General features: G+C 40.7%; 4 protein-coding genes across 4 annotated transcripts; 2 read left to right on the top strand and 2 right to left on the bottom strand.

Annotated features, from left to right (window-relative positions):
• Nucleotides 1–26,841: 26,841 nt before the first annotated feature.
• Nucleotides 26,842–45,944, bottom strand: NSUN3 (NOP2/Sun RNA methyltransferase 3; the record flags this gene model as incomplete). Its single annotated transcript, XM_084278324.1, has 7 exons — nucleotides 26,842–27,365; nucleotides 40,097–40,218; nucleotides 40,750–40,904; nucleotides 42,529–42,872; nucleotides 44,444–44,615; nucleotides 45,214–45,478; nucleotides 45,579–45,944. The coding sequence occupies 7 exons, from the start codon at nucleotides 45,942–45,944 to the stop codon at nucleotides 27,095–27,097; spliced, it is 1,695 nt and encodes a 564-aa protein (XP_084134450.1). The 3' UTR covers nucleotides 26,842–27,094.
• Nucleotides 45,945–52,450: 6,506 nt separating this feature from the next.
• Nucleotides 52,451–94,500, bottom strand: ARL13B (ARF like GTPase 13B; the record flags this gene model as incomplete). Its single annotated transcript, XM_084263197.1, has 10 exons — nucleotides 52,451–52,527; nucleotides 58,364–58,432; nucleotides 58,885–59,001; nucleotides 59,483–59,714; nucleotides 61,006–61,102; nucleotides 63,433–63,635; nucleotides 65,565–65,670; nucleotides 89,758–90,007; nucleotides 93,208–93,278; nucleotides 94,442–94,500. 10 exons carry the CDS (start codon nucleotides 94,498–94,500, stop codon nucleotides 52,451–52,453), a joined length of 1,281 nt encoding a protein of 426 aa, XP_084119323.1.
• On the top strand, nucleotides 79,632–80,507 carry STX19 (syntaxin 19; the record flags this gene model as incomplete). The annotated part of the gene is made up of 1 exon (XM_084263208.1): nucleotides 79,632–80,507. One exon carries the CDS (start codon nucleotides 79,632–79,634, stop codon nucleotides 80,505–80,507), a length of 876 nt encoding a protein of 291 aa, XP_084119334.1.
• A 6,338-nt stretch (nucleotides 94,501–100,838) lies between the features above and the next one.
• PROS1 (protein S) lies at nucleotides 100,839–131,457 on the top strand (the record flags this gene model as incomplete). Its single annotated transcript, XM_084275023.1, has 15 exons — nucleotides 100,839–100,917; nucleotides 105,362–105,519; nucleotides 106,585–106,609; nucleotides 106,938–107,024; nucleotides 110,206–110,328; nucleotides 110,471–110,593; nucleotides 112,401–112,526; nucleotides 118,547–118,668; nucleotides 121,185–121,303; nucleotides 123,394–123,583; nucleotides 124,519–124,686; nucleotides 126,423–126,591; nucleotides 127,726–127,874; nucleotides 128,683–128,896; nucleotides 130,875–131,457. 15 exons carry the CDS (start codon nucleotides 100,839–100,841, stop codon nucleotides 131,018–131,020), a joined length of 1,998 nt encoding a protein of 665 aa, XP_084131149.1. The 3' UTR covers nucleotides 131,021–131,457.
• Between the last annotated feature and the right edge of the window lie 12,722 nt (nucleotides 131,458–144,179).

Raw genomic sequence — 144,179 nt, 5'->3', positions numbered from 1 at the left:
AAAGTACCACCATCATGATGCCAAACTGTCTTTTATTACCTTAATAATTTCCAATATCTTAATCCATCTAAGGTAATCAGATATGAACACATGACCTTACATTGATCCACACAAGGCAAAATTTACGTTTATTGGCTACCTGGCTGACAAGCTCTTTCTTCCGACCTTTTTGCCCAAGGAAAGGTGCAACTGTCTCTCACACTCAGTATTCCTCATCCTGTAACTTTCACATAGCCCACAGATACACTGATTTAAGATGCTTAAAGCAGATGCTTACAGCTACTACTTATAATCTTGTGCCATTTCTTCCTGCTGAAAGAGTTAGGATCAAATGGGGGAGAGTCACCGATGCTAAATAAGTTTCTTTTTACCAGGTTGGAGACCATAAACTGCATGGAACCCTTTCAAACCAATCTGTCAGAGTGCAATAGGCAAAGATTTTATTTCCCTCCAGCAAGAAAGTACTTGCTGTACTTAACTGCCATCTGTCTTGCGTTCCTTGCAGAAGCAATTTCCCCTCTCTGCCTTTGAAAACAGTATAGGGAGCTCATGTCAGCACTGGGGTGACATTGTCCTGTGGGCTTGAGACAAGCAGCTTTTCTGTGGTACTGCTTTGAGCAGCAGTGTGCAGTCTCACATTACACAAAGACTTTTTACAGGAAAAGTGAAGGAGCATGGAAAGCCAGCAGACGTCAACAGGAAGAAAGGGTTAAATAAGGGTGGCAGGGTGCATGAGGTTTATGAAAGGAGCAATGAGTAGTTTGGGAAAAAACACTGTAAGCGTTGGCGAGGGATGGAGCTACATGATCTCAAAGGACGAGAAGGTGAATTTTCCACAGGTGACCATTAAGAGAAAACAAGGTTGCGGGAGGTGGGGGTGGGTGGGGGTGTGCAGACAAGAGAAGGAAGAGCACTGGGAAGATTTCTAGGCTGCGTGGGGCACAAAGCCAGTGGTAATTCCTCTACTCTCTCTCTTGCCCTTGGGCATCACTTTCAGAGCAGAGCTGTAACCAGTGGGGGAAGAGAGGAGGACATCGTATTGCTCCATTCTCAAGAGTTCCAATAGCCCAATTAGTATTCCAATTGGTAGTCCAATTAGTATTAAAGTGAATCTAGTTCATTACAAGTGAGGCTACTATATTCCAATTTGGATTTTGTCCAATGTTTCTAAGACAGAAAGCAGATGGGGTTTAGCTTAATCTCTGACAAAAGCAGAACCTTTAAAATGGTGCTGCATTAAGAGCCCTGTAAGACATTTGTTTATAAGCACTTTCCTAAATAGCACCGCTTATTATTTGAAGAAAGCGGCATGTGTGGGCTGTTCTCACCTTTCGAAGGTGGGGCATAGGCTGCAGTCAAGATTCTTCTTATTGTTTCATTATTTCTGCAGACATAGGACAGAACATTGACTGGTAGTAGCCGCCCTTGTAAAATGGTCAGCTTGCTGGTGCTGGTGCACTAAATTCATTAACACACACGGTTTTTTATTCACTGCTGCAAACTAGCAAGCACTCACTGCTCTGAGGGAGAGAGTGAAAATCACACAGTATCAACAGGTGAGGGGCAAGCTTTTCTTTTCCAAAGCACCAAAGTCCCATATTTCTACATTACGTTAGATGTCTAAAGTCAACGTAGCTGTTTCCGTGATTCAGCAATTTCTGGATCACACATCACGTGTTTGGTTTTTCAAGAGGCAAAGCACGTATGTTTAATGGCAGACTGTACATGAAGCATATACATATGTATATTAAAAACTAAAAGAAGAGCTTCAGCTCAGATGGAAAGCATATCTCAAGTTCTGATCTGTATATCTGATGTAACTTATTCCAAATGTAGTTAATTATACGGAATAACTAGTTGTAAGGATTCATGAAGTAAGATTCCATAACTTGTATGGTAAATTTCTATATTACAGGGCAATTCCTTCACCGATGGACTTTTCTACCATTTAGAATGCTTCCCTTTACAAATTTATCCTCATGAATTTTAAAAGAAGGATGTGCACATACATTTTGTTAGAAGCACATGACTGCTCTCATTGTCTTTTGACTTCTTGGTTCCATTTACAAATTTTCTGACAAGTTTTAATAGTAAAATCTTACTCTAGTTTAGCAAGTGAATTATCAATTATCACACTTGTGAACAGCACACTGAGATAAAAAAAATACCCAAAACCCTGTAAGGATCTTTCCCTCAAATTAATTATCCTGATTCGGTTTTTCATCTTTAGCTTAACATGCAGCAGAAAATTATGGGAAAATAGATCCTGATGTGGAGAATAGCCATGCATATCTGTGCTTTCCCCATTTCATGCTATGGACACTATACAAAAATCTGGGTTTGTAAGCTTTTGTGGACTGCTTCCAAAATTGAAGCCTCAGAGAAAAGTGCCAGCTATTCTAAGTGATCACACAGAACACTGTTTTCCATGTTTTTTGTTACAAAATATAGACCAGGAGGCTTCTTTGTCTTCTCCCTTACATCAGGGTGGATCAGATGCCATGAATGCACTATAAACTGTTGCATTGCCTTGACATAGAATTAGTAGAAAAGGCGAGCTGAGCCAAGGGACTTTAATCACTACACAGCACTAAATGTCTTCAAAATCAGTTATCAAGACACATAAGGTTTAGTAGTTGCAATGAATTTTGCAGTATCTCTGTATTCTTTAATTACTGGTAGACATAACAACCTGACAGATACTGGTGGCTCAAGGCACCTGGCAGCCACAGGAAGAGGATGGACTTCTTGCTGGAAATGTTCTTTAAAGGGACTGTATATTTATGTATGTTTCAATTTAAGAGTTGCCCTTGGGTTTCTACGTCTGTTATTATTAAAAAAAAAAAAAAGAAAAAAGGCAGCTAAAGGAGTAAAACACAGACTCCATGCTTATGCCAATTACCAGAAATGTCACCCATCCTTTGTTGATAATGTGCATTGGTTTTCAGGAGCACATGAAATAAGCTGCAGAACTGAAATATATTAATCATAGTGCTATTAAACTTTAATTTGTTACCTATGTAGAATCAATTGTTCAAATTTCTAGGAGGTACGTGGAGAGGGAAAAAAGGTTAATTCTTTCTATGCCCTGACTGAAAAGGCTTCCCTATATTTAGAGAACAGCCATTTAGATAATTACTTTCACCATCTTAAACTTGAAGGATCAGAGATCCACAGAAAATTTTAGTGGAATTTGTATTAGAACACGTGTAGTGTAAAGCTTGAAAGCATGAACTTTGAAGATCTGAAAATATACCAAGAAGCCAGCATTCAGGCACTTTTTAAAAAACATGTAAGACAGCCTAACTCACTCTTTTCCTTTTGAAGTCCAATGAACACAAAATACTGACAGCTTGAAGCTAAGGGTGGGAGCAAATGGCAGGCAGAAGTGAATCCTGATTGTGTATTTGGGAGGATCAGGTGCTCTCCCTGTCACCCAGCAGAGTTTAGCACTGCTAAATTCATCCAGCATGGATAGATTTCAATTAAATGGAGGAAGAATCGCAGAGTAGCTTATTCACTTGGTTCCCTGCATATCCACGGGGTAGGTCTGAAATGCACATACAGGAGTTTTTTGCTTTGGATCAGCATTGTGCTATTGAAGCAGCTCTGTCTCACCACACTTTGGGTTTACATTGTGGGGTGCTTTTAGAGTGTGAAAACTGGATTCCTTTTGGATGAAACTCAAGTAGATTGTGTGTTCTAAGAGTCTACCTAAAATTCTTCAGCCACTAATGGCTACCGAGTTCACAGCACCAAGCTACAGCTGGCCCAGAATAAACTGTTGGAATACACAGTGCTGGGCCCTCAGCCTCAACTCTTCTGCTGCACACATGTGCTTCTGCTAATCATTGCTATTTGGTGGTATGGACACAGCTGTGAACTCCGCTTCACAGAGACCTAGATGCTTTCAGTGGTTGATGTCTTTTGAGCAAGCCTTTCCCAACTACAGCTGTGCACTGCTATTTCAACCCTTCAACACAACAGCACATTGCTAATGCAATCAAACAACACTGCTGCAGCTCCACAGCGGACCGGAATCCATCCACCTGCCCAATCGTATTTATGAGGCCAAAAGTTCAAAGCCTGTGCATCAGCAGAGACCTTTAGCTTTCTAGAGCCTTTCGGGTTTCCTTTTCCCTGACACACAGAAATGCTGTGCTGCATCATGTTACAGCGCAAGACCATCTGGCTGGCTGAGTCACAAGACCTGTAGAAGTGTCTTGCACTATGCCACAAAAGCCTACAACATGATCCTACCTCAAGGGAACACAGAGTGAAGCCATTTGTGCAAGTCTCTCCTAAAACTGTGTCCCTTTCTCAAAAAGGTTTTACTTTTCAGGCTTGACCTATGATAGGACAGGCTACTTGCATAAAAATGGTGGGGAAGATAAGGTCAAAGTGGAGAAAAATGTGCTTAGGAATACTTCCAGGAATAATCTGGAAACACCACTTTGAAGCCTGTCTATTTCTGTTAAGGTTTAGATAACCAGCAGCAAACTCAAATCACAATGTGTCAGACTATTATACAACAGGTCTGGCTTGTGGCTAACAGCTGTACAAAGGACAAGGCTATATTATGAAAACCATTAATGTGCAGAGCCGGACATGGGAGAAGGTTTTTTCCCTTTAAAAGGCAGAACAGACAGTCTTGCAGATAAATATTTCTCTAGCATGACAAATTAAACTCCTCAGGTCTGTATTTCTGTTTTTGGAGTCATAGTCGGCATTAGATTGTTCTCTCAAGATTAAAATTTTACTTGGTCTCCACTCTTTTAAATGGAAATTCTCATCTCTCCTTGTTTACCCTCTCACTGCTCAAAACCTTTCCCTACCTCTCACAGTAGCGCTTAACTGCAAGGTCATCTCTTCCTTGTCTCAATCCTAACAGCTGAACTCCAAATTATCTTTATTTCTTTTTTTACTACTTGCAGAAGTTCCTTTCTAAAGCCTCTTGCACTTGTTTGACATCAATAAAATATTTACAATGGAAATCAAAAAATCCAATACTCATGAAAAAGCTACATCAAATGCTGGCAAATGGTCTGTTGTGTGGGAAGTCTCTCTCAGGCCTTTGAATATATCAGAAAACTCTTGGTTGTTTCTACTCACCCATCTAATTAAGCAGCAGAGCACCCATCAGTAGCTTATACATATAGAGGGCCTGGTGTTCAAGAGAGGCTGAGTTCCTGGCTGTGCTGAATTCAGAGTTGTGCCTGGGAGAAAACAGGATTTTAAACCACAACACAAAATTACATTATCAAAAAATAACTTTGTGAAATCACACTTTGCTTTGAGATTCAAAACTTATTCCATATATTCAGAATTTAAGATCTTGGAAGTCTCTACTTTCCTTTAACAAAAAAATAATAACATCACCTTTGAAAGGAAAGGGAAAACTTCCGTTAGGCTGATAGTTGTCATGGCATGAAAAATTGCCTTGTCTAACTGAAATCCGATTCAAAAGACTTGGGTATCAGGATTCGTTACGTTGCATTCATAACCAAAAGCATAAAGATTTTTTCCTACACTAGTTCATCTGAGCAATGTGATTAAGTGCAGAAACAAGAAAAATATTAAGCTGATTACAGCAGTAGTCACCTAGCTCCACATCATCACAAATGTACAATTGTATTTCCATACATGTATATTTCACAACATATATTTAGGAGCATAGATGTGGACCAGAACCAGATGTCAGACCTTGCACAAACACAAGAAAAGGGGGGACAACAGAGTTATTGCCTGTCACAATCCACACCAGATAAACTGCTTTGGCAGAGGTTAAACCCCCTTGCGTTCCAAAAGACCTTAGATTGCTCTGGGTGGCTGGGGGTGGCTGGGCTTAACCCCCGAGTGATGTCCAATTAGGTGCTTTATCGTGAGGAGGTCTGCACAATTCTCGGGAATAGAATTAAGACTCAAAATGGAGTAAAAGTTTAAGGTATTTTATTTAGCCTGCAACAAGTGTGCAGGAGAAAGCGGGACGGGACGGGACGGGGGGGGGTGTGGAAGAAAGAGAGAAGAGTGAGAAAGAGAGAGAAAGAGAGAAAGATTGCAATATCTACCACCATGAAGCTGAGGCATCCTGGCAGTCTGAATTAACTTCACGTCAGACAGGGGTGGGGTTTCAGCACTGGGTGCACGGGGCATCGCTCCACCACAGACGTGCACAGTAACGTGGCAGTTCTTCTTGGTTATATTCAGTTAAATGTTACTTATTCATTAGGTTACCTCATACACCTGTACATATTCATAACTTGTCCCGCTTCATATTAAAATGAGTTCCAAGAAGTGATTTCCATAAACTCCTCCCAACTGCGCCTGCGCACTGCTGTTTGGTGGTGGTCATTGAGGGTCGTGGGGATGAAGTCAGATGGCTCCTCTTCATCACCGCAAGTAACCTTCTGTTTGGCACAGACTCAGGTACCCCGTGACTCTGATCCAAACTACAAGTTTGGTTTCAGCAGGTTTTGTATAACTACAAGGACAAGGGGGAGCTTGAACTAGTTACAATGAAATGCTTTGCCTGCATTTGTGACCAATTAGAGACAAGCAAGGAATTCATCGAACAGATAAGGAGGAGGGGGGTACTGGAACTTGTCAAATAAGTAATTTTATTTCCACAGAGCACATAGTCCTTGAGTGCATAATTTACTCAAAATATGGTGTTAGACTCAAGCTTATGTCCCAATTGATGTTTCTTCTTTATCAGTGAGGCAGAGTTGTTCAAGCGAGGCGTTGTTTGTGGGAGGTCACCACTATTGCACTTCAAGCCATCCTGTTAGCAAGTCTTCCTTAACCCTTTGCAAGCATCTTAATGCAATATTTCAGCAATGTTGAGACATAAATCCACTTGTACAGGCATTCGTTGAGGGACACAGTACGTCACGTTGCCCTAGAAAGCCCTCTGTGTAAACACAGTAAATAGTTTGATCTCAAAACATGGTCACTTCTACACAGAGTATGCAATTTTACTAGGATGAAGGTTTTCAGGTGCCATAGCCTGCCATGGGAATGGAAAGGCAGCTTTCCTTTTGTAGGGAGGAAGCAAGATGGTTTACCTCAACACTACAGCCCATCCAGACCATCTTACAGTGCTGCACCAGCTTCACATTGTGCCCTGCAGCTTCGTCCTGTGCAACCTTTGATGCCATAACCTAGGCTACAGAATGCATGTCCCCTACCCCGCTTGGATTGCTTGCCAGATGAACCTTGGACAGGATGCAAGAGGGAAACCAACAGCCATTCTCTGGTCAGGCAGCACAGCAAGAGAATGGCAGCAGCGACGTACAGCAGATAAGGAAAAATAAGGAAATAAGGCGTATAGCCGTAGCTGGGTGATTGGGTTTTCCCCACCTCCTTCAGCTCCCCTCCACTTCTGTTGTGCATTCATACATCAGAACGCTTACATTAGGCCTGAAATGACCTTATCTGGCACTGAGGCTGAACAAGTTTCTATATTTTCGTTGGCATTTTCCTTTTGGCTTGGATATATTAACAGCCCCTTGGCTGCAAAATTCTTAGATGAAGGTAAATAAAGCTGTAACTCAAAATATTCCGCTCAGCAATCTGTTGTGAATAGGAAAATGTCGATTTCTGGCAGTAGAGAGTGAATGGACTGTTAATGATTTTCATGATTTTATTCATATCCAGAATACACAAGAGTTATAATAACTTTAGCGAGCTGGAGTCACAAACATAAGAGAAAAGGAGAGACACTACAAAGTTCAGCCCCAGTAGCAATTTTGTACTAAAATGGATTTTTAACCACTGAGTTAGGAAAAAATCCAGTTCACACATCTCTGCCTAGTCAAAAGAAATAGACACCAACAATAAGCAACACATATTTGACACTCCAGACCTTTCAGATTTCTCTAGCTAATGTAATTTTGTAGCATTCGATATAATGGTATTGTCCAACAAGCAGGTCTACTAATTACAGAAAACAACCCGTGCCACCAGAAATAACACTTGTATATAACTATTCAGTGTAAGTACCAATTCAAGTACTGCTTATATTACACAGGCCTAATTGGTACTGAAGAAATCTATTAAAAGCATGCTGTCAGTCCCAGAGATGTGGTTTGGCCAAGTGAACCAGAATCAAGCATCATTTCACCTGTTTGAAATAAATAAATGAATAAAAATAATAATAAAAAAATAAATTGACCTGGTCAACAAATAAACATTGTGGTCAACAAATAACAGAGCCAATAGCAAGTCATCCAATCTGATGTCCCCTCCAGAGCCTGTAACTTATCTTTCCTTCCACAGCAGGTGGAAGGAAGAAAAAAAAAACCCAACCAAGAAATGGTGTTGAAATTTCACATCAAGCAAGAGGTCAGCTCTCCAGAAAAATTGCTCTCTTGCCAGTAACTTCTGGAGCCAGTATTAACAGGTGTAATGCAGTGACTAATGTCACCATCACTGGAAAACCCCTCAGGACCTTGTGGCCATGTGAATGATAAAGCATACCAGAAGGGCCGCAAGCTAGCAAGAACAGAAATGGAGTGTGAAACAAAGCAGAGATAACACAATGCCCCAAGATCTCCCAACTCTCCTACTGGACCCTGATTCTCCACAAACCAAGCGGAGTGAGAGGAGGCAAAAAGGATTGGTAATTAGTTTCAGAGTAGTCTTGCTAAGAAGTCCTCACAGCATTCATGACTTTCCCCATCACTGGGGTTTTTTTGGAAGTTCATACCCATCACCAGCCTGTACATCACTACCCTCTTGCTGTTTTCAGTGACAAACCAGAAAAGACACTCAACATACCACAACCAGCAGAAGAGCTTTCTTGAATTAATATGCACAAATGATTTTTCCAGGTAATCAACAATGCTCACTGAACAAAGATGTGCTCTTGCCAAGATGTTGCAGTTTTGTGTGGCTGGGTTCTGGCAGAGAAGGGGGTTGCAGGGGTGGCTGCTGCAAGCAGCAGCCATAAGCTCTCTGCAGGCCCAACAGAGCAAACACCAGCTGGCACTAGGTCAGAGTCATCGTTGACCAAGGCTGAGCCCATCAGCAACAGTCACAGCGCCTCTGGGAATCACATTTAGGAGCAAAAAACCCACAAGCAGCTGCATTTTGCCACCAGAGAAAAGGAGTGAGAAGATATAAGGAACAGACACCAAGGCCAAGGAAGAGCGAGGAGGAGGCACCCCAGGTGCCAGAGAGAAAGATGCCCCTGCAGTCTGTGGAGAAACCCATGGTGGAGCGGGTGTCCCCCTGCAGCCCATGGAAAAGGCTGAGACTCCACCTGCAGCCCGTGGAGAGGCCCCTCACTGCAGCAGGTGGAGACATACAAAAGACGCTGTGACATTAGAGCAAGCCTCTGCCAGCACTTGCAGCCCATGAAGAGAAACAGAGACACAGAGATGAGCAAGAGAGAGAGATATCCACATCAGAGCAAGCTGGCTGGCGTGGAAGCTTGTGACCCCATGGAGGACCAGGCTGGAGCAGTCTGGGTCTGAGAGACATTCTATGATTTATGACTGCACCCCATAGAAGCCACCCATGCCAGGGCAGCTGGTGAAGAGCTGAAGCCCTGATAGAAAGGGCTCAAGTTGGAGAAGTTCATGGAGGACTGCCTCCCATGGGTGGGACCCCACAGTGCAGCAAGGGAAGGGTGTAAGGAACGTCTGTCGCCAGCTCAGGAGGAAAACAGCTTATGAGGAACTGACCAAAACCCCCATTCCCCACCCCTCCCTGTGCCACAATGTGGGGGAGAATAAGGGAACGAAATCATGACTAAAGTGAAGTCTGCTCAGAAGGGAGGGGTGGGGGGAGGTGCTTTAAGGTCTGGTCACACTTCTCATTACCCAACTCTGGTGTCACTGGGTGTGCATAAGAGAGTTTTCTTCCCTTTATTCTGTGTTGAGTCTAGAAGACCTAGCTGCAGTTGTCCTAGACAACATGTGCCACATACAATATTATATATATACACTTTCTACTTACCTATTTTATAAGTGTAATATATATTATAGTTTTATATATATGCTTTAAAATGTAAATATTTATAGTCCCATACTTTGGACTCTTACAATATGACATCCAACAGCAAGTACCTGTATGCAAATAGCTTTATACGGGAAGACAACAGGTAACTAAACTATCACTTACAGCACCTGAAACAGTATTGAACAATCATAATTTTGGCTGATGCAAAGCACCTACAAAAACCCCCAACAAATCACCAAAAACCCTACAAAGAAGAAAGGGAATCCCTATTTTATGAAAAGCTACAGCACAGGTCCACCCTGTGATGCAGACTGACATCCAGAGACCAGCAGCAAGGTGAAAAGGAGGTAAGAGGGATGAACATCACCATCACGATAAAGAACAAGCAGCAACAGTAAAGCATTGAATTTTTAGCTGATGAAATGAAACAAAAGCCTCTTAAATATCAATGAAGAATACAGAAATACAATGCCAGAACTTAAACAAAGTCATTTGTAAGAGAATATTTGTAGCATATTTCCAACCTAATGCAGTAGGAAAAGTCATGAATAATATTAGTGGCATTTATGTGATCCACTTTCTTCCTGTACAGTGTTTGTCTAATGTAATGAGATCTGGATTAGCTGAATATAATACAAATTTTACAGTGTTATACCTGAAACTGATCAGGCATGTTAGGAGGGAAGGAAAAAAAAAGGCAAACGGAGCATATTTAATGCATATAATACCATGTGTTAATATTGACAATCAGCTACACTAATATACAAGGTTATTGCTACTGAATTAACAATGCTCAGAAATTAACAGTCCTAGAGGCCCCATTGATCACATGGGCATCTTGGAGATAAATAATTATTTATTCTTGTTTCTATGCAGGTCAAGGCCACAACATCCTAATTTCATTTGAACCATTCAAATCCTGTTTTCCAAGGCAGACAACGTGACAGAAGTGTAACCGATTGAAGATGGATTTGCTGAAATTGAAGTGAAAATTACTTTTATGCCACTAGGTTTTAATACACTCTAGTTGTGAATAAACATATCTATATACATACATATATATGTATATGTATATATATACACACACATGCAACTTATTACCATTCTAGACACTAAAAGTTAAGTCTAATTTCCAGCTCCAGGAATTCAATCAGGACTACACAGAAAATTTTCACTTTTGTTTGCAAGAACTGTGTAAACTATGTACAGTATTTTTTGCCAAGCAGATAACATGCCAGTCTCTACTACTCTGAGAATAAAGCCAAAAAATTTAGATAGGAGTGGACAAGCCTAGAGTGTAACTTAGGGAGAACTCTATGTTCAAAAAGAGAAGCAAGTCAGTAGCTTCTTAATCGTGGTCTTAGATCTCTCCTCCCTCCTTTGAGCCCTGTTATAGAAGCTCTTAACCTTTTATGTACTATCTCTTCAGCACTTTTTGAATAGCTAGGCAAATCCCTAGTAGTCAAAAATTCCTTTGTGTCTTCTGGAAGTTCATGTTTGTGGGGGAAAACAGGGACCCCATTTCCTTCCCTTTCCTCCAAGACGGAAGCAACCTTCAGAGGTCTAGGGTTTTTTTTCCTCAAAACACACAACTTACACATGATTAGGCTTGTACCCCCAGACCACGTAGGTATTATGGCCCTAAAATGACTGCTAAGCCAATATGAAAGCCTGGTTCTTGCAAGTGTAAACTTCCAGAAGGCTTTGCCCTCTCCAAGGATGGGGCAGGTTGGTATCAGCTAACACTGCTCTGCTGAAGCTTTGAACATCTATGCCAGTGGAGTGTCAGTCCCCAGAAAGCTTTGGTGGCTTGTCACTGTCCCGGTGGCTACAGTCCTAGGAAGGCCTGTCTCCCTTAAAATGTACAAACGAGCTGTGTAATGTCCTCCATTGTTCAAGCACTGCCTTTATACCACCTTCTTGGTAACAGGAAAACTGCAGCTGACTTGTTTATATTTGCATCAGACACGAGGGCCTCAAGATAATTTCTTAACAAATCCTTTACAAGCCTGTGAGCGTACCTGCCAACCTTGATAGGGGAAACATGGCACACGAAGCGCTGAAGGTCTACAGGGAAAGACTACAGAGCAAAGCACCTCCTGAAATAGACAGGAGATAATGTTTTCAGCGTGTAGACTCACAACAACAGGGATTGCTACGAGGTAAGATCAGTTATGAAGTCTTTAAGTCTAACACATGTATTGACATCCTTTAATGGAGTAGGTTTGGGAGATAAATGTGTTATGATATTGGTCCTGGGAAACAGCTAGGAGTTAAAATGAGCTGACAGGCAAGGCTCAACAGACTCATCCTTCCTGGAAGTACACAAATGAAACCAAGTGAGATTACAAGTGACTCTATATCGAAATACGATAGTAGCTGAGACAGTAGAGGTTGCAATAGCTCAGATCTAATATAAATTAAGCCAATGAATTGCTGCCAAACTTGACTTTTTCTCCTTTTTCCATGGATTCTTGAAAGAAAACAACCATTTAGTTACTGTTTTCCCATCCTCTGCTAAACGTCCTAGGTTGGCACTCTAAATAGACTTTACACTTTCGTGTAAGCAAAATCATACCTTTTCAGGGAGGTGAGAGAACCAGGTGTTCAACTGCATAAGATACAGATATCGTTGAACAGAAAAACACTCCCAGCTGAATCCTGTGAGAAACAAAATATTTAAGTTGGTTATGCCTGTCCTGTAGGAATACGTGTTCAAAAAAAGTCATCATAAATTTGCCATTACAAAATATGAGTTAAAGACAGAAAGGAGAAAGAATTGGCTGCCACTACCATATCATTAGGCTTGCTGAACAAACAATCTGCACACAACATAAGGGGGCATCAAACCAGCAATATTCTAATATCACTTGCTACTTTTGCTAACTTCCTCCTCCAGGACAGCTGGCTGTGCTTAGGGCTGGCTTTTCCATGTTTATCAATGCTCTAAACCAATTATTTCAAAAAGGGAGTACAAAAAAGAAAGGACAGCAAAGATTTAGTATGCATGTTGCTGATTTGGAAGTACCATTGCCATTTTGAATAAAAATCTTCACATTTATGACTTACCCACAGAAATTTGAAAACCAACAGCAAACTGGGATCAAGAGATTACTATATATTCAATATCAAAATTAGTTTTTAAGGATCATTGTGGGGGTTCAGCCCCAAGCAGCAGCAGATCACCACACACTGCTCACTACCAGAAGAGAAGCGGACAGAGCCTCCATGGGTTGGGACAAGGACAGTTGACTGACAAAAGCACCGTAAAAGGGGAACAATTACAGCCCAGGCAAATTTCACTCAGACCTGATGATAACACAGAGTAACTTAATTTACCAACCTGACAATAACACAGAGTCCTGCATGATGCAAGGACCACCCCAGCCACACTCAGACTGCCCTGGAGGCACCGAGGAGCACTCTTCCCCAACCAGCCCCTTTTATGGGGGAGTGATGCCAGGTGGTGTGGAAACAACCCAGGCAAACTCAGCTCACCTGGGTGGCTGCCTGGGGAGGTAATTCAGGCCTGGTCAGAACCAGGACAATCATTTAATTTCCCTTTAATGCCTTTTTTTTAGGGGACGACCTTGTAAAGTGAGACATCCCACTGTGAGAACTCCTAAAGCCAGCCCTATGTCTTTGACCAGGCACATAGCTAGTCCAACACCTTGCACCCAAAGTACAGCAAACAATGGCAGCAGGGAGAGAAAATGCATGAGTACACCACCTAATATGCTTTCCAGCCCCCCTAAAATCATGGAAGTAACCCTTGTCAGTGCTTCTGCAATGAACTTCTTATGGATGCTAATATAAGTACTTTGAGCACTCATTCACTTCCCTCTCCAAAAAACCAACCTGCTCATCTCTCTCTGGAGTTGCATTTGCCTCTCCTACAAGTTGTCACAGGTTTTATTTTTACCTCACCTAAAACTCTGGGTAGAAAGAAGCAGCAACGTTCTCTATACACGGGTCCTGCACAAGCCCAATGCGCTGCTGAGCAGCACGAAGCAGCAGCAAAGGGAGCCAGGTGACTGGGGAGGGCTGAGCTTCCCCAGCTCCTGACTCCAGGGACAGAGAGCAGCAGAGAGGCCCCAGAGGAGCGGGTGGCCGCTCTCCCTGGAGCCAGCACTTTGCAGCCCAGCACGAAGAGAAAGCTGCTGTCCAAAGGGATGGGGCTTTTCTTACAGATCCTGCTTTCTTTTGGGGATGAAACCTATTTACATGCTCATACGGGCTCAGCTGTACGCAGGCCTGAGCTTTCATCTTCTTGGGGAGTGGGCGGCCAGGGTCCAAATGCATCCTCGGGGCTGAATGCAGGCATCAGCTGGGCTCTTCGCAACACATGTAGTCCAAGCAACGGTTTGCAGCCTGACACATCTTTGTTACACCAAAATCAGATGTTGGCACACTGTCCTCTCTCTGGAACCGTATCTTCTTTGCGACGGCCTGTCACACACTCCGAGTTGAACACGGACACACAGGCCATCAGAGATGAGCCGGTATGATGTCATTTCCAACTTCTGCCTGAGCCACCGTCGCAACTGCAAAATTTTACACCCATCCACATCTGGTCCTGCTTTATTCGTCGTGACAGTGATCCATTACATAGTGTAAACCAGTTGCAGGTATTCAGAAAAAACCTTTACCTTTTCTTTTCCAAAAGAAGCCTACACAATGCTTTCAGTAAAATCCCCTGTGGCAGATCAGACGTGCCTTCCCGTTCACCAAGATAGATTTTTCCTAGAAAATAAATCAACAAAGCAAAAAAAATAATCAAAAAAGCCACAATTTCCTGCTCTGAATTTCCTCTTACCATCTTGGATCCATGAGGACTTGGAAGTACTCAGGGATGAAAAGCTGGACATGAGCCACCAATGTGCATCTGCAGCCCAGAAGGCCAACTGCATTGGATCCAAGCTGTGTGCCTGAAGTAACCCAGATGCCAGGAGGGAGAGCTGTCCTATAGAACTAAATGAAACTCAGGCCATTTTGAGCTTTAAGTTAACATTTCCAAAGTGCTGAAATGATTTTGAAAGCCTAAGTCTCCAAGGAAGTGAATGTGACTTTGACACACAGGTCAGTTAGCCACTGTTAACCTCACTCCATTTCAGACAGACTTACAGGTGTCGTGTAAAGAGTGAGAGAGAGAGTTCTTGTTTTGCTTTTATTGTAGGATTCAACAGAGGATGTGCTTTCTCTTAGAAAGCTCCCTGTTTTATAGCCTATTTCACAAATAACAATTTTCCCACCTTTTCTTTTAAAAAGTAGAAAACAACTAAAATCACCCTCACACGGTGGAAGGCTTTAGATTTTTAAGGCGTTTCTCCCTAGCACAGGAGTGGGTCATTTTTGAGGGTTTTTTTCCACAGAATCACAGTTTGGGTTGGAAGGTCATCTAGTTCCAGCCCTTTTGCCATGTTTGCCCAAAGCCCCATCCAACTAGGCCTTAAACACTTCCAGGGATGGGGCTTCCACAACCTCTCTGGGAAGCCTGTGCCAGGGCCTCACCGCTCTCACAGTAAAGAATTTCTGCCTCATGTCTAACCTAACCCTGCCCTCTTTCAGCTTGAAGCCATTGCCCCTTGTCCTATCACTATACTCCCTGGTGAACAGTCCCTCTCTCACTTTCCTGTAGGACCCCTTTAAGTATTGGAAGGCCATAAATAGGTCTACCTGGTGTCTTCTCCAGGCAGAACAAGCCCACTTCTTGCAGCCTGTCTTCACAGGAGAGGTGCTTCAGTCTGCTGATCATCTTTGTGTCCCTCCTCTGGACTCACTCCAACAGCTCCACATCTTTCCTGTACTGGGGACCCCAGAGCTGGATGCAGTATTCCAGGTCTCATGAGAGCAGAGCAGAGGGGCAGAATACCCTCCCTTGACCTACTGGCCACGCTTTTCTTGATGCAGCCCAGGACGTGGTTGGCCTTCTGAGCTGCTAGCGCACACTGTCGGCTCGTTTTCCTTCCAAATGTTCTGCTTATTCAAAACATATGAAAGAAATCAGTAATCCAACAGATTCAATAAACCAGGCAAAGGAAAGCACACCCCAATGCATTGACTCAGCTTTCATCTCCTTATCTGTGATCCTAGGAACCTAATCACACTCAAGCTATCTGTAAGTGTGTCTCAGGGAGAAGAGTCCAACCCAAAAGGTTCTCTGTGTGTGTGTGTGTGTGTGTGTTTACACACATAGTGGGAAACTTTTAAAAGACTGTTTGGACCAGTTTTCACAGAAACACAGATGTTTCCCCCTGGTGCCAAAGCAAGCCTCCATAGCCCAGTGGTGAACCTCTACGAAGAGTGTCTGTCAGACACTTCAGCAGAAAGCACGGGGCCATTCAGTAGAGCCAGCGAAGAGCAGCGCTGCCCCGTGTCATGCCTTCCTCCTTTGGAGGCCTGGCCTCCAAAACATCACCTCGTGCATGAGGTTAAAGCAACTCATCCAAAATTGGTCACCAGTAACAATAATTCTGTCTGCTCCGAGTCACAGCTTATTACACTCCCACTCTCAGAAACATCTTGTGAAAAATGAGCTTCCAGTTGAACTGCAGGCATTGCATTTCAGCTTCCTGACCTTGGAGTTTCCCAGGTTTTAATGGCAAGGACCTTGCTGTTTGCATAGGATGAAAAGCCCCATATGTAAAAATTTATGCAAATCACACGATAGGAAGGGGACAAGCACCACGGTTTAGAGTTCTAGGACTTTTTTTTCACTTTAAGCCTATGATTAAAGTTTCCTGTCACTGGAAGTAACCCACAGATTGGTATTCCAGTCATTACAATAATTAACTTAATTTTCTTTTTACTTGTTTTTCCCAATAGTTGGTGCACTCTACAGCACGGGAAATTTGGGGCTCAAATTCCATCTCATGTATATTTTCTTCTATTTACCAGTATGTGTAATACTCATTCCAATCATTGCCCCTGTGCATGTCTATAACTATAGTAAATAAACCTAGCATAAAGTCTGGTCATTTTATTTTTCTCTTTACCTTAACACATCTTCTCCTGTTCCTCCTCAGACATCCCATCTTGTCAAAACTAGTGTCTATTTCCACTTCTGAAAAAAAAACCCCATACTGCAAGGCACTTCATGCCGTGTTCCTTTAAGCAATGGCATAGGCTTCAGAGACTGAACTTTGATGATGTCCCCTTTTAGCATCCCCTGCCTCTGCAACGCCCACAAGCATAAATGCTTTTCCAAATCAGTTTCTCTTCTGCACTGGGAGCCAATTTGTATGATGCAACTTCAGGAAAAATAAAATATGCCCTTTGTGTTTCTTGGGTCAAGCATCAATAATTATAAAAAAAAAAAGCATCATCATCTCTCAGGCTAAAGCAAAGCTGAGTTTAGAAGTTAGAGCATCTTGTATTCTGCAAAAAGGAAGTGTAAGTGAGACAGGTTTTTATCAGAAGCCCAAGACATTTATGTTTTTTGCCTCAGAAAAAACATTTTATATCTTTTCTGTATAACAACTTCCTCTTATTTAATCTTTGACATGTCTTTGGTTCACAGTATACTGCCAACTGCCACTGTGACATCTGCTAGGGAGGGCAGAAATAATTTGCAAACTCCTGACAGCTGCTGTGGGTTGCAAGACTTTTTCTTTTAAGAGGGGACATGGGAAGAAAATTTGTTGCAAAAAGCTTTCCTCATCCCCACCCTCTGCTATTAAAGCATTGTACTTTCTCTGCAAAAAATAATGAATCCTCCCATTAAGAAGTAGTACCAGAGTTTTAAAAAATTGAATTCCCAGATTAGTCAGCTTCTGGAAATCAGCGGAGTCAGTCAGCCCTTTACAAAATAAACAAGTGCTACTGTGCTGAGCTTGGCTTTTGTTGCTGTAAGACCTGAGTGGCTCTCACGCATCCATTAATTTATCCTCACATCACCTCTATGAGCAGAACACATAATTCTCGGTAGACTGATAAAAAAATGAGACGTGGAGACACTGAGGACAAAACAGCAAAAGTTGCAGTTTTGTTTTCAGACTAAGTCAATAGGAATATTTTTATTTGGATAGCTGAGTTAGGCCTGTACTAAGTGCTTCTAAGAATCACATCAGAAGCAAATTGCCCAAAGGAAATCAACAGAAATACTAGGAACTGAACTGTGACCTCCTGAACTTCAGGCCAGTGCTTCAGCCACAACGCCGTCCTCTCCAGAAAGCCACAGTGAGAGTTTACAGGTGCTATTCAATGAATGGTGCTACAAGGCACAGTTCAAGATCTGCATTCTCTTGAAAACCACATAGGAATATAATGCCAGCCTAAGAGTTCAAGTCAACTTTGTATTTGTAATTAAAAAAAAAAAATCACTTACATATTTTGAAAAAATACCAAACAAACCTCCAAAAATACCAGGATGGTGAAAACCAGCCAACCCAAACCAGTTAATTCGCATGTGTTTTAGATAACTACTGTTTTCCAAGAGTGGCTGTAAGGGACTGGATGCAAGTGGACTGCTTGTACATTTAGATGATGCTAACGTCCTTGAGAAAGGTAGTGTTTGTCTGTTCAATTACTGTGTCACCCCAACGCAGCACAGCTACTTAAATCAACACACTCATAAAGAGGTACTCTTTAATGTCATGGTGCTAACTCTCAAGGCAAAAGTACTTCAACAAGCTGGATACACTCTTGTGCACATCCAGGCAAGGGAAGAGTTCTTAAGTCTTTGCATAATCCAGTTCCAGACCTGTGACTGCAGCAAGCACTGAGTGGGAGACTATTGCACAGTAAGGCAGTAGGGCACGGTGATCCGTCACCTGTGGTGCCATGTGCTGGATTATGTAGTCTCAGCTGGTACACAACTCTCAACTGCACTTCAAGAGTTTCAGTCAAACTGCAAACTTCCTACGTGAACCCTCTCCAAACCCCGTCCTCTCATTCAGCTGGGAGTATGACCGCTCTCCAGCCTACGTTGTTGTGAAGAAAGGAAGCTTCTCAAGTGAAAATGTCAGCCTGTCAAGCAACTCCATTTCCAGCACGCACATGCTGAATGCTGCTATGAATCCAGATCTTTCCATGCATAAACAGCATGGAAAGCCACCAACACCTACTGAAACATGGCTCACAAATGGCACATTTTCTTTAAACAGGGTCAAGGATGATGGCTTTTGGAGGGGACACACATCTTACCACTGTTCAAAAGTTTCACAATAAGAACACTAGCTAAAACATCCAAAGAATCAATAATTAAATTGTTTGTTTGTTTCTACTTTGCTAATTGAGCGAGTCGCTATCCAAACAGCTGCTTTCCAAAAGGGACCTTTCCTAGCCTCGGGTGCCGCAGACTGCTGTGTAATGTACTAACCCACTGATCCATGCTGCCTTCAATTTTCTTTGATGCTTCCTATTTTTCAAACGCTGAAGCATAATGTTAACCTTGCAAGCGTAACATCTATTTCTGATAGAGTTGCCTCCTGTAATTTATTAGGGCAAAATTTCCAAAGACATTTCTTTTTACACGGAGACCTCCTGTCTCTAGGCCTACTGCGCCTAAAACAAATAAATAAGTAAATAGTTAGGTACGTGTCAACCTTTAACTCTCGTTTTGAAGACAGATCACGTTATCTCATCAGCTGGAGACTGATGACATCAACGGTTGTGACTTAGCCGCTTTATAAAACATTCTGCAAGCCTCAGAAGAGACACACATTATACGCGAAAAATAGCGTGTGCAGGAAATATACATTGTATATCTACAAAATGGGCCATATCCCACTGCCATTAAAATTGATGGGAGTTTTGCCATTCACTTCAATGGGATCAGCAGCAGTGTATAAAGATGAATTGGCTATAAGCGCACACACTGGCGCTTTATGGGCGTGACAATATAAAAGCCCTGTGTGAAGTAATGAAATGAATTATAACAGGGCTGGGTATGTCAATCTTCCTTCTTCTACCTTCAGTTGCTGTATCAGGAACATTAAACATTTCCCTGGTTAGCCATAGAATCATAAAAATTACAGATAAAGAAGTACTATTAAGTCTACTTCCTGCCAACACAAAATTATTCCTCCCTGTGCCTTTTCTAATCCACTGTGCAGCCTAGTTTTACACCACTCAAACGTCCTGGCATCCTCTCCTCTCTATAAAGAATTATTCCATCAGCTACTTAATCACACACTTGGCCAAGCTAGATTTTTCCTAGAAAATAAATCAACAAAGAAAAAAAAACATATCAAAACCCCCACAATTTACTGTTCTGAATTTCCTCGTCCCTGGAAGTGTTCAAGGCCAGGTTGGATGGGGCCCTGGGCAGCCTTGTGTAGATCCAGGCCTGGAGGTTGGTGTCCCTGCCTGTGGCAGGGGGGTTGGAGCTCTATGATCCTTGGGGTCCCTTCCAACCCAGACCATTCTATGATTCTATGATTCTATGATCTTGGATCCATGAGGACTTGGAAATACTCAGGGATGAAAAGCTGGACATGAGCCACCAACGTGCATCTGCAGCCCAGAAGGCCAACTGCATGCTGGGCTGCGTCAAAAGAAGTGTGGCCAGCAGGTCGAGAGAGGTGACTCTGCTCCTCTACTCTGCTCTGGTGAGACCCCACCTGGAGAACTGTGTCCAGCTTTGGAGCCCTCAACACAAGAAGGCCATGGACCTGTAGGATCTCGTCCAGAGGAAGGCCACAAAAATGGTCAAAGGGCTGGAGCACCTCTCTTGTGAAGGCAGGCTGAGAGAGTTGGGCTTGTTCAGCTTGGCGAAGAGAAGGCTCCAGGCAGGAAGCCTTATAGTGGCCTTCAAGTAAACTGAAAGGTGCCTGTAAGAAAGCTGTGGAAGAACTGTTCACAAGACCATGTACCAGTACGGTGAGGGGTAATGATTTTAAACTTTTTAAACTCAAAAAGGGGAGATTTATGTTGGATATGAAGAAAAAGTTCTTCAATATGAGGAGGGTGAGACACTGGAACAGGTTGCCCAGAGAGGTAGTGCAGGCCCCATCCCTGGAGATATTCAAGGTCAGGCTTGACTAGTGAAGATGTCCCTGCTTACTGCAGGGGTGTTGGACTAGATGACCTTTAAAGGTCCTTTCCAACCTAACACATTCTATGATTCTATGATCTTATTTCACTCTGGGACAATTAGAAAAATACTTTCCAAGAACTCTATCAGTACCTATTTCTCTGCTTTTCATAGCCCACCACACCCAAACACAGGCAGCAGTAGCTGCCTGTTTTGTTACTGGTGATCACCAGAAGCAGGCAGGGAAGTGAACTGATCATCTATTTCCCTCAATTTTGAGTAATGTCACTCCAGAACTGTGTTTCAGTGGAGACACAAACCCTGAAATCCTGGAGGTAAAGTTTTAGCAGTTCATGCCAGGCATATTGGAGATTTAGCAAAGCAGGGAACTAGAACTGGTGATACAGGAGATCTTCTTCCACAAGGCCCCCACACAACGCCAAACCTGCTGATTCAGGCAGTCCTTATTCTGACTGCCTGACTGAATGAGGACTTCAGGGCCACAGATATTTCTGGGCTAAAACTAATTAGATGTTAGCTCTAGAAACCACCATTTAACTCTCAGCAATACACATGTGCCTGTCCTACAGTTCTCAGTAAGGCTGAAATAATTCTAAAAATTGAAGCGACCATTCTGTTGTTACTTTGATGTTCGTCCTTGCCCATCCCTACCCCCTACTGCCTTATCATGTTTCTAGGCTTTACCCATTTTGGTTAGGGCACAGAGCACCAGCCTCCTCCCTCTGTTAGGGCAGGATATTTAGTAAGACTGTGTAAGGAAGTCTGTTAAAAGAAGGGAAAACATGTATCTAAAAAACAGACTATGTGTTTATGTGCCTTCGAATCCAGGCCCCTCGAGCAGATTATGATGCTACAGGAACACCGACTGAGGGACAGAACTCTGGTCTTTTTAGCCTGTGCCATGCTAACATCAAAAGAGAGTTTGAAAGCAGAGCCCTATGGAAGCATGCCATGTCCCTCTAGAGACCTCCCTGGTAACAAAGAGACTTATGGAGACAAAGAGAGAACCAGGAGGGGTCCTGCCGGGGCCCATCCCCACACACAGGTGCTGCCTGCCAACTGTTACAGCAGAACAGTGCAGGTGACCCTGATACAGAAGCAGATAACCCAAATCCCTTTTCCCTGAGCACACTACTCTGACACTGAATGTAAACGAGCCTCTTGCCTATTTTGACTGCTTTACTTGATTCACCTTGTCAGAAGTAAGGTCAGGCCAAACCATTGTTCAGAGATTCACAGAACTGTAGGGGTTGGAAGGGACCTCAAGAGATGATTGAGTCCAACCTCCCCTGCCAAGCAGTTATGGCCATTTAAATGTGAAAGGCACACATCAGAGAAGCACAATTTTGGAAAGAACACGGTAAGAATGTCACTCACCAGCTGAAGCACAAGCCTTGTTCCATTTTGGGTAGCTGTTCTGCCGTCCAGTGCTGCTGTCTTCTTTAACAAAATACCCAGTTCTACAACAACTTCGGAAGCACTTCTCTACTACAGAATTATTACCTGTGGTTTTATGGCAGCTGGTATGTTTCCTCTTCCTCTGTGACCGTGAAGGGTTGCATCACCGTGACACGCTGGTAAGTGACCACGGTACTGCCGTGCCCGTAGGACCATCACCAAGTGAGACAGCACGGAAGCGTTTATATACACGGCCACCTTAAACACAGCTGTAAGGAGTGGAAGTTCTTCAGCCAAATACGAAGCCTGGCACGAAACCCAAGTTTATGTTCTCTCCCTTCCTCTCAAGGGTATCTGTGACTTTTTGATCGGGGCATTTTATTTTGGTACCACCTGAAACACACTCTTTAAACTGAGCCGCAGGGGCTCTACGATGCTTGGCCGTGTTGAAAACTAGGTACAACTACTAAGAAAATAAAACCTCCCAAGGCCGTTAGACCTCGACCTCAAATGTTAGGAGGCAGCTAGGAAGGAAGATCAACCCATGAAAGCATTTTCTGACAAACGTTTCAGGATTGCTATGATCTGCCTTACAGAAACCTCTCTTTTGTCAAAAATCACATGGTAGGGATACAGCAGCGCTATCTAAAAGCCAAGACTAGTGACTGTGCGTGCCCTGCACTCTCTGATCCAAGTTTGACAAACTGATAACTAACAACTTGAAGTTGCACGTTTACCGGGATTTTTTACCTAGAGGGTAAGGAACCACACCAACATGCACTGCTCAAGCTTCCCTTGGAAGAGTGAGTTTCGTTTACAGCCATTACTGCATGAAGTTAAATCAGCTTGTCAGCAGGCCCTATTCCATGACCGAGCAGACTATGTCAGCCCAGATTCTCAAAATGTGCTCCCTTCAAATCAGTTTTTCTGAAAGGCACACTGACATGTCATTCTACTTTGCAGGGAACAGGAAGCCATGTTCTAATTAAATACCCAGCAAATTTACAGCAAGTTCCCCCACAGTTTTCATGATTTACATCCTCAAAAGACATTTTTCTTCCAAGGCAGCTAAACCAACAAAGGGGATTCCTTCTGCCCCAGCACAGGTAACTGTGGCTCTTCCCTCCTCTCCCCCAAGGGAACTGTCCTCTCCCCACTGCCCAGGCACTCACAGACCTTTTCCTGTGCAAGGTACAGCATCGTGTCTCTTCCATGCTAAAAGCCATGGCACCTCTCCTCCAGTATTTCACATTTTTCTTCTGCTGCTGTAGCCTGGATCTTTTCATTTTGCTCCTCCTTCAGTGGACTTCACCTTCTCTTTGCCCATCTTAGTAAGAAAGCCAGGAGTTCGTTAGCTGAGTGCAGCAGTCCGCAGCCATTTGCGTTTAATCTCTTTTTCCACTCTATTCCACAGTGGAGAATGCTTTTGACAAGCAGTAATTGAATTGTGTCAGATGTCACTGAGTAAAGGATAAAATTTGGCAAACACCGAGGTTGCCTTTGTATAAGGCCTTCATTTCTCATTGTCCCAGCCCCTCTGAAGCTAACCAGAATGTCTTTCTGTATCTTTGAAAAAGGAACTGTGGAAAAGCGTGACAGTATTTGAGCTCCAGGTCTCCCTGCTGCCCCTGAGGGGCCCTGGCACAGACGCGTCCCACATGCAGCACAATTGTGAACAGTTGTACAAGCACGTTCTTACCTGCCCGTATTAGGGATCACCCAGATTTCTCTGGCCACTCTACAACACAACAAAACCCATCATTTTCTTGCCCTCATCTTACACATCTGCCTTTTTCCCCAAAATTATGAGAGGCTGACTTGTCAGCTACCCCATTTCCAGCGTCGCTGCTCGTGGAAAGCGGTAGGAAACAGCTGAGGAATGAAATCACAGCCCCCTGGGAAAAAGAGGTTAAAAAGGAAAATGTTGCAGCCTTGCCTGGAAGGTGATCAGAAGTCCTCTAAGGGGTACCTGAACGGGCACGAAGCCTGGAGTGGAAGCTGCTTCCCCACATGTGCAAGCCCTCTACCCGAAAGCCTCCCATCCTTTCCGCTTTTCCCGTCTCACACCTCCCTCCCGCTGTGCTTACTCATAGGCACGCTTATCCTGCCACCAGCCAGAACCGACTAGAACAGAACAAACCCTCCTCCTAAAACTCTGCAGCATTCTGGACTAGCTTTCATCTGCTGAAGAGTGAAATAAATTATCACTTACTAATTAGCTTTGGTTTCTGCTCCCTTTTCGGGGCGTTTTTGGACTGGTTGCCAAGAAACCCCAGGAGATCAGCACAGGGTTATGCGGAACTCAGTGCAGCTTTTACATACATCAATCAGGATGCCCTGCTGCATAATTTAGGTGTAATGCAATGCAGTTCACAGGGACTCACCCATATGCTGAGACTGAGCGAAGTTCAGTTTTCAAGGATCCCTTTGTTCTTTCTGTGATTACCCACGTCCTCCTCAACCATTCAGTTTAACCACAGATTTTAATTCCATCCCTGAGTAAATTACATTCTTGGCTTTCCATTTCAATTTCCACAGGGCAAATAAAACTGATGGAAAGCGTTTTGACAAGGGTATTGTTATTTCATCCAGTAGCCTGAGATGACTCCAAATCTGGATATTACATTTAATGTTTCTGGGACAGATGCTGTTAGGTCTTTTCACAGGAACACAATATCATCTGCATACATTAGTAACTTCTGTGCCTCAAGTTGCATACGCTTTATATCCTCTTAAGTTTTCAGAGGCACTGCTGATGATTTAATACTACAGGGGCACTTTAAACATTTTTCATCGCTAAGCAGGCAAGAGGATAACCAAAGTTTACACCCCAAAGGGGCAGAGTACCTTATGTATTTACTTCCCTCAGTAAGTGTGCAGCAGCGAGACGCAGTTCCAAGGCCACACTGCTTAACCCACCCTCCTCCTAGTCACAGAAGCCCGAAAAACCAAAGCTAATGCTCACGACCAGCCTCTGATTTTAGGCTACTGAGATTCTCTTCAGTTCAGGTACCGTCATTCAGAACACTGTCCTCTTGCTGGTCTAGATACTATGGACAGGACCTTACCATTGGAGGCAGGACAGATGCGGGGTGCTCCATGGCCAGGGGTGTACTGATACCAACAGAGAAATCGGTGTGAATGCAGAGTTGAGGCTCATCAGTGAACAAGGTCAGCAGAGAACAAAGTCAGTGAAACATCAACTGAATTTTTCAGAGATAAAAGGCAGTGAAGTCACAGTTGTAACAAGCATTTCTGAGCTCACAGCCACACAGAATCACTGCGGAGTCTCATGCAGAACTGCTGCACCTCCAGGGTGGTTACACGCAGCTCTTCACAGAAGGCCTCTGGCAACCAGCGTTACTCCTCCCTTTCATAGCAAGGTGCAGAACTAGCAATTTGGGAGTTTTTCTCTAGTATTTACAAACAAGTTATGTTTGTGATTGCAAAAAACTTACAGTTACAGATATATGGAGGTGACACACAAAACACATGAAATACATAAACATACAGTCTCTCACACACACACTTCCTCATGAGGAACTCATTTATGAGCAAAAACCACCCCTCAGTTCTTTAAAACACTGCTCCTTAAAAGCAATTATTACAAGCTTCAATCAGGGAAAGGGGTTGTTCCTTGCTCAGAAAGGGATGAAAGGGCTGCTTCAAGTCAGGCAACTGACCTAATATATACACAGTTACATGACACACTCATAGGCATGATTCAAGCCCTGCCAGATCAGCAGTACAGAGGAAGACACAGTTCACAGGTGCATACACATGAACATCTGCACGTATCTCCATCTATTCATCCGTAGCATTGTGCAGCGCTATCGAGGGAACCCAAAAGCAACATGAGCACATGTCCTCACTGGGACTCCCTCTCCTTACACACCACTAACCGACAGGACATCATGAATCCATGTAGCTCTTCTTAACTCTGTGGATAAGCGGCTTCTCCAAAGTGTCTGTTTTGCTCATTGTGACTGTAATTATGTAACAAAACTCTCTGAACACTGTGCCATTACTGCCCTTATTAATCATTCTGCTTCTGTTTCAGTTATGTGCTCTAGAGCCTGTGGGATATATTGCATTGAGTACCGAAGCTAAAACACATCTAAATCTGCTGGTTTAAGGACATTTCAACATAATTTACTCTTTCAAGTTATATTTTTGTAAGCTCAAAAATATAAAAATATATTAAAAAAAAAGAAAAAGCTGATGTTGATATGTCTGACCTTTGCAACTGTAAGCAAAAGACAGTTTTTAAAACAGTAAACAACTTTGCAAATATGAAACCTGTTTTGCCAGTGATTGGAAGAGTCAGCACCACAGATGACAGACTGCATACAAATCAGTTCTTACAGGGAAACGGATTTCTAGATATCATTGAGAGAGAATTCACGCCACAGAAACCATTTATTTAAAAATATACTATATTAAAATCAAATTAGTAAAATAAACCCCAAACAGTGCAATACCCCACCACATTAGGATACCAATCCACCTAATACAAAGCTTCCCTGACTTGGGAAGGACTTCACAGAGGCCCACGAGTCCAAAGACACATTCTGTACTTCAAGCTGAATGAAGCGTCCAGCTTCCTGTTCATCAGGCAACAGCCGACAGACAACTGCTGTGCTCTAAACTCAGTTGCCTTGGACGTGTTCACATACACATATTGTATGAGAAATTAATATTTCTCACAGATCCCTCAGTAAAATAAGCTAACTGGCATCAGGTGGACAACCTTTTCTTTAATTTAGCTAAGTACATTGGACCCCACGCTCTCCCTTTCTCTGGGAGAACCAGAAGTTCATGCTGTTGCGTACCACGGAGAAAGGTGAACTCCTGAGAAACAGCTCTGGCCATTTCCCCGATGTCCACAGGCACAACATCACTGCAGGAGTTCAGAATGAGATTTACTACATCGCTGTTTTCTGCCTTGGAGAGTGTGCACGTGGAATAGACCAACGAACCACCAGGACGCAGCGCTCTAATAGCAGACCTGGAAATAAAAACAGAACAAAAATCAACTCAAGGAGTGATGTAAAGGCTTATAAAGATGGAATTATACATAGGCATACTTACAAATAAGAAAAATAATAGCATGAAAATGTCTTAACAGCATATATGCAGTTGGCAGCATCAGGAAAGTACCTGCAACATGGTTTTGCTTTGTCATTTATTAATGCATTTTCAGTTAACTGAAGGTATTTTTCATACAACAGCAACAAGTAGAAAGCAGCCTCCACTCAGCGCTGCAGAATGTACTTAGAACATTGATATGCGCAGCACAACTATGAAACTGCTGCAACTGTGCATACAAAATGGGTCAGGGCACATCACAAGTGGCAGTGAGACACTCGGCTAGCTGCCTGCGTGACCAAGTATCACGATGTACAGTTGCAGTAACAGCCTCAACTAATTGCTGGGCTGTAATTGTACAAACGTTTCTGCAAATTCTGCCACTTATTCAGCGGGTGGGAGGACTCCAGGGTTTCACTGAGCCACTACTTTCCAACCTGACTTCCTAAGGAAATCCAGCTTATTGGATCGTACTGCCTGTATACGTGCCCTTCAACTTTAACCTGTTGATAAATTTTGACTCAATGAAGGCAAAATAGTCATTTAAAATTTAAAGTATCCTGAAAGCTTCATGACTCCCGGTGGATGGACAGAACAGAGGTTTTTTCACTTCCCCACCGAAAATTAATTTAAACAGACTGTTTGATTTCCATTAAAACAGATCTGCAAAGTCCTTTTTCAGGAAGATAAAACAGAACCTACCAGAGCATAGGAATGAGATAGGCAATCTCTATTCACCTACTGCAAATTAAAAGAGCAAGAAGGAACCCCCAGATTTTGCATTCTTCACACATAACTGAAAGAGGAAGCTATAGCTAATCTGTTATTAAAATGCTTTCTTAAGGTAATGCCTCTTAACCACCCTCTTTGGAGTCTTCAAGGACACAACTCCTCAAAGACTGAGTTGCAAGCTAGCATTCAAATACACCTCGGTGCTTCTGGAAAACAGACTGGACCAGGCTGAAGCAAATACCGCATTAAAATACAATTGTGCCCTAAACAAAGGGTTTTTTTCCTTTAAAAACTAGAGAATCTGAACAGGTGAATGCTGTTACTCAGCTTGTGAGTATCAGAGAGACAACCAGGTAGGGGCTCAGGGGTTCCAAGTGTGTCACTGGGAATTCAGCAGGTGCACAAGGGCAGGTCAGGCACCAGAAGCCTGGACTTGTAGAGCACAATGACACATGCAGTCATGCTGCATGGAAAGCCACTAAATAATCCTAGATTGGTAGATATTACTGAATACACTGCTTTGATCCTCCCCCTCAAAAAAAAAAAAAAAAACCCAGTGAAAAATAAAAGGAAGGAAAAGAAAAACCCCAAGTAAAACCCTATATCCTCAAACTAGATGAGGTGAGCCAGCCCCCAAATGCAGCGAGCCTGATTCCATGCCCAGATAAACAAACACAAAAATTCCACTGAATCAGACAAGCTGAGGATTTGCTAATGGTGGTATCTGAGGAAAAACAGTTGAAAAGGAAAGAGGAAAATACAAGGGGAAAAAAGACAAGTCCTTTTAACAGGATTGGGTCTTTTCAGGAAAAGAATCAATAAAGAAAAGCCTCATCACAAGCAGGATCAAAGCAGATCACAGATCAAAGCTACTCTGAAAGTCCTGTCCAAAATAATAAAGAAACACTGGGACAAATGACTGGTTCAGGCGTAGATAATACAACTCTGTTCACACTCCCAGGTGAAAATTCCTGCAAATTATACCACATCTCTTTCTCCAGGGAGTGTACACATTATCTTGCTCATCTCTTTTATGAGTCTTGGTTACATTAATGAGCAAGCCAAGTACATATTTTATTGGAGTCTGTACTACTCCAATTTTAGTTAGCATAAAAGAACAGCTCTCTCCACTGATGATGCTCAAGAAAAAAAAAAAGAAATCGGTGTTTAATGTTTTCATTGTATCACTTTTCAGTAAAAATCTGGAGAGCGAACAGATGGCTTGCACATTTAGCCTGAGTGAGCAGTTCAAGTTCAACCTGTTATAGGTAAAGAACAGGTTACAGAGTACTTAGGTAGTCTGAATACTTTCCATTTAACAGGGCCTAACGGACTCATTCTAGGATACTTCCAAAATGAGCTACAGCTATCACAGAACCGCAGGTTTATCTCAGACCTCCAAGTAGCTTTTGAGACTGCAAAATATTTAAGAATGTTTTAAGAGACAGGTTATTAAGTCACAACATTTACAACGCCACTCTGAGGCAGTAAAACAGATCAGGTGTCATCCTAAAGTCCCTTCCAGGTCTTACTTTCTGCAATGCTGCTGTTACCAGCATGTGTTTGTACTGCCTGGCTTCAGTCATCCTTCTACCCCTCTGCATTCCGACACAGACACACTCCTCAGCAGGTTGCAAGACCACCAGCAGTGGACCTGAGGCCCTGAGCTGCCTGCTCTGTCCCTTCCAGCTCCCTTCCTCGGTTGCACTGCTGTGGCTGCAGCCATGCATTAAAGGGGCAGGGCTTACACTGCTGCTCTGAGCAACCAGATGTATGTAAGGTAACTACTGTAAAGCAGCACAGGAACATACATCCTTCCCTTCCCACCACCAAGCCAGCAAGAGAACTACGTGCTGATCCACTGTCTCGTTGGCCCCATACCAGTTCTGGAAAACATAAAAGCATTTCCCTCCTCCTACCCTTGTGTAATGATGATTGTTTGCTTTCTAGCTTGCGATTTAGAACTCAAAGAGAACAGGGCTGAAGTCAAAATAGGCTCTCAAAACCAAGCCAGTCTTCACAGTACTATTAGAAACCATGTACTTTACTCATTTTCACAGCATTGCCCCTTCCAGCTACCCCTTTTCCATGCTTACTGGAATGCCAAGCCATGAGAGGGCAGCTGATGTGCTCGGGAATGTGGATGCGCTTGTGCATGACAACTGAGACCACTTTTAGCATACCTGATAACTTTACTCATAGGAGCAGGTGACAGTAGCTGCTTTCCTTCCTGTAAGATGGATGCTACCCCAACATTTAAACAAGCAAGGAAGTATTTTTACCATGTAAAGGTGGAAAAGGTAAATACCAAAAAAGTAGGTAAGTTACAGCTTACAGGGTGAAAAACTCGGACACTTGCTAAATGTCCTTTTCTTGACACATATAAAGTAACCACCATTCAAGACAACACTTTCAAAGGCACTGCTCCTGTAACGGAGTCACTGGGGCAGTGATTTAAAGCAAAGAGCAGCACAGGCTTCTGAATGAAATCCTGAAAATCTCACATTAAACCCCCCCTAACTCTAAGCCTCCTTAGCTTGGGAATCTTCATGGGTCCATGACCCAAAAAAGGTCAGGCTGCTCACTGCAGTTATCTTTATTCTGAACCTAAGTCACGAATTAAAATATCCAAGGAGGATTACTTTAGGCTGCAAGGTTAATCAATGTATCTATCCATCTTGTCAAGTTCAGCAACAAGTTGTTTCAGTGGCTGTGCTCAAAGTCAACCGGCCGCCACCCCCAATTAAGCCGTGCTGGGCTTTTGATAAACCTGCACTGGGCTGCAAAATTCAAAGTGAAGAAGTGCTGGGCTCAAAGTCACAAGGTGATGCTGCACCAGGCTAAGCAGACTCAGGGAGTCGGGGTTCCTTGTCATCAGCATGACAGAGAACTCATTCATATGAGAATTTCTTCAAATAATTTAAGAAACTAGTCCTTCTCTATAAACAAAGGAGAGAAACCAGCTTATCCAAGGGACAGGTCAGAGCTGAAGCCTAACTTACAGACACCTGAATCCACAGATGCTACTACGGCTCCACTATCCAAGAATGTGAGATTCCTCTTACTTAAAGTCCAACTTTTAGCTGAAGGAATTTTGTCTTTGTTGCACTTTGCAACTTCCAAAAATGGGCTCCAAGTCTAGAAGAATGCTAGGATAGAAGACCCTAAAATATTTTTTTCAACTTCCTCTTATTATAATGCATTGCTTAAAAATAAAATACATTACTTAATTGTAATTTTTCTGCAGTTATTTTTCACTCAGTGGTACAGATAACCTTAATGTTTATTAAGGAATTAAAAGTTTCAGTTGAAATATAGCTCTAGTTACACTTAATTTCATAATTTTAAATTCAGGTATATCCATTTACCACGATGTATTTTACATGTTACAGGCTCTAGTACTGCAAAGTTTCAAGCTTTGTACAAAGATATTTAAGAATACACACTAAAAGCACAGAAAACTTTTCCTGGAGCATCATGACTTGTTCACCTTGCCCTACAACATTTTTGGTCTAGTAACAAGACAGCCCCTTGGTGTTTGCAATGAAAACCCTAAAGAATCAGCCCCGCTGCCGGGCAGCTGACGTGTCGCATGCTATCATACCACACCACTGAAGAGTGAGGTTATTGTTTTAGGGCCGTAAGACAGCTAAGGCATAGCAGAGAAGACTAGAATTGGTGAAATGTGTGGCAATCCATCAGCATGCCCTATTTACCACACAAGGCACAGCTCTTCCAGGAGATGATACAAAGCAGTATTCCGAATAAGTAATATTACATTATAGAACTGCAAGTACTATTGCATGTTTGTTAGAAGATGACAGGCATGCTAAACTAAATAGAAAAAGCCAGCACTTTCCTGGGGTTCTGAACACAACTTTTGTATCAGTATATCAGAATTTAGCAGACTTCAAGTGGTATCAAATAGTCCAAAATTGTAATGATATTTGCAAATCGTCAATAGGTGGGAATTACAATAGCTGGAAAACTGCAGGATAGCGTGAGATTCACTGGCACACCATTCTGTAGGGACTTGCCTGATGCTTCTCCACACCTGCTTTAAACTGCTGACAGTATCGCTTCACAGCCACCAAATCCACACTTACATCTTTCCAGCACACAAAACACATCTGTAACACAAACTAAAAGGGTGGTTGATGTCCCTCACATTCAGGAACTAACCTAAAACCATTTCACAAATGCAGATTGCTCCCCTCATTCTAAATAAGTTTAAGGAAAAGTATTAGCAACGCATGGTAAGGGTGTGCCTTTGGACACACATTTAATTACGTGTTATTTACTATAGAACTCAGAGGTACAGAAGGTGCATTAGAGAAGTCTATCCAAACTCCTTGCATTACAGGAGTACTGGGTAGGATTTTTTAAAGAAATATATTATTTTAAAGCAGTTCTATTCACTTTTTTTCTTAAGATTTGCTTTAAATCTAACAATGCAGAAGATGTTAACAATAAATGAGGGAAAACAGAGCTGTATTATTATTTCAGATCTCTGGGCAAAGACCACTCTAGAGCCACACTAAACCTAAACTCACTCTAAACCTAAAAAACTCCTGCATGCAACTAAAATGTAGTTAGATACAACCCAAAAAGAAGATTTTTCATGCTTACAAAAAATTAAACATGATAGGCTGGCATTTTGCTCATTCCAAAAGCCTTGATGGCTAAAACATATTTTTAAAAATAGGCAGGCAATAAATATGTATTTCATACTATAAGGAGCACTTATGTCCAGCCTACTCCTCCTGTAGGTGGGTATATGTTGCATGCCATTGGAAGGGTCAGCATTAATTATGTTAACCATTCAACCATTTTCAGTATTAAAGTAAAATGATTAAATATACTTTAGGGCAATTTTAAAATAATACAACACTTCAATAGTGCCATCTTTTGGCAACTGGGATGTATTTCTGCTCAATATGCAAGATAATGTCTGATCAGTATAACAACCATCGTGCCTTTTGTAAGCTATTAGAGAAAGAAAGCATCCCAAGGGCATTTGCTTTTATTCTCAATCTTATTCTTTATATTGACTAAAGATAACACACATTTCTTCCTTATTCTTACAAGAATCCAAATATATCATGGTAATACGGCCTGCATCTTACAAGTCTTGCTTTTTTCTCTTTTCTCCAAACCAAGTCAAAATGATAAAGAAATTCCTCCTGTGTCAAAATAGCCATTTTTTAATACTTAACGACAGGCAGTGACATAGAATCAGAGTCTCCTGAGTTAGAAGGGACCCATAAGGATCATCAAGTCCAGCTCCTGGTTCACACAGGGCCAGACAACTCAGAGCATGGGACTGAGCGCTTCATCCAAACATTTCTTGAACTCAGCCAAGCTCCGTGCTGTGACCGCTTCCCTGGGGAGCCTGTGCCAGTGCCTGGTCACCCTCTCAGCAAAGAACCTCTTCTCAATATCCAGCCTAAACCTCCCCTGTTGCAGCTTCATATTGGTCCTTTGGGTGCTATTGCTGGTCACCAAAGAGAGGAGATTGGCACCTGACCCTTTGATCCCCCTCATCAGGAAGCCATAGACTGTGATGAGATCTCCCCTCAGCCTCCTCTCTTCCAGGCTGAACAAACCGAGTGACTCCAGCCTCTCATTGTAAGACTTCCCCTCCAGACCCTTCACCATCCTTGTTACCCTCCTCTTGACATTCTCCAGTATTTTTGTGTCCCTCTTGTGCTATAGTGCCCAAAACTGCACACAGAACTCCAGGTGAGGCCACACCAGAGCAGGTAGAGAAGTCCATAAGAGACAGAGACACTAGTTCCAGTATTCTCCCCACACCCCACGAACATACTCCCTCTACTCTTAAAAATGCTCTGCTACTCTGGAGAGACACTGCAGCTCAACATAATACCAACAGGAGAACCACAAAGTGAACTGGTTTTTTCCAGCCTTAGATGGAACTATAAATCAGACACAGCCACCAAAAGAAAAAAAAAAAAGAAAGAGACCCCCACAACCAAACACCACAAGTGCAAAAATCCTACCCTGCTCTGCTCTAGACAAATTTTGTCCTGAAAATTCTGATAAATAATCTTTCTATGGGAAAGAAATTTAAATTCTTCTAAAGCAAGGACTGAACCTTCAGTTTAACATTATTCAGCTTTGCCCTCTGATGCACGATAACCTCTGAAATACTCATCCTGCTAACACAGGCTATCAGATGTCCATTGCAATGCCAGAACTGCAGACCCTTGTGATGGCAGCAGACTGGTTTATTTCCCAGATTTAAGAGCCACAAGTGCCAGTGCAACACCCAAGAATTTCGTTTCCCTTCTCCACACGGCAGCAGCCTCACACACTCACAGGAGGGGTTGTCAACACGCTCAGACTCACCAACAGCAAAGCTGTTCCTTGCTGGGCAGCCTGCAGCAGCTAGAAGCAATCCACTTCTGCTGCTGCTGTGACAAATCTTCAATCCTGACACTGTTTTGGTCATCCTAGAATTACTCATACACTCTTAGAGGTCTGCCCATCCCTCTTCCCAACCTAAAATTAATATTTAAAAGAAGAAAAACATATGCAGCCCAAGCAGAAACTTCTGAGCTAGAGAAGAGGTAACAAAAAGATCTTAGAAGCTCCCTGCAGACTTTGTCACAGCATTTTTTCCTTACTGCTTATTAAACACATATATACATAGAAAGCACTGAAGGCGGAATTACAGTAAAATTTGTGTCTGAATTTAAATCTGTGATCCCAAAACAACTACTTGGCTGCTGGGCAACTTATTTATTTGTGCAGTTATGTATTGGTTCAATAAACTTTCTTCTGCCATATATCATAAGGGACTTAGTGATTTAAGTTACTCACAGGCACTACCAAAGGCTTCAGGAACCAGGCAGTACTTCAACAGAAGCCTTTAAAAGAAGATCTTTAAAAGTCCCTTCCAACCTAACGCATTCTGGTGCAGACTGGTAAACCACCATATAAAGTGGCTGCATCATCAATGGTCTCTGCTTTGGTAGAAGCCCAGGACTGAAGCATCAAGACAAACACAGATCAAAAGCTCCAAGAAGCTGCTTGCATGACACCTGATTACTTACATATGGCATTAACTAATGGTTCAAGTACCCCTTAGTTTAGAACAACAGGTTCAGAATATTTGGGTTGAGATTTTATAATTCTCTTTTTAAGTAAAAGCGTGTGCATAACTCTCCTACCTCCCAAACTATTAAACGAGAAAGAAAAAACAAAGTTGCCCAAAACTTCTGGTAAGCTTTTCTTGAGAAAGATCAGCAATTTCAAGTACTGTGTTACAATTGATATGCAAAGGAAAAAAGTTATTTGTAGAGGGAAACATTCAATCTTATCTCACTCACTTGCATAAGGTTTGTAAGAGGAGATATGTATATAAAACAGAACCAGACATAGTATCATATTTATAAGCAAAACAGGGACCAAAACATTCCATTAGCTAGGAAGAGTAAAGAGCAAGTTCAATGTTTCATCCTGAGTTTTGAAAAATGAGGATGTATGCAAATTGGGAGAGATCAACTAGAAAAATGACCGTTTTGTATGGCTTATTTTGCCACCGGTAAACCAAAGCACGGAACATTCACGATCCTTCAAACTTCTCGTGCACCTTGGATTCCCCTAAATCTCTTTTCTTTGTACGTGCACACCTTAGGTAGTGTGGAAAGTGCTAAGAAATGTTGCTTTTGCAAACTGAAAAATGTTATTGTATTCTTCACTGACTTAAAGGACTCAGGCTGCCTCATCAGAGATCCTGTGTAGGGAATTTAGGATAGCACATAAAGTAAGGGGGAATACTGTTCTCAAATAAGGGTTCAATTTGAGTGCATAGCTCTGCTAAAAGATACAGATGATCCTGGACAATGAAATAAGGGGTTAAATCGTGACTGAGGACATGGGGCTGGAACTGAAGGAAATCAGGCTCAAGGAACAGGCTTCCACCATGTTGATTGATAATGGGGCACAAATTACCACATCAAGGCAAACAGGCAAAACGATGTGGGGTCATTTTGACCAGGAGTGGAATTGCCTTTTCAGGAGCTACAAAATTAACATGCGCAATCTGAAACCTGTCTGGAGCTTTGACTTCCTTCAGCCCAGGGCAACTGAGCCCAGGGCCATGTCAGTTGCCCGGAAAGTTAAGATAAAGACAACTACTTGCCAGTAAGCAGTTGTCTCAGACAAAAGGACTCATACATTTTAATTTTCTTCACCAATGGAAGCGGGAATCTCCCAGACATGCCATGTGTATTATATTGTGTACTGCTGTGGATGGGGCGCCTTGGTTGAGCCTGTAAAATCCATAGTTAAACAGAGGAAGGAGATGAAAGGTTCAACCCGAGGAAGACTCGAACCTTCATCGCTGAGACCCCCGACGACCACTACTACAGGACAATGCGCAGACGCAATTGAGAGGAGTTTATGGAAACCACTTCTTAGAACTCATCTTAATAAGAGCGGGACAGGTGATGAATATGTATAGATGTATGGTATAAAAAGGCTGCAGGCACTGACCAAAGGTGTGCCTACTCTGTTGGGTCACCTGCTCTTGCAAGAACGTATAATAAATTACTGCTCCACTAACGTGTCTACTGAGAGTCCTGTTTTTAGGACCTTTGCCATTTCTAACAGGTAGCTACAAGAGAAATTGTTTTGAATAAGTGCTACGGGAAAAAAAAAAGAGGTGAAAAATGCAAGTCAGACAATACATAGCTTTTGAAGTTGGTCTGAGCTCCCATGGACCAGAACTCTATTAAACACCAATTAGAGCTGTTTAATTACTGAGAGAAGTTGTGTATAGAAGAGTTACAGCAGTTGGAATGCCATCGCTGCGTTTTCTAAATTGTATCCTGCTGGATTTATTTCCAGCTGCACCCTAACACGCTTTCTTTCAGCTGCAGTAACTGGCCCAGGAATAATTACAACATCCGTAACTGTTTCACCACTAAGTTATTACCCACTCGAGCTTAACCCAAAATTTAATTTCTATCTGAGAACTGATAACATTGCTAAATTCATTTATAGGAACCACTGCATTTTGTGCTGGCATTTGGTACCAGGAAATGAACGTTCCTTCCTTACTTGGCAATTTGTTTTCTGCATGAACAGTCCAAATAATAACAAGATTTGCAGCGTGTTCTTGGATTACAGCACTCAGTAGGGATGCTGTGGTTTTGGTATTAACAATCATTACAATCTCAATTTCCTCCAAATCAGTGGTGCCCTCACTGCTTTTAAACTTCACCGTTCAGCATTTGTGACATTTATTTACATTTCAGATTTTATTCAGGCTGGAGCAGGAAGATCATTGCATCAGTTTCAACACTTCTTTCAGTGCTTTCTTCTCTGAAGCCTCCATGTACTTAATAAATTACATTGTATTGCAAAAAAAAAACCACTTTCCTTTCACTCCTCCTCCAATACCTTTAGCTTATCCCACAACTTGATCCGCTAAAAATATCCACCAGAACCCCCCAAAAGAAACCCAGTGAAAAATCTCCAAGCTAAAAAGTGCAAGATGACCAAACCCAAAAAAACCCACACTACAAGACCAACAAGCAAACTATTTCCCTACGGGAGAGAGAATCTGAATTTTGGGGTGAGTGTCACTTGAAAGAAATGAAACGAGAACTTCCTTTTGCATTTCATTCTTCCTTGCCTTACACTTAATGCTACTGCTAAACTGAAATAACGCTTGGTCCTTATTCGTTAAGCTTCATCTTCACATCACAGAATATTTCCTACACTATGCTCAACAAAACTGTTGATAACCAGCTTCATACTTATTTTTGGTTAACAGATACAGGAACTGAGGGGAGTATCTCCCCAGAGCATAAAGCACCAGGTAACCCAAAAACCCAGAGCTATTTCTGCATGAGCTGACTCATGTAAGATGCAGCACAGCTGGATTAACCTAGGTTCAGCCTTCCTGAATATGACTGGAAGTATCAGAGATGGGATTTTTTAAAAATTTATTTATAATTACGCACTTTAGCAATAAAACAAAGGCTTGAATAGAGTAATGTTTCACAATTTTGGTGTTGCCAAATTTCTAACATGCTTGCATCAATCATTTAGCCTTTTCCAGACTCATTTTATCCTTTCCTTTTTCCCTTTCACACTGGATCTAAGACATCTTTGGTATTAGAAATGCATTCTCAAGTGATTAGATAAAAAGAACAATAAACTGCTACACCATCTACTAAGTACATGTCACATATTTTACCTTGTAACACCTGTAATCTCTAACTCCTGAACCTAACCATTTTAGAGCATTCACATGCTCTAAAACCTTTTAAAAGACAAAAAAATTTCCAGTGCATGTAACAATAGATTGGTCAATCTACAGAACTTCTCAGACCTATGTTGAGCAATGAAATTGAAATTATCATCCCTTTACCTCAATTTACATATCGAAAGTATTTTGTCCTTACAAATCCAATTCTCATTGCTGTTGCTATAGTAAAGCACACTTTCAACATAACTAAAGTTCTCTTCTTCATTTAGGAACAATTGAATTAAATCTGATTCAGGTTGACAGGGATGTCTCCTTTTTAAAAAAAAAAAAACCCAAGGCACCTGCTGTCACGAGTTCTCCACTTCAGGATTACAATCTGGAGCGATTTATGCAAATTCTCAAAATTTCTCTGCATGATATATGCTTTCTTTTTGGTAGGGGCTCACAAATTGGATTTTCTATGTCAAATATTGAAAAGGGAAAACTGAAACAGGTCAGTGCTTTAAATGTGATTGATTTCTTCAAAGGAAATGGATGACATGATGCATTACTGCAATAAGATACTCATATTTCTGTTATAAATCATAGGTTTCTGCTAGCCTTTTTCAACTGGAACTCAAGCAAAACTATCTTAAACTGCTGCAATGGGAACTTTCCATAAAAACTTTCTTTCTCTTTTTTATAATATGTTATTTTTTCCCCTCAATTTGCTTTGAAAGATGGACTTCAAGCGTGACTGTTGCCTTGCAGAAAAACCCACTCAAGTCTAGAAGGTATTACTGGGAAGTCACGGGTTCTTTTTGCCCAGCAAGAAAGGCTGCGGAGTTTGAAATGCTTCCCAAATGCTGGCCTGTGGCTGGCATCATCAGCAACTGTAATACATGACAACCTCGATTAGGATTACTGGGTGGATGTTTTTGAAGCATAAACCAACAATTCTCTTTCCCCCACCGAACATCACATACTTCTGGTTTGTTACCCTACCAGTAATTCTGTGCCACCAATAGTCAAATGGGCATTAAATTCAAGCTGCACGTACGAGCGTGCAGTAACGGACAAAACTTCTTTATACAAAGGGCCCAGAAAGTAAATCCTGAAACAGCATTAATTAGTGACTTAAGTGATGGTTGGTAACCAGCCCCAACTTACAGCTCAGTTATCAAAAATACTGTAATAAAGAACCATAGGGAATGATTCTGTTAAAGAGCAGCAGCAAAAGGAGCTTGAGGAAGAACGTCCAGTTTGGCAGGTTGATCTACAGCTTTCACAGTTTTTAAAAAAAACAAATAAAAGTTGTATTAATTTTTTTTGCTTCAGCTGAGGAATACATCTGAAACCATTTTAGCTGTGTCAGGCAAAAATACTTTGATATGGTACCAGGCTGTTCTGAGTCACCTGAAAATGGACAGGCACGTGAACAAACAAGACAGCTGTACAGCAGCGCGGCAGCAGAGGACTGTGGCCTCACTGCTTTTATGGCCCCACACGTATTTCCATATTCACATTAACCCAGATCAACTGCTTATTCTTAAAGAGTGTTGCAACAACATATTCTTCACGTTCTTTTCACAGGGTGAAAAAGAGGTTCTGGTTATTAAAGGTGACAAATCTTGCCCACCTGTCACTTTTACTAATGAGGAGAAGCTCCTTTAATTGCTTTCCTTTGCACTTCTCACCTCAGCAGCTGGAACTGTAGAGACGATAACTCTTTCCTTTGTATCAGCCTAAGTGTAGCTTGCTGAACATCAGAAGAGAATAGCCAACTTCTGTCATTTGAACAAGGAGCATCAACCAGTACCTATGTAAGAGCAAATAAGATAACTCACAATAAATATATTAGTTTTCTGAACACTCTGTGCCAAAAACCTACTCAACTTGCTTTTGCAGACACTGAGAATACCCTTTTTATTTTCCATTTTTGTAGCAGAAATTATCTAACTACTATTTTGAGATTTTTTTTATGGAGTTGTCTGGGGTGGGGAAATAAAAAATGACTACTTCAAAGGTACCCTCTACCCAAATAGCTCTCATTTGTTCCCCTCCATCCCTTTCTAATTACACATCATGCAAAGAATTCAGTGAAAAGGTCTTCAGAATTTACTACCAAGGCTAAAATGGGGAACATCATCTAACACGAATAAAAGCACAACAGGCTTCACAAAGCAATTCCTGAGGCTCTACAAATCCTGTACAGGACCTTGGTTCCCCTTGATAAGGCAGATATTTTTGTGGGGGCTAAAAAAAAAAAAAGGGGGGAAGAAAAAAAGAGCAGCATAGGAATAAAAAGAAGAACATAGATGTATCATTTGCTAGTAAGTAGTAACATTACCTTGTCATAGAATTCAGGCTTCAGGTCTCCCATCTCCCTACCATCCAGTTTAGAGACTGTTATTAGCTTAATCAAAGGATCTGGGATGAAGGATTCTATTGTCTGCTTCAACCATCTTGACCTCAAATCATCATATTCATTACAGTGAAAACGACCTTGGAAAATTAAGAAAAAAAGAAAAAAGTAAACACCCTAAGAGCAGCCTTCATGGGTTTTTTTTCTGGCTTGTTTCTTTACAAATATAAGGAGTTACACCTATTTCAGAAGTTCTACTGTTTTTTCCATGGGTGCCATACAGTTTACAACTTACATGTTTATGTTCTAGCACATTTAGTAACTCTGCTGAATTTGAATAAACCTGTGTAGAATTCCTCATGCTCCTGCAGACCAACCCATAAATATTTACTGGCAAATACTTAGTGTAGCAATAGACTTCCACAGTAAAACAAACTTAAAACATGAGCCATATACAAAGACCAGTGCTAAGTGATTGCCCTTCTGGGTTCTTTAAGCCATCATCTAAATGAAGTACATACCCCTTATTAACTGACTGCCCTTTAAATAAAACAAACATGAGTTTTACATATCCTCAGCAGAGCAGTCCAGACCCTTATTTATTTGAAATTTAAGCTAGAAGCATTTTAAACAAAGTGTTTTGGCTGTACTTTTAAGAAGTAGACAGAGTAGTCACCCCTTCAGAAGAAACATTGCTGCTGCTTGTACATGCAGCATGATCATTTTCCTCTTACTCCTGTTCTCTAATTTAATAAAATTTCTATTTTCACATCTCCACAGGTTGTAACACACCATGCTTTCCACACACAATATTGTACATAGCCATTCAGTGAGACACATTAAGAATCAACTTCCTTGCATCTTACATTCCCAGCAACAATTCAGTACCTCCAGAAGCAGCCTGGGATAAAAGTCAGTTGTTCGGTAATTTTTTTGTTTATTTGTTTTTTCAAACGTTTTTAAAGGGAAATCCACATTTAATTAACCTCATTGGCATCACCTCATTCCTCTGGAAGAGGGAGGGAGAACCAGCTGTAACCAGAAGGTGCTGATGGTGGCAGTAATGGTCCCACTGGTAAGAACATAAGGCGCTGTGAACATTCTGAGACAATTATTACTCCAGATATCACAAACTTAGAAATGGCAATCACAGCTTGCTGTAACTCCCTGTCCCAGAAGAACTAAGCTGCTGCTGCTTGCTGCTGCCTCGTAAACTCCACGATTATCTTAGTGCCCTTCTGCAACATCTATGTGGACTGAGACACAGAGCTTATTAAATACTGACGCTGACCAATCCCTCAGCATAAGCCTTCTTCCCCTACCTCAATCTTGCTCATTTAATTTGTTACGCTCTGGTTTACATCAGCACTGTTACCTTTACTCAGGCTATTTGCACAGCACTGGCCAGAGAGGTGGCAGAGAACAAGAAGTGTTCTACCATTGCAGGTTACGTACCTCCCTGTGCCAACAAACCCACATCATTTTAAGTAACTTCTTGAGAAGTACCAGGAAGGGAACGTGCGGAGGAAGACAAAGGGAGTTACTCCACTTTTGCCTGTCAATCAAACCACAGTAACCCCTATTTAAATGACTACTGTGTTTTCATTCTCCTTCAGGTAAACACTTCGTAAGAATCTTACTAAGCAGAGTGGAAATACTTGGAATATAAATTATTATTTTCCCTCCAGTCTAAACCTTGTACACCCTGAAAGAGCCCAGGCTCAGAGCCAGGGATCAGCTCCTAACAGCACCTCAGTATTTTACCTGGGTAGGCACACTGCAGCACAGCAACCGATTTACCCCCGGGGGCAGCACAGAGATCCAAAACGTCTTCCCCATCTTTCACTTCCAACGCCAACACCGGCAGCAGCGAAGCAGCATTCAGCAGGTAATACCCTTTCAGTTTACCAGCCTGGTGTTTCTGTGCAGGGAATCTCCCAGGATTTCTCCTGATGTAACACTTCAGCGATGCGGGAAGATAGGGCAAAGGTCCCTGAAAGGCAGGATGATACCCCTTCGCACGCAAGGTGCTCTCCAGTTCAGCAGACTGGCTGAATTTGTTAAGCAGCACAGCGTACTGCCAGCAAAAGGGGTGAGTGAGTACATCTCTGGATTGGAAAGGAAAAAAAAAAAAAGAAAAAAGGAAAGCTATTAAATAACTCAGTGAATAAAAGGAGCTTTCTGTAGTGTAGGAAGCCTATTCTTACATCAGGGTAACAACTGCACCATTAGATGATTCTCATATAATCAAAAGGGAATAATTTTGATTAGATACAATTAAGAACATTATGCAGGAAAATAATTTTAAATAGGAAATCAAGCCACTGTTTTCTCTAATTATCACATGCAAACCACTAACTACTTCCTATAAAAAATGCTCTCTAGTTTTCCTAATTCTTTAACAAATAACTGTAGAAGTTCTAAATTATAAAGCATAATGCTCTTCCTGACTATAAAGTACTTCCCTAGAGACAAAGAACAACTGTAATATTAGTTGTAAATATCACAACAATCACATTGGCTTTCTAATGGCTTTTCCAGTCAACACCATAAAATGCAGTTTTTCCAAGTGCTCTTGTGTAAATTTCCTTTTGTATTCTGCAAACATTGGGCCAGAAAAAGAACTTAAAACAATAGGTATTGCCAAAAGACAATCAAAAAGCAGAGTGTATATGGTACGAACAAGTTTGTTGATACTTCTTTTTCACTTTCTCACATGGATTTCCTCCCCTTTTCTATCTGAATTCCTCTCAGTATTTTTCATTTAGCCTCAAAAAATACTCCTCAGGAACAGCCACTGCCTGACCCAAGCCAGACAGTTTTTAAGTTGATTCACTTAAACAAATACTGCGTACCTAGTTTTGGTTTTTTTTTAAAACAATGGAGACACTTCTATTAAACTACTTTACAATCCAAACAGGCTAAAGCAGAGGGCAGTCAGAGGAATCACATGGTTTTTAAAACCCCCAACCACATAAGGTGCTTTTCCCTTCAAAGTAATGTGGCACCGATCATGGGAGCATTCCTCACCTACTTCAGGTCAAAGCCAACTGCTTTTGTTCAAATTCCTGTTGAAAACTATGCAAGTTAAGCAATGAACTTCTCCAGAAGGGCTCTTCTGCTGGCTTTCCTACTAGCAACAACCACCAGTTAGCAAGAAAGATGTCTTCTCTCAGCCCCACAGCCATTGCTTTAGCAGCTGTAAGGTGAAGGCCCCAATTAAGTGATACCCTTTTCTGCAGATGTTATTAATATTAAATTTCTCATAACAAAGTAAATCAGGGGAAATACTCCTAACATCTTTGTCCTAGCTTCTGAAGATACTATAAAGCTTCAGAAAAACTCCCAGCTTTAACAGTGGCTGTTAAGTATAAAGGGCGGCTTTTTGGAGCATGGTGTTGACGGACGTCAACAAGCACGTAAGATGAGAGTCTCTTTGCCATACATACGCACATGGAACATAAACTTCATCATGCCTGAAAGAATCACATCAAGGAAAAACTTAAAATTCTCCAAGTGTTATCCTTCTGTTATTTCACACATTTATGGTAGCTCTAAATGGAAAACATACTCAAGCAGTGGTTACAATCCATGACTTTTCTGAAGCTATTTTACGAACCACCTTAAAAAAATAACAGAACCTCTCCATTCACTCTCACATCTCCCCAAAACAACAGACCTGACGCTGGTCCATGCATCTCCCAGTTCCACAGCATACTGCTTCTCAAAATGATCCAAAACAACTTGGCAAATCTGCTTTTGAAGTTTCCCTTTCGTTCTACTTTCCAGCTTCAGAGAAAGGAGGAAAAAAAAAAAGTGATAAAACCAAACAAGTGAAACCCTCCCTATTTCTCACTAGAATTATTAAAATAACATTTTATAAATTTAAATGAACTTAGTATCAGGGCTATTGAGATGCTCAAGTTTCAAGGTGACATCACACATGCAATCAAGAAATAGCTGAAATTCCACGGGACAAACAAGCTAAGCTCGAGCACTTTCTTCTTCCCTACCTGTGAGGAGGTTATTCAAAGGCTGTTGACAAAACTCCTTCACAAGAACCACCGTGCTAATAATAACACAGTGGATCCTGGGACTCTGATCTACCAGAGCAAAATAAGCAATGCATCATTATCACCTCTGCCAAGATGCACCCATGTGACTAACTGAAAGAAAGAAATTAATTTGAATCGTTGTTGAAGTCATCCGGGAGTTGAGCCAGGAAGCATCGCAGTAACTAATTTATCTCAGGAATAAGGAAAAAAAAAAAACCAACCCCAAAATTCGGTCATGCTGTCTTTTTTGAACTATGAAAACTTTATATTTGGGGAAAGAACTTTCAGTTTCTACGCAGACTTGTGCTATTCAGAAGGAAAACACCACGCTTTGCTGGGTGCCCCCCTCAAGGACGAGCAGCAGGCCACCCCTCCGGCTGCTTCCCCTTCCTGCCGAGCACCGGCCTGCTCGGAGCATGAACGCTCGGCAGGAGGTAGGACCTGCCGGCCCTGCTGAGCTCGGAGGTGCTGCTGTCGTCCCCTGATTTCCCGAAGAACCGCCACAGCGCGTTTGCGGGCCTGATCCCCGTGCCTAACAGTAAGCGCTGCCCGTGAGGGCCGCCCCGCCTCACAGAGGCAGCCGCCGCGGCCAGACGCGGGGCAGGCACGGAGCTGAAGGCACAACGACTACGAGGGGCTTCCAGCACAGCGGCCCCCCTCTTACAGAAGGGAAAGGGGGTACATACGGGGTTTGACCGCTGCGGAGCGGGGCCCCGACCCGCGTCAGGAGCCGGTACCGGGCCACTTTCTGACAGCTACCAAAGCCCCCAGCAGCGCTGGAACAGCCCCGAGCCGCCGTTTCAAGCTCGGAAGCTTCGCTCTCGACAGACGGCCCGTCCCGCCGACGCCCCACGGCCGCTCCCGCCCGCCGGGGCAGGGCCGAGCAGCGGCGGAGCGCACGACTCCCGGATGGGAGCACAGGCCCGACCCGGCGGAAGGGCCGCCCGCCCCAGGAGGCGCAGGAAGGGGCCGAGCGCTCCTCCCGCCCCGCTTCCGGCTGCCGAGCCCGCGCCGTGCCGCTCCCCCCCGCCCGCGCCTCACCTGCTCCGCGTCCTGGGCAGCTGCTCTCCGCGGCAGGAGGGCGGCTCCGACGCGGAGGGGTGGCGGCGGCAGCAGCAGCCGCATGACCGGAGCCGGGTGTGGCGGCGGGACCGGGGCGCCCCCCGGCGACAGAGTGGGGGGCAGCTCCGCCCGTCCTGCCCCGTCGCCGCGTTGGGTCCCGTCCGCCCTCGGCGGCACAGCGGTTGGTGCGTTTCGTTTGTTTTGCTTCTGTTTTCCCGTGGGATGCCGCGCCGCCCTCCCGTCCCCTCACCTCTGCGGGAGGGGAGCAGGAGTGTGCAGCGACGGGCCCTCCGTTAATCAACTTGCTAAGCCTCGGCCCAGAGCCGGCTCAGGCTCCTGCCGCTGCCATCCACACTGCGGCCAACAGACCTTCCTCATCATGGCTTTTCACTGGCCCAGCGGCTGTTCAGCTGCTCAACAGCAGCTACAGCTGCTCAGCTGTAGCTGAACCTCTTGTAACTGCAGGGAAGCATCCACAGAAACTTGGGAATTACTCACACAGAGGCCTTACACACAATTTCAGGTAGCCCACTCTCTGGGAAGGGTAGCCAGGAGAACCACCGGACCGCCATTTGCCCGCTGTCACTAGTTTAGCAGCACTAAAATCTGAGGCTGATTAAATTCTCAGGCAATTCTTCTGACCACCACATCCAAAACAGAGCCAAGGAGGCCTGCAGACTGCTCTTAGAAGAAAAGGCGCCTCGCTTTGTTGGCCATCTCCTGCTGCAGTCCGTGTGGCAAGACAAAGCCTCCACATTTGCTCGTTCTCTCTCTCTGCAGCTTGCTTCTCCATCAGCATCTGCCAGCTCCTTCAGTAACCACAACAAGGAGCACAATTGTTTTGTTGAACAGTAGTTTTGTCAATGGCTGCCTACGCAGCTTCTGCGTGCTGAAACTGGCCTCTGAAGTCCAGGCTGGAAAGGGGTGCAAAGGTAAAGGCAGGAGTGTTATCATATAGATAAATATTTGAGTTTCAGGCACAGGCTAATGAAGACTAAGAACACTTAGGCAAAACTCATGCAAATTGCCATCAAACTTGAAAGGTTATTTAAAATGTTTCAATCAGGATCCTGACAAAGAGCCCAGTAGACAAAATGGAGACCTCCTACATAACAAATGTGAAAGGAAAGCCTTTACAATAAATGAGTTTTACCAACAAATACAGAACAAAACTGTAAAGAATACAGTTCTCTACAGTTGTAATTCTGCCAAGACCAGTAACAATTAAGAAAATACATACAATAATTGAATTTTACTGTACCAGTAAAAAAAAAGTTTGCCGCATAAGCAGCCCCTAAATGTAGGACTATATTCTCCTGGACAGCGTTGATGGTGCTGTGAATGTCATTTAACATGTCTGAAAATAGTAAGATTTGCAGCACATCACAAGTAAAGGATGGACCACAACTGAACAGTTTGTGCACTACAAAACACCACCATCACAAACTGCCAATGAAACAGTACAAGTGATACTGCAACCCGTTACCTCTCTCGGGTGCTGCAGAAGAGGTGGATTGACTCTGGGGGAACTAACTTCAGTATGTTTTGAAAAGTGAGATTCTGTTCCTTTTAATAAAAAGCAGTCTAAATCTATGTGCTTTCTGACACCTAAGCAACTATGCTTGCCACTCAGAGTGACCCCATGCATGCCTGGGTGCCCTGCTAAACCACAAATGGCAATCTGTATCTCATCTGCAAATTCCATTGTATCTCCACAACTCCACCATAACCTCAGTCCACAATTCTCTTAAGATAATGTATCTCCTTCAAATTTTGTTACCTTATTTCAAACTTGTATTTTCTAAGCATGCCCTTGAGCTGAGGAAAGCAAATGAAGAGGGCCCAGTGTCCTATTGCCCACAGATACTTTCACAAAGTTGGAGGATGGATGAAATGTCTTAATATTAACAAGTCATTATTCAGAAATACCACCACCACTAGCACATCAACATCCTCCAAGCCTAGTGAAAAGAAGAAACAGGACATTACTGTGACTTTCACTGTTCAGTTTCAAGCATTCACAGCTTCCTGGAGGAAGCACAAAATGAGGCTTCACCATTATTAGGTAGTGATTTAGACATAAAGGACAGACTTAGCAAAATTTTGCTAGGTTTTATGGAGATCAGTGTAATGGATAGCATGGCTTTTTGGATAAAAAATAGGTAGAAGATTGTGTACATTAATGCTATTGGGATATAGTACTCTTTGAGAAACTTTCTAGTTTTCTGCATAATAAATTTTAGGACACAGCTTTTTGCAGTATCAGAGGTAAACATGGTGGGAAGACTGACTAAGCGTCAGTTTGAGGTCTGCAAAATCTACTGCATTCTGAAGAAAATTTCTAAGTGTAGACAAACACTTCACAATCCTGAGTCTCCTATTCTTCTACAGTCCTTCATTCTATTATCTGGTTGCTTATCAGTCAAGTCAGTGTTTCAATAGCGTGACTAGGCTACCTTATTCAGGCTCACCTGCCTTTCTTGGTCTTCATGAGTTTAACTCATACACTTTGCTCATCGTCACTCAACTTTTCCCTCTCCTTAAATCTTTCCACTAGCCTAGCTGGAAGATAGTTTGAAGTGATCTTAAAGTCATATTCATTGGGGAGTATAGAGAGATTGCTAACCATCCCACGGGACACTTTTCTAAAATCTTCTGGACAGCACAGATTTTGTTACCATAGAGCAGTTGCCAGAGCAATCCTAAGAAAATACAGCTTATACGAACTGTAGAGCCAGGAAATAGGAAAAAACCCAAACCCACCCATCCCAAAACCCCTCAAAAAACCAAGGAAACAAGAAAAAAAAGTATTTTTCTCTCCTAACATAAACTTGCCACAAATAACACTTTTAAAATACAGTTCCTCACTCCATTTACAGATATATCTATTGAAATACCATGGGGTGTATATATATTCTCTTCAAATCAGTGAAGTACTTCAGGTTGAATGAATCCCAGAAGCTAGGAAGCTAACAAACAGTATGGCAAAGTTAGTGGGTAGCATCCTGAAGTTAGAGTACTAAGCTTTCAACTAAAATACTAGAATATCCGAGTGGAAAAAAATACTTCTTGAATGTTATTTAAAGTGAACACCCCAACCCCCCCACCTATGCTGCTTTACATTGTTACTGTCCATCCATCTTTTCTGATGTGACATTATTATGTCCAAAAAATAACCCTTCTCAGGAAATATACTGGTTCTACCGAAGAACATTGTCACAAGGTGACTCCTGGCAACCTTATTTTAAAAGTCACCTACGATAGCAAACTGAGAAATCCAGCGACAGATGGGCCTCCAGAGGTTAGAATTAACTCTTCTTTTAGTTTCAAGGAAAGGATAATCACCACAGCCTTTATAAAACTCATGCAGAATTCACATCCCAAAAAAAAGAGGTAACACCAGCTGGAAGCCCATTGCCAGTGGGGTGGACAGGGTGCCCCAGGATCGCCCCTTTCACTTGCCTCACAGGCCTCTGTGGCTGCCTTGCTGCTTCCATCCTGATCCTCACAGCCCAGGCTCACAAGAGGGCCATTAGGAAGCTGGCATCAGCTGTCTGCGGCCAGTAACTCTTGTAAAGGTTTCTCTCTCTGTCAGGACTGGGACTGAAACAGAGATCTCGCAAGATTATCAAACTGCTTCCTCAAAAGTCAACAGTGCTTTTGTCTCACCTCAATACGAGCGCCCCTCACTCACTGCGTGCTATCTACATGGAGAGCCTCCATGTCACAGACGTGAAACTAAACCGAAGGGATACCAAATATAGCTACTTTCAATAATATAATTATAGTTGTTATTTTCTATTAAAACGTTTCAATCTCTGAGGTTCTTCCTCAGAGTTTTGGCTAAAAAGGAAAACAACGATGAGAATGGCTTATTTTGAGGCACAGATTCCCTTTTACATAAATTCATCTCATGAAAATCACTACACCTTGTCTCAGAAGATACATTTAACTTACCTTAAAAGTGTTTTGTCTACACTGTATTTAAAATGTTGCATGCAGATAATGCAATATATTCTATTTACCTAGGGCAGTTCTGTTGTTACCACCAGCGTCAGTCCAAATACTCACTTACATTTTTAAAGTGATGTTACTGACTGAAAAGCATCAGAACCAGATGAAATCTTTTAATTTGCACAATAATTATGGCCTCTGAACTTAAAACTGTGCAACTTATTACCTCTCAAATATTAAGTGCACTTCATATATATAAATGTACAAGTAACTTAGTGCCTATCAATATATTCTAAATTTGACCACATTGCAGTTGTAAAAATATGCAAAGATTCCATCTATGAAGTCTCTTTTGTACATTTTAGCAATGCAAATGAAACTTGCAGCCATTAACCATTTATGACTCTACTTCCTTCAAAAAAATTGAAAATTTATGATAATATGGGAAACACGTTGATGCTGTGCATGAGTTTTATTCTAGATGTAAATGTCATCTTGAGCAAAAAAAGTCAAGGTAGCACAAATTACTAAAAAAGTACTTTAGTAAGTAACTACAAAGCATATAAACAAAGCTGTACGAGACGCTTTTGAATACTTTGGTCACTTATTGGTAAAATTTATTTTAAAAAGCAGAAACAAAATTGATACATGTGTCCACACACACAACACACATTTCACATAAAAGAATTAACATCTGACATTTGAATTTCTCGATTTTTGTTATTACAGCAGTATTTAGCTTTATTTTTAATAACTTTCATTAATTTATTTTAGAGAAGTGTTTAAATAAAAGAGTAACACATTTCTAGAAACTGAAGCTGAAAAAAATGCCTGTGAAAGTGGAACCTTTAAGCCAAAAAAATGCAATTGGTGACATAGCTAAAGACAGTAAGATTGTGATTGCACACACACACTCATACCTAACTTCCCCTCCACTTAACATTGTGTTTGTCTGGATTGAAAATGACTAAATCCTGAGAATAATCAATCCGAACCATGTTACACTATTAGAATACAACAAAAGTATTCTCATGCTGATGGTCACATACAAATTATTTCATCCTTACACTTAACTAGCAAACTTGGAATATTTCTCTAGTCCTCTCCACCCATTCCAAACTTAATATTCCTAAGACTGATCCCTTCCCCCCAACATACTCTTTAGAACTCTTAATCAATAATTTTATTTTGATTAATATGGTAGATCTTTATTTGTGCAACTCATTGCCATAAGGGGTATATGGCAAAGATTTCTGCTGTCAAAGTGCTGAACGTAGACATTGCATTGTTTTAATGTCTCCTAAAATCACTTGGTAATACACCATGTTGTGGAAGACCGAGAGCATAATATAAGAATCACCAAGAGCTGATTCTTCAAAAATACCTTTGAACAGGGGCTGCATCCTTGCTGTAACTAAGTGGCATAATGATATACCATTACACAATATGCCAATGGCTGTCTCTGATGTAAGAGGAAAAACATTTACATAGGAATATACCCAGTTGTAATCCTCATTGTTTATGTATCACTTGTGTGTGTTAATTTTGCAGTAAATAAACAACATTACATGGAAGTATTATACAGGTCCTTAAAAGTCTGGGGTTTCTTTACTTTCCAAGTTGGCATTTTAGTTATGGAGATTAAAAACTTCTGGCGCTTATCTGCATACTGGTTGATTCGGTTTTCCACCAGAATTGATAACTGAATTAGTGCAAGACTTTCACTCTGTGCAATTTTCTTGTATGTTGTACAAGACAATATAATATTCACTGGTATTCTTTCAACTGAATTTATTACCTATGCCAAACCCAGTTAACAAAACAAAGAAAACAACACATAAGAAAACTTTCAGACAATTCAAATTACATTCATTTTGTATAAAATGTATTTATCTTAAAGTTTTCTTTCTATCTTCCCCTGCTCCCATTCAGATTTCCAGAAATATGAATCATGTGTCTGATAATGTAATCCCTAACAAGAGGTATTGCTACTGTAAGAGATGTCAAACATACTCTATTTGTATGTGTTTGACTATCAGCTTTCTAATGCTTTCTAGGTATCGTTTTATTGGTAGTAAGTATGCGTTTCCACTCAAACTTTAAAATAATTTTATAAAAAGTTAGAAAAATATACTCAATATTTGTTGCATAATGGTCCTATATTGACCCTGTCATACATGAATCTTACAAAATGCCTTAGAATCATTTATTACCTGCAAAAATACCAACCACTGCACAGCACCTGCAGAAAGGTCTTGGTGAGAATATACAATCCAGTATTATGTACTCTTGAAGGTATTTTTCTTCAGGTTTACAGCGATGTATTTTCACAAGTCAACCCAATAAATATTCAATGCCATGTTCATATGAGCATCCATGGATACACAGACCTTTCTTGATTTCATGCTAAATCCTGAAGAACAGCTGGTGATGTGAAAAGTGAAAGTCTGATCAAGAAAGTATGCCAGAATGAACTCCAGGTGTAATCACCACCAGGTTATTTTGCAAATAAAAAAGCTGACAAAGTGTCTTTTAAAAAAATTTTCCTCAAAGGCAAAAATCATTACTCATATGATTTCTTTGACTGTGTTTTTTAAATGCTGTTTGTGATCCAGTTAAGCAATGACATCATGGGTATCACTGTTGGGTCTTTGGCGCATAGTCAGCGGGGGCAAAGGTTTTCCATAGAAATCTGTGTAGGGGATGCCAGAGAAGAAAAACATATTAATTTGTCATTTACCATCTTCCTTGCTTAAAGGATGTTTAAACAAAGTAGATACTTGCTTCCTTAATGAAAGCTAGGCAGCCCATAAGTGTAGAGCTAATTTCTACAAGCAACTTCAGACATAGTGCTAATTAGTGTCTGGAGGTGCATTGGCCAAAAGAGAGTTTAATGACATCTTGTTATACATGTATCAGCATTTGCAAGATCAAGCCCAAAGGTGATCTGTAAACATCCCTAAAAATAGGACATGAAACATCCAGAGTGCACAAATAACAACTGAAAGAATGAAGTATCAAAATTTGAATGTTGCCGTAGTCAAGGCTGCATTGCAATCAAGTTTAAGTAACAATAAAGCTAAGCAGCATCCAAAATTTTGGGACCATTTAAGCATGGCACCTCTCTTGAAAGCTACACTAACTTTCCAAAAGAACTATACATTTTAAGAATTTTTGGATTGAAGTGCAACACTTCCTTTTATCAATGAAGGATTTTAAAGTAGTAAAATTGTTCAAGACATATTTAAGTACAACAAAAAAAGAGTATCAGGTATTCTCAAACATTTGTGACTGATATATAAAAGGGGAAAACACCCCAACATGCAGATGGGTACATGCAAAGCTTTTCACAAGAAACTAATATCATGAAAGATGGTAAGAGGAAACAGGTAGAAATCAAGAAAAAAATAAAAGCAACTTTTTGAATCATTCAAATCTCCATTTTGTTTATACAATGTCCTTCTCAACAAAGCCCTGATGTCCTGCCAACACAAAATTTGACTTTAATAAACCATAATTTTCCAAGAAAAATATATCCTATTTGTTCTAGATAGACAATAACTTGTGTTAAAATTACAAATTATCAAAGCAAGCAAGTTGTATTCCATTACTATACGAATATGTGTACAGGTCTGTAGGATCAAGGTTTTAGCTAGCCTTACATTTAATCAGTACAATAACACTTTCATATTGTTGTAAATCTTTTGATTTAATAGAGCTATTTTCTGTTACAGCAGCATGTGAAAAGCAATGAATGATTATTCAATTGTGGTCATTTATGCCTGTCTGGAGGGCAGATGCCCACCAAAGTCACTCCATCACTCCCCTTTTCAGTTGGACAGGGGAGAAAATATATATTGAGAGGCTCAGGAGTCAAGATAAGGACAGGGAGAGATCATCCCAGAATCAACATCAGGGGCAAAACCAACTTAACACAGTGAAGTAAAGAAACTGTCTAATTTATGATACTGCACTGCACACACAGTGACACCAGAGTCACATAATAAGAAGCCTGACCAGATCTCAAAGCACCTTCCCCCCACCCCTCCATTCTTAGCAGACTTTACTTCAGTCATGATTTTGCTCCCTTCTTCCCTCTCATCGTGGCATGGGGTGGGGGGGACAGGGACTGGGAAAATGGGGTTCTCGGTCACTTCTGTTTTCTTTTTCCAGATCTTAAAACACCTCTACCTCTCCTCCCACCAGTCCCTTCTTAACAGACTTAACTCTAGTCATGATTTCACTCCTTTCTTCCCCACCATTGTGGCACAGGGAGGGGTAGGGACCAGGAAAATGGGAACTTTGGTCAGTTCCTTGCAAATTGGTTTCCTTCTTGGCCAGGGGAGGGGGGGACGGGCATTCATCCCACACACCCTTCCCCTGCTCCAGCGTGGGGTCCCACCCACAGGGTACAGCCCTCCACAAACTTCTCCAACGTGAGTCCTTTCCCACAGGGCTTCAGCTCTTCACCAGCTGCCCTGCTGTGGGTCACTGCTACAGCGGGCACTAATAAATCACAATGCCTCTCAGTCCCAGTCCCCCACAGGGTCACAAGGCTCCCCCCAGCAAACCTGTTCCAGTGCAAATTTCTCCCTTGCTCATCTCTGTGTCTCTTATCTCTTTCCATGGGCTGCAAGTGCTGGCGGGTCACAGCATTTCCTGTAGGCCTCCACCTGCTCCATCCAGCATGGGGCCTCTCCATGGGCTGTAGGTGGGGTCTTGGCCTTTTCCATGGACTGTAGGGGGACACCCGCTCCACCATGGGTTTCTCCACGGGCTGCAGGGGCATCTTTCTGTCTGGCACCTGGAGCACCTCCCCCCCCAGCCCTCCCCACCCGTGGTGTCTGTACAGCTCATTACATCTTCTCACTCCCTTCTCCGATGGCAAAATGCCACTGCTTGCGGGTTTTTTTCTCCTATATGCGATTCCCAGAGGTGCTGTGACCATCACTGATGGGCTCAGCCTTGGTCAGCGGCAACTCTGGCCTTGAATTGGCCGATGTTTACTCTTCAGGGCCTGCAGAGAGCTTCTGGCTGCTTTTTGCAGCAGCCATCTTCGCAGCCCCCCCTTCTCTAACAGCACCCAGCTACGCAAAACTGTGACAACGGTAAATGAAAACCTGGACAACTGATGCTTTTATTAGTCAGATTCTTGAGGTCTGTCAGACCACTTTAAGACTAGCAGACAATTTTACCTCCTGTAATGATAGAGGTTTATCATTCTGGCAAATGTATCCTCCCGTGGCAATAAATAGACACTCATTACCTAGTGTTATGCTAGAATCATTAGCATGACTGGAAAAATTGCAGTCTTTACTGAAAATAAGTGTATAATTAAAGATTTATACAATTGACTCAACTGCCTGATAACTTTGCCTAAATATCCAACATTATATTCTCTGCTAAGAATGACACAAAAATGACTCAATATTTATATATTAAATAGCCTGCTCACCAACACCTACATTTTTCAGCTTGCACATTAAGCCATTAAGACAGATTTATGTCTCTGAGAACACCCTAGCATTAAAACCAGAACTTCAGGGGTTGTTTCAACCTCAAACCACACTCATTTTATCTATTTCAGCAGTAAGGTCTATGACGTACCTGTGACTTCCTGAAAAATCGTTTTTAAGACAAAAACAAAAGGACTAACTGCTATCCTAACTGACAAAGACCTGTACTAGAATGCATGGGAATACTGAGAAACACCTATCCCTGTGTTTTCCCGTGGGCTACAAGAAATCAACACTACAAAAAGCTGTATCTGTTTTGAAGCCTAAAGAGGTCAACTTACACTCAGGAGGTAGTGAATGTTTTGCTGAGTCTCAGACATAGACTTTGAAAATGCTCCTGAAAATACCCTACACACAAAACTGAAGCTCCTTAAACTTCTAAAAGATGATTGTTAAATACTTTTTTCTTTCCTTGCTCTCATGGACACTCACAATTTTACCTGTACTCCTGACAAAAGCATCTAGTGGGCATCCTACTGGAATTGAGGTTTCTCAGCCTCGTCTCTATGAAGGTAGGTGCCCTATACAAAGTCTTTTCACCCACTTGGCCAATAACATTTTGTCAGAGCAAACTGTTCAGCAGAATGCAGTATTGCTATAAAAAACAGTGCACCTCAAATAATCCCAAAAATCTACAGCAAAAAAAAGCCTTACTGAAGTCCCAGCTAAAGGAAATTAAAAACAAAACCAAAAAACTTTCAGCTTTCACTATAATTTGTGCCTTCAAGACATTGGTATCGATTAATCATGAGACCAGTAAGGAAAGCAGGCCTTTTCATTTCAAAAAGATTGAATGCCTAAGAAACTTTTAAAACCACCTTTAAAGTGAATTTTGAGCAAAGCTGGGGCTGGGGGTAGGGAGTGGAAATCAAAATTGATTCTCTGCTAACAGAACAGCGAAAAAAGTTGCTCTTCAGAAAGATATCAGGACCCAACTAAAGGTTTGACAATGCCAGAACATGTGTTTGAAGAGCTTTTTTCATTTATAAATAGTGCTTTCCTAAGAGATGTCTTCTTGCTTTCTCTGGATTTTCTGTTATCTGTGTGAATCTTATGAGTGTCTCAAAATTCCTGAAAAAACTAAATCTCAGCTAAGAGCAGGCAACATCTTGAATTCAGTTGCAAAATTCTCAGCACTCTGTTTCCTCTGGTCTTCATTACACCTCTGTGCTCAAGAGGTCCTTCCCCTACCAACATGTTTTCCATCTTTAGATTTCAAAATCTTTTATTATCCTTATTGTACAAATGGAATAAATTAACACAGGTCTCAGGCTACTAACCTACACCCCTGTGTGTAGGAAACCCAGCTTTAGCTTTTGTCTTCCCTCTCTGCCCCACCCGTGCTCTTGTTACAAAACGCAACACCTCCCTTAGGCACAGATAAAAATCGAGTATCCCCCTTCCCTTTCTTCCCCTTGCCCTACCTCTTCATCTGGCTTTTCTTTCTTGCCGCCTTCTCTCTATATGCCTTAAGAAAAAGAGCAAGATGGTTTTATGATTAAAACTACAAATTTACATTTTATGCATATGAGTTACACACTTGTGAAAAATAAATAACTAGTTTTGAGAGATCTTAGTTCCCCTTTAGGCATCTTTTGCTTCTTTGGCAGACAAGGTCCGTGTCCTGTTGCTTCAGAACTTCAGCAGGTATGTCCACAGATCATACTGCCACTACATGATGGTAGTATGACCATGTCAGCCTGAAGCTCAAGGATCGCTACAGCCACACTGAGCTCTTTTCTCCAAGTCTCTTAGTTAATGTTCTTTGTTCAATTTTTGTAAGCATTCCCATTGTCTTAGTCTGGTTCTCCTCATATTACTCCAGATGTCTCCATACTCTTGGCTTTTCAAAATTTGAAAAAAATGTAAAAATGAAATAATTATAATCTAAAACTGAGATAAAGATGCAACATGAGCATCTTTAAAAACCAAACTTCTGTGGTCTTCTAAAAATAGAAAGTAGTCATTACTGAAGAGGCTAATCAAGAATCTACCTACTACTCCTTGATATTGCTAGTTATTAAACTTGTTTCTCCTAGCAGTTTGTGAACCTTCAGGGACACTGGCTCTTCAGGTAAAGCAGCAGATTCCAAGCTTTGTCACTGACACCTCTCTTTGCAGACCAACAACCTAGTTTTCAGTTGGAAGTCTCACTACTTCTGCAATGAAATTTATTCAGAGATGGCCACGTGTCTTCAGCTTTCCTTCTCACAATAAAACATTGACAAAATTTGTACAGACAATATGGAAACAGGAGCATTGGGTAAAAGAAACTGTAAAGTATCCCAAAAGGCAATAGGAGGAGCCAGCGTATGCACAGCAAATTCTTCTGGATGTGGGCTATGGTTCACAGAACTACAGAGACACACGGGGCCCATCTGAGTTCAGTATTGTGAAGCAATTTGCATTTCCAGATCACATCACAAGATCAACGTGGTAATGAACAGGCAGCTTAGCACTGAACCTGGATGTGGAAAAGCCACCATGGATCCCAAATCAATAAGCCGTGCTAGATGTCTCCAGTCCTGATTAGGTGTTTTTGCAGTATCATCTCTGCTTAGTACCTCATATCTCTAGTGTCCACGTAACCCAACTCCTTTCCCCATTGTATCAGATATTGATGAACTGACTAAATAAGGACAATGGAAATATACTTCCAAGCTTTTATTTCAAATGCAGCATGTGTTTATACTCTTCAAGTAAATGGTCTTCGTTATATAGCACTTCAGAATATTTAGGCATGTGCTTCTGTGCAAATCACTTCACATCATCAAGAACTTCTGATACCCTGCACCACTTTAAACTTTATAAAGGAAACTGAGAGAACTTATTCTTATTGGTAAAATAAAAAGAAATAAGACTTGAAAAATCAAAAAGATGCTTTCCACTAAGCAAAATGAAAATTGGCATGAAGAGATTAAGAAAAAGATGAAGAATGAAATGAATGTAGAAGTGAATGAACAATGGAGAATGCTTTAAAAAAAGTACAAAACCCAAAAGACATTAAATTACCAGAATGATGAGTTTCACCAAGAGGCTCAAGTTTTCGAAGTCTATTAAGTTTGGGAGTTCCCCAGCCAACTAAAGGAAAACAAAGACAGTCAAAAAACACCACGACTTGCTTCTGATGAAATGTACAGAAGCCAGCTCTCTTTGGGAGAAATTCAAGCATTTTTAAATATCAGAAGTATGGAAGATACTCTGTATATAATGAATAATGATGAAATACTTTAAAAATAAACTGATTTACCTTTAAAAATATTTATATCTTTAAATCACTTTTTCATGAGTGAGTAGTCAAGTTCCTGACTTTTTTTGTGAAAAGATTAACTTCCCCCAAGGAATAGATCAAATCAGAAATGCTGAAAATTAACACCATGAGGTGGGAAATTGCATCCAAGATATCCTAGAGAGGAAGGTTTAGCAGTATATCTCTGTATGAAGATCATTCCAGTTTCATCATCCACAAATTAGTGTTTTAAAGGATAAATAACCACAAATTGAGACATTGATTATTGTGTCAGTACACTTACCTGGTGGAAGAGCTGCTGGAGGTGTAGGATTTTTGGGAACACTGTCCTCTGTATTAACAGGTTCTACTCTGTGGCCCCTTTTTAATTTTGGTTTTTTATTCTTTTTCTTACTGTTATCTATACCAAAAAGAAACAAGGCATTACATACGATACAGTTGTGTTCATAGCATATTTGAAATAATTTTTTAAAATACAATTGTTGGGGTGAGATATTTAAAAGGTTTGGACTGAAAATGCTGAAGTTACGTTACATGAAATGTAAAATTTATTTGACATTTGCTATAGAAAATAAACTGTGTGCATAAAATATATGCAAACTCCATGATTTAATCAAGAAATTCAACTTTGCTGTGTACTAATGGAAAGTGGACCACGTATTTGATTATGGTAAAAACAAACCTAGTTTCAGCTATTGTATCAGTCACACTAACAAACATTGCAATTTTTCAAAGTAGATTTTCCAGTACAATAACCTAATGGTGCATTTTTATGTTTTCAACAGATTAACTTGATGTGTAGCATCATGAAAAATAATACAGGCAAAGGGAAGAACTATGTGAAAAACATTAAATGACACATTAAAAGGAAGCAGTTTTACCTGAGTCAAGGCATTCAGAGGCTTGCTGCTCATTCTCTTCTGCATGCTGCAAAAGCTGTGAAGTTGTAGAATTGCAATTTTCTAGTCTACTATCATTTGTATTTCGGCTACTGCTACTTGATAAATGCTGGGCATCCATTTGTTCCTGCTCTGGTTGCGATTTCGAGACTATCGCAGCCTTTTCCGTCTCCAACCTTTGCCTCTTCTTTTCCTTTTCAATTTGTTTTTCATTCTAGAAAAAAAAGTATGATTTTTTAATAACTTCTACTACTGTAAAATGACAAATGAGACAGGAAGGTTATTTTAAAATTCAAAATATTCCTAAATATTTTTCTGTGCCACATCTACATAGAAAAATAATTTTTAAACAAGTGAAGAAACTAGATTTCCAATATTCTGTTCAGAGGAAGGGAAGAAAAAAATTTAAAAAGTGGGACTAGCAGCAAAGTACAATTCTTTTTAACTTTATATACTTTCTTTTCTTTCTTTTTTGTTATATGACTAAAAAATGTTCGCTGTAAAACAACATTGACAGCCCTGAACAAAAGGTTAGAAAACTCCTAATCACAGAGTCACAAGGTTGGAAAAAGCCTTTAAGATCACCAAGTCTAACAGTTAATATTTCTTCCTTTTAATTTTTTAAAAAATATTTTAGTTAATATTTCTTCCTTTTAATTTTTTAAAAAATATTTTAGTTAAATTACACATGCACAGACTTTAATTATCCAGAAAGCATTACCATGATTTGGTCAAAACCCAGACACAATAATATGCTGTTTCATAGGTTCCGTATCACTAAGTCACTATCTCTGCAATACTCAGCTATACCCTTGTCTTCGTACTCTGTATGTAATTATAAAGTGTATTTGTCCACATAGCTTACTTTACAAGAGTATATGGATATGGGCACTTTCGTGCAGGAGAGAAGCAAATGTTTGTATTACTTACTAGAAAAGTCTCTGAGAGTTTATGTTGTTGCTTGAGATTATGTTATCTCAAGTCAACTGCATTAAAAAAAAAACCCATGGTACAATAAATAATTACCTGAGCTCAGAAACACAGGTTAAGGAAACTCTGTATATTAATGTGCATCTCATATTTCAAAGCTATGAAAACTTCTCAATTGTCTCAAATATAGAATAGATTATGCTCAGAAATTTAAATAGCTAAAGTAGTCAGGAAGATTTCATATGGCTCCTTACATCACTAAAAGCACTTTATAAGAAACTACTAGACCTTGAATATTTTCTACTCCTGATTATCCAATAGTTTACCAATTGTATTTATTACTTTTATCTTACCTTGTCTACAAAGATTTTTGTCCCTGAATCAATAACAGAGGATTTTCTTAACATGAAAGCATTGATACAATGCACACAAGACAAGACTGCCAAGATTAAAAAAAACCCCAAACAACCAAACCATAAAATAATTCTGTGCACACAGACTTTTTTACTCATTACCTCTCAGATATTTGTTAGTAGTAGGTCTAAAATGATCCAGATTTCCACATTTTCTCATACCTCAGAGATTACAGCAGATATAGGCTGGAAGGGGTTTTCAGAGTTCCCAGGCTCAGGGTCTTCCTCATCAGGTACACTTCTCCCTTCTTCTCTTTCCCTTTGTTGTTGAGTTTATGTTGTTGTTGTTTTAGTGTTTTGGGCATTTTTTTGTTTTTTAATTTTATTTTGGTTCGAAGAGGTAGAGGAGAAAGAGGTGGGGATGAACAAAGAATTATGAAGAAGCCAAGCCATGAATTTTATGTAATAGAAAACACTTATTAGGTCATCTAACTCATCCTCCAATTCATGCCAGCTGATTTTTACAACACACTTCTACATATGTTCTATTAACATTCTACAGAATTCACAATGACAGGATTACATCAATAAAGCACAAATATACATTATGGCAGAGGTAGAAAAACAGGCTGCCAGGTGCCTGAGTGTTCAGTCAGCACTTCAGGAAGGAGAAGCAGTTTCTGAGGACAGGATTTGTGATGTGTTGCATTTTAACTGGAAGGTTCTGTTTGTTCACCAGTATGCTGAAATTTTCATTCACAAATTTTCACACTGGCCGTGTTTTATAACAACTGTTTCATGGCATTCAATAGTTAAAAAAAACACCCTATGTGGTGGGAAACTAGACTATCTAAAAACTATTATTCTAGTTTAAATATACCTCCAATTCTAGATTCTTCTTAATATCCATAAGGGAGAACCAATACCAGACTCTTTGGTTTATGTAGTAATAGTTAGGGAATTGTCTTTATTTCAAATAAACTCAGAAAAGTTCAGAAAGACACAATCCCCACTATACTGTTGTTGCACTACTGCTAATTATGTGTTATGTATCAGATCTCTATGCAAAAAGATTAAATTCTATGTATTAAATAGTATATAATTAATAAAACATATGCTTATCAAATACTTTTCACCAATGTGGCACTTGCCCAAGCGGAATCACTGTTAAACCTACTTTACAGCTGCAAGTTCTGAGAGAGGAACTTCCCCGATGTCCAGAGGCACGGATAGGACTGAAAAGGAGGTCACCAGTTGGCCTGTGAAGTCCTATTACTTGAAAGGAATGGCCAGAGCTTCATTAAAACTTACTGGCACTACTCTCTCTGGTTTTTCATTTGTAACAACTACAACTAATGTATTGTGGAGGAAATGCACTTTTAGAAAATATTCAGGGAAGCAAATCTAGGGAATTACTAAAGTACTGAAACAGAATTGCACTTGAGCCAAGATTAACCTGTTTCTTACATTTAAGAAATCAATAAGCAAAATAAGAGTCAATGCTATCACTTGAATCTGAGACAAGGCAAGTAAAACTACCAAAAGTTAGTAGTTAGCTTTCCTCTAAGACACAGGAAGTTTAGCAAAACTGTTAGGTATTTAATACAATTCAGACCCAACCAATTCTTCCAGTGAACAAATATAATCAAGATCACACTGAGCAGGAACAGAATACATGGAAAATGTCTGTATCATCAGATGATCTCTTTGAAACATGTCTCAGAATCAGTCCTCCTCACCACACCTCTCAGCATGGCATAAACCCACACAATCCAACATGGTCAGAAGGTTTCATCTATGTAGAGACATCTGTCAGACTAACAGAATATCCATTTTTTTGTTAGGTTGTCAAATATGTATAAATACTGTGTCAGATTCCAATGTGCTTAAGTAATTTACTTGCTGAAGTAAACCAAAGCAGCAGGACTACGAGCCAGGACACAGTACCCTCACAGTTAGTTCTCACACTAACGGAGACTCACAAATCTCTGCCTATATAGGGTAGATCGGGGACAGGGGTGTTCAGTGAATTTCTTAAGAATGCCGCAGTAAAATGATTCACATCAGTCTCTAATAGGAACCATTGAGGGCTGCTCATGACCAAAAAGGATTTTGAAGGGAAGTAATAAATTATTTGTGCTGCTTCCCCTCCCTGCACCATCTTAAGTCTCTCTATTGCCTCACCTCCGGGATGTACTGAGATTCACTAAGCATAGTGCTGAATGAAGTTTCACATCTAGTCTTTGCTATTCACATATCTGTTACAAAGACTAACTTAATTTAATACAAGTTTATTTTGGAACACACTTGAAGGTAACTTAAGTTTAAATGACAGGATTATTTTTTTTGGGGGGTTAGCCTCCTGTGAAGTTATATTAGCATGGCCAAGTTTATTTCATGACTACATTTCAATTCTCAGTCATGGTATATTTCCAGCATAGAATGAATAAAATAAAGGGGACAAACCAGGCAAAACCTTGTAGGTCTTAAAGAAAACCTCTAGCATTCAGGTCCCTACTTTTAATATGGAGACACTTGGCTCACAAGCTTTAAATCCTTGACAGCTTGGTTCCCATAAGGCACAGGAATGAATCAAGTATCTTGGAGAAAGCGAGGAAGGTGAGTTAGGAGAAATTACAGAGACAATACCTTTCCTCTCGTATCCTTCTCACTCGCTCAGCTCGTTCTAGTTTCCTTTGTTCTTCATATGCTTTCTGCTCTGTAGTGTCTCTTTGGATACGCTCATTTAAGGCATCAAAATCTTTTGCTATGATATGTAGAAGCCAATATAAACCCTTTTTTATTGATTTATCATTTTTTTTCCCACAGCCCATGATAGCTGAGCAAGGTTCCTGTAAATACAAGGAAAAGGGAAAACTATTTGCAGTTCAGATCACATTTCTTGACTAAAAAACAAGAAATCAGCCAACTACTGTTTACTGTGAAGCTTGAAACACTGAGAAGTATGGGAAATAAATTTGCATTTATTTAGGTATGCTACAAATTTAGGTGCTTTTTTTGCCAGGATAGAAATCACGGTACTTCTACCAAATTCCATTATTTTCTAGTCCCATTTAAAAAACAAAACAAACACAATACTGCAGAGAAAAACATTTTTTCATGTCTATCTTTAGGCATATATATACACACAGCTGTCATTTGTACACCTGGTTTGTGTATATATACACAGTTACACACCTGCTTCTATACATATCCATATTCATGCATCTCTCCAGAAACATAATTTATCAACCCCAAATACCTATGTTGTGTTTTGCTGCAGGTTTATAAAGAGTCCATGTTATATTTATTTAGTAAAATGGAAAAAACAAGATATAAGAGAATCAGCTTAGCTTCCATTGATGAAAGAAATCTGACTTGTTAATAAGCATCTAAAGGAAATTCACCAGTGTGAATTTGTCAGAAAAACTGTCAAACCAATTCAGTTTTTTCGCATCAGAGTAGGTATCATGGATAGGGGTGATACAAACTATTATGCACCTTGATTGGAGTAAAACTTCTGTTATGATATTCCCGTCAACAAGCAAGAGAAACATGATCTAGGCAAATCTTTTGGAAGATGGGTGCAAAACTCACTGCTAAACATATCACAAATTAAGTAATTCTGAAGTATTGGAAAAAATACACTAGAATCTTTCAGGTCTTTTATACTGATAATGTTTTGCTAGAAAATGTTTTTTCACAGGAGTCCATTAGAAAAAAAGGATTAACTAGCAACTTTTATTTTTATGATTGCTACACATGTATAATGAAAAGTCCACTGACTGAAGAAAAGCACTCAGAGTCATGACATGGCTACGTCCTGCTATAACTCAACTTTTGAGATAATAGTGTCAGTATGTATTACCCTGGGAATTTTGCAACTCTCCTTAATGAATTAAAAGCCTTTTAAAAAAATTTAAGACTCAAATACCAGCTGGAATAATTCTGCAGAACTGCATTCTAATTTTGGTTAACAATGGCATAACTCTCATTATCTTTTCAAATGTTTCTTATTGCCATTAAAAAAAGATTATAAAATTTATGCCCACAAATAATTAAATAGCAAGCTAGTTGATTAAAACAAAGGCTTAAAGAAAACTTCAGGGACTACTGATCTGGATAAACTATCTGAAATATTGACCAATATTAAGTAGGTTTCATACATGTTTCTGGTTTTGGCTTTGCCCCACCTTTTATTTATTTATTAAAAATTACTTGAGAACTACATCGGAAATGTAGTTCTTTTAGGACAAATATTAACTAGGAACAAGCTCTAATAGTGTTCTTTGGTGACTGCTGTGCTGGGAATTAGATGTGCTAGGAATTAGATTAAGTTCTTACTGTTTGCCAGATGGTCACTCAGAATTAATGATGGTTTTAGCTATGAACAGAAATGAGACAAATAACATATCCAAACAGTGATCCTTCCTGAATGTCAATGTAGGCAAATTCTATTTCCTGCTTCTTTTTAAAAAAGTGGAAAACTAATCTTGCTGTCCAATTAAACAGGTTTTAAACCACATCAGTAAATAAATATTCTAACATGGTTTCAAAATGGACCAGCAAGTACTTTTTGAGGACCCTTGCTTTAAAGACCTCTTCAACAGATCCAGAAACAGAACGTCAAGGTGAACAGTAGAATTGCTTGCAGAACAGACATATGTACCGTATCTTTGCTGGGACTGCAGGATTTTAGTTTCAGTTTTATATACAATCTCCTACCTTTTGGAAACCTGTAGATATATATTAGAAAATGAAGCATTCCAAAGCATACTTACAATCTGACATGGACACTTGTGTTCATTGACAAGCTTTTCCAGAGATAAGCACTCGATTACATCTGCTTCTGACAGAGCTCCTTCTCTGTCCTGCTTATTCGCCAGCCTAGAGAAAAGATCAAAAGAAACACTAAGCACCCTGACACAAGACTCTCAGATGTCCAAAACGTTTTTCACAAAAGTAGGAGGGGGAAGAATGAAAAATTAAAGAAAAAAAAATGCCTTAAATTGCCTAAAAAAAAGATCCTTATTGTTCTTTTCACTTAACAAACATGTTAGTCTATGCACTATTTTCAGCAGATACCAACATTAAATAATTACAAAGGTGCTTGGCAATTATTTAATAATCATTAATAGACAATTATATTTTACAGCTAATGTAAAAGACAGTACCATTCTGCATCTAAAGATACACAGTACAATCTGTTGGAATCTATGGTTCGAAGTTCAGAACTTCGTGACTTCCCCTACCACGAGTATTTCCCTGCATAAAACTGCTTCGTGATCATCTCAGGCCTGCCTATGATCTCTCTACGATTTCTCTCTGACACCAAAACAATTGGTAGCAGTGTACTGAACCTGCTCTTCCTAACTAAAAAGGTTTGGAGGAACTTGCATGAATGGCTCTAAAAAATATTTTGTTATTAAATAGAGAGAAGTAAAAACAAATAAATTATGAAACACACAGCATACTCTATGACGAAGTGCCATCATTGCCTTATTTCTTAGAGATAAGGAAGCAAACAGGACTCCAGAAGATAAACAACTTAAGTCTTCTGGGAACTGTTGTTTTTAATCAGATTTGTCTTAGATATACTTTGCAATAGCATCCAACACAGTCAATAATGTGTGCTTTTTAAAGGTCAGAAACTAGACCATGCAAATAATGTTATTTATTATTTTGCACTTTAATATGAAAGCAGAGGCCGCTTTGCTCCTTTCAACACTGTTATCAATAACTACTACAAATATAAGAGGGCTGTCCAGATTATAAACATCTCAAACTCTTAAGGTTTTCATCTCCACAAACTCCTGGTGATACCACGTTCTACCCACAGAAATGAAAGTAACTTCCTTTTATCAAAATTATTTTTTTAATGTTTCATTGAAAACTCCTCTATATATGAAACGAATCTGGAAAAGCTTCCTATGTAAAGCCCTAAAAGGTATGTGACAAACTACATGTAACAAAAAGCAAGGGTAACCACCAAAACCTGCATGGAACCACCTCTTAAAGAAAGACAAAAATCTTTTCTCTTAAGGGGCTTCCTCTCAGCTATCCAAGTAATGAAACTCACAGGACTTGACTACCCTCAGGAAGTAAATTTCTGGATTAAAATGGATTTTAACTGATCAACACCCAAGAAGGTGGGATGGATTAACATTGCTTAAGTATTTAGGTATATGTTAGCCAAGCAGATGCATTCCCTCAGAAGAAACTTTAAAAATTAAACTTGCAATTAAGTTGGTTAATAATTTTCTGAGTTCAATTACAAGAAAATCTTAGTAACGAATGGAGAAATTACATAATAATAAAAAACATGTATTTTAAAACAAAATGACAAAAACAAAACACAGAGGAAGTCCTCGTTTTAAGGAATATGCAAAACCTCAGAGGATGTTAAGTCAAAGAAAGAGCTCTTCCCATCGTCCATAAAAGCTTTTCATGGCAACACGATATATAGTCTTTTCTCTCCCATAACCTGCTTTCAATTAAAAGCTAGTATGGTAAAACTCTAGGAACTATGAAACTAGATTCAATAATATTTTACAAGCAATAAACTATTCCTGTTACATGCTACTATTTTTCAAGCATGAAAACTGATCCTGTTTGCTTTGAACCAGTGCGGACCATTTTGGAATATAAGCATATGACGCAATCTTACTTTCTACTTTTTACAACAGCTATGGGTCAAGTGAAAAAGCTGCCAAGAGGAGCACTGCGTATCATTAGGGAGACTGAAAATTGCACTTGCCTCTTTCTAACAAAGGATTTACACTAAAATAATGTTCTGAAGTTTAGCAACCCTTCCACTACATAAGAACTCAGATTCAACTTCCTGAATAAAATTACATTATTTCACTTCCACGAACGCAGCAGCAGATGGTTTTGGAACCAGGTATCGTAGCCCTTCTTCTGAAATTTCAAGTGATCATCATTAACTCAAATGGCTTTTAGGGAAAGATAGGCCAAACCTTGTACTTTGGATTTATCATACTCCTTGCTGGGAAGGAACAATGGTAAGAATTCCACTCTATAGTTAGCAGAACTTGTCAGCACTTCAGTTTGATTTTATTCCTTCCTATTTTCTGGAATCATAGTATAAGCACCTAGATTCTTAATTATTTCACTCTCAAGAGACTTTTTTGCTTCAAAGAGATCTTAAAAAGAAAAAAAAAAAGAAAAAGCTGGCTTCCATTTACAGGTAAACAAAAATTCCTTACCTCTTTTAACCTCATGCACACTGATTTGTTATCTAATCTGTCTTTTCAAGATGAGTTTATGAAGAGACCATTGAAAGGCAGCTACTCAAAACTCCATTCTCACTCAAGCTCAATTAGTCTTAACCTTTTGTGGTTCAAAAGGTTCACTTATTTATCATAACTTTGGGGATAAAACCCCCTACATCCTACTGATAATCAAAACATTGCTGACTTCTCTGCAGAGGTAGAAAGTGCACCTGTTGACATTCCTACTTCACAACAAAAAAAGTACTTTTACTGTATTTTATATGACTTGGTGCAGAGATTCTCTAACTGGTGTTTAATACAAAACCTACAGAACCTACTCGCATATACAGAATCTACGACATTTTCACATACTTACGATAGTCTGACAATATGCCTTCTCACCAACCAGCTAGAACAAGTAACAGTTGGTTGTTATTTAGCTATGAAATAAGGACAAAGCTAAACCAGGGAAAAATTGAAACAAAATTCAAGAAAGCTATGGAAAATAATTAAAAGATTGGAAACTATTATCTCAACTTTTTTCCCTCCACCCACTGTTACAGTCTGAAAATCCTACTGCATTGTCCCTTAGTCTCAAAAAACATTCCTCATCAGTGCTGTCAATCCATCAAGATCTAACTGAAGAAAATACTTCTGAACACTGGGTTTGTTGCCACAGCCTGTCCTTTCTCACCTCTTAAATAACTGCACTATTTACTGTGGTTTTGGACTGCACATTCTACAAAGCACAGCTGAAGCAGAATGAAATGTTGGTAAGCTGCATAGCTCAGTGTGAGTGTGACCCTGACCTCTTATAACTTGAAGTAGCTGCTGATTTTTAGCCTCCAATACTTTGAAAGGTGTAAAATTTGTCTTTTGGGTCAATTAGTTTCCATTTTCTCCACAGGACTCCTATTGCAATACTGACTGTATTAAAAACAAAACCCAAAACAGCTGAGGTGCTGTATCTGGAAAATGAACATATCCAAATAGCTGTCTCCACCTCATGCTCCCCAAGAACTGAAGTGGTTTTGCACAGGTCACTGAGTTCCTGTTGTACACCCTTGCCTGCTTCAGCCTTTAGGTCAAACTTATAAATGGAGTTTAAATGTTGTTAAGCTACTGACCATGATCTGGGGTTATTATTACGTTGAATGCTTTTCCCCCTTTTCAAGTAACCTTATGAATGACCTAGCCTTGCTTTTTCTTTCATGCTTCAGTGTGAAAGAAAGCAATCCCTGCACTTACGCTTCTGCCCCACTTCCAGTTTAGGAAGCCTCTATCTACCAGGGAGCTGCTCCAGGCACTTCCTGCTACTGGGCAGCTCCAGCAGTGATCCGCCTCTCAGCAAGGCTGGGTTTCAAACAGGCAGAACCAGATTCCCCAAGTAGAAAGCAATCAATTTGCCTGTCTACTGCAGTTGCAGAAGTCAGTTTCTCTCTCACAACACCACCCCTGAAGATGAACCTCTGGGCAACTATGTAAGAAGGAGAATTGGAAGGCATGCAGAAAATACTTAATGGAATGCCACTCAAGGCACAATACTTAGGCAAATATTCAAAACAATGTTTTTCATATTATACTGGAGCTTACCCTCAGGAGTTCCTCTGTAAAGGATAAAGCAGAAAGCCACCAGCACAGGATTAAAAGGTAAAGATTTTCTTTTACTTAATGTTGATAAAGTTGCAAATATCAGGAGAAAAAGGCTGCGTAGTGTGGTTCAGAATAGAAGTGTGCCTAAGTATCGAGACATACAAGTAATGGATGTCTACTCTGCAAAGAATTGGGTATTTCGCCGAGTGAATATAGTCTCAGAGCTCTGCTGCTCATGCAGAGAAGTGCTAGGCATTGAGGCAACCTTTATGTATAAAACGTCCTTCTTCAGGGAATATGTTGGAGTTACCTCAAAGGATAAACCTTGATTTTAATTTTCCAAATCAGTAGAACTTCATATATAGCAATTTTTCATGTTTAAAAAACTGTAGGAGGTATATATCAAGACACACTTGAAAGCACAGGAGAGTGTCTGTTGCTTTATCACATTGTTTGCTGAGTGAGAAGCTTTCGTATATAAAATCATGCTTGGCTTATTTCAATTTCACATAAAGTATATTTGAACCTTCTTGGTGTAACAAACTTACTTTATGCAAGAAACAGAGTAAACTGCTTTTATTTCAAGAAGGATTTTTTTAAGCAACGAGAGAGTTGCTTTTGAACTTTATTTTAAGAGTCATGGGAAACAATGTGAAAAGGGAGTGTATGTGTGCATTGGCACAACTGACATCTACAGTTCAACAACAATATTTCTCTTAGAAACCAGAAGACATGCCATAGAAAAACAAAATCTGAATTCGAACTATTTATGTTTCTTGACCTGGTTCTAAAACATAAATTGCTAAGCAAAGGAGAAAAATAAAATAAATAAGCAGTACTAAGGTTTACTTTACAATAAAGCAACCCCACAAAACCATTTAGTATGAAAAAGACACATTTATATCTCAGCTTTCATCAAAAACCCAAGAAGTGTTACAGAAGGGTTTTATTTGGGAACAGGGTATTTTGTGTGAAGGTATGTGTGTGCCCATGTGATTGTTTCCATGTTTTTCAGAATAAGAGGGTGGGGTTTTTTTAAACAGTTATTTTCCAACTTACTCTTTTTCTCTCCACTTATGTGAGCTTCTCATGCAGTACTATATCACTGAAAGCTGAGTGCTGTAGAGGGTACAGAGAGGGGAGTAAATGTATAAGAGTGTCTTAGAGACGCTGCTCCGGGGGTTAAATTTAATCAGCATTTGTTATCAGAAACCCAAAATTGTGATTCAAACCCGAACGGTGGCCATCAAAATTAATAAAGAGCAAAGCATCCCTGAGGTCAAGAATTACAGTATCAGAACTATCAACATGATTAAAAACAACTTGAGGAAAACCTATCTTTATGAGAATGCTTTATCTAAGATCAAGAATATTAGTCTTTAAGGCTACTTCAAGATGCCATACCTTTCTTTCAGTGATTGAATTAGCATTCCTGGGAAAACAAAGAGAGAAAACCTTTGAATTTAATAGCAGCCTACACAAGGGAAAGAACGATGCTGTATTCTTCAGTCTATGGTTGATCCTTCTATGTAAAAATGCTGTTCTACATTTTCTCCTTCAGAAATTCCATCTCTCATCTATTAACTTTTTTCTTGGGCAATCCTGTGGACAGTAATCAGTAAGATGTTTTACCCTAGAGAAGCAAGGCCTCAGCAGATACAGCAAGGAAAGGTTTGCTAGTCTTTTTGTGGTTTGCTGATGTTAACATCCATGAAAGTCAAACTCCTGATCTACAAAGGGGCAGACAGATAACAGTTTGTCAGATTGTTTGATCTTTCCTCTTCAGTTACTGGTAATTCATTAGCTTTTTGAGGAAGTCAAAAAAACAAAATTCTTGACAGTTTTAGCAAAGAAGCAGGAGAACTTGCCAACAGTTTCAGGTCTCTCATGGAGACCATAAAGCACTATGCAATTAAGCTTGCAGCCCCCTCTTTCCCCAAACTTTTTGTGAATTGCCTTTTAAAAAAGCTTTTAGCCACACTGAACACATACCAATGGAGAGTGTTAACCAATCTTAAACTACATTCCCCTTTAGCACTCTAAACCCCTGAGTCTTCTGAATTATTGAAAACAATTACAAAGCCATCATGAACTTTCTACTGATAGAGGTATGCTATTTCTCAAGTAAGCCAGTTTATTTCATTTCTCTAGTTTGCTTTCCATGCCTTCAATTCTTATGCAAAACAATTCTTGGAATACTAGAGTAAACTGTAACGAAGAACTGGCAAATAAAGCGCTACAAGGATATCTGCCTGCAAACATCAATTAAGAGTTTGCTTTCCTGCAGTTCTGAGGAGATATGAGACATTCCTCTAATTCAACCTTCTCTCTAAACAGTTCCTCTAGGTCACATTTAAATAAGAGAATAGTTAGACGCAAGATTCTACACTGATCCTGTTTGTAATACCTCTAGAGCCACCCTAGAGCAACTTCATTCTCATATTACCTTTTTAAGCCATGACAAGAATGTCAACAATTATAATTTGTTAAGTGGCCTCATTCTCACCTCAGGTCTCCTATTTACCAAAACCAGATTTCTCTGACGCACTCTGCTCTGCTATCAGTTGAATCATGCCTTGGATCTAACAGGCTGCATCTAAAGAGATGTCTGAGCTCACATCAAGAGCATTATGTTCAGCTTCCAGATGTGTAATTCCAAAAGCAGTGACAGTAAGTGATATCGCCAAATATTTTTATACAAGATACACGGACAATTACAAAGATGAATTGCTTACACTCTGTTTCACCTTGATATATCAATACCTAGGCAAACATCAAAGTTTTTTAGTCAGAGTTCTCTGGAATACATGTTTTTAAAAAAGGTGCCTGGAAATTTATTACATGTGAGTTCCAAGGCTGCGATAGGTAGATACATGGTCTGACAGATGAAATGAGAATGCAAAGTAAGTGGGAAGTTGCATAGTAAAAATTTTGACCCTGCACTTCTACTGTCAGGAAGACAAAAAATCTTGAAACTGATTTCTAGCCATACAAAGTTGCTAACTAGGAGTTAGAAGTATGTATCTTACGGAATGGAATGAATTCTACCTGTCCTCTGCCCTTTAGCAGCCCTTTCTCTTGCTGCTAATTAATTTTCAAATACTGCTTTAAAGCACATCAATATCTAGACCTTAATTATATGATCTTTTGGCAGAGGAGATTATGATTTTTCCTTTTGGATTTCTATGACCTATAGGTGCCCATCGTATTTGCACCAGCTAATTAAGCGAAGGTGCTGATTTCTAGTATTGTTCTTGCTGGGCATAAACAAACCTAGGTATCTACAATGTATACATTTACTCCTCCTTACTGTGCATTTCTAACAACTCTTTAAGAGCCCTACTGACAGTACATGTCTGGTTTAATAGCTGAAAAAAAACCTCATCAAAACATTAAATAGGTTCTTCAGTTTTTCTTTTAATCAAGGGATACTCCATCCCCTTACCAATTACAGAGAATAACTTTCCAACTAACTGATTTACAGACTGAGGTCATTGTTTTGTCAGTCAGGACTAGTAGGTGTAGTATGCGTCACCGCAACTATGACTTATATCGGTACAAAAGCATAAAGTCATCACCTTCTGTTACTCAAAGTATCAGTAGAGAACAGGAGACTTGCTCTCAATAGACATGAAAATAGTGGTAGATGCCTTCCCTCAAGTCTTCTGCCTGCAGCTACACATTCACAACAAAGGCCCTAAAACTCCAATCTCAGATTTTTCACCAGTTCCCTGTGCATCTTTCAACCTAATACTTCATACACTGGCAACGTCCCCCCCCCCCCCTCCCCCCCCCCATTTTTCTCATTGAAATGTAAAAGAATTAGTATTGATGATTGCAAACATTTTGGAAGTATAAAAGCTTGTAATACAGATGATTCACAAAATTCACAAATTGTTGTATTCTCCCACTCCACTAAGTTGTGTTATTATATTATTGTACTTGTAAATTGTGTTGTTATTCCCTTCTCTCTCAGAATTCTTCCCCATATCATGCAACACCAGACAACCAACACAAGACAATTACATTTTCTGCAACATGTCTGTGTCAGAGATTTCTGGCCAAACACCCAAGAACATCTGAATTATGTTAATAACTAAGGTCTATTTTACCCCCCTACCTCTCTCACACCCATTTTTTACCCATCTAGGACCTCTTTGAATACTCAGACATGTTTTATTCCATTTGGATCTTGTTTTTAACTCAGTATCAGCATTGCTCCACCTCCTGTGATCTGTTTCACACCGGTTAGAGAACTCCTGAGCTACCTTGCTTCAAATGTACCACCTTCCATGCTCCAGCATATTCATCATTTTGGGTTTCCTGGGTGGTCTTGTGGCAGTTTCAGTGAGTAACACTTGTCTCAGGGGTACAAGTAACCAGATTGTAGTTCCTTAATGTTACGTAGTTGGCAATGCCAGAAGCGCTGCGCTACAGGTTATTTCCCAGACACAAAGGCTGACAAATACATGTTTATTTTTTAATGTTGAGATACTCATTAAAGTTAAGTACAATGTGCTTATTCTGATAAAATTTAGCTACCTTCCACATATAATCACACCACTTTTAGGCTCATAATCAAGGCAAGCTCTCTGCCTTTGGTATTTTCCTGTTCAACCACTCCCACACTTCCCACAAACAGAAACTTGAACTCAGAACTATTTTTAAATACATTTGTCCAAAGACTTATCAACTTAAGACAGCAATGCTTTAAGAGGATATTTTCCTCCAACCGCCCTGCTGTGTGATAATCCCTGGTTTAAGCACATTGGTTTACAAGATATTTAAGGAAAAGGAAACTTTTTAAACAAAGGAGAAAAATGTAACCTGTAGCAAGATTACTTGCTTTAGTTACTTAAGATACATCTCCAGGTAACAGAGCCGGATTGCAAAACACCAAACAAATCCCTTCTTTTCTTGAGAGAACATACCAGAGCACAGCCTTTAGAGCAAACTGAAATTAACTCAAACCCCAATTTTTCCCCACAGACTACTATGAGTACCTTAAACTGTAGGCATTTCAGTGGCATACCATATTGTCTCACTATTTTTTGTTGCTAAGCTTAAGACACTTAAAGGAGTAATCAAGTTTCAGAGGAGAGTATCATTTCAAACATTACTCAGTTATTATGCTCAAAAAATAAGTCATAAAAGTTTGCTAGCATTACCTAACAAAGCTACAGTATAACTTCACTGCAGACTGGAAATGGATTAAAAAGTAATTAAAAATAAATATATGATTGGTAGAAACCTGAAATTCCTTTGGGACATGTTGCCTGGACCTGTCCTCTACCCAGTGCCCTTAATTGTCTCCTAAATAAGGAACAAGGGAGAAAAAAAAAACAAAACAAAACACCTCTGACCCTTATTTTTGTTGTAATCATTAGGAAAAAACCCAAAAAACAACCTCAAACCAAAAGTAGCTATTTTAACAGAGGTAAAGAAAGGAGTGTGATCATATATCTGCAAGAGATGTTAAAGACAGAATTCTGTCCCTTGATTGTCTACAAGTCCTCTTCTCCTGGTAGACTGCAGTATGTTAAAATTCATATAAGACCACTTGGAAATTACTTCAAAGATGAAATATGAACACAGCCTTGTGTGTCAGGCATTTTAATGAACCAAGAAACTGTAAACAAAAGTTACAGAAATTGAAATATAACCAGAAGGTTTTGGTAAATCAGGGGTTGGGGAGGAAAAACAATGCATCAAAGTCAAAAAAGAATCCATTAAGTCTGATTACAACCTGTAGTAAGAGTACCATACAATCAATTTATCTACTTTACATATCCATTTATCACTTTTAACTTAATGCAGCCCAAATCTCATTTTTGGGTGTAGGGTCTTTGTTCACTGGGTCTAGCAATGCATTGGATAGGTGTAAGAATATTCTACATAGGTGCTTTGCAATTCAGAAAAAGGACCTTTCAACTTCCCTGGGTTTTGCCCCTTAAAAAATGGATGAGGTAATATAAATATATTTTCATTTAAACAAAATTCATTATCTTTGAATTTAGGACATACTTTGTTATCATGCCAGATTAATAATGGTGGTCCAGTCATCAGGATCTATTATTCCCCTGCCAGTGTGGTGAGGTAACTGTCATTATAAAGACTTTCCCAGCCACCTATGTCATCAGTTTGACTGGTGAGCAACACAATAAAGTTACCAGAAGGCAAAGACTCATGCAATACTTTTAAAACGTATTTGACAAGAATGTGAAGATGCTGTTCCTGAACCTGTCAGAAATATAGAGAGATGCCTACCAAAACAAAAAATATAAACTTAATCACCAGTGGATCTGCATGATAAAAACACTGTGGATGGCTGCGTAGAGAAGCCTTTCTAGAAGATTAAGTATGCGAGTGACCAAACTAAAATGCTGCATGTTCATTCCTACTTTTTCTCCCTAAACACATTTACGAAAGCACGTCAGTAATCCTTGAACTCCAAGTACAACTTAGGTTCTGGGCAAAACTAGGCATAATTATTCCTCCTTATCCCTTCTAGCTCCTCCCTCCCGTAGCCTTGTCTGTTCTTTGGCTTATGTTTTCTCTTACATTGCTTCTAAGCCTGAACAGAGAAGGAAGGCACAGTGCCATCACATCAGTTTGACTAAATTGTTGCAGCCATATGATTAGAGCAACTCATTGTCTAAATATTATCTTTAGCTAGAGGCTTATAATTCCATGTCCAAACATATGGTTCCAGCATCAGTAACAGTTCAGATAAAAGACAACACAGTAGAATTTACGACTGAGGAATGGCCAGAAACACAGGCAGACCTCAGCAACATTCTTTAGATTTATATGTAAGAGCATCTAGGGCCATTTCTAAACTTAGTTAACTTGAAGCTACAGTTTAACATGCTAATGCTTTCCTGTCTACTGATTTGCTTCATCTTTACTGCAGTCAGTCTCTTTTAACTCAAATTTTCCAACCTTCCATTAAAAGAAAAAAGTCTGATGAGGATGTGCTAGGTTGTGTACTTTATCACTTTAGAAGGATCATCCTTTAAAATCTTTTTTTGAACTTAGAGGACACAATAAGTTACTGGAGTGCTTTCAGTCCACATATTCCCTTTACTCAAATCCAAAAGAATCGGCATATTCTCCCTCTATTGACAAAAACTTCAAGGAACTTTCATCTCAACCAAAGAAAACAGGATGTGCCCCTATACAGATACACAAACATGCAGGACACCCGCAAGGACTTAGTACACGAATAAAGCTTGTTGTGGAACACAAGAAGTCAAGCCAACAGTTTCCAAGGCTATCTTTGTCACAAAGGCATCCTTATTTACTTCAAACCAGCATATGCTTCAGTTGCCAGTATAAGCAATCCCATTATTGGCAAGCACGCTGAGCGGCAGGTTTTGAAGGCAAGCCCAATAGGACATAAGATATGAAAGGGGTTCAATTGCTTACATTCTACCCTTCAGTGAGACCATTGTTTAAACAAGAAAAAAAAATTCTTTAACTGCAACCTTAAATATTTTTGCTTACTTCTTTGCAAGTCTGATACTTGAGAATAATTGCAGATTTGCAATTCTGTTGCTTTTCTTTCTTCCCAAGGAATACAGCTATTTCAAGACCAATGCACCCAAAACAACGAAAAGCAGACATCAGTTGTTAATGGATACACAAACTGAAGATGAAGCCTAGTACAGTTCTTATGCTCCTACGTTTAACCTCTTCATGTGGGCAGTTACCAGTTTTTCATATGATTAATATGAATAATTGTACCATGTTCTGAAGGAACAACTGTGTATGTATTTCAGAGCTTTTCAGTGATTATGTGCATTCTCTTAGATACAAGAAAATCTTGCCACCTGACATCATAAGTATTAATGCTGCCCTTAGAACTTGCTTTGAATCACAGGCTTGTCAAGCCATGCTAAATTAGCATGGGTCAACAGATGTGTTAGGCTATACTAAAACAGCTTTTCTGCTCACTTCTCTGAAGCCTTGTTTAGCACTCCTGGCTCCTTTCATGTGCCCCAGACTGAACTTCCCCTGCAGCAGTCTCAGTGGAGCTGAGCACCTCTGAAACACTCCTAAAGAATGCCATCTTGAAGAAATTGCCAACTTCTGCTGAGGAGAGATACACAGCAGGTTAGGCAACGAAGAGGAATTATTGTAACAAAATAAATACATGTTGCATTCTCTCAACCCCAAGGTAGTGTCATCCAATAAATTACTTGCAAGCTTGCCAGATCACAGATCTCAGTACATAACTAACTTCTAATGACTTCCATGCTTTTTGGATTCTCTTGATGTGAATCAACAAACACTAAATTCAGATATTAAGGCATTAAGGGAAAAAAAAGAAGCTGTAAGGAAATCCACACTAGGGTAAGAATATTACCATTCTCTCTCATGATTGATCTCCGTAGCATTGCAAGGTTTATTTTTCAGCTAATCCTCCTGCAGACAGACAGTTTTAAGTCTGTGGAAGACATGTTCACATTGTTTAACTCCTTGATTTATATTATGCAAAATTCTATTTAGGAATTTTAAATATGCATCAGGGATCAGAGATACCACAGCAGTATAGTTGATATGTAACATGTGTTACATGTGTTCAAATGTAACAAAAACCTTAGCAGTTATTAAATATGTATCCTTTTGGATACTATTGAAAAATGTTGCACTGCCTCACCAAAAATTAATTTTACAAAAATCTTTAGAATTGGGTTTTAAGAAGAAACGCATTTATAAACCACTAATATTTCAGAAGACTGCCTTTAAACCTCTGAAAACAGCCAAACGATTCTACTGTACTGTTTAACATTTATGCTTGAACCACCCTTTCATAGATACAAATTTGACTTAACCAGAAGTCCTCTAAGTAAAAATCCCATAGTCTTCTAGTCCTGAACATTTTACTTTTTACTGAAATTTTCCATTTTTAGTCATAGTCCAAGAAAAACACTTTGAAGAAAACATTTCCTCCCCTATAATTGAAATAGTTGAACTAAGATATTTTCTAAAGCATACACTATAAATACCTTCTCTTAATTGTATCTCCAGTAAACCTTGCACAACAGTTAGGGAAGAACACAGAACTAAATCTAGTTTTTTTATTAAATAAGAAAATTTACTGCATTGTATCTGACTATGGTGTACAAAGTACATTTGTTTAAATTTTATGAAGCCTGAAAATGACAGCATAAGAGATAACAGTAATCAAAAAAAAAGCTTAGAAAAATCTTCAAGTTGCAAAATTAGTGATATGGATTCACCTCTATGAAAACGCAGACATCAAAAGAAATGTTTTTTTTTCATGCTAAATCATTAAAGTTCTGTTTTGCTTTGCTGAAGGCAAATGGAGAAAGATATTTCAGCAAGACTAAAAGCATAAATTAGCTTATTCGTGACAGATCTCTGATTCATTAGATAGTCTGTCTCATAAGCTCAAAAGCTGAAGTGTGGGTTTCCTACTGAGAATCCAAAAATGGAGCAGCAGATTCACTTCTATTTCCAAAAGATTTTAAATTGGTTAGTTTTCAGCAAATAAGAAGCTGTGATAAGAATTTGAGTTATTTCTCTCTTCCACCCCAAAATCGAAGTCCTCTGCACATGTCACATTTCTCATTGTTCTAAAGTTTGGTCCCTATGTGACAAATCCAATACAAAAGTGAGCTTGGTCTATAAATTACTGTATGTGAAAAAAAGAAAAAATACTATAGTGAAGAAGTCAAGGGAAGGCTGCTAACTGTACCCATCCAAAGATAATCATAACCTAAAGCTTTCAATTTAAGCCCTATAGAAACTGGATTAAACACCACCTACCTTTTATATTTGTTCAGAATACCTACCATTTCCAATTCACTGCTAATTTTACTTTACTTTTGTGCAGAGGGAAGTAGCTCTAATCTCCAAAACCTCATGTATACACATAACTGCTAACACTGATTGTTGTTATGCTTTGATTACAGTGATACAAGAGAAAAGAAGATACTGCTGTTAACCCCCTGTATTGCCAGAGGTGACCCTGAAACAAATCTGAACACAAAAACCATGAGAGACCGCCTCCAAGAGTTAAAACTGAAAGCTAAGGAGCTACAGGTAGCTGGAGAAAACAACGGTTCAACTGTACAAGAAGAGGAGGAAGAGTTTGAACAGCAGGCCATTATTTATGAAAAAGAGCCCATAACTGAAAGGCACTTGCATGAAATCCAGAAGCTTCAGAATGAAATTAATAATTTGGTGGAGGAAGTTCAAAAATTCAGCCAGCAACAAAAAAGCCTAGTATCTTCAATGAGAAGATTCAGTGTTCTTAAAAAGGAATCTAACATCGCAAGAGAAATAAAAATTCAAGCAGAGCACATACGGAAATGTTTGGATGAACTGTCAAAAACAGTGAAAAAAGCTGAAAATGAACATGGTCCATCACGTGCCACAGTAAGAATCCTAGCTTACCAGTACTCTTTCTTATCCCAGCGTTACCTACATGCTATGCTCTCATACAACGATGCTATAACTGCTAAGCAAGAGAAATGCAGAAGATTTATTGTCCGTCAGCTTGAAGTAGCTGGTAAAGAGGTATCTGAGGAAGAAGTCAACGACATGCTCCAACAAGGAAAATGGGAGATTTTCAATGAAAATCTGCTCACTGAAGTCAAAATTACCAAAGCTCAGCTTTCAGAGATTGAACAGAGACACAAAGAACTAGTCAATCTGGAGAGCCAGATCAAAGACTTAAAGGAACTTTTTATGCAGATATCACTTCTGGTAGAGGAGCAAGGGGAGATGATCAACAACATTGAAATGAGTATGAACAACACTCAAGAATACACTCAAGTATCTACAGAAAAATTTGGGCTTGCAGTCAAGTACCGAAAAAGAAACCCTTGCAAAGCAATATGCTGCTGGTGTTGTCCATGCTGCAAATGACAGAAGAAACAAACTGAAATACCAAAGGTTCCTATTTAGTAAAGTGATCTTGTTAAGCAGGCTCAGGATCTCTCTATGGCTTCATTTTTCTTCCCATTTCCTCTTCCACAGAGCTCTCAGGAAAAGCTGCACCTATTTTTCCAAACCAAGTTAGAAGAATGCAAAGAATTTTATGGAAAGAGTTTTCATGGAGACACATGAACTAAGGGAAAAGAATCAAAGGGCAAAAATGACATTTTTTGTTCTTCCACTCAAGCTAAAACAATGCGGAGAGAAACTACCTGTGCTTGTGGAAAGCACTGACAATAGTGTAACCTCAAAGACAGGACTCTTAATAACAGTTTGGTTACCTTTTATTTATAATTATATTTATAATTAGTATTTTTAATTGCCTTGTGGATTTTTAACACTCACATTTACTTGATTTAAATTCTAAGTTGTTTTTTTTTTCCCAGGAATCTGAAATTCTAGAAAAAAGCCTACACGTAAAGCAGACTTCACTAGTAACACTGCTGGATGTGATGCTTAATCCAAACAAGAAGTCAGAAAACTGTTATCAAGAGTGGTTCAATACTGCCTCTACAGGAAAAGTTACTTACAGGCTTACTTTCCTACTTGACACCATGAAATAATGTTCATGTTACAGTAGGCCAGTGTTCATTGTCTTATGGAATGCAAAACAGACACTGGGTTATTTATTTTACTATCAACATGCTGTATTTCTTACAACTAGGTGTTGAGCAGAAGGCCACATCACCAAACCATTTTTTAGCAGCTTGCTAAGAAGCCAACCTCCATTAATAAACTGCCATTTACATTATTCAACTACATGAATAAAAATGAATAGGGCAAACCCCTACCAGGTAAAGATAAGGGAATATGATACTTTATTGCATGGTGATAAGGCATGTTCTTACTGCTGCCTAGCCTACCTAAATACACAGTTGCCTCTGCAGTCTCACCTTAACTAGTACAAAAAAAAAGGGGAAAAAATGTAATTTTTTAAAAATAGAACTGTATCGTTATAAAAACAAGTGTAATCTAGAACCAAAGAATGAGGGGGACATCAAGATCAACCTATTGCTCAAATCAAGGCAGGAATTTCCCTGGTTGCAGCTCTTATCCACCACTTCTCATCCTACCACCATGACACTGAGAAATGCCTTGTTCTGTTACCTTCACACCTTACCAATAGGCAGCAGGAAGATCTCTCCCTTAGTTTCTGCATCCGAAGTCCAAACAAACACAGTTCTCTGACTTTCCTCAGATGTCACGTGCTCCAGTACCTGAGCGGTGTGGACTCACTATAGTATTATCAACATCTGTTTTCAGAGTCTTCTTGTAGTGGGAACTCCAGAACCAGACATAGTACAGGACATGCATTTATTTGTACTACTACAGGAGTGGTCAGAAGAACCAGTTAAGGGTTTCTAAACCTCTACGTGGTTCCATGAAATTCTGCTAATTGTAGAAACCAAGAATCCTCATCAGGTAGGTATGCATGACAGATGCCAAAAGTATGAGTATATGAATGCCTCCCCCGAGTAGCTAAACCAGAGCAGCTAGCCATTGACTCAACCTGTCCCTGAAGATAACTTAGATGTTCTTTATGAGACCGCTGAATTAGCAAAACAGGAACTATACCACTGCTTTGTTTTGCAGCAGCAGCAGTTATTTCTGCAGTGAAGAGAAGCAAGCAGATGCAGAGTGCAGTGCATAGACTCAACAGTTGGCTTCTGCCCCGTACCCAAACCCTTTTGGAACTGAGTAAGAAATACAATTTAACAGAAAATAAATATGCAACTGAGAAACAAGTTATTCCCCCAAAGAAATGGAAAAAACATCAGAACCAAACACCAAACCAGGAATGTATTTCTGAACTCCTGTATGCTCTGCAGTGCCACAATCAATACCACTATATCTGGATACAATCAGAGAAGTCAGAGCAAATTGCATTGCAGTTCTGCAAGACATTAAGCTGTATGTCTTTGATTTCTTTTTCTACTAGATGGGATTAATGTACTATTGAAAGGAACTAACAAATTCTTTTCATATTGCAATGTTTATAAATAATTGAATCCCTTCCAACCCAGCTCAAAATTGCAACTGAAATTAACTGTTACCAAAGTACAATCAGAGGTCTCAACTTTAAAGCGAAAAAGTTTGTTTAGACAGTAGCAACAAAAAATGACGTTAATGACACCACTGACACTATTCCATGAAACAGTCTCCCTCAACTCTTCATACATAGAAGCCACCTTTGCATTACAAGTCAGAGCAGAAACTAGCCAATAAGCAATACAGAGAGAAAAGTTGCTATGGCCAATGCGCTCTTTCATATATACCTATGTACATAAAGGTATATAATACACACAGAAATATGCACTACACAGAAACACCACCCTGTCTTCACTTCCAGTTTTTACTTTAAGAAAAAAAACCAGACACATAACAGATAGCCCTTTCCTTCTCTCCTGGGCCCTTAAAAAGAAAGCCAATGGGTACTTCTGTGAAGGATTACTGCAGCCAGCGTTAACAGCAGAGAAAATCAGAATACAACAAACATCACCTGTTCACACAGTATTCCCCATGCAGTACTGTTCACACAAGCATCCTTATCCAAGAGAGAAACATGTTTCTGGGACAGCCCTTCCTCTTCACACAACAGATATGTTTCTTTGGAGCAAACATGGTGTGAAAAGGAGTTGTATTTTAATCCTGGAAGAAAACCCAAGTTTCACTAATACTCAGAAAGACAGCTGCCTACCCATACATAAGTAAATAACTCAAGTAGTTTTCAGCCTTATAGCGGTTAGAAAATAGCAAAATAGAAATGCACATAACACACTGCACAAGAACTCAGAAGAAAACAGACTTGTGCAAAGCTTTTTCTTCATATGAGGTGCTATTAAAGTAATTAGTACTATCTACAAGTTACATTGATATCATGAGAATTTGATATTCAGCATTCAAAATGATTAAGAGGAGAAATTTTGCAGTAATCATTACAATTACTTTCCAGTGGGCTTTTTTAGTTACATAGTTGTACAGAAGAGCAAATTAAAGCAGAGCTGGCTAGTGTTCTAGTAAGAAGTGTGAAATTTCAATAGCTCTGATCCTTCATCACCAAAACAAGTAGCTTTCTGCTGAAAAAAAAATACCTGCCCAGCCATCTCCGTAGTGTAAAAATACCAGCCACAGCATATGGACAGGTATTTCCTTTTGCGTGTGTTTAATGTCAAAATATAAAAAAAGAAACCAAACACTCCCCCCTCTTAAACCCAAACAAACCTAGTATTTCCATACATAACGTTAAATCTAACTATTCTCTACATAATATTAAGTCTAACAAGGAAAGAAAAAAAATATCTAAGACTTGCGTACCAATGTAAGTCTTGAAAATGCTGACAGAATTGACCCATGAACATAAGAACTCTTACTCTCCACAACTTGATTTTCCCATACAAAACAGACTGATTAACTACTTAAGCACTTTGAGTGTTAAATGTAACACTGAACAGCAAAAACAATGCCAAATATAAACTTTAGTGGCTTAAAGTAATTTGTACTAAGAGTCAATAACAGCCAATGCCATCGGCACTGTAGGAAAATTGTCTTAAAATGATACTGCAACACCTGCCATGGGTGGTGATAGACAGTAAGACACCACATTATCAATTCAATTTGAAGCAAGAATCACAGAGAACATCATCAGAACTCTTACAATCCCATATTACTGTACTATGTTTTGTACCAATCTCATGCCCACATTGCACAATTCAGCCTATTTCTTCTGTCAGTGGTGTATCTTCTTATCAAAACATGCCACATACATAGGAGTACTATGGGATAAGGGCATCCCATAATACAATGGATAGGGATGGAAGAAAAGATGGCAAAAGGAAGACTGGGCCAGTGACTCCAAGTCTGCTTTGCTGTATAATGAGGACTGCATCTCAAAATCTTTAGTGACAGATCCTGTTTCTTTATTGTGAAATAAGATGCATCTACCCATGACAATTCACAGCATATCTTGCTGGCACTATTTATGGCATGAAGTTGATTATAAATAAAAGACATCTAAGATATGCAATGGCATAAATTGACATTAATTGCCAGTGCTTTTCAGAAAATTAGCAGATGTAAAACAAAAAAGGAAAAATCTTCAGGGAAATGTTCTGTTATTCAAAGAAATAATACATATAGCGTATTTACTAGGAAAAATATAGCATTTAAAGCCCCTCTTCCAATTCTGAGCTTTGAGAAAAAAGGTATTTTTTTCCAGAATAAAACACAGACATTTTTCAAGGACCTGTTCTTCTCCTGGGAAGATCTGAAAGTACCTGTTGTGGATATACTTTTTCCATATAATTAATAAAAGAACTGAGGGCCTCATTTGAGCACCTCGCTATAGATTAGGACTAAAACACTTTTACTACACATATCACAGTCCTAACCAGACAACATATCCAAAATTGTTCTCCCACTTCTCTTCCCCACCTTCTTCCAAATACACATATTGACTTAGTTGCTCACCTAGGTGATAAATTATAAACTCCACTGTCTTCGTGGACAGCACCAGAGACCAAACTCTGCTACCTGGAAAAAATAAAGGTGAGGACTGGCACCAGTGTATACTGTTCACAGTAGAGCTTTTGGAGATTAGCTTCTGGAGAAGGCTGCTCACACCTACACTACAGTAGTTGACCACAAACTCTTTTGGGCTGCATTTGACATTCCCCCTGCCCTTGGGACTTACATATATGAAACTACGTTGTTTTGAATTCAAACACACCCGAAATAATGATTGGTGCAACGCATCTAATGAAAGAATCGTTCATTTGGGACAGAGCATGAGGGCATGTAGCATGCAAAACCTGTTGATGCAGTGTTGGGGACCTGTTCTTGACTAGTAGGAGATGAAACAGGTATGGTCTACACCCTTACCATCTAACCAAACTCCAGTGTTTCACCAACACGTCCTCCCAAGAAGAGGAAGGACAAGCAACTTATTCTCCCCAAGAAGTAATAAGTGAAGCAGCTACCACATACACAGTATGGCTCATTGTGGTACCAGCACCCAAAGAACAATAACAAAAACAGAGGAGAGAGTGAATGACTAAATCTCTCAGTGTAGACAAACAATATAATTCATATGAAAAAAAAAAAGTTTGTTTACTTTCATTAAGATTGTGTGTCGAAGTGGATCACTGCTGAATTCTGTTCCCATTCTTGGGTTTTTCCTGTGTGTCTTGAAACTGAATGAAATCACAGAACACTGAAAGACTAGATAGAGCCATAATCAATCCTGCTATCGCTTAACAACAAACAACTGAAGAATATTTTTACTTGTATGTTACTATTTACCAGAGATGGTTTTACTGTAATGACCTGGACTCCGTAGTTATAAACCACATTATCTGGGATAAGGACAGTTAACTGACAAAATGAAAGGGGAACAATAACAGCTATTTACACTCACATCCAGTGATAACATAGAGTACCTTACCAACCCCCATGATTACAGAGTAGCAAGGACCAACCTGATACCCCAGCTGCACTCAGACTGTCCTGGAAGCACCCAGGAGCACCCCTCCACAACCAGCCCTTTATGGGGGAGTGATGCCAGGTGGTGTGGAAACAGCCTGGGCTAACTCAGCTCACCTGGACTGGCTGCCTGGGGAGGTAACCCCGGCCTGGCCAGAACCAGGACATGAAGGGAGGAAGAGAAAAGGAGAAAGAGGGTAGGACTTCAGGAACTTGTGAGAGAGGGAAGAGTATGCAAGAAAAGGTGAGTATATTAGGGAATGTGCTTATCCATAAGTGCATAATTATGCCAGTAGTATTTTACTTCCTCTTGGAATTGTTACTGAGCAGCCCATTTTCTAAAAGCATTCACCAACAGAACTCTTAATCCAAATCCTAATGCTCTACAAGTAAAACATAATGTAGTTCTGGTAAGTATTAATTTGCCTAACAGGGAATGAAATTTCTGTTTCAAGTTTCTCTTTTATATATGCTGAGGTAGTCTGTGGTATAAAAGCAGATTAGGAAGAGAACTCTGACAAATCAGAATTCTTGTCAGGTGGCAGCAATTTGCATCTCTACGATTGCTACATCTCTGGTATCATCTCTTTCCAAGTTGTGTTAACTAATAAGGAAAATACTACAGAGCACAGCCACAGATGAGACACGGGTAGCATGACAAGCAAAATGTTCCTTTAAATTGTCTCAAGAGCAATACTTTATTTCAAAGGTACACTTCTGCTGCCACTCATGACGATTTTACTTTTCTCCAGTCTAACTGGCAAAATTATTTTTGTCCAGATAGATGTAAGCCTAAAAATGCAAAACAAAAAGGTACTTCTGTCTTTTTGTTTATCTACCACAACTACACGCACCCAGAAAAAGGAAAGAAGGAGTAACCAGCAGGTTATTTGAAAAGCCAAACAGATGTTAGGTAAGCACAGTGATATGCCTGACACCGCATACATGGTAACTTCTGCTGCTGCCTTCAAAAGCCAGAAAGGACTTGTATCCAATCTTACAGAATATTTATAAGTATTTAAATGTACTTCTTTGTACAAAATACTGCATGTAGCAAGACTAAGGGTAAATAACATAGAATAAAATTTGGTGCTGACTGATAAAATATTGGCACATTGGTTCAATCTATGATTAAAAAGAAAGATGAATAATGAGGATAAACATTTTCATTGTTTCATTCTGATCAAGTCACCAACACCCCTTTCATCATTCTTCAGCATATACATGCTTTGAAGTTAGAACTCATTCCTTTTCATTCCTTTAGAGTTCAGTTTCTTTTGTTAGTTTTTAGGAAGCTAATTGGTAATTAATAAGGCTTAAACAAGTAAGACCTTTGTGTTTAAGCATACAAATAACAGGGAAACCTGTGCACCTACAGACAGCAGGGAGTAAACACATTACACCCGTTTTTCTGCTTCTCCTTTATTTCAAGTGCTGGAGGAAGAAAGCCGTAGTCCAGACCAGAGACATATCTGTGGAGTGTGGAAATCACAGACAAGAAGTCTTTCCTTTAGCATAAAAGTATAACAGTATTCTATAAGAAAATAAATAGATTGTTCTCTGCACTACAAAAGCATGGGAGAGAAGGGAATTATTTAAAGTAAACTTCTACTTTCCTGCATTTAATATTCAGAAGTCGCTGTATTTTTTTTTCAGTAAATGCTGGTCTTCCCACATACATGGACAAACTAAAAGGCATGAATTCGAAACTTACTAAGATATTAGGGAACTTTTTGCTACATGGATACTAAGTATCTCATTATTTATAACAAAAAGAAGAAACAAAAACTATCAAAATACAAAAGCTGAACATCCTTACAGGAGAAAAATATTTTCAAAAGGACTAACTTTCACAAGGAATGTGGAAATCTGCTGTTTCCTTTATTCTACTCTTGATGTGTTCTCATTTTCCAGTTTTAGGGACTTAAGGGGAAAAAAGTTTTTGTAAGTATGAGTGACAGGGAATTGCATATCCAACCAAAGGCATCTTCAGAGAAGTCAAGGTGCACAGGACCACTTAAACCTCATTTGCTAAGCACTCCATTTCTGTACCACAAATGCTAGCACCAACTGAGCAAGCCTTCCTGCCTTCCTGCTCCACAATGTATGCAGTGTTTCAAATACAGGGAAAAGTTTCTAGGGTTTATATGATTTGAGCATGTCAAGAGTAGTATAGCTACACCATGAACACGGACACCAAACAGAAAACAACGGCAATACAAGGAAGAATTCAAATTCTTCTTTAAAGGCTTGAGGCTCAATCAATTAGAAGGCAACAATCACTGTTAGACTCAGTTAATACACTCTGCATTCTGATTAGCTACTGACATGGATCAAAAAGCAGGATGAAGTCCAGGGAAGTGAGAGGGCTCTCTGCAGGTACAGCCAGCCACCCAAATAAACTCGATTGTGGGATTAGGGCACAGACACTTCTATGAAATAAAAACAGAACAACAAAACCCTAAAGTTGTAGTTATTTAAAAACACTACACAATTGTCAACTGTCATGGTTGCATTCTCAGAACAGTTTTGAGTTAAACTAGCTGCATTAAGTTAATTTGATTGTTATTACTTTGCCTGTAACCAATAACATTCAGATAGCAATGGAAGTTAAAACCTAATATTTTTTCACCATCTACACTATTAAGTTGCTGAACTACACTCCATTTGATTAAAATAGATTATCCAGATTCACCCTCAAACCACCAGAGAATCACTACTTCTTAAAAGAGGTTTCTCTGCTTAACGTTTCAGATTTTATGACATCACAGAAATGTTGTCTAATTGCTGCATTACGGAGGTCTTACGCCAAGCAGATATAAAAACATCATCCTAACAAAATGTTTTAAACTTTGATAGTTTGTTTTGTACCTTCAAAAGGCTGGTTGTCCTTAAAGACCTTTAATGTGGCTGAATTTAATAAAATATGTTATTTCCAAGACTTTACAAATCCTGGTTTATAAGCAGAAAGGTTCATGAATCTGTTCTGTGAAAGAATGCCTCTAGACCTTTTGAAACCTAAATTCTTTTTTTTATCTTAAACATATGCACTGGAACAAAAGGATGTGCCAAATACTATTATAGTAAGCCTTCTTTAATGAGATTTTCCTGACCACGTATCAGCAGCACCACCATGTGTTAAGCAAGCAAGACATTTATTGCTGAAGAGAATATTTGTATTGCAGAATATAATCAATCATTTATAATTTAAGTATCTGATGTAGGCCTAAACAGAAACAAAATTTTAACATCACAGTGCCATGCCAAACTTGCCAAGCTTTTAGCCTATCACACCATTTCAAGTAGCATTAAATTTTTAAAGAGTTAAAAAACCCAACTTACTATTTTTTTCCATTGGTAATGAAACAGGAGAGAAATAAATATCCCTGAGAATGACTAAGTTAGATCTAATGTCAGATGCAGTGAACACATTCAGTATACCATCATCTACAACTCAAGAGGGAAAGACAAGCAGACAAAGACAGACTGAAAAAGCTTTGTTCACAAGTGTGATACTTTGATTGGCAGAAACAAATACTTCAGAAATAAAACTAATTGTAACATTGTTTTGTACTAAAGTTACAGTATAATTAAGGTACTTGATACTTATTTATACTATGCATAAATTCTTCCTAAAGTGTATCAAAGTTCAAGACTTACAAATTTTCAGGTTACCAGGAGAACATTTATTAATATTACTTACACTAACACGGGTTTTCCTGATATCTTAGGACTGTTTAAAACTTCTATCATGGCTTGCTTTGTTTCTTCCATTCTTGCAACGTCACTGGAATCCACAACAAATATTACACCATAGGACTCGGCATAGTAATTTCTCCAGATATTTCGAATTTGTTTTCCACCTCCTAAATCAAAGATGGTGACTTCAAAACGTCCCTGTTTGAGGTCAACCTTTGAAAAACCAACTGTTGGAGCTGCATCTTCAGGAGACTCTGTCAGAGTTCAAAGAAGAAAGCCTTCAGTAAAATGTGTATTAAGGTATTTTAAAAGGATTTTACATTGTGATTTGTGCACCAAAATTCTTATTTTAAGAACATGAAGCAAACCTTCTCGGTTAAGTGACACCATGTTGCCTAAACACATATTTTTTACATTCAGATATTCCCTCTCCTCAGGTAATTTCAAAGCAACACACCAATCTCTCAACCATTCACTTCACATTAATTTAAGGCAGGACCACTGGGGGGTGGGGGGGAGCCCAAAATGCAATTTTTTAATATTTAACACCACAGTTAAATTGCAGTGATGTTCAGTGCACTGCAGTATTTACTTTCCCCCTCACTACCAATAGTCCCATCTGAACAGCATTTGCACAGCATTAATCCAAATCTAAGAAGGAAAAACAAACAAAGCAGTTAATGCATTACAACCTGGGAAGCTCTGTGCTCTGCCAAATTTATTCTTTATCCCTTATGGTTGCCAAACCAGCTTCAAAAGATCAAAACAAAGGCTGAGATGAAGTCACTAAAATCATGTTGTTCTGAGATGTAAACTACTTGATTCCCTTCAATCAAGACCAGGTTTTGGCCTTTGTTTATTTTTGATTTCTGTTTTTCTTTCTGCCAGTCAATATGCTATAAAACCCTGTAGCTTTATAGTTAATAGTTTTGCTTGCTGTTTCCCTTTCTGGAGGGCAAAAAAAGCCTGTACTTGCTTCAGCCACCCCATAGCTGTCTCTGTAGGGGTGAGTTAATTGGATCTCTGCAACTGTTTTATGTAGCTTGGTAGCACAAGGCAGGAGACACAGATGCAAAATTCAGCTTGTTGAGAGGAAGAAATGAAGGCCTGGTGGAAACCACTGAGCTTGAAGAGCAATGCAGAAGCTAAATTACCATCAGCCTTCTGCTACTGTGTTCCTTTTTTGAGAGAATCCTTCACACAAAGCCAAGACATGGTTTCAGAACTAAACCCCTGGCAAGAACAGTATAAGCCAATACTCCAGCACAAGAAGGGTCCGAGACCCCACATTTGTGAAAAAATACAGCTTCAGGACTAAGCAGACTATTTCAAAGGACATTTTGCACTGTGAGCTGCAAGTATGCACTCTTACAAGAGAGAAGAATGTGAACGTGAGGGTTGGCTAAGGGTGAAAGTTATTGATGGTGCCGAATGTAAGGGGATGTAATGAAACATCTGCTCCTGTTGCATGGCAAGGTCACCAATAATTAACAGGTCTGGATGTAAAAATAGAGCCTGCAATACGAGCTGCAGATCCATTCTGGCAAATGAGACTTTGGTGACCATGCTGATTTGCCCAGCTTTAAGAGCCCTAAGCACCAAAACACATTTGGATTCTGCTAAAACCCAGCAGTCATAACTGCAGTCATCTCCTGGAGGCTGTATGACCAGCACACAGACAAAAATACTGTTTGTATCAACCCTGAAGACTAACTAAAGGTTCTAATCTCTGCAAGCCCTGTTAATAAAAAAAAAAAGAAAGAAAAAAATTGCTTTCTAAGGCAAGCATTAGTCAAGCCCTGTGAAACAGTCAACAGAAATCAGAACTATCTTTTCCTGAAGTTTCCCTTAAAAATACCACATTTACCACATTTTTTCCCGGGAAAGAAAATCAAACACAATTCCAGAAATAACTGTCATATTTAGCTGCTACAGGCACTAACACTGATTTTGAAACAGAATGGAAGCACTGATGTTTTCAGGGCAAAGATTCAGGAATATAAACGACAGAATATTCATAACTTTATTTACGCTTTAGCAAGTCTGTAAAGTTACGTAACACATGTAAACAGAAAGTTGAGGTGGAGTCTCCAAGTCTGCTGTAACACTAAGTACTCTCTTGTTATTATGCAAGACAAAAGTTATTTAGAAAGAAAATCCCATGAGGAAACAAGAAAGAGAGACCTTTTTCTTTTCATAACTACAGGTTTTATCTCAAAGTATATCCTGCTGCCTGCATGTGTCGTTAGATGGTACAAAGCAGCCTCCAAAATCAAGTGGTTTCTTACTGAAGGCCTAGAAAATTGAAGGTACTTTTCTGTGATAGATAGTGATATGTATCACTAGGACCATCCTTTATGTTATATACATACCCATGCAATTTCCTTCTTTTTAAGCTTTTCTTCATTATATACGCTTACAACACTGATTTTTTATATAAAGTTTACTTATGTATGAGTATTACTGGATGGTCATCTGAAAGCAACTTCTGCACACACACACCACAAAGAAATAAAAAATCAGGTCCATTGATTTTTCTAATATATACGAAGATGTGAAACACATCATTAACCAGAATATTTTGTATTACTGTATTAATACAAAGCAGTTCTTAATTAGAATGTGGTCTACAGCCTTCAGAGTTTTTGTCCTGCACTTTCTTTCACTTAAGGAGACAGCTTGCTTATAGTTACAACATTCATTCAGCTATGTACTGAACTACTGAAGAAAACCCACCCCCTGTCCAAAAAAATACATTATTATGTGCATGAAACCTAAGCAAGAGCCCAGAACAGAATTTGTTGCAACTTAACAGTTTGCACAGTTAACAATACAGTCAACTCAAGGCACGTAATCACCAAGGTACCCTGAACACCTCGTCTTAGTGTTTCCAAGATAATGAAATGCCCTTATGGACTACTTTTTTCTGTCTCAACGGACTAAGTGTGCATGGTGCAACGTTTTAAAAGGCAGCTCTTTTCATACTATCTACCTTGCCTCTTCAACACACTACCACCTTTGAAAAAGATGTAGCAGAATGTTATCAACTTTTTTGAACTACTGCTGATTTTGTCTACATTGGCTCAGCAGAGGCCAATAAGCCAACACAGAGCCTGCTCTGCTACTTCTTCTGAGCATAAAGCGCATGACTGAGAGCACCTACTTTAAGTCACCCTAACATGATTTGCCAGACATCAAAAAATCAGGATCTTTATGTTTGAAAGCTAAGACCCCTTAATTCTTCACACAATGACGTCCGTGACATACTCGCTTTGGCAACCACACTTGCACCACTTTTGGTGGTACAATTACCAACATTTTCTTTCAAGAACATAGGAGGGAAGAGATTAATATAAAAATACTGTTTCATCTCTCAATTTAAGTAATGAAAAATTAGTAATTATACTGTCTCTTTCAATGCTACATTTAGATGATAAACATGTTAATTGCTTACCTCCTTGAATTCCTCGGACTGTAGCAGTTTTACCAGCATTGTCAAGACCCACCATTATTAGTGTCACCTTCCTCCATGAGAAAAAAAAAAAAAGATATTTCAAATCATTTTTTTTCCTTTAGCTAGATATCACTTACTTTATTAGGTTTCTTAATAAATGCATAGCAACTTTATAACAAAGTAGTAGAAATAATAGTTATCAGAAGACCAAGTAGCAGGCACTGTTACAATTGAGTATCTGGTGTTCAGTACGTCAAACCATCTGATAAGACAGAAGAGCAGAACAAGGTACGACATGAGAAGTCTGTTGTGCCTGTAAGTTTCACATGAGGTAATAGTTTTGCTTTCAAGTTGCATTTGCCTGCTGAAATTTAATTTCATGGTACTATAAATTTTATCCTTTTTTTTTTTCCAGTGTGGTCATGGTCTCTTTAACAGTTTCTGTAATTTAATTTCCATTCCCCTGTATTTTTACCATCTCTCTGCCTCAAAGTTGTGCCTATAAATTTATTTCTAACCCATCTGAACTATATTATAGAGTATACAACACCTGTGTAGGCAGCATCACATGCTGTAAATAAGCGGCACTGGTACTCATGGTGCTTTTGTTTCAAGCAGGAGCAATGTGATCTTTGGAGGTCCGTTCCAACCCCTAACATTCTGTGATTCTGTGTAATCAGTGGTGTTAAGTACATACAAAATACTACCAAAATGGTACACAGGTTAGAATTTATACCAGGACAGAATTTTATGCAAAACAATAGGAAAAACACATCTATGTGTATACCTCAATTTTTCCTTCTATTTACAAAGACTCAGAGGAGTCAAAGGAATTTACTCCATTTTATGTCCTTTTAAGTAAAGGAATATGAAAAACATTGCTATTTCAGTCTTAAAACTGCAACTGCCTTCCAACTCAAAGCATTCTATGATTCTAGCATCACCTTATAATGTTCAATTTGAGGGAAGAGTATGCAAAGGACACAGTTTTAAAATTTATACTTTCCTGAAGTCAGAAACAAAGTACCTGAAATAGAGATGATTAACATTTCATTTTTAAGTTCAGAAGATGTATTAATTCTCTCTTGGAGAAAAAAAAAAAGACAGATTTTTCTTGGAAGAAAGAAACCTAAACCAATATTATATAGCAAATTAAGTAAATCATAGGTGAGAGGACATGAAATAAAGTTTGGGAAAGCCAGTACAGAAACATAAAATACTTTCACATGTTTACCTGACAGGTTCCTGCCACCGTTTTAACCAGCTGCAGCAATTGGCCATTAGACTGAACATCCTCCTTCACTAGCCATCCAGAGCCATGAAAGCTACATAAACAACGTGGACAAGCCAGAACAATCCAAGAAGACTGGGAGAGAGACTGCAGAACTGTAGAGGCCCAGATGTTGTCCTGTCACTGCTAGAAAGAGGGAGAAAAAAATTATTTAAAAAAAAAAAAAAAAGAAGAAATACATAGTTAGCAGCCCCTACGTATAACCAAGGCAAGCCATTTCCCCAGCAGCAGCCTGTGTGTTCTGAGAGTGTCATATTCAGTCAGCCCCATGACAGTTCTGTTGCATCTTTCACTTCATCTTCTCACATTTCACCTGCCCCCTTTTACATCTGGACAGCAACGACACAGTACTCATACAAAATAATATTGCAAGACCACTGCACATATGGAAATCTGCAAGTTGGAGCACTAAGACTCATCGAACAATGAGATTCCAATGCTTGCCTTGCTACCACATCCCACAGCTTTGCTGATTGACAGAAACTAAGGACCAATTTCAAGCATGAGTAAGACTTGTAAGAACACAACAGGGTAAGACATTAAAAGCAAACAAAGAATGTCCTACCCATTAAGTATATTCATTAACTGTCAGTTTCTTTCACACTAAAAGATCCCACAACAAGGAAACTGGGTTCTTTAGCGAGTACTTGGAGGAACTGGCAACTTAGTATCTAGTAATTGTAATTAAATTAAATAGAAGCATCAAGCACTTCCATCACTTTGCAATCACACTTCTTACTCTTCAAGCTGGAGACAAAACCAGAGAATACTTCTCTTTCTGGTGTTGCTCTGTGGAACAAACACTGGGAAATAACTCTGTGATTGTATGCATGTTTATTTCTTTGAACACACCCTTACCTGTGAACCAGAAAAGCCCACACAAGCCACGCAGCCAAGTGCCCAAAGATGCAAAAGCTTTAAAATGCCCTTAGTTACATAGCTACAATAATCCTACTGCAACAGTAGCAGCGGTCAAGGTAAAGGTCTTTCACCAGCAAGCTCGGGGCAATTTTACTTCATGAGTTCAAATCCACAACCATGAACAGATGATGTACCAAGTCCAGCTGTTATTTTCTTCACAGCACCCTGTGTGATGCTGTGCTTCGTGTTTCTGCTAAGACACTGCTCATAACAGAGGAATATTTCGGCTATTGCTCGACAGTGCTAACACAGCCCAGAGGCTTTCTTTCCCACTCTGTCCCCCACCCAGCAAGACCAGAGGTTGGGAGGGACACAGCCAGGACAGCTAGTCCAAATGGGACAGCAGGATTCTATACCATATGATGTCATGCTCAGCAAAAAGTAGCTAATGGAAAAGAAGGGGCGGGGGGTGGATTCATAGTTACCATATTTGTCTTCCAAGCAGCTAAGTGTGCTGAGGCCCTGCTTTCCAGAAAGTGGCTGATGGGCAGTAGCAATTGGACTTTTTTTGTTCTGCTTGAGTATGCAGCTTTTGCTTTCCCCATTAAACTGCCATTATCTCCATCTACAAGTCTTTTCACCTTCCATCTTGTCCCCATCCAGCAAGTCATTGGCTGCAATTTTAGCTGTTGGCAAGGGTCAACCCACCACAGTCCTTCTCAGTGCCCAACATGGGGCTCAAGATAGAGCTTTGATCTGAGCACATTATAGCTGTTAATTGGCAGGTTCCTGCGTGGCTCACTGAGCTTGCTTACTTTACTGCATATTAAAGTGGCTGGGAAAGACAACCTGGGTTGCTCCTCCCTTGGGAAAAAGCAAAACCATTTGTGGGATTATCTTTGCTTAAGGACCCAAGTACACTTGGTGGGTAATGTGGAAGGATAGGGAAATTCAGTATGTATCTTAAGGAGGTTTAAACCTGGGGGGAAACAACCCATAATTTCAGTTGTACCTTACAGGAACAGTACAGCAGGAACCACCCAAACCAAAGGAGTATGAGCCGAGTGCAGTGGTGACTCAACCCAAGTAAGTCTTGGCACCCAACTATCCAACATCCACTGCCCCAAGTGATCACTTCCAGATATGGGGCCCATGTCATCATCAACTGTTCTCATTTGGGGAAAAGGCACAGGAGTGGAGAAAGATAAACTACAGAATAGGGGAATAATACATTACAGTACAGGGGATAGCAGTTAATGACATACTAATCTCTCTTCCAGAAATTATCACGACCCTTGCAGACAACAGGGCACTATCACCTCAGCTCATAGCCTTATCTTATCCTAGCTCTCATTTTGATCAGCATCTTAAGCTCAAGAATATGGATTCATACCAGAGCTGCTGAGATGCACGCAGATATTCCCTACCTGCCTCCATAAGCAGATTAACTGAGAGTAGTGCCGCTCTAAATTCCGATGCAATTTTCCTAAAGTTTGTTTCTCAAAGTTCCTTTTTTCCCCATGATATTCCTTTCATGTTTTAAAAAGGATAGCTAGCCTCAAAGCAAGGCAATTTCACATTATGCAGAAAATTCTTCCCAATCTAAACCAATGGAAGTGGAAAAAAGTTAAAGAACTATTCCTAACAAATATATATTGCCCCTAATCAACTATGAAGCTGCTTTATTCAATGATGCCTTTGTGTTGATCTGACATCATTCAATGTCAGAAAAAGGTCAGATTTCTTCCACAGCAGAGACAACAGATACTCTTCAAATATTTATATTCCATTATACAAGAGCACCTGAGGACAGCTTCTCCACAGGAGAGCTTAGTGAAGAAAAGGTAAGTTCATAAAAAGGCGAGCAGGATGAGTACTACTATTAAAAGTATTCTGAAGAATAAAAATACCCTCACTCACAACAGAGCATGGTGCCTCAACCCACAAGTGAGTACACACAAAGCTGACTTTGAGAGCATGGCTACACGCATTTTCAGCTAGTTCTACTGAAAAGCAAAACGTAACAGCTCAATGAACAATACACCAACAAAAGCGTAACAATTTCAGTCCCTGAGCACGATCACAGAACAATTCCCCTCCCCGTATCGTACAGATTGTCTAGATTTGCAAATTGTCACAAAATTGGACAGGGTTTGGACTCAAAGATCTTTATGGGTCCCTTCCAACTCAGGAGATTCTCTGATTCTATCAGTTCTGTAAAGAATGGTTACTACAAGACTACTATCCATGAGTTTCTGCAATTTCCAGCCACATTCCCACCTTGCCTCCTGCTCTGAGGTGCAGATATGGCACAGCATTCAAATGAGATTCACGAGATGAAGACAACCTTTTTTAAACAGTGAAGGCCAAAATAACTGTGTCATAGCAGAGGAATCTTGTTTAAATGAAAAACCCCAAAGGGATGGGGTGGGGGAAGGTGATAAGTCAGATAAAATTTCAGAAGGGCATGCAACACTGCTTAAAAAATTATGGTAGGGAGGCAAATCACATTGCCCTATGCTATTGTGGAGAGAGTGCATTTCTTGAACTAAAGATAGATTAAAAAAAATCTGAGATATTTATGGAGCATATTGCATCTATTTTCTATGTTGCATTAATAACATTCAGAAGTTGTTCCAGATATTATATCTGTTAGCTTGAACTCTTCATGCCCACAAGCTCAGAAGTAAGTAAAACTGTGTGGTTAAGCTGGTATACATTTTCGCTGGCAGGTCAACACAAGTGTAAAGAATGTCAAAGACCCCATTTTTAGGTAAGAGAACAGAAAAAGTGTACTACAGAGAGCAAGAAAAAACCATGAAAGATATGTATGTTAACTCTTTACACTTTTGATATAGATCAAGAGCTACGTAGAAGCCTGCTTGTTATGAGGTCCAAACTACTGGGTACCAGCTAGGTACCAGCATCCAAAGTGATCTAATGAATAAGTTTATGTACTTCCATATTAAAGCACAAAGCAAGCACCTTTTACACATTTCAGAATTTATATTAAATGTCCTGCCTCTAGTAAAGGCTCTTAGAGTATTATTTGTTATCAAGTTCTCACTTTCTTTAAAACGCAATTAAACAAACCATTTAAATCTGACCCTCTTCACAAAGTTTAATTATTTAACTTCCTACTGTGCTGTTCTTCGCTTGAGTTCTTTGAATTAATTTTAAGAACACAGTACTTTGGTTGCATTGCATTACATTTTTAAGAGCAAACCAAGCAACTGAGCAGCAAAGAAGGCAGATTCAGCAAAAATCTGAATACCATCCTCTCTGCCAAAATTGTATTGTAGTTAACAGCTGCATGAAGTGTAAGCAAGAGCCTTGAGAGACTGAAGCACACAACTGCTTGTGAGAAATAACCTGTAGTGCCATTTGTTTAGGGCCATCCTTTGGTTTATACAGCCAGGAGAAAAAGAGACTGAGGGGAAACCTCATCACGGTCTGTGACTTCCTGACGAGGGGGAGCGAAGGGGCAGGCACCAATCTCCTCTCTTTGGTGACCAGTGAAAGAACCCAAGGGAACGGCATGAAGCTGCGACAGGGAAGATTTAGGCTGGATATGATGATGAGGTTCTTTACTGAGAGAGCGGTCAGGCACTGGAACAGGCTCCCCCGGGAAGTGGACACAGCATGGACCTTGGCTGAGCTCAGGAAGCATCTGGATGGCAGGCTTAGTCCCATGCTCTGACTTGGCTGGTCCTGTGTGAAGCCAGGGGTTGGACTCGAATATCTTTATGGGTCCCTTCCAACTCAGGAGATTTTCTGGTTCTATCAGTTGGTCTGTAACGAATGGTTACTACAACACTACTACCCATGAGTTTCTGCACTTTCCAGCCACAGTCCCATCTTGCCTCCGCTTCCAAAAAGAAGCAGCAGCCCAAGTTTTGGTTCAGGCACGTTTTCCCTGCTTGTCTCTTCTACTGCGGGAGCACGGGTTTTGTTTCAGAAAAACCAACACTTCAGAGAAAGTCCCTGTTGCTCCCAGGCTTACAACCTGGCAGCCAAACACCACTGACGGCACACCGGTGTGTTCCCTATGGCGACACTGGCGCGGAGCTGCAATAAGCTCGACCTGAGCTCCGCCGGCCGGGAGCCCAGCACGACGCTCGGCCCGGGCCCGGCGGGGGCACCCCTTCGCCGCACGGACCCCACCCGCCTGCCCGCCCGAGAGATGCCACCGCCCCGCCGCGAGCAGACTTATTCCGGGCCCTCCACTGAGGCGCAGACCCCGCAGAAGGCACCCACCGCACCGCGGAGGGCCCGGGCGCCGGCTCTGCGCCCCCCGCCGCCAGCCTCTCCCCTCTCCTCCCGCGGCACCGCCGGCAGCCCGCCCGCCGCACACGCCGCTTCTGGAAGCACACGCGCCGGCGGGGCCGGGACGAACCGCACAAGCGGCCGCTTCGCGGCGGCGGAGGCCGCCAGCCCCCGGGAGCCGCCGGCACCGCCGCCGCCTCTGCCCGCGCGCCCCCCGCCCGACGCGCGCGGCGGCACTTACCGGGCGCGCTCAGCGGGGGCGCGAGGCGATGACGCCGCGCAGCCCCAGCGCTAACGGCTCCTCGCTGCCCTCCCGCGCCCCGGGGGGGCTCCGCGCCGCGCCGCCCGTCCCCGCCACGGTGCCTGCCGGCGGGACTGGCGTCGCCCCAGGTGACGGGAGGCTGAGGCCGGACGCGGAAAAGGGGAGGCAGGAGCCGCCGCCGCGTCCCTCCTCTCGGCTCCCCCGCGCGGAGCCCGACGCGGCTGCTCCGGAGTCACGTGGCCGGAGCCCCGCTCACGCCAAGCCGCCCATTGGTCGAAGCTGAGATCTCCGAGGCAGTGGGGACGCGTAACTAAGCCGGTAACCCCTAGTTACCGGTAACGGGACGCCGAACAGGACAAACTTATCAGCGGCATCAGAGCGCGGAGGCAGGCAACGCCGATGCTCGGGCAGAAAGGTGCCAGCGGACAGGCCCGCGGCTAACCAATAGGAGCGGGCGGCTTCCTCGGGGCCGGCGGAGGACCAGCCAGTCAGCTGTAAGGGGGCGAGGACAGGACTCTCCCTTCGCCACCCCCCTGCCCGCCCAAGAGTAAACAACGGCGCGACCCCACGGTCACGGCACCGCGGCTCGGGCCCTGCCGGCACCGCTTTGCCCCTCCCGCGGGTGCGAAGCTCAGCCTGGTTTGCGCCACGACGGGAGCCGCTCCCCGGGAGGATGCCCGCGGAGCCCTGCGTGCCCGGCGGCGATCGCCGCCGGGGCTGTCCCTTGGCGCGTCGGGTCGGGAGTCCGGCTCGAACCGCCCGCGCCCCCCCGGTGCTGCCCCCAGCGCCCTGCTGACGCTCCCGCAGGGCAATGCTGCCCAGCCGCGGCCCAGCCCCCTCGCCCCGCTGCCCCTCCCTCCCGCCCCCAGAGGCTCGACCGGCCCCGCCACGCAGAGGAGCCGCCGCGCAGCTACGGCGCCGTGACCGATCTCCGCTGGCCCCCCGGTAGCGATGAGGCCGCGGGGCAGGCGGTGCCTCCCGCTGCTGGCGGGCCTGGCGGTGGCCATCGCCCTCGCTGAGGCCGCGACCTGTGAGTGAGGGGAGGCGGGAGGGGTGCGGGGCGAGCGGGGCCCGGGCGCGCGGGCGGTTTCCGTTAGCGCCCCTCGCGCTCCCAACCTCCCGCCCCTCAGCGCCGGGGATGCCGCGGGGGGCGAGGGACCCCCCGCGACGAGCTGCTGACCGGGGCCGGCGCCGTCCCCCGTGGGCGTGGGGCAGGGGGTGCCACAGCCGGCTGCCTCAGCACCGAGGCGAGGGGCGACCCGGAACGGTGCGGTGGGGGCGGCCCTCCCAGGACTTTGCCAGGTCGGTGCCGCGGGAGCCACCGCGTTTGTGGGGCGCCTCGTTCCCGCCGGGCTTGGCTGCTTTTAACTGTTGGGGCAGCTGAGCTGGACGCTGCCCTGGAGCAGTTCGCGGCCGAAACGCAGCTCTGCAGCTCAAGGGGAAGCGTGCCTTCCGATAGCGCTCGATTCGCTGAGGAGGAAAATAGCCCGGGAGAGAGTGATGGTATTGTGAGGTCCAGGCAAGCAGACCTGCCTGCCTAATCAGTCGGGACGTAATCATAGGCAAAAGCTACTTGCTTTCACGTGCAAATCAAAAAATCGAAGCGTATGTCTTTGGCGTGACAGTCTTTGAGCTTAGTACTGGAGGAGGACAATGCGTATCTGGAACAAGTAGAATTGCAGCTCAAAGTAAGCCTGTTTCTGACGCGTTTTACTAATGATTAAACAGGCAGAAGAAAAAACTAATGTTTACTATTCAGACTCTGAATGCTAGCGATTCTGACTGTGAAGGGAACGTTGAAAGTTCATTTTATAACATTTTTTAACAGGTTCTGAAATAAATCATCTATAAATCTTTTGTCATGTTCTTTTCACTGTTTTCATCACATTTTCTGATCCATTTATCTTCCCCACTGCATAGAAAACTTGTCAGTTTTCTCTTTGATGAACAGCAAGAAGTCAGAAATTCTCCTACTCATGCAAAATTTCTGTGCCTCCTGTAGTCCAGTTTCCTACCCCTGGCTCCAAACAATGCCAGGGATTTCTGGGATAGGTAAAAAAAAACAAAACCAAATAACCAAAACCCAACCCTAAAAGCAGATAGAACTTAATAGTGTAGCTCATATAATTCAATAATTATAAAGATAAGTTGCTTCTCTGCTAGTCTGTGTGAGCAGCTGTGTTTGGTCCAGCATCCAGTGAGGGACAAGTTTTGGATATACTGGAGGAGGACCAGGCAAATGCTAGCAGTTGGCTTGCTTTATTTTGTTGGTTGCATAAAGCTTATGCTGCTGCTGAGCGTTCCAAGAGACTAGTCACTGGAATTATGGAGCTGGTTGCAGTAAAGCAGCAGTACAAATAACACTGCTTCCTACAGTGGCATCACATATCCTTTTTATTCAGTTCATTGGGTCTTCCAAGTTTCTGAGAGAGTAGCTACAACTGCTTTCTGCAGCTGGAGTATTAGGTAAGCAGCTCTCAGCTTTGTTTAGCAAGCCCACTTAAGGCAAGTTCCTGTTTACATCTGCACTACGAAATAGCTGTAAGAACCCTGCACCTCATTCTCTCCCCCCCTCCCCTTTCCTTTCGTTTTCACTAGAGTTACTTCCAAACAAGTGCTTAATAAGTAATCACTGCACAGTGTTTGTACAGCGCCTATTGAAATCATGGCTAGGATCTCCATGCAGCCTCAGCAATAATCAGATGGAACAAACTGAGTTCATGAAGGGTTAACTTGGTTTGGCAGGGTCAGAAGTGGGATGGTTTCCTGTAATCAAGCTGTCAGGAGCAGCAGTGAGGTTTGTTTTTTTTTTAATAAAAGTCCTATCGTAGTCTTTGTAAGGAAAAAACAGTTGAATAAACACACTACTAATTTTAAGCATGTCAATTCAAATATTTGAAATAAAAATATGGAACTTACATTGATTTATGTCTTACTTAAAAGTCATAGGAAATAAGCTTCAGGAAAGGGTGAATTGCTGTGATGTAGGGAATAGACCTGATTCCATTACCTGTGTTGAAAGCACGAGTAAGCAGCATCATATCTCGTGTAATGTCCTCAAGAACACTGCACCCACTTGGAATGCTCTTGCATTTTGTTTACTGATAAACTGTCTAAAGAGAGTAATGCAGATAAAGATCAAAACAAGATTGTTTCAAATCAGCTATGAATTTGGTCTAATCTGTACCACAGAGCCTCTGACCCAAAGCTATGTCAGCATGCTTGTGCTGCTAGTAACCTCCAACACAAATCAAATAGCAAGTGCAGTGTCAGTTTTTTTTGTGTTGTCGCTCCTGTTTCCTCAATACAGATGGACTTTCTGCATCCTTCTTAATAGTCTGCCTTTATATAATGACACACACAGCCATTTACTCAAATTAATTAAAGTGACACTAGCAATTGTTGGTGATAAATTATCAAAATGTTTTTCTGCTTTCTAAGGCTCTCATGAGGCTTTTCTTGTCCTGTGGTCTCACTGTGCTTTTTGCCACTCCCTGAGCAGATGACGTGCTAGTGGTAGGCTCAGGGGTTGAGAGAACAGGTCTAGGAGATTGCAGCAGTTTCCAATTCCTTGCTCCTCATAATTTCTGTACGACCAATGGGGGAATCCAAATCCATCTCTTGAGATGGCACTTGTGGCACTTTAAGATTTGTCAAAGTGGAAAACATTAGAAGAGGAAAGCAGGCTTGAATCATTTCTTTTGCGTGAAGAATTTCTGAAGGTGGAGCCTCAGAAAGATCAGACTCCTCTTTTTCTGAACAGTTTCCTTGAGGATCAGTCTTCACCTTACAGAGTTCTTTCAACTCTCCAGTAAGACCACCATAAAAGAAGAAATTGTTCCTTAAGGACCTGACTGCTACCTGCTCATTTACTTAGCAGTGGGGAAAGGGAACAAGCTGACTTCTCCCTGCGTTTCTAAACAACTTGCTGGTTGCTCTTGGAGATACAGGTGTGCTTCGAAACTTCAGAGGTATGCTGCAGTACATCCACCTTAGGTTCAGGGAATCTTCCCTGTTGCCTTACCTGAAAGATTAGTCTTTCCAGTATGAAGGCAAATAGATCAGTTTGGAGTTACATGCTTATCACACATCGGATACCTTTAGGACGCTGCAACAGAAAGGTTTCTTCAGATCATTATCCAGTGTTGCAGCACTTCAGAGAGCTTTGGTTGTGTTCCCCGTGTTTAGAGGGGTATGGTTTTGGTTACATGTGCCACCTGAAAGCTATTCTCACATCTGGTGCTGGGCCTTCTTAGCTGCTCTTTCTAATAAGCCTTCTAAGTTGATTTCTTTCCTGCTAGCACACAGGCAGCAGCAGGCTGTTCTCTGGTACCTGGCTGCTGGCATGTCTCATAAAAGCACTCTGGGTTTGATGAATTACCCGCCCAAAAGCAGTGCTGAATTGACTATGTCTGCTTGAATTGATCCTTTTTGCAGTTGAGTGGTGAATCTGTATGTAATGCTCTATCTGGTTTGCACTGCAGGTGCCATGACCCTTACACAGTTGTGCTAGTCTGAGAGGTTAAGCAGGGTAAAGGCTGATAAAAGAAGGGCAGGTGTAGGAGTGTGGTGCTCTCCAGTTGACATATGTTAGTCATGCTCTTTAACCCTTTAAGCTGGACTTTTTCCAGTTATGGTCATCCATTTTTCTCTTAATCACAACATATGTCCCAAAATTAAACTAAGAGGACAAACTTAGTTGCTGTTCCTCTAGAGTTGTGTGCTTTATAAAGAACCCATAAGCAAACAGGTGCCATTTGTTTTCACAATAATTTCTCAGCTCACTTATTTGTTCACCACTTGCGTACAAGTCAGTATGACAGTAACAAGATATGTGATATTTAAGTGATAACACATAAGGTGATGGATCTGAAAAATAAATTTAGCAAGGATTGTATTTTCTCTTGGCAAAATGTGAACGTACTTGTACATTGTCTGCCTGGATATTTCTTAGGATATTATTCTCACCTTTTGCTTTGTCTTGTTTCTGTTATTTATGTTAACTACATATAATAGGTAGCCTGATTTTATAAGACACATTTTTGGTCTTATATAAGTTAAACAAGATCAGAATATTTACTCCTGGACCACTGAAGCTGTAACATAAAAGGCTTAACAGCTTTTTTCCACTTGTTGGTTACATATCTGACTTTGTATTATCCATAGCTAAGAAAAATAATAATCTTGTCCTGAGCAGGACATTTAAATTATGCTTGAGGCGCAATGTTGCACACAGTTTTTTTTGGTGACTCAGGAATTTTTTGGTGAGAAACAACTATCCCACATAGAGAAAACAGAGTCCTGGGATTTCTTGCCCACATTTTCCAAAATGATAGACATCAGTAACTCCTGACTAAATATTTAAGTCAAATTTCTGTGTTACATTATCTTTTCTTTTTTTTTTAGTGTTTACTATATTTTTCAGCCATTTAAAAATAAGCAAACATCAACAGAACTCTTTTGTTTCTACAAAGTTTTATCCCAGCAGTATGCCTCTCAGTTCCTCGTGAGGAAACGTCGAGCAAATTCTTTTATGGAAGAAAGCAAGAAGGGAAATCTAGAAAGAGAGTGCATTGAAGAATTATGTAATAAGGAAGAAGCCAGGGAAATCTTTGAAAATAATCCTGAAACTGTAAGTATCTGATGAATATCTATGAGGTAGATAGTAGTTCTGAGGTGAGGGAAGGCTAGAAGCACATAGGTTTCATACTGCAAAGCTGAAAGAACCTCACCATGCAAACCAAGAATTGTTATGACATTCTTTTGTGTATAGAACCTGCACAATTAATAATGAAGTCTGTATTAGCAAAGAGATTAGTTGAATAGATATTATTTTAATTGCTCATACGGATCACCGATTTTAGACCACCATTGTCTGCAAGAACTCCATGTGGGGAAACCCTGTTGACTTCAATTAAAATTTTACACAGAAGATACATGGCAGTGCAAACCCTTTAATGAAGGGATTGGACATATTGCTGCAAGCTCTTTCCCTACTGGGGAGAATTCTGTTCCTCAGTTCATTCCTGATTCACATTATTTAATATGAGGTTAACTTTATTCGACTTCGTGCTATAAAAGACTTATTACAAAATATGCTAGTCAAAATTAATTCTGGTTTTGCTGACTATCACAGTTCCATGTTCTGTCATTGATAACATTCCATGTATTTGGATATACTGGTTGTTATGCTTAAATAGTTTCAGTGATCAATAATACATATATTTTTTTTAATTTTTCTTTTGTTAACACTTTTCACTGTGTTTGGAATGAATTGCATGTAGGATGTTCAATCTACTCCAGGTTTTTTTGTTTATTTAAGAGTGACAAAAGGAAATAAAGAAGGCTGCTCTGCATCCAATAACAACATTGGGCAAGATTCTCCCAATAAAAGAGACTATTCAAAGTTTGTGTGACACCCAATTCATTTTCATTGCCATCACTTTGAAAGTGTCCAATTCACAGTAGTATCTGAATATCTCCACTGAGTCTTGTGTTTATTAAATAATCTGCTGTTTTAGCCTAAACAATAGCAATATAGAAAACTTGGTCTATATTCTATGAGTCAAAGTGACCTTTTCTTTTTTGTTGCTTTTGTAGTTATAATACCACGTATTTTAGCACGTATGCCATGATATACTTGCTGTAATTCTACCTACCTTAATTTTTTCTTACTCTTTTTCTTTTCGTTCTGCAGGAGTATTTCTATCCCAGATACTTAAGTAAGTACAAAAAGCCTGAGCAACTCTGGTATATAATTCCCTGGTCTTATTCGGGTAATACTAGTTTAGTTATTCTGCCCATAGCGCTTGGATGATTTCTGTGCTGATTGTAATGCATAGTAGCTCCTAGGCAGTTCTGTGTGCTTAGATCCTAGCAGAGGCACTCAGAAGGCTGGTCTGTGATCAGCTGTCCTGAATATGCCCAGACAAGTTTTCTAATCCAGGCTGTGAGAACAGACTCTTTGAAGATGTCATGCATAAGATGTTGTAATTCCAGCCTAAATGAGTGTTTGTATCGTAAGCAGATTGTGTGGGTTTGCGTTTGCAGACTGCCTTGCCTCCCATCGAGCAGAGGTTTTCAGGGTTACTGCAGTTACTCCAGATTCTCCAGCTGACCTGAGGGCTTGTGTCAAAGGTGAGCGCTGCTGCTAGACACTGTACCTAATGCACTCAAATCTATCGGCACACACGTAACATGGCTAGAAAGCAGTTCACATAGGCAGAAAGAGAGAAAAATCTCCATTTAGCTCTGGCAAACCCAATAGTCTGGAACAGAAATTAACCAAAAAAAAAAAAAAGTGCATTTTCAGAGCAAGCTGTGTGACTGTGTTTAACTTTATGCTGGAAAAGAAACATAATTAACTGCAAAATCTAAGGCAGAATTGTTCTGGAAGCTTGGAAGTGCCCTACACCAACCTACCCACGTTCCCTAGTATGCCATCTGTACTCTACCATGTCTTTTCACGCCTACCTGTTTGCATCTAGCAAGTCCTGTTCTGTCAGCTAAGGAAAGAAGCCACATGGGTAATTCTCCTTGGTGCCAGTCTTTGGCCCGTAGTTACACTGTAGCCCTTCACCAAGTGGGTAACACTGCCAGCTGACAAATGAAAGTATCAGCTGGAAGACATGACCATTCATTCATTCCAGCCACAAGGAGGTCACAAAGAATGAAACTTGCAATGTAGTTCAAATATTTTCTCTTCTATGCCTATACATTCGTAAGTTCAGTGTGATTTGTGTCTTTTGTAGTAAATTCACAGAAAGCAATCTGTACGTCCCTCTCTCTACACCTCTTAAACCTCTACAACCTGGTTACATTGTAGAAGTTTTCAGATAGTTTGAATAGGGATACTTATTCTTCACCATCTGGCACCCTCTTTGTCATGGAAAGCAATGGAAGGCAAAACAAAAAAAAAAAAATCCTTAGTAATTACACTGCACATGGTCATGGATGAACATATTTTCCAGATCACTTGGCCAACGTGACTGCTGTCACAAACTGAAATGTTTTCCCATGCATATCCCTTGTTCTCACTCTCATTAGAGCTCCTGGGAGGAAAGGATTCAGCAGAGTTGCATGAATGTGCAGTGTTTCAGTATTACCCAGTAAAAACAACTAGTTTACTTGAAAGTCATTGTATTTCTCCATTTGGGTTCACATTACAAAATCAAATTAAATAAACTGTTCCTATTGGTCAGTCACCAGGGTAAAGGAGAGCATGCATGAAGCTTACAAGCTTTTCTGGGGCTTAAATTTTGAGTGAAACTTATACACATTTCTGGCAACTTCTAGAAGTAGAATTGGAAGTTCCTATTAAAACTCCATAACATGTTTTAAAATATGTTTTCATTGTGGCAAATATTTTGTGACACCGCTCTTAACAGATATTTTTTTAAAGTTTTGACTTTGTGCACTTACGGATCCAAATTGTTTCATATTATCAAAATGAAAAATAAAATTTTCCTGATGAGAAATAATTAAATAATTCAAATAATTAATTTATAATAATACAGTTTGAATCTCAATCAACTATGAAAATAATTTCATAGTTTGCATATTTTCTAAAACACTTATTTCAGAACACAGCACACATATGTAAAGACACATTTCTGGTAAACAATTACAAGATTTGACTTTGCAATTCCCATCTTAGAAGGAAATAGAAAATTTTTACAGGAATAGAAGACCCTTTTTCATACTTTGGCAATCCAAGTTGCATCTTTAAGTCTCCAAATGTCTGCATCCTACAAACTTGCATACTTAAGTGCTTTTTAAAATAAGCACTTAAAAAAGTGATCCCTGTATTTGCATCTATCCAGCTCACCATGACACATCCATTAGATACTGGAGCCTGTGAGTGGCAGAGAGTACAGGTACCACAGCACATTTCTTGTCCCCTACCCTTTATATTACAGCCTGAGCATATCTGCTGACATAGAAGAAGTGTCACAAGTGTTTATCAAAAAATGTTGCTGGGTATAGTAGGTCAAAAGGCACCCTAAACTGGGAAAAAAGGAACACCAGGGTCACTTTAACTGGGAAAAGAAAGAACACCAGGCACACTTTTGGAACAAATAGCTGCTACATTCTTGTTCCTGCAGTGGCATCTTAATTGTTCACCTGTGGATGTAACCTCTGTCTCCACCAGTCCTATCCATTCTGTCTTGTCTTCTTTCTAGTGTATTTCACCAGTTCTCCTTTTTTCATTAATCGGTTTCCTCAATTTTCTTTCATTTTATAACCTCATTTCACCTCATTCCATCTACTCATGTTTCACTCTGCCACCCAACTCCATCTTCCCTCAGTTCAGACTCTCACAAGCCACCACTCCCTTTTGCTCAGAAACATTTATAGCCAAGTTTGTTCCCCAGTTGCACACTTTGAAGGTATCTCCACATATATAGCTTACAGAGAACATTTATCATACCAAGTTGATACCATACTTAATTCCTCGACCTATAAAAGCAGTAAATAATCAAAAAAAGAGGGAAAAAAAGCCAACACAGGAAGTTCTAGAACTTACATTTAGGAATTGTGGTGAAGGATCCACACATAAACACCATTCCTTTTCATTTCTTCTGCACAATTTCTTCTGTCAGTCTTCATCTGCAACTGGAGTCCCTTGGCCTGCAATATGAATATGACATGGCATGCAGCACCTATTCTAGAGGTGCTCTATGGTTTTGGAGCTTGATTGGCCTCTTGGCCTTTGGATTTACTTGCAGCAGAATTTAAATAGAAGTAGATTACTCAATAAATAAACTAACACAGATTTTTTTATGCTTTCTTTGTCACAGAAAGCTAAATTTTCTATGGGGCTCAGTTCTTTAGTTCTTTTGAGTGACGTAAGAAACAGTTAAAAAAATTCCTTGAATCCTTAGGTACAGATTTGTAGCAAGTTTTGTACTTCAGGAACATTATCTATCATTTATTCCACTTTTTTTGAATCTGAACATCAGCAAATAATTTCTTCTTCTCATTCTGCTATCTGTGCTCTTAGGACACTACTTATTTTTAAAAGCATGCCCCAGAATGGCATTCCAGATCTTTACAAGAACATATCTTTAAAGTAGAAACAGTAAATTTGTAATGTCTGGAGCGTTGTTTTTTTTTTTTATCCCCTCAGTCACTTTCAAATTCTTGCTGACGGAATTAGCAGCAAGGTGGTTGTAGGGTACTTGGTGTTATGCATCAAGCTCTTTCCTATTTTGTGAACAGTGAAAAGCATCTGAGGAAGAGAAGAAGAAAGACTAAACTGATTCTTAAGGAAAAGTAATCCCAAATAACAAGTGTTTCCACTGTTTCCATCGCACAGAAATTTCAAACCAGTGTAGCCCTCTGCCGTGCCATAGAGATGGATATAAGGATTGCATAGATGGACAAGCCAAATATACATGTGTCTGTAAACCAGGATGGCAAGGAGAGAAATGTGAAGAAGGTATGGTCCCTAATCTCATTATGACATTAATCCTCAGGAACACAATTATAATTCTACTGTACCAGATCTTTAAGTATTCCCACACAGTTGGTCAGTGCATGCCTTCCCCCGATCAGAGATTTTTATCTCGTTTTCCTTCTAGATATAAACGAATGTGAAGACTTTAATGGAGGCTGCAGCCAACGCTGCTCTAATTTACCTGGAAGCTACCGTTGTTTATGTGAAGATGGCTACTTCATGCATTCAAATAAACGCCTTTGTGGAGGTAGGAAGTGAGACATCATTACTTGACAGTGTGTTGTGTATTGACTAGAGAGCAAAGAATTTAGTCCAGTCTTCCATAAACGCTCTGTCAGCAGAAGCTTGCATTGCCTCTGAAAGATGTAGTTCTGCTTCAACTTGGCTGCTCACATCACTGCAGCCTTACACCACTGCAAGCATTTGTGCAGCTGTATCATGAATCAGATCAAAGAACTGAGGTGGGTTGAAATCAATTCAGGAAAAGAGAGAAAGAGAAAGACTATATATTAGATTCCTCTCCCTTACTAGAGCTCTGTAAGGCTTGTTTTGGTCACTAACCAGTTTCACATACCCTTTAAGCATGCTGGAACAAGAATCAGGAGTGGTGTGACCAGCTAACATTGTTACATGGAAATCCTGTCTGATAAGCACTCGTTTAGGCTGAATCACTCCTAATTAGTGATGCTGCACTTTTGAGAGTTTGAAGTCCATTGGAGAAGAAACTACTAATGAATCTGAAAATGCACTTAATGGAGAGAAAGTTTTCCTGTTTACTCACCCAGCATAATTTTTTTTCTGTACATGCTTGTGTCTGTTATTACTGGCCATGACCTATGTGCTTCATTCCATTCCAGATAAAGGCTACATATTAACATAATTAGCAATTCTTACTGCACAGTTAGAAAAAAAAAAATACAACCTCATTCTATTGAATGTCATATATTTTATTGCTGAAGTACACCAACAGTTCTGGATATTGTTAAATACTCTAACAGTCCAGACTTGAGTGTGCTGTCCTGGTGTTACTTCCTTTTTTTTTTTAATGAATAGTTTCCAAAGAAATTCCAGAACAGAAGATGGCTATTTTGTCAAATAAGGCAAAAGGATAAGTTGGTTACCATCTCTTTAATTCTTGGAAAGATAACTGGAAAAGTTGGTTAAAAAAATAATTAAAGTTTCACTTGTATATCTTAGTACCTAGAGTACTAGTTTGGTGATTTGATAAACTGAATTTAAGTGTTTCATTACATCCAACTACAAAATTACACACCTAGGAATTTGGAGTACAAGCTTTAGAAAAGTAGGCTGAATTCAGGACAGCCTTGACTTAAAAAAATGTTTTGGGAGTCCTAGCAAACCAGTGGCAGAATCTGTTATCCTGGTGCAGCACCATTTCTGCAACTCCTACAAAACCAGAGAAAATTAGAGTGACCCCTGTGCATAAAAGTGGGAATTGAGATACTACCAGGGATCTGATATTTTTCTGCCTACAAGACACATAGTAAGATTGATACTGTATGATGGATCCAGTTGTCACATCTGCATTTTGAAAATGACATTGAAAAATTGGAAACAACATGGAAGATAGGCACTAAAATGGTTTGAGGGATGGAGAGACAGTGAGGTACTTGAACACCTGTCAGCACAGCCAATTAAAGGACGATAGTGACATGAATTGATCACAGCATGTAGGAAATTCTGGAAGGATTCCCTCATCTTTCTGGATGTCTTTTTCTAAGTGAGAATTTTATAACGCAGTCTGGTTTACCTTCTAGGAAGTCTGCAGACCATTTCTTTCTCTATTTCCCTTTTCTCTTTCTCCCTGTTTCAGAACACATGAGAGAATGAGGGAGGCAGGCAGTGAATTAATTTTTCACTGAGAGCATGCAGAAATACCTTTTAGATGCTTCTGAAAGTTGTACCATGAAAGCATGATAAACTTAGCAAGAGACAGTTTCTCAGCCTCAGTCAGATTGCACAGTTTTGGATAATTTTAGAAGAAGTTTGTATGCAAGAGAAACTTATTTTTAATAACTTGTTTGTATTTCTAGATATAAATGAATGTGTGTTACATCCAAACATCTGTGGGACAGCAATATGTAAGAACACCCCAGGGAAATATGAATGTGAATGTGCAGAAGGTTACACATATAATTCAACTTCCAGAAACTGTGAAGGTAGGTCTTTTCCTCCACCCCATGCCCCCCTTTTGTCCCTTTTGGGGATTTTTTGTTTGTTGGAATCCCTGCTGTACCAAACTAGCATCTTAACTACTGTCATATTTATTCATCTTTAAATTGTTATATTATAACTCAACTTCTTGTTCTTTCAGAGGTTCAGCCAGGCTGTATGACATGTAGTCTATACAGCTGCAATGACTCCCAGCCATTGGAGGGTTTTACAGTATACTCCCATGTCTTGCTGTATGCCAGATACCTTTCTCAGTTTGTGGGAGCTCCATTGTCCCACTGTAGAGAAGACTCGCTGTCCAAGCTCTCTAACCAGCTACCATATTTCTTTCAGATAACTTGGAACAATGTGTTGCTGATCTGGAGGTTACTAGAGTGTTTTCTACCTTGTTTTTAAGCCTCATTGCAGTTATAATAATGGAATATTTGATATCAATCAGTTAATTACATATCCCTGACTCAAGACAAGTTATAGCAAAAGTGATTAAAAGTGCTTATTTGGCAATTCCAAACTGGACAATGAGTTAGGAAGATTTATAGACGGCAATTGTCAGGAATGAAAACTGTGTTTAATCCAATTGTCTCAAAACCCTAAAAACTTGTCTTTATCCATCTGATAGGCTAATTAGGTGCTTATTTAGCCCTTGTGGCCAGGGGCCAGTCTTTGTCCTTTATATGTCCTTAGATCTCAGATATTAGAAAGCTTTTCAGTGGGGTCACTGAATTCCATTTAAAATAACATTCAGTTGTCTAATCCTTCCTCGAGGTATCTAGGTATGCTAGAAAATAACAGCATTAAAGTGAACTGATCTCCACCCTAGGCATGAAGGAAAGGAAAGCATGACAGTTGTATAAAAGATTTTGTATAAAAACAGCACATTTAAAATAACATTCCTAAATATCCAGAAAATGAGCTATGAAAAAAAGGAGGTGCAGCAAAAGAATCTTTCCTTGGGAGTGTTATTTTCTGAAATTAAAATCTGGAGGGAAGAACTTCAAGACAAAGTTTTCAAACAGTTATAGCAAGGTTGAAAAGTGCTGTTAGTTGCCAGTAAAGCAGCAAGAAGCCATTCATAAACAGGCTGTCATAAAATAGCTTCTTTGAGTATTGAAAGTATTTGCATAATTGTATTACAACATACTTTATTCCCCTCTACTTGTTTAGTTTCTGTTTAGTACACACATTAGGAATTGTTTCAGTTATAGAAGAGAAATACAAGCTCTTACTATGAAGGGAAACTTTCTAGAAAAAGTCAGTGAATTTTATTTTAAGTACTGCTCAAAACAAAACAGAAGGAGCTTCTTGCTGCCTGTGAATCTTTTGCTCCATGGCTTTTCATGCAGTTTTCTTGTGACAAAGCTGTGCACAGTGGTAATGATTATGTATTCAGATGTCTGCTCTTTGTCCAGTTACCATGGGATTAAAACATTATTGACAATTTTGTGTCCCTGCATGCACTGAAATGAGAAAAACTTCACAGTAATTAATCTAATTCTCACTCCTCTTAATACTTACTTCAGATACAGGGGTCGCATCAAATCAAATTTAAGTAGTATTTTCTTTCTGAAACATGGTTTCCAGAAGGTTGCAGGATGAGGACATTAAAACGAGCAAAGTCTTACCTCCTAGAAGGAGGATTATACTGCTAAGCTTTTAGACCTTCTTGTAACCACATTAAATGAGTCACCAAATCCTGTCTAAGGACAGGATTGTGCAGACTGACAGGAATGTAGCCTTACATAAATACTAAATGACATTAGCTTTTCATTGTCATACTGCATGTAGGTGGCCAAATTCAATTATGCTTATTAGAGAAATCAGGTTTACATACATTTATGCACAACTATATGATGATGGATACAATTAGAGTGTAACAGAAAAATGTTTTTTCCCCCTTTCACTCATTGCTAGGAGAATGTAGCTACAGTCCTTCATTCCCAGCTTTTGGGACACACTATCAGTGGAATATATCTTTACAGCCCAGTCTTTGTTTCTTAGAATCCATACATTTTAGATACAGAAGCTGAACCCATATTTTAAAGAATGTCCTAAGTTTTGGCATGTCTTTCCCAATATTTTTCTTCCTTCTCCGAAGGAGGAACTTCTCTTCAAGAAACTTAACAGAATCAGTTAATCATACAGCAGTCTGCAAGTTTGAGACAAGGAATCAGGGTTTCCTCTTCTCATGTGAATCATTGAACACACACACACACACACACACACACACACACACACAAAACACCCTGCCTACCCACATCCATGCTCTGGGAAATCACCATATTCCCTGGCATTATATTGAGTAGCTCCCTTCTAGGACATGGCATGCAGCTCCTTTGTGGCTGACTCTGTCATAATCTTAGCAACCTACCCAAACCAAGTTATTTTAGCTTTCTCCTGAAAACAGCTGTATGAACCCAGGATGCTGCTCAGATTCATGGTTTGTGTGACTTGCTCCTGCTGACTGTTTGATGATGTGGGACTGACATTTGGACAGATCTGTGGGAAGCCTTTGAAATAGCTCAGACATGCAAAGATGCTGACAGCAACTTGGAAGAAAAAAAAAAGCAGGATAATTATAGCATAAATGATTAAAACAAACCTCAGAAAACTTGGTGCCCTCCAGCCTGTGCACATCAGGAATTCTGTAGCAGGACAATTAGCTCCACAGAGGGAGATCCTACTATTTGGACTGATCAGGAGTTCCAGAACATCTGCTGAGGAAGGAGACATCATACCTATCCAAAAAGCTTGCCTGTCACTCTGCTGCCATAGTACACTGTGAAGGGAGACTTTACCCTTGAGCAGTAGGTTCATTTTGGGTAATGGAAATTTACAACCCTACAAGGCTGGTGTAGATCTCTTGAAGAATTGATGAAAATTCATCTGTCAAACTGTGTGATAAGCTTTTGTAATAACTTTGTAAGTTGCTGTCTCCAAGCCCTGCGCCTGAGCAACATGCTCAAAATCAGCTGTTGCTTTCAGAGAATTCAGCAGTCAGATTTACTCTAGTGCTACTCATTAACCAGTGCTTGTAGTTTTACTTTTGTAGTGCTAGGTGTTCAAGTACTGGCAGGGATACAGGCTGTTTCCCAGAGAACAGTGCCTCCTAAAGTGTCTACACAGTCATGGTCCTCTGCGAAGGGCACGGGAAGGGAGGTGCTTCTTGGAATCTCTCTAATCCAGTTGCTCTTGGGAGGTGCTAAATTTTTTATTTCCTTTTACATCTCCACAGTGAAATAGGCTATAAAGTTGGGGTTTTTTGTTGGTTTGAAGGAGGTTTTTTGGTTGCTTTTTTCTTTTCTTTTTTTTCCCCCTCTTGGTGTGCTTAAGGCTGGGCACATTTCCTGGCCTTTTCAGATGCCCAGATGATCAAAACCTAATTTTTTTCTAGAGAAACTAGGAAGGATAGGAAAGGACCCTTTCCCATTGCATAGTGTGGCTGGGTTATGGTTTGGATTTTGTCTTTGCCTCATTTGCGTGTTTGCTAGGATGCATAAACAAGAACAACAAAAGCTACTTCAAATCATAACACACTATCTTGTAGTCTTAGTTTTAAACAGACATCAGATTGCCAGTTGACAGAAGCTATTAGGAAGTGGCTTTCACAGCAGAACCCCTTTCATAAAGCTGAGCTTGCAATTTACTGGGTTAGGCATAATCATCCTCATCATCAAGACCATAAACAGTTTAATGGAAAGGACTTCACATGCCAAACAAAAAAGTAAGAGGTAATCTATTGATGGAGTCAGTCAATTGTACATATGCATCAGCAAAATATTTCCTAACAACTGACCAAATCCTGCCATGTAACTGACATGCAAGCATTATCTCCAAAGTACAGGGAAAGAAGTTTGAGTAAGACCCAAAAAGTAACACTTAGATGTTGCAACCCATCGTTACTCCCCTAAGTAGTACTACTGGTAAGAGAGGAAAAAAAATGAAATAGGAATTAAACCTGAGTAGAGGGTTGGTACTCTGCAGTTGCAGGAGTCTGCATGTGTGCATACATATATACATACAGAGCAATCCTTTTTAATAGGACAGCTTTCTCAAATCTGAGCAAAGATAAAACCCTTCTCACTAGCAAGCATTTCAGACCAGTCACAATTAAGTTTATATGCTCGTTATTTAAAACTAATTCAGTATATGAGAATGCAACACAGCATTTGAAAAATGTCAGATCAACTTGAAGAAACAGCCAGTACTATATTCCTAGATTAAAAATTCCTTTTGCTCAGATGACATTTTGGATGACTGAGGCACTTAGAGTAGAGACAAGCAGATGGATTTCCTGTGTAACCTTTTCTGCAGCTATGTACCCAAGACCAGTTAGAACCTGAACAAGCCAAAAAGCCACTCAAACTCTCTAGTTAAATTTTAGGAACTATCTTCCAGTATGCATCAAACATTTCCCTAGAACAGGAAAACATGCTGGTGACGCTGGTCAAAGGCTTGAGGTCTTCCATGTGTCTTTATGACCCAGTGTAGCCTTGGAGAACCTCCCAGAGCAGGCAGTGGAATAGTGTTTAGAGCAGTTGTTTTGAGCTCCGTGTTTCTAGGAGCATCATAATCTTAATGCAAAGAACTCCCATCCTGGGTTTTTTCCCCATCCCTCACTCCATTACAGGAGAGTGCTTTTCTAGTGAAATAGGAGCAAGAGGTGGTGGAGCTGGCTGTAAAGTGCTGATGCCACACTGAATTCTGTGCAGCTTGAATTCATACTACAGATTTCAGTGTTGTTTCCTATGGCTTTTAGTAGAATGCCCAAGACACTTGATTAGCTTCTAGCATGCAGTGCAGTCATTCTTAAACTTATTTAAACTAGCTCATATAATGGCACTGAAAGTCTTTCCAAGAGGTGACAGAGGAAGACCTCACTGTTGCATTCCATCAGCCTGCTACATCGCAGGAGATCATTCTCAGCTTAACAGCAGAGGTACGTGGTCATTCTGGAGCTAAGAAGGACTCAGAAGAGTTCATGGTAGACCATGCAAAGAGCGAACATGAAAGTTGGTATCAAAATAGACCAGACTATAAAAAGGGCATCCAGCTCCTGAAGACTGGAGGGTAGAACGGGTGATGAGTGGAAGGGGATAGAAGTTATGCAAACACCAACAGAAGACTGTAACTTCCACAGCCAAACATCAGCTTGCAAGTCAAGACAGTATTTTAATATTTTTAAAAATCCCCATCATTGTATAAACCAGAATTTTTTAAGTGCATACATTAATATGGAATTGTTTATTTCCCACTAGACGGGCCATTTGTTTCCAAACAAGCATTGCAGTTTCTTTAACCTGAGGCCTAAAATTATCCTTATTAGAATCTCCTGTGCGGGAAAGATTTTGTTTGTTTCTGTTTTAGAAATGTAACAGTTACATTGTCCTTTTACACAGCCTTTCATTTCTAAATTATCTACTGTATACCACCTAAAGAGAAAATGAAGTCACTTTACATGGTTTAGCTGATTCGCAGCTGAAATCAGATCAGTCTCCACAAGTCACTGTCTGAAACTTAGTTAGTTATGAGACAATTTTATGTTATTTTAAAAGGTATTTTGCCCTGAGGTTATTTTGGTTTTATGTGAATAAACCTTTCTCCACTTATTTGCCATATATATACGCTCTTAAGTTCTCGTGGCGTCTATTGGAAAGGGATCTGATCCAGAATGGCTTCCTGCCATAAATGGTAAGGACTTATTGAGATATCTTTCACTAATTTAGCTGCCTTACAGCTCAGCTTCTTACTCCCTCACAAATCAGACCAAGTTTTCCCCAGCTCTGTACACAAGCCCTATATCAGATTACTAGGTGTTATACAACCAGCAGGTAATTCTGGATTGTAAATTTTACATATGAGACTGACATTAGCATTAGCTTAACTCAGCAGCAGTCACTATGCCAGAGAACCCATCTTGTTCATTACTTCGTTAATTTCTCATGTTATGTTTCAGTCTGTGCCATGAATAATCTGCATAAAGATTTCTGTATGCTTCTATTTCTCTTAGATATTGATGAATGTGCTGAAAATGCTTGTGGTCAACTCTGTGTAAACTCTCCAGGAAGTTATAGCTGCTATTGTGATGGCAAGAAAGGGTTCAAACTCTCTAAGGACATGAAGAATTGTGAGGTAAAACTGCACTATGCAAAGTCCCATGCAGTAAATCACCAAGTTGGGTATTTCTTAATGACAAGATAAGTTAGGTTATGAAAATAGAAAGCAATTTGAGAACTGATTTTAAAGTCACTGAGAAAGTGCTGGGGAGTCTAAGCTGTGGTTTGGCTCACAGAGCAGTCCTGGTAGGGATTTGGATGCCATTCGGCTCATGTATGCTCATTTACAGGAATCCTGTCACAAGAAGCTTGCCTTAGCTTTTATTCCCTGCTGCTTCCAGAATAAGCCCCAACTTTCTCCTATCGAACAGATCATTCTGCCTGTTCAGTTTTATCTGAGCCATAATACTCCATTTGTCCATATGTTCCCAGGTTTTCTTTCGGCCGCGCAAAACTTTTCACTTGCTCTTTCAGAATTTGCTTTGCCTGTTTGAGTTAAAAAAACCTGGATTGTTTTCCAGAGTTCTCATCTGCCATAGCTTAAAAAAAAAACACTTGCCAGTTGAAGAACATGTTGCAGTTCAGTTCGAAATTTCGTGCTGCTCAGTAGCAAAAAGTTTGAGACTCTGAAGAATTCCAGTTCAAGGATTTTCTTGTGAGTGGTTCCCTGTATATTTCGAAAGGTTCAGGCAGGCTGGGACTTGTTATGTGAGGTGAACTCAGATGACTGCCAACAAAAAAACCAACCCCGCCTCTAATGCACTATAACAAAACGTGGCTTAAACTGTAGGAACAAGGTCTGACAAGTTCCAGCATGTAGGTAGTAGATCTTATTTGTACTTTCTGAAAATTAGTATCCCAACAACACTTGCAATCATTATATTTCATTTTACTTAATCATGAAAAGTAATTCATGAAATATTCACCTCGTTCTGTGTTATTTTCAATTCTGTTGTTCACAAGTTATTAACTCTGTATCCTGGAAGTGAGATCCAAGCCTTTTGATTGGAAAAAAGAATGGTTTTATCAGCTGAAAATATATGCAGTCCAAAACCAGAGACACTAGCAGCCATAAAATGAAGTAGCCATAAAATTCCAGATGAGCACCTATGCATTTAATGAAACTGCTACATTGTGAATACAGAAGGCAGAGTTTGGGAATGACATTGACTTTTTACCGAAGTACAGCATGTCTTGAGAACACAAAAGCCTTCACACCTATTCTTGGCTTTCTCATTCTGTAGACCTACTATACTGCCATCCTATAGAAGATATTCAAGGGTTGTTCTGAAGGATAACTTCAGATCAAAGAGACTTTTAGGCTCCTACTAAACGAAGACAGGTGCTCTGCACTATATTCTGCAAGAGTCTTCCCGCCTCTCTCCACGTGCAGAGCCTACTTCCCTATACCCAAGGGAAATCTGAGTGCTTTACTTTTAAAACAAAACTGTAGATATTACTTTCATTATAGCATCACAGTTTCAGAAGACAAGGAAGTCAACAATGCCTTTAAAACCAATACCTGACATTTGTTTACTGGATGTTTTAGTAGTTCAAACTTGTACTACACATCAACCAGTCATTATTCTTGGTATAAATGGCTTTGTTGAACACTTCTGGTAAATGAGTACCTGAAAGAATAAGCACCGTTTTTTTTTTCTCCTCTCATTGCAACTGCAGTTGGCAGACTGATTACTCACATTGACTTGGGCAAGAGCAGTAGGATTAATCCCAGTTTTGCATACTATTGTAGGCCTTGCAGTTGCCACAAATACTTAGAACTTCTTTTACATTTTTCCTGAGAATGTGGTCTTAATAGCTTCACATCCCTGTTAACCACTCTCAGAAATGTTAATTCAGTGCTATACCAGCAGGAACTGTGGTATTGATTTCATCAAAATTCCTTTCCAGAGCTCAGATAGGACAAGTACATTCAAGGAACAGCCAGATAGAAACATTTTCTATTAAACTGTAACTTAATCCACTTGTAGACTGTTAGTTTTTCCCAGAAAAACTGTTATAGCAGTACTAGAGATTGTTCAACTATGAGTAATTGTTCAACAATATTGATAAAGAAAATAAAAGATTTTTTAAATTTTTTTTAAAATCAAATCTTCAAGATACAGCTCTGCACACATTCACTTCTAACAAATGATCAGGTTTAGATTCCAGACAATTTTAGTAATGGAGCCTGTAGGGACCCAAGTAAGGTGTCACACGTCCTTTCCCTGGTGAAAGGAAAGCATCTGATGGAAGATGTGATTTCTTAAATCAAATACTAAATATTTAAATATTAGTTGCAATCCACCAGAACTGTGTTTCAACCAGAATTATCCTTTGACAGCTTAAATAAATGGACATTTCAAGAAAAAAGCCAACCCACCTCCCTTCATGTGTACATAGGTATTCAAGTTTAAAAAGAGAAAAAAAAAAACAAAACCAAGAGAAAGAACAGAGGTAAGCCATTACTTTAAAAAAAAAAAAAAACCACAAAACAAACCAAGACAGGCTAACAGCCAGCAGTAGGAGCTGCTTCATGAACTAGCATGGTGCATTACACTAACAGCTGTTCTTATTCTCTGCCCTTTTCAGCCTGTTACTACGTGCATCCCACTGAACCTGGAAAAGAATTTTGAACTGCTTTACCTGGCAGAGCAATTCATAGGAATACCTGTTCTGTACTTAAAGTTTAAATTGCCAAATGTCACGAGGTAAGTATCTGCTATTGATAAAACTATGAGATTACAGACATTTGTTTCCATTAATTTGATGAGTGTTTAGAAAGAGTGCATTGCATACATAAATCATACCATCTCCCCACTGGTTAAGATACCTTTATAAGAAGAATAAATGGGCTCATTTTCCTACACGTACCAGCACTTAAAGGAAGCTGGAGTCATTTGAAAGCAAACAGATGAGAGTGATGGGTCTGGAGTCAGTTTACAGCATCTCTTATAGGTTGTACCATGTCCTTGAGACACTTTCACCAGTACAGACAGCAGCTCTCAAGTGGTAAAACTAGAAGGCCAGCATGTTTCTTCCTGGGAAGCAGGTAGGCGGCAGAAGCCACTGTGTCCCGGCCAGGAAACAGTGCCCAGATGGGCAAGACATGCACCACAGGGATTCAGATGGGATCATATCTATGAGTAACAGAGTTGGACGCTTCCAGCCATTACAGTCCTGGTTAGCAATGCAGTTGTAGGGAGAGGTGTATGGGCTGGAAGAAAGAGTTCAAAGAGATCCAGACTTGAATAGGCAAAAAAGGAAGAGGATTGAGCGCAGTAAATTGAATAGGCAGTAGGTCCCATTGGTTGGTAGACAAGAATGCAAGAAGATTGGCCCTTCCTCATGATGGTTTACTCTTACCCTGAAGGAAAGATCAGGGGCTGGGGAGGGTGGGAGGCAGCGATACAAATACAGGAGGGCATTTTAAATTCTCAAAATAAAATTCAGATGTTATAGGTAAACAATTACTGTGTGGCATCCAGCTTTACATGGCTTTTGTTGGCATGTCACAGCCATTTCACTTCTGCTCTGGATAGAAGCTGTGACATACCACACAGATTCTGCTGAGAAATAAAACCAAACAAGTGCTTTCCCTTTGCCCCCCCCAACCGTGCTTCTTTTCATAGGGTGTTCCAAGGACACTGATAGAGCATAGTACCCTGTCTAGAGCACCGTCTGTATGATTTCCTTTACAGCTGTCAGCACAATTGCTAGTGGTAGCGACCCCTTTATTACTCTTTGAGTTCTTCACTGCGGCAGCTGAAATTGCAGTGTTCCCTGACTTACTGACCGAACAATTTGAGGGTAACAGCAGCAGCAGCTGCTGAGCTGGTGATCCCCAGAGCCTCAGAACCTTACAGAAGGCCATAAATACTGCAAACTTTTTTCTCTCCTGCTATTCCAAGTTGACCGAGCATTAATACTCTCCTGGAAGACCTTTCTAAGATGACAGATGTTTGAAGCCATCTTAATAGTCTCTGTGTAAATAGAGAATGATTTTTTTTTTCTGTGGGTCTACATAAGAGACAATGACATCTAGTGGACAAAGAGGGAGGCAGAGTGAATGTGACTCAAGTGCTTCATCCCAGCACCCTTACTTGTTTATTTTGTTGTCTTCAGCAAATCCTAACTGCCAGATGCTTTGGGTTTTTTTCATCCTTAATCTATTTTATTTAGTACAAATATTCTAGGAGACAAGGACTGTTTTTTGCTATACTTATACTCTCCCTCTTCCACTGTGCAGGTACTATAGCATAGACCATAATTTTGCTACATCTACACATTCAACCAACCACTGAGGTCCAGACAACAAATCCTTGAATCAGAGAACAACATACAAAAGGCAACAGTAACCAAAGCAAACTGCTGGGTTATAATTGTTCCTGGGCAACACTTGGCAGCCCTTTTGTACTGAAGCACTTCATAGATCATGTGGGTTTTTTTCTGCATCACACCTCCACAAAATACAATAGGAATGTTACATCTATCTTCTTACTCAAGGCGGCGTGATATCCTTCACATTTAAGCTCACAGCAAATCTGGGGAGCTGAACCAAGGCTCTTTCAAATAGCAGCTCAAGCCAGTCTCACAACTTCTCACTGGATTTGGATGGGCAAGGAATACATTAGATTCTGCTTTTGTCTAGTTGTGTACAAGTATCACAACTTAGACAGATATTACTCTTTCAGCCACTCTGCATGAACTTTGTTTTCAAACCCTATTAATGAATTATGCTAGGCTACACAGTATTTCATGTTTCCTGTCTTCTTATTAAGATTCCTTCTTCACAACTCAGATTTACAGCAGAATTTGATTTCCGGACATATGATGCAGAGGGAGTTATACTATATGCAGAGTCCCTTGACAATACAGCATGGATCTTGCTCGCTCTTCGTGATGGAAAAATTGAAATTCAGTTCAAGAATGAATTTGGAATGAAAGTCACCAGTGGAGGCAAAGCCATTAATGATGGGCTGTGGCATATAGTAAGCTTGAGATTTCCTCTCCCTTGTTCTTCCTTTCTCCCAGACATTCTGTCTTGATAAGTAAGATAAGGAGAAACTAGGCAACTATTCAAAAGGCCTAAAATTATGTCCTCAAATCCCAGCTTTGAAAATCAGCCAAGAATGCCTTACATCTGGGAAACCATGGCACCAGTTTACAGTTGAGAAAGAAGTAGTTACCATTGGCTGGCAGCATACAAATTATTCTTTTTACTCAAAAAAAAAAAAAAAAGGAAGTGGTAGAACATTAAGAAGTGTGACTGTGTGGTCAAGTGCATAGTTACTAGACACTTTGTGTAGAGACCAACTTTCATATTTGCCAGGTCAGAAATCCATCTTGTTCTTCAAGCTTGTGTACCTAAAGTGAAAGGCCTTAGGTATGCAAATTGAATTACACCCAATTATTAACATCAGTTGGGTTTTGTTTGAAGTTTTGAAAGGGGAGCAAGAGAAGCTAGGATTCTGCATAGACCTCCTGTTTAAATTCAGTGCAATGCCTAATAATAGCAGGAGCAAGCATTGAACCTGTTTTGTCTTCATTCCATCTGAAGATTCAATCCTCTCTAGCACATTGGAGTGGCACGGAGAATGGTATGCCAAATGTGGATTGGATATAAAGCAGTTGCAGAAGTCAGCTTCTAGCAAACTCTATAACTCTCAAAGCAAAATAATCAGCTCTGTGAGTTTTCCCAGGGATAGGATGGGAGTAGAATGGAAGATCATCTTCCTGTGGGCATCTGTAGATACAGACAGCTGTCATGGTTCAGGTTTACATGTGCTGTAAACGTTGATGGTATTAAAACTGTTTTACAAGTTAGATGTTTAGAAAAACATCAGTGATGCTTCAAAAAGGTGTATGTAATTAGTAGTTAAAATATTCTGTGTGGTTAGATATAATTGTTTGTGTTTAATTCTAGATATCAGTTGAAGAACTAGAACACAGCATCAGTGTCAAAATCGCTAAAGAAGCCGTGATGAGCATTAATAGCCCAGGAACTCTGTTTAAGCAATCGCAGGGTTTCTTGGAAACTAAAGTATACATTGCAGGGTTACCTCGCAAAGTGGGCAGCACTCTTGTTAAACAGGTAACTAAAATAGTAAGAGTAATGTTGATTAATGCTGTTCTGTTATTTGGTTTTGTGTTGTTTACTCAGTATGACAGAATCACAAGGTTGGGAAAGACCTTTAAGATCATCAAGTCCAACCGCTCCTGTCCTATACTAAACCATATCCCTAAGTACCTCATCTACCCTTTTTTAAACACATCCAGGGAAGGTGACTCATCCCCCTCCCTGAGCAGCCTGTTCCAGGCCCCGACAACTTTCAGTGACAATTTTTTTCCTGACATCTAATCTGACCCTGCCCTGGCTCAGCTTAGTGCCATTTCCCCTTGTTCTATCTCCTGACACCTGGTTGAAGAGACCATCGCCCACCTCTCTACAACCTCCCTTCAGGTAGTTGTAGGCAGTGATAAGGTCTCCCCTCAGCCTCCTCTTCTCCAGGCTAAACACCCCCAGCTCCCTCAGCCATTCCTCATATGATTTGTCCTCCAGCCCCTTCACCAGCCTGATTGCCCTTCTCTGCACTTGCTTGAGGACCTCAATGTCCTTCTTGTGGTGAGGAGCCCAGAACTGGACACAGTACTCAAGGTGCAGCCTCACCAGTGCCGAGTACAGGGGCACAATCACCTCCCTAAACCTACTGGCCACACTATTTTTGACACAAGCCAGGATGCCATTGGCTTTCCTGGCCACCTGGGCACACTGCTGGTTCATATTCAGCCTGCAGTCAACCAACACTGCCAGGTCCTTCTCTGTCTCAGAGCTATCCAGAGAAAGGAAGAGTGGCATGGAATCCATTTAGAAAATTAAAATTAGGTTATTAAACCACTGTTTTGAAAATAAACACTCATGAAGCTTTGTAGTCTGTCTTCAGTTAGGTTTCAGTTCTAAAAACAGAGCACTTATAGTCTAATCTTTCAGGATTCTGTAGCCTGTTCCTAATACAGCTTTAAGACTCCCTGAATCACCACCACTTCTGCTGTGAGAGCATTTCAGAGTGATTCATCTTTCTGGTGCTGGCTTTGGCTAAGCTCGAATAGGTATGCAATACACTGCGCAGGCAGCACAATGCGCTTTCATTTTTAATAGGTTTTATAATAGCCCAGGCTCAACAAGACCCATGATTGTTTCAGTCTTCCACCCTCAACAGCTCTGTCTTATGATGGGGATGGGTACAGTCAAGTGGTTGTGACTGTCTGCTTCTCAGTCCAGGAGCCTGCAAACTAACTGGCAGTCTGAACAGAGATGCAAAAAGTAACCATACTGTAGACACGATGCCTTTGTTTTCTTTTGAGTCCTTTTTTGCTCCAAAGTGAAGCAGGAGGAAAGAATATGAAGCAATGCGACAACATCCCCTTACTGAACAGAAAGTAATTCCAGGAATTTCTTTGTACATTGGTACAAGCAGAAAATGAAACCTTGAACAAGGAACAGTGCTAGTGATCATTGTCTTACAGCTACAGAAAAGCTGTTGTGAGCTAAACAAAAGGACAGCATGAACTTTAGAAATTGAAGCAATCTATTTTGTACAGATCACTAGCATCAAAATGGGAAGTCTTATTAAATCAGAAATACCTTTTGAAGTCTGAGGTACTAAACACATGCCATTTGTTTTCTCCCAGCATCAGCACTGTAACCTATACCATTGATAAGGCTATTTCTGGCTACCTAGAGATAAATTTATATAAAGTAATGCCTTAGCATTCACATTTTTTAAACAAGTTTTAATGCAAACACCTAGTGCTGTAATTCTTCTACAGATTAACCCTCGACTAGATGGGTGCATTCGTGCCTGGAATCTGATGAATCAGGGACATTCAGGTGTAAAAGAAGTTATTCAAGAAAAACAAAGCAAACACTGTTTAGTAGCAGTGGAGAGAGGATCCTTCTACCCTGGCACTGGAGTGGCAAAATTTCAGATAAACTATGGTAAGTATTTTTCTGTCCCTTTTTTTTTTTTTTTTGGACTGGTGATGAAACTGATGAATTGTGAAATAAAAAATAAGAAGGAAGACACAAACTAATCTATACACCACTGCATCCACAGTGATTCACATAGCTTCTGTTAGAAATTTGCTTGAACGAGAATTATGATCCCATTAGTGTCACCCACTTAATTTCTCAAGTGCTTTAGGTTAAGAAGCATATTCTTTATTTGCAAAGGATGGCATTGTTAAGCACTCACTTTCCAAAGATCTAATTTATCCCCTGTTCATCAGTGGGGAAAGCTATCATATTACACACAGGAAAAGAGTATTGGGTATGGAGAAAAAGATCATCAGTAGTTTCATCTGTGCAATTTTGCTTCTAAACAGACATCTAATCTTGAGGATTTAGGTACACCTCTTGCTCCTTCCTGAACCCAGACCTTTCTTGCCTGACCTCCTGTCCTAATTTCAAAATTTCCAGTCCAGGAAATGTGTACGAATATGACTTCACCTCATGTTTTACAATTTCCACTTGCTCAAGAAACTACTAGAAATCAAGAAACTATCAGATTTGACTCGTGGGGATGGAGATAGGCAGGGGAAGGGAGTTGGCGAAGAGACATTGGAAGAAAAAATATAAAAACTACTATTTAAAGGGTTAATGTCATCTTTTGTATTAGCTTCCCTATGAACACATCATATGAAATTATATTTGCACTATCTATGTACTTAGTTTACACATCTGCATAGTCCCACTTTAATAGTGGGACTCCTTTGGAATATAAAACCATATGAGCATATGAGAAACGGCAGTCTTGTACTCAGTGACAGCAGTTTATGAGTAAATATTTTTGGGGGCTTCATTTTGAATTGATCTGTAATGAATGTGGCACCTGTTCCATGTTAGAAGGGAGAAGGTAGCAAAAAACCAACCAAGCGAAATTCAACAAGCAGAGAGGATTAGGGAAGACGCAGGATTGAATTTAGTTGGTTGGTTAAGATTTACAGTTCTTTCTAAAAGTTCCAAAGTTCACTGTTTTTTTTCTGGATATATCTAATTTTTTCCACAGTGGGGGCAGATGAAATACTAATTTTTAACACTATATTAATTTTAATTATTCTTTTTTTAAAGCAGATGATCTTGACAGTGCTGAAGATTGGCTAATAAATGTGACGATGACCATTCGCCCTTCCACGGACACTGGTGTTATGTTTGCCTTGGTTTCTAACAACACAGTGCCTCTTGCTTTGTCCATAGTGGACTCCAACTCCTCTGACTCACAGGTGATCTTACAGTTACCACAACAGCTGATATGTATATAAGTAACACCTCTTGGTTTTGTTTTATTGAATTTACTATGCCAGTTGTGAAAAAAAAATCAAACTAAGAAAAAAGCTACTCACACTGACGGTCAGTTGAGCCAGTCTGCTGGATTAGTATTTTGAAAAGCACTTACATCATCTAGTGCTCTGCAGAAAATATGTTGCTCTTAATGATTGCTGCAGCAGTGACTAAGCACTCTTATGTCAGGTACTACCCATTACGTGATGTCATCTTTAACCTTTCCCTCCGAATGCACAAAGCAGAAAGGGAAATAGGACAGAAGTAGAATGATATTATAGTAATGGCATCACGTTAGTGTCAGTTTATAAACGGATCTTTTGTCCTTAATTTTCCATGTACATCAGGTAGCCTAAGATAGATTATACACCGTGGCTAATCCATGCTTTTGCTTGAATAAAATCTATAGCAAACACTTGGTTATCTTTGAAACTATAGCAGTGTTCATTTTACATGTAAGAGCAGCAACACATCACCTCAGAACCATAGCCAAAGATATTTTTTTAACTTTTTCTTTTACATTAAACCTTTTTACTTGCAAATTTAAGAGTATAAATGAACAACATTCATCACCAAAGGTGACAGTTATATGTCAACTTCAGTAACCTTTCCAACTAAAATTACAAGTTTTTAAAACACAGCCATAAAATTTTCTTTTCTTCCACTTCCAAATATAAAATGCATCAGAACTAAAGTTGTGTATTGAAGTTACATATGACATCTTTTGTGACCTACCATTCTTCCATTTAGAAAATCATCGTGACCATTGGAAGCATCACTGTTGCACAACTGGAATCCAAGAAGTTATGTACTCCCAGAAAAGTGCTGGTTGGACTTCTGGTAACTAAACATCAGCTTGAATTGTCCGTTGATTCTCACACACAGAGAACCAACTCAGAACAACTGGCTATCCTACATCAAGCAATGATGGCAAATGTTGTTACCTACTTGGGAGGCCTGCCAGGTGAATTATATTTCATTAATTTGATTATTTACACAAGCCTGATTATATTCAGCCTCACTCAATTGAGCTAGAAAAAGCTTACAGCTGCACAAAACAAAACAGGGTTTCCTCCTCCCTAAATGCTGATTGTCTCATCCAGTCTGGTCAGCTTTTGAAGGAGCCTGCTTTTCAACAGTAGTGTTATTAGGCCCATTGAAAGGCACAAGTCTCTCTAAAGGTTTGAGTGTAGAACATGTCTTGATTTTTGAGCTGGAGAGGAATGAGCACTGCATATTTCTGGAATGCCACCAGCTGGCACAATTTAGGAACTGCATCAAGCATGGAAGAAAACCAGCCATTTATAAGTAAATTAAGCATCAGAAGCACAGAAGGAGAAGTCAGGAATATGGTTTCAGCAGTTAAACTCTGGCAATCTTCATGAGACAGAAAATGTTGAAACTGCAAATATTTTGTTTAAAGCATGCTGTAAGTCTATCCCCAGACTTAAAGACACATACAGGCATCATTTTGTATAGGAAGCATACACATTCTTATTTATAAACAGTTTGACTTCAGGGGAAATGACAAAGAAAAACAGCACTGCTACAGATGAGGAATTTTCAAAGCCTACGATCCTCAGACTTGAAGGCTGGTAAAAACACGATGGTTACATTACTACTACCAGAGCTTTTCTGTAACCCTTGCTGAAGTTATTTTAGAGAGATACAAATCCCAATTCCTAAAGAAATTCTAAGAGTTTGCTCAACACAGTCTTGCACTGACTTCCATTTTACATGTGGGCTGCAGTGTAATAGTACTGCCTTAGATACAGCCAGTCTTTATCTGCAGTGTGTTTCTTCTGCAGGAGACAGGGGTGCACAGGAGTAGAAAGAGGGGATGAACCATGTATCCACTGGAAATGATCTCTTTAGATATCTCATCCAAGGTAGCACACAAAGGGGAAGTTGCAATTATGGTTTCACCCTCTAGACTTGCTTGTCAGAACAGAAGCAAGGTGTTTAGGGCTGCACTGCAGGTACCACAGCCTCTGTCTGAAGTGGTGGTTGTCTCATAGCCCGGGCCGATATGTTGGAACTTGTTATCTGCAAACCCTCATAGGCTGGTAACCAAGGATGTAAGAAGATTTAGGCACCAGCTATGACAATTCATCAGATGTTGGTTTTGTATGGATATGCAGTAGCTTGGAAACCAGATAACCAGGCAAGTTCAATTGAGATTGAACACATAGAATGAGAAGAATGCACTAACGGTGTGGTACCATCACATACCACAATAGGTAAGCGTTGGTGGTTTTGTAATTCCAGGTCACTTTTAAAAGAGAGAGGTGAACTCAGCATTTTCTTAGTAGAGGTGAATCAGTAGGTTAACTGAGCCTTAGTAACTTAACTAAGATTCAGGTCATGTTTCAGATGCTCCTAATCCCCGTGATACTTAAACCATTCTTTCCTTATACCTAAATGAGCAACAGATAAAGTGAGTCTTTACAGAGAATTCACTTCAAAGAAGCAGTAAGGAAACAGTAAAATGTGTGGATTTCCCAGGGGTCCTATATCTGAGAACTTGCAGATTTTAACCCAGAGTAGCTTTATGGCAAAAGCAAGATCGTTCTTTCTGTGACCTCTAAACCCATAAATATTTGTTTGTTGGCAAGGACAAGAACAGTGGACTCCAGGAAACATACTGCTGGTTCACAGTTGTTAATACAGGAAATGCTACTATGAGAAACATTCATGTAGCTGGGTTTCTGGATAGGAATAGGCTTCTAAGGCATATTTCAAATTTTACTGATGTTTTTCAGCTTTGCCAACTTTATCTCAATCTTAAACAAAAGGAAGACCCACCTTAATGTTTCCTGCCAAACTGCTCTTTCTCCCCTGTGGCTGACTAATGGAATTTTTCCCCTGTGTTTTTGCTAATCTGAAAAAGACATAAGAATTCACATGCCTTGGCCTAATCCACTGAATGTGTTTCTGTGCAGATGTTCCTCTGGGTGCCACGTTAGTAACTGCTTTTTATAACGGCTGCATGGAGGTGAAGGTCAACAACAGACAGCTGGATCTGGATGAAGCCATTTCTAAACACAATGACATTAGATCTCACTCATGCCCAGTGATTATTCAGTAACCATTCAATTCTTAATTTAACTTTTTTCTTTCAGATATAATTTGCGCAATTAGTCTTATGCCATAATGAAGCCTGTATTATTTTATTCAATATGTGCCAGGAAAATAATCAATGGCATGTTTTTCCTCCCTTTATATATAGAAGGGGGGAAAAAACCAAAGCACAATTCTCTTCAGCTGTAAAGAGACAATCAGGACCAATATTCTGTAAAATGGTCTTTTATTCATATCCGTGATAAATCTTAAAGCTAGATTTATCTTCCATGTTCATACTAGGTCCTTGATATATTTAATTCGGAGATGAAGCTTGGGGAGTTCTGTTTGGAACCAATTTTACTTCTTGTTTTTCATATATCAGCACGAAGTTACAAATTACAGGTTTTGGTAATGTGTTTGAATTGAAATTAAACTTTTTGAAGCATAACATACAAAGAAAAAGTCTGTACAGGTTTTGTAATGTATGCTTTTGGGAAAGGAAAAAATACCCAGGAATTCAGAGCTCAAGGGCTCTGTGAGTATGTTTACAAGTTGTATCAATATTGGCAACACAACTTTAAAACTGAAATGTTCTTGTAAGTAGCTCAGTTTTTGAAAAGCAGCTCTTTGTATACTGTACCAGCTTTAATCTTCTATCTTAGACTTTTAGTAGAGTTCTGGGTCAGATCGGGTAATTTACTTTCAAAGTGGGTTAAAACACACCCCAAGCAATTTTGGAAAACAGAGGAGATGGCTTGAAAGAAGGAGCTTTGGTCTTCCTCATAGGATATAAAACTGGAATTTGCAAAGCTAAGCAATCGAGGCAAACATTTATTCCATTTGGGACAAATCTAGCACTCCTCACTATGAGCACCCTCTAACAGTCCATCATATTCCCTTTATTTAGGTCACCCTTGTGTTCAGACCCCCAAATAGAGATTTGGGAGCCCTGCCACAGTTGTGTTTCTGACATGAAAGCCTTAATTTTTGCTAGCAATGTCAGAATGTAAAGCCATATTCTGTTCAGCCAAATCTAGCAGAAGAGGTGATTATAAAAACTGTTGTCTCAAGTGTGCTCATTTCAAGCATTCCTAATATTTCTTTAGCGCCCTTCAAGTATTCTTTCCACTTCCGACCTCATTTTCACACAACCAGAAGTCTCCCTGTGCCCTCACCTAGTGGTTTTGTTAACCCCATACCAACTAGATAGTAAGACAATTGCTCTAAGTGATGAATATATACTCTCGTCCATCAACCGGAGACACATTTATCTGCCAGGTTTCTTGACCTGAGGTTTGCTTTCCACTGAAGTGGAAACGTACGTACAGAAGGATGGATTGTGACAACATTGATTTTGAGGATTGCCTTTCTCCAGAGATACTCCCAGTGACATTAGTGAGGTTTCTTTCGTTGTCATCTAACTGTGGTGTATCAGTGTTGCAGAGCCCATCTTTCAACATCACTGCTTTGTCCGAGGTTACTTCACTTCCCACTTGTGTAACGTAACACGGGCTTTGTGCTGCCTTTCACAGCAGCCAGCCTCCCTCAGTACAGCCTCCGAATCTGCGCAGCACTGGTTCATCTGTAGCCGCCTGTCAGCAGGAATATCATACAGCTGACACCCAGGGGCTAAGTGACAGCGAGCTACCATGTCACTTTCCTAGCATGGCATGTAAGAAAAGCCATCATTTCTCCGGACTCCATGGAGGAGAATTAACTGCAGGAAAGCATCCCTCCCTGCTCTCCTCCCATCCCAGTACACACATTCATCATTCGGGCCTGAGGTGAAGAATAACTTGACTGAAGTAAGCAGGGTTTGCACACAAGGCACAGCCAAATTGGGACTTCAGGTGTCAGATACAAAAAATGATCACGTGTATCTGAGCAGTACACAGTGAATCCCCGAAAGCCCTTGGTTCAGTCTCTGCCTTGTACAGCACACAGGGAAATGACAAGATGGGAAACACAAAGTAAAATATCAGCAGGGTTGTAGGTGGCTTGTGTGAACAGAAGAAAAGGTTTAGGTGTTTGGGGTTGGTTTAGGTTTTAGGTATAATAAATGGTACAGAGGTGAAATTAAAGCAAAAGTCTCTTCACATTTTTTTCCGTGGAAGATGAGGGTATTGCAATGAAACCTCTGAACTTTTTTTAAAGTGCCTCCCTGTTGTAAGAACTAAATAAAGCAGCATTTGCAAGTTTCTTTTAATTTTAAGTTGTATTTGCATATCTTTGTTCATTTTCATTACATAATACTCGTTTTAGTGGTCAGGCGGCTTACCCAGGAGATTGCAATAATCTTCAGCATCAAAGAAAAGAATTGGCTCAAATTAATTTGCTATCCAAACAGGTACCACTCTTCTCTAGATAAATTTTAAAGTTTATGAATTGTTTAATATTGTCTGAAGAAGTAAAACTTTGCTTAAAACTGCATGTGGAAGAAAGGAGACCCATGAAAGCTACTGATTCCTACCTTTTCTCCTTCATCAGAAATACTTTGTTGTATTTTTAGGCGTTACCATTTCAGTGTTCGGTGTTTATACAGAACAGCTGGACCTGTGCTGTGCTTTTTCAGCTTCTGTGCACCAAGTGTTGCAGACCAGTATGTCCTAATTCCCTGGAAAATGAGATGTAGTCATGGAGCTGGTTTGCATTTATAACCAGGACAGCTTCCTGCTTGCACGCCTGATCGAAGCTTTAATGCCTGCATGTCCTGGTAGAGATAACTGACTAGATTGAGTGCAGACACCTTCACTTGATATTCAAGGTGAACTCTAGAGCCATCATCTTCAAAGAAAGAGATGCCAAACTCATTTTCAGTCATTCCAGTCCTGCTTATCGCTGAACAACGCACCGATGCTGGTCCTTTAATTTTGTTAGTCGTATGTACATGCTTAGGATTTTGCTGCCTCAGCAACCTTGTTGTGTCAAAGTAACCACCCTGACGTGGGAGCAATTCCATGTTTCATCTGCCAGAATGGTTGGGTACAAAAAAAAACCCAAACCCAATACAATGAATACCATAGGAGCTCATAGCCAAGGGGTGAATTAAGGCATCACCGTGTGAATAACAAGAGGACCAAGATACTTGACATTCTTTTCCTGACAACACAGTCCTGCAGCAGCAGTTCAGAGCCAAATGACCCTGGCTTCTGCCATTTTACAGGTTATTGTCAAACACCGTGGTGCAAAAGTGCCAACAAGATGGGGATACTGTTGTGTGATCACTGGAAATGAGAGTAACCCTTACACAAGCTTCCATTCAAACTACCCACCAAACCCTCACAGTAACAGGGCTTGATGTTCATGTTTTTAAAAAACATTTCCTGTCTGCAAAAATAACTGTACCCCCAGCATTACACTGGGCACGTCCTATAGCTCCAGGGGTAGTTACAGTTCAGTAGGAATATGTGAGCGAGCAGCTCAAGCATAAGCTGGTTCTGAGTAAGGTAGCTCATATGCAGCTTACAGACACTGGAATCAACCGAGTGGCTGCAGACTGACACAGCTGTATTGTAATCCAAGACTTCATTGTGTTGCTTTTTTTGCTTAAACAAAAATCCCAACAGTTTGAGCGGGTTTTTTTGAGGAATTTATAGCATCTCAGCAAATTAAGAATGTGGGAAAAACCACAGGTGACAAGAAGCCAGTGTCACAGAATGTACTCTGCAGAGCCACAGATACACCCCTCAGGATGATGGCCATCAGATTTGCGACAACACTTACAGCAAAAACCCCGCACCCCCCACCCCACCCCCGAAGCCAGCAGGTCCGTTTCGAGCAAGTCATATGTGCAAAAGTACTTCAAAAAGTGCTGTTTGAGTAATTGACATTTTCATACACAAACATTAACATAAAATCAGCCTACGCAGAAATCTGTGCCAGAAGATTTTCCAAGTAGTGTGGTGCTTCCTTCCTGACTCTTGATTTTGGAAGCACCAAAGAGGCAGAAACTCAGTCCCACCTCAGTGCTCCAACATCTCTCCAGTCTAGCCTGGGAGAGGGATGCATACAACCCCCTACCAAAGCCAACACTAACCAAAAAACAACGCACACCCCAAAACCCAAAACCCACTTTGATCTAACAGATGCTTTCACCTCTGTTCCTCTCCTACTCTATCCCCCTCCAAACACATAAACACCTCTTTCAAAGAAACACAGTGCACTTTGAGCCTCAATTTTACATCACTCAGCATGGCAACAAGTTGCCCAAAAGTCCGGGCTGCCCCTAACCCTGCTCCCCAAGGCCAGCTTTGTAAATGCATCTGTTTAAACAGACATGCTTGCATGTAAACTGAAGTCCTAAACAAGGGCTTCAGGAAGCCCTTGAGTATCTGTCATTAGAAGAGCAACTGAGGCCACCAGAAGTACATGGCTCGGGTTTGTGATGCCAGACCCGCTGCGGACTGAAAAGCTCACTCGTGTGCTCACAGCAATGCTGGCACCCAGCACAAGTAAACAGAGTGGTGAGGGCCACAGGACTGGAGGGCAATACTTCTAGAGCTTACTGGAGACTACAACATCATGAATTGCTAGTTTATAAAGGAAAGGTTTTAATCAACAGGATGTAAGAAGACCACTTGCAAGGCAGACACTAAATTATACCTGAATTGCTGCAAGTTTGGGATAGCACAGAAGGTACTGAGTAAAACCAGCTTTGCTTAAAACCCCAAGAAAAGACAGTTTCTCAATAAACCAGTCAGTATTCTGGGTTGCCATTCAGCAGCACCTTACCTTTCCAAGGAATGCTTTTTCCCCTCTTCAACAATTCCCATCAGCCAAAAGCCTGTTGGGTTTTAGCTGTGTGGTTTCTAGTGTTTTCTGCAAAAAAAAAAAAAAAAAAAAAGAGAATAAAAAAAGCCAACCCAGTGATAAGAGCAAACCTGATTCTTTGCTAGCCTATCACAAAGGGTGTGATCATCCCCACCAGCTGGTCACAGACTCCTGCTAACACAGCCCATCCAATAGCTATCTCCTCTGAAACTTGGGAGAAGCCAGCCTCGTGCTCTAAGGTTTCCTTCTGGAACTGAGGGTTGTGTGGATTTAACAGACCTGTTTGCCTGCAGCAGGCAAACCCCATCATCTTGTGACTCATGACTTTATGTTACCACATTTGGTATCAGAGGTAGTCAGCAACCCACACAGATGAAGTTTGTGTCCTGGTCTCACACACGCTTTCAGAGTCTTTTGGAGGATTTATTAGTAGTTCATTGGCAGCTTCACAAAATCCTCCCAGTGAAGTCATTATGCTGCATTTGCCATTTTCCACAGATGTGAACCAGGATCTGACCCAATCTGCCCTTCCATCTGCTGGGGTGAGCCAAAACACCCAGTCCTTGGGGTGCTCCACCCCGAACAGGTCAAACAGTCAAGAGGGACTTCACAGGTTCTTCATAGGTACAGAGATTTTTTACACAAGGAGAAACAAACAATATTTCCAGGGATGCTCCATATAGAAAAAGATTTTTCTCTTTAAATAAATAATGGATAAGAACAAACATTTCAAATAAGATGAGCAGTTACTGTAGGTCTTCTTAAAGCAAGATGAGGCTTGCATTATTGTTTTCCAAACTTTATTTACATGGGGAAGACTTTAAAGAAGTCTTAAAGAAGTATTCAGGCTCAATTATTTTCAAACAAGCAGACAGAATGTAATTCAAAAAAATACTTGGGGCATGATGTGCTGGTAAGTTTTTTACATGTCACTGAAAAGCCTGACCCTTGGCTTAAATGATGTGATGATTATTTTCATATTTTTTTCCTGCAGAAAATAAGATGTTTTCTTTTTCACTGCTGTAGCAAAGCAGGTAACTGACAGGGCTTTTCTCTCCCCTGTCTGTGCTCTGTAGCAACCTTTCTGAACTGTCTTTGGACTTCTATCAAAAGTTGAAGGCACCAGGTGTCCCAGGTTTCCCACTATTAACAATATCAGCTGAAGCATTCAGCAGTTCCTTGCTCTGTTTTGGGTGTCGGTGATGTCATTAGCTGAAGCTGGTGAAACAGAGCTATGGCCTATGATCTCAAGGGCTGGAGATGCAGTTCAGCTCATCTATTAGAAAGTAAGAACAAACTTTGCCAATGTTTCAAACAACCAGCTACTGCCAGAAGCCTGCAAAGAACTGTTGCTAACCAAGGATGAAATTGCTCTAGTCAGTCTTACCTTACAGCCTGTTGTAGGCCTTGATACAAAAAACCCCACCCCAACCAGTGAAACTTTAAAAGTGGACATTAGTTCCTCAGGAATCTGCCCAATGAATATTAAACAGACCCTCAAAGCATTTCATGCCTTTCCCCAGAACCAATTAGTTTTTCTTCATTAAGTGCACTGATTTTTCTGCTGCTAATGCTGGGTTTAACTCCGAGCTCGCAGAGGATGTGTGTGTAGGCAGATGGCAAAGAAACACATGAAGGAACGGTCTGCAAGGGTGCTGAGGGACATTAGGCATCTACCTACTCCTGGAAGTCAACCACTATGCTACCCTTCATGCCTCTGAAAATCTGTTTTGTTACACGGGAGAGCCTGACCTACACAACATTTTAAAGCCAAAACTTAAACTGTGCTCTGTTCTTTGCCAGAGCAAAGATGTACCTGGGTACAAATAAGGAGGTTTATGTTTGCAGTCAGAGGAGAAATGCAGTAGGTTCAGGCAAAAATAAACCAAGTTTGTGACAGTACAGCACTGCAAGATCAATTTTATCCTGTCCCTGCCAAGTATGATGTATACCAAGAGTGAGAAAGTGATTTTCCCGACAATCCAGAATTCTGAAGACTTCCCATGTCTATTGTACATTGTTCTACACAAAGGCACCGAGTAACACACTTTTAAGTGTTGAACATAAGCAGTGTTTGGTTGATACCAAGTTTCATCTCCTGCTAGAAACTTTCCACCCAGACGTCTAGTTCCCAGAGATAAAGACAGTTACAATGACACCAATAGCTTTTGCAAGTTGCAGCTAGATTTGCACGCCAGTGCCAATCTGAGTGCTGGGGATGCCAGTGGGTCAGCACTCCTCATCTCCACGTCTGTCCCACCGGAGTTTGAAAGTCCAGTCACTTGTTGTGGCTATGTCTGCCCCCAGAGGAAAGCTAGCTGGCTGTCACCCAGTCCTCCTAGCAGAAAGGAGATGCTGGCTCGTCATGTAAAGCAAGCAGAGGAGAACGAGCAGACAGCATGTATCTCATTGTTTGGGGCTTGGTTTTAAGCGTGATTCAAAGGCCCACCATATAGAGGTACCGTTGGCTGCTCAAGTGATGAGTAATACACAGAGCAGAGGACGTGTACCCTATATATGATACATCTACACTCCAGGAAGCAACGGTACATTACAGTGACCTGTCTTGCTTTACACAAGCTGTGTTTGACACCAGCATGGAGCATGGTGCAAGCCTACTTGCTTTGCTTCTAAAGGGGAGAGAAGGCCCAGTTAGCCCTGGAGCTATTCTGGCTACCTGGCTGTCATGTCCATGGACAGTGCAGTGTTTATGGGTTGATTTGAATGTATACTTTCAGCAATTCTGTGTGTTCATATCACCTACAAGGAACGCTTAGCTCAATGGGTTTGGCTTTGTGCTGCTGACCACAGGGTTGACTTTTCACTAGAGTACAATGCCAATTTTGTTACCTCACCTTACAGGGAAAAAAACAATTCTGCTTCCTCCAACCCTTTTAATTTGCCTTTATAGCAAGAAAGAGTTTCTCCAAACACTGCCCTGAAGATAAATATTCTATGTTAGTCCTCTCCTTCCACATATTAGGTTCCTGATCCATCATCCACACCAGTGAAAGCAGATCTGCAGATGTGCTGCTACTCACTAAGTGTTCACATTCCAGTTCATCTGAGTATGAACAAAGCATCTCGAGGTCCCAGTGAATGCACATGTTTGACCTGCTTAGCCTCACTATAAAATAGTGGCCACAGTAGCCATCAAAGCACCAGTTTCACTTGCAGTATGATGGGCACACTGGGATCCCCCGGGGTCAGGCACTCACTTTCTTACGATGAGCTAGCCATAGAGGACTCCACATTTTCCTCTGCATTTGTAAAACCTCTCTTTTAAAAAGTCTCCTCAAGTTTCTTAGATGAGGAAGTGCCTACTTGACCCTCCTTTTCTGCTATGTGTCACGCTTATTGTCCTGCCTCTGTTGTTAATCACAAAGTGGGATTTGAAGCATCTGGTGCCATCCAACAACACTTCAGTCTTAATACTTAGATTATATAGCTCTGCAAGCTGTACTTGCACTTGTGGGATTTCTTGATGCCCTGCTGTTACCCCGGATAAGTCTGTGACCTATCAGAAGGAAATGTTCTGCTTCTAGGATTACTCTGAGGTGCCACATCACTCATGAATCAGAAGGTTGGAAAAGATCTTTAAGATCATCAAGTCCAACTGTTACTGTCCTATGCTAAACATTATCTCTAAGTACCCAATCTGCCCTTTTTTTAAACACATCCAGGGATGGTGACTCACCCCCCTCCCTGGGTGATTTCCCTACCTCTGCGAAGTAATTTTGAAGGGAGAGCTTATCATGGAGCTATCATGTGGAGCCTGAGTTCTGTGCACTCTCAGGGCAGTGACAGTGCAGCCAGGCTCCTGTCTAGCCCTCCGAGGTGACATAACCAGCTGTTGTTAGATTCAGGGCTGACTCTGTACCTGGACCCATCTTAGTGGCTGCAATTCCATCCAGCCCACGTGCAGGGGGTTGCTGTGGCTTTGTGGACACCAGGCCTGCTTTCAGGTACTCTGACGCCGCTTTTGGGAACTTCTGTTTCTTTGCTGAAGGGCTGAGCCTTTGTTTCAGAAGGCGCAGGCCTTGCCTTGACCCTTCCAACACTCTCCTTCCACGACAAAAGGGACCCGAATGTCAACACTGATGTTGGATGGGTTCCTTCAGGGCACTGCTGGGGAGCAGCGTTTTCCTGTGCCGACCCTTCGGAGCCTGACTACTTACGCTTGGTTAAGTGCTGGTCTTCAACAAACAGGCAGAGAAAGCCAGCGGTTTGGATCCATTCCTGGAAACAATCTGTAGATGGTTAGCTGGTCATGCAAACTGCCTTGTTTTGCTACACTTATTAAATATCTAATTATCTGCTTTGGAAAACCTTCTCACTAGACTTGCCCTCTGCTACTCCTACCTGCTGAGGGCAGGGGGAAAGAACCAAACAAAACACTCTGATCCTTCCAGGAAATACACAACTGAAGTTGATGGTCTTGCAGGGATGCTGACCAGTTGTTTGTTTATTATTTCCCTGGAAATCTTTGTCTTGTTTCCAATAAAACACTTTTTGTCACAGGTTCCCTCCGCTTCCCTAAAACTGAGGCGCTGTTTTTCATTTGTACTCTCTGTTTCCTGGCCAAACATTGCATTACAACCAGAGAAAGCCTGCAAGAACGTAACAGTGTGTCGGGATGGAAAATAAACATCCTAGGGATATGGCAAGTATTTCCAAAACAAGCAATGCGCCCTCAGCAGGGTCAGAGTTAAAGTTCACCCCAAAAGGAACATAAACACACGATGGTCTGAGGCAGCACAAATAAGATTTCTTGTACAGAGCACCCTGTGTTGTGGGGCAGGGGAGATTCTGCTTACCACAGGGCAAGAGGTGATGGCCCGGATTAAGATATATATCTGCCATGAAGCACTTCTGCCTGCATACATCAGCTGCAGTGACCACTCCACTCTGCCTTTGCCTCCTTGGTCAAATATGTTTAATTAAGACACTAAAACCGATGAGAAATTGATGTTTCTCACTGTGGCTAGCTACTCATGTGCTGTCAGAGAAGCATGTATGTGTGGAGAATCAGGTATTTTAAGGAGAAAATCCCTCTCCCCCAGAGAATTTCTACCTTAACTGACCAAAAAAAAAACCCAAAACCAAACTCTTTCATGTCTGACTGTGTGATGTTGGATGACATACACCCGGCTTCTCCCCCAGTGCTTTGATATAAAGGGATCCACCAGACCTTGAAGAAATGCTCCTCTATCTGTTACGCTTGCGTATGCTGTTAAAGCCGAGACAGTTACCAGGGAACACACAAAGCTAGGCTTATATATTTGCTAATACAGTTATCAGCCGGGCAACACCAACTTGGAATTTGGTGGTCTTTTCACCAGCTTGTCAGTGATGACTTACTTTCCCCCCACCACTCCCCACCCCGGGGGTCATCTATCCTTACATTTGCTGCTCCATAAATCAGGGTCCCAGAAGTAAAGTCCCTTCCTAAAGGCTACACAAAACCCGCTGTAGAGAAGGCGCATCCGCATGCGTCTATGAAACCCCCTCTGATTTTCCTCTGTGTTTTGCTGCTGCTGTTGTCGTTGCGTTGCAGCTGGAGCCCAGAACTACAAAGGAATTGCAGCGAAGCGGAAACTTTGCGAAATTAAGCTTTGGAGGAAATATTACGCTATGACTACCCGGGCTGGCAGGGCAGGGGTTGCCCCACTGCCCCCCACCCCCCGCCCCAGACGGGGTGGCTCTGAGGGCTCGAAGGCATTAGCAACTGCTTGTTTCCTGCTAAATCGGGAGAAACGCCGTGCAGCGGCTCAGCCAGGAACTTCCCAGGCAGCGCCCAGGGGGGAGGGAGAAGAGGCGAGCGCGGCGGGGGTGTGCTCGGGGGCAGCACCGGGCAGAGCGGCCGAGAAAGGCGGCGAGGTCCCGTTAAAACCGGCCCCGACACCCTGCGGAGGCTCCAGGCTCGCTCTGTGGACTCCGTCTCCCTGCTCCCCGCGGGCCGGGGCCGTTCGGCACGGCACGGCACGGCTCGGCTCAGTTCGGCACGGCGCGGCTCGGCACGCAGCACTCCTCCCCATTCCCCCACCCCGCTCCGGGCTCCGCCGCGGGTGCGGGACCGCCGGCCGGGAGCGCCGGGAACCGCGGGGTGGCGCTGCGGCACCGGGCAGGCCGGACGCGCTGGGGCCGGGCCGGGAGGGCATCTCCCCACCGCCCCCCCTCCTCCTCCTTCTCCTTCTCCTTCTCCTTCTCCTTCTCCTTCTCCTTCTCCTTCTCCTTCTCCTTCTCCTTCTCCTTCTCCTTCTCCTTCTCCTTCTCCTTCTCCTTCTCCTTCCCCTTCCCCTTCCCCTTCCCCTTCCCCTTCCCCTTCCCCTTCCCCTTCCCCTTCCCCTTCCCCTTCCCCTTCCCCTTTCCCTTCCCCTTCCCCTTCCCCTTCTCCTCCTCTTTCTCCTTGTCATCCTCCTTCTGCTCATCCTCATCTTCCTTCTCCTGCTCTCACCCAGCCTCAGCCTCCCCCACAGCCACAATTCCTGAGGTCTTTTAAGCAAGAAAAGGCCTGGGACCAAACAGTGATTTCTTTATCCTCAAGAGAAGCCAGTTGCATTTCCCCAGAGGAATTATAGTGCATCCTGACACTTTTCAGACCTATGGAGCCCTGTGAGTCCAGAGCAAACAGCTATTATTTGTTATAATTATTATTATTTATGGGCAAACAGGGTTTCTACCCCCACGGCTACTAAAAAGCAGACAGTTAGTTTGCAGGAACATTTCAAATGGTGTTTGACGGTGATTTTGTGGAGTAACTGCAGCGCGTCTGGAGCGATCTGGGTAAATTTGTCCTTCCTTCCACTAGCAGTGTTCTGTTTGAAGGGAATTAAGAAGGTTCTATCACAGAGCTTTAACAATTATAAATGTTACAAATTTATATATATAATACGTAAAAACATTTAAATATATACACATATAAATCAATCAGAAAAACTCTATATATTGTGTATAAAGGTAAAAGCAAGCCATTCATTAGTCTGGAAAACTATGATCTTTATAGAAGAATAGGAAGTATTTGAAGTGTATGCAGAAGAAACTACTTACTATTTTTTTTTTTAGGTAACCCAAAATCTTTCATAAAAAACTGTTGGCAGTATACTCTGATGGTGACCTCAGATAAGCAGGGCATCCTCTTCAGCTGTATTTTCTCCAAATAGTATGGTCATTCCTCATGGCTTTTATGTGACAAAACACAGCAATCATTTACCTGTCCCTCCCTGGAGATGATCACAGAATTGTCAGAATTGTCAGGGTTGGAAGGGACCTCCAGAGATCATCGTGTCCAGCCCCCCTGCCAAAGCAGGTTCCCTAGGACAAGTCACTCAGGTCTCCACAGAGGGAGACTCCACAACCCCTCCGGGCAGCCTGTCCTAAGGTCTGTTTGCAGTCACATGGCTCCGTACACTATTCACAACAAAAGCAGAGAACTGAAAAGAGAACTGTGTTAAGGGATCAGAAGTCAGCGTTTAAGATCCTGTTGCATACAGCTGGATTGCCATCAGCCATTCCTGATGAAGGTCTCCTACATCTTCAGATGGGTCTGCCAAAACTTTCTAGCTACCCTGTTTCCGAAAGCTACACCAAAATCCTGGCTTGAAAAGCGGAACTAAACCCTTACTCAGATTGAAAGCAGTAAGTGCACATGTTACCATCAACAACATTTTGTGCAGTCAAAATGCAATGGGATGAAATGAGCTCATCTGCTTCATAATAACAGGCATTTTGGGTAGCATCTGTGCATGCAAAATTCTCTAGAGCCATAGCCTTGTGCCACACAGATAACAAGAGTTTTATTGCCCAGTAGTCAGAGCTTTGACCATGCTATTAATGAACACAGCCCTACAAACGTAAGTCCTACTTGTTCCCAGGTCATGCGAATGTTTATGTATAGTTATGCCGCTGACTGTAGGGAAGAGGAGAAAAAAGGCCACATGAAATCATTTCCTTTGCAGAACCTTCTTAGGAAGCAAGAGATGGGCAGAAAGATTTTTCTTCCTCAAACATGCTGCAGTTTCCCATGCACCCGGCAGATTTTCACCAAGGAATGGAAGAGGGAGTGTCGAAGAAAAGAGGAGATGGAGTACACAGCTCTAGGCTTTTTCATTGCTTTCTGATGCTCCAAATGAACCAGGGGAAATGGGATATAAACTGGCTATTCTGAGTTAGGCTGGTGATCAGGCAGGGGCCAGGTGGCCCTTGTACATCTTAACCAAATATATCACTTACAATAAGCTTAATCCTTATTTTTCCCCTCGGTATTCTAGATGGGGAACAGAGCTGAGGCCAGTCTTTCCAGTCTTTCAAACCAGCCACACTAATACTACGGGGAAGTGGGAAGATCAGCTTTGCTCCCAAATGTATGAACCAGCAAAAGTCTCACAGTCCCTGTTTGGTTTGTGGGTAGTATT

Source organism: Gallinula chloropus, assembly GCF_964237585.1.
Source record: "Gallinula chloropus genome assembly, chromosome: 1".
NCBI lineage: Eukaryota > Metazoa > Chordata > Aves > Gruiformes > Rallidae > Gallinula > Gallinula chloropus.
This window is presented reverse-complemented; position numbering and strand designations above follow the sequence as displayed.